Here is a 118,946-nt window from a genome sequence, read left to right on the forward strand (position 1 = left end):
AAACACAGTGAAAACTGAAGTGAAAGCTGAGAGATAAAAGAAATACAGTGAAAAACAGAAATCTCAAGCATGTGTTTCCCCTCTGATCTGTTTTAATTGATAAGTCAGCACTGAGGAATGACATTGTAGAGGGGTAAATGGGCAACATGCATCTGACAAGGTGATTTTATCTTTGTAGAATGTATTTTTGAACCAGAGTTGAATGTTAAACAGTTTTCTTTGGCTATCGGACCCTTGTGCATCTTCTGTGGAAGTATGACAAGAATGAAATAATGTGATAGGATAGGACCATTTTTTCACTATTATAGTGTTACCACACAGAATAGAATAGAATAGAAACAGAATAGAAAAATACTTTATTATTATTATAATACTTAATTCACGCCATGTTAACAACAGCTGATTGCTGCTGATTTACCCCTATATATCTCACAGATTAAAGATGTACCTCATGATCATTGAATTATATGAAATTCAAGATATCAGTTATCTAAATGTCCTACAATTTTCTTACCAAAACATAAAGGTTCATGTTATTTAGTAAGTTCACCTTTTTCACATCTCTTTGCTTTTGCCATAATCTCACAACTGTAATTAATGGTCCATGGAACCACATGGTTATGGTAATATATCGTAATATGACCTCAGTGCTGATGGTTTACTAAAACGACCCCATGAATGGAAGCTGTTAACATTAATCATACGGTAGTTTCTTTGATAAATGCAACACTGTGTGGGATAAGGCTGCACACGCAGCACACAGCCAGCCCGGCGGGCCTCCTGACAGGCCCCCAGCGCCAAGCAGCGAATGATTAAATAATGAGGAGCCCTTAATGCTTCCTCTGGCAGGACACACGGCTGTTAATATACAGCCACTTACAGCAGTGTCTGCCTAAAGAGTGCAGACATTAAGAACAGGCAAACACCTCCGAACATAAATATTCACACTATTCAAATCAACAGGCCTGAGAGAATACGGTCACATCAGTCAGTCTGACATACACCCGCTGCTCTTTTCAGACGCACTTAAATGAGCTTTTCATCCCCCCCACCCCAACTCTTTGTGCTGACAAAAAGGAAAACACATCTTCTTAATTGAAACACTCTTTCACCAACTATTGTCCATTCAGGTTCTGTTACTCAGACACATTCACCGGCTGTATTTCATGGTGATTGGATGTTAAGGGTAATTTTATGTGATGTTTTGTAAATGACACAATAAACACAAATTGTTTTTTTTTTTTTTACACGAGGCACTGAAACTAACAATTTCAACTTTCTTATTTAATTCACAGCATTTGTGTGAAAGTCTAACATCAGAAAATACATACGGTGCCTCGTTTTTTCCAGATTTTGACTGAGAGGTCGTCAGAGCTTTGGGAACATTTGTAAATGCAGAGGTCGCATCTCCCTTGAAATATTGATTTCCTTGCAAAGTTAAAACACTACTTCAGAAAATTAACGGGAGCCTGCCAGCTTCTGTTAATTATCCTGAAATGTGCACTGATTGTTGACATTGCCAGTGTCTTGAATAAGCTTAACAGTCAGGTAGATCATATTAACTGTTACAGCAGATGAGTGCTGAGAGCTGTCCATCACTTAAAGGGGAAGTTTTTTTTTTTTTTTTTAAACTTGGACCTTATTTCTGGTATAAAATACGTTCATCTACTCACCGATAACAGTTTGGTGAAAGTCGGCGTCCTTCGGAAGATATTTAGATCACTGGAGATCGGCGTATATCCATATAACGGGAGAAAACAGGGCAGAGACAATGATGTCCTCCCACTAGACGCGTGTGTAGAAAGCTTCCTAAAAGCCCCGGATAACAACAACACAGCAGCTCTGAGCTAACAGTGCAAAAGTACGCGTTCATTCATTCATTGGTCTTAAAGTATTGGTGACATAAAGACAGATAATGCCTTATTTAGAGGTTGTATTGTCTCTGCCCTGTTCTCTCCCGTTATATGGATATACGCCGATCTCCAGTGATCTAAATATCTTCAGGACGCCGACTTTCACCAAACTGTTATCGGTGAGTAGATGAACATATTTTATGCCAGAAATAAGGTCCAGGTTTAAAAAAAAACAAAAAAAAAAACTTCCCCTTTAAGATTAGACTTTGGAAACTTGATCATGGAAAACATCATTATTTGGTAATTAGCGACGTATGTAACATCCAGCATAGTATTAATCAAATCAAATTTATTTATTTGGTGAGTAGATGAACGTATTTTATGCCAGAAATAAGATCCAAGTTTAAAAAAGAACGAACTTCTCCTTTAAACATTATAATGGTCATTGTTATATGATTAAATGTTACATATTTTTATATTCCTCTGCAACAAATTTCAGTTTAGTGCTCAGTTTGTTGATGTTCATATCAAGATTCGGGTTTTATATTCATATTTAATGGAGCAGTGGTTCTCCAGGCATTCTGAAGGTCTTTCAAAGTTTTTCTTTGCACATTGGCAGCTTTTTCAATCATTTTCAGTCCAGTGCCTGCTCATTTTTAGAGGGATTTGTTTTCATTTCAGTTTGAAACTGACACATAAATCATTCAAGTTTGAAAAAAAGCTTTGAACTCAAAGGATGAACCAGTGTTGTTTCTACACATAACAGACAACTTAGCAAAGAATCAATCTTAAATTGACCTTAAGGCGCTTCATTAAGAGTAGCCAGTTTCACGGACACATAAATTGTTCCCATTGTTTTAGTTGCATGTAATAGAAATGTAAAAAATAACACAGTTTGACAGACATGAATTAGTATTTTTGCACCAACAATGTAATTCCCAAAGAGCGGAATATCTCAGCATGGTGTGCAGTGTGTCCTTAAAACATTTGAGGAAACTGGACAAGTGGAGGACAAAAGAAGAAGTGTCAGGCCTAAAGAACTATCTACAGCAGATGAACAGGATCTGAAAGCTAATTGAAATTAGCTAATTGAAATTGCACAAATTCCGTTTCTCCCTTGTCGATCACATTTCCATATTTATTTGCAGATGTTTTAGTAAATCAATGCACTTATTTTTCATATTTTACTCAAACTATCTAAAGAAATAAGAGGCTGTTCAATAATTTTGCACAGTAATGGTTATATTTACTTTCACCTTTACAATATGTGGTGGTCTTTAGAATAAACAACATAATCATGATACTGAAGGTCTTTTATCCAAACATCATCTTAGTGGGAAGCCAACAACTTCAGCCAGTTCGTTATCTGATTAAAAATGGATTTTCTTTTTTCTAAACCAGGTCAACTTGTTTAATTCTGTTTCATCGGTACGTGTGAACTGTGTTCACTTAACTCATCACAGTCTTCTTGTTTTTTTTTAAGTTTGAGCTTTTTATCAGCTTTTATTCTTGAATATGTCCATTTAAATATGTTAAGAATGGAAGTATTATCATTTTTCTTTTCAGTAAAGGTAAAACGCCAACATGGTCCTTTGGTGACGTGGCTTCGGCTGCTTTATGTTTGACTCCAGACCTTTTTGCCCATGGGCATAAAGTAACAATGAAGCACCTCAAAGAAAATCACTTTATTCAGAGCTCATTAGCAGAGAAGCTGTTTTACAGTTACAGCTCTCTTAAACATCCAGCCATCAATCCATCTTTCACCTCTCAATAAGCTAATAGCTCTAATGTGTCAAAATTGATTTCGAGGGGCCTTCAGCCTCCTCCTCCCACAGCTCTGTTTCATCCTCTTTCTTCAGACACCCTCCTATACAACTGATTTACGGCTGCGTTGGTGCTCTTTTTAACACAAACCTTTGTTTAGTGTTGGGTTTGCTTTCTTTTTTTTTGCACAGTATTTTTATTAGGTCTTTTTCAAGTCATGTAGGACATACAAGAGAAATAAATAATAATAAAAAAAAAAAATAATAATAATAATAATAGTAACAAAAAATAAGTATGCCTATATAAACAATAAATAAATAAATTTAAAGAAAAATAATTTAAAAATAAATAAATTAATTCATTCATTAAATAAATAAATAAAAAACATTTGCTTTCTGAACAGAGTGGAAAAACAATCACTCACAAAGCTTCTGTTAACTGAAGAAAAGGTCCAAGATTTTTGTTTTTATTTGGCTCTGAGCTGTGCTATTGCTAAAATCACTGTGATTAGCAGTAGTTTAAACGGAATAAATGCTTTCAAGAAGTTCTTTATACACTTAAATTCTTTTAAAAAAAGATTACAACGTAGCGACCGTTATGTTGCTGGTAGCTATTTTGAATGAAAATATAATTACCCCCATTACTTTTAAATGTGTTACTCATCTTTGTTGTTGCCCTTAGTGCATAAGACCCAAAGCAGAAGAAGCTGGTGGGTGCTGCTGTGGATATTTTCAGGCGTACACTGCAAATATGTCTTAGCTGTGTCTGACTCATTCCACTGGGGATCTGAGGCGCTGGGAAATGTCAGGAATGCTTTGCATCACCTTGTGAATCCTCCGCTTCAAACCCCCACACTCATCGCTGCAGCCCAGAGGTTATCTGCTGTTTCACACTGGAACACACTTCTGACACAGCCATGCTGGTGTGAATCAAGACCCCAAGACAGAACTTAAATAGAATATCTGAAGCTGAAAGTTTTTGGCTCTGGCCTCTGTGTACTTTACATTTGGCTGATTGTAATCTCTGAATATATTTTTTGTTGTTGAAAAGGGAGTGTTCTGCCAAAAGAACATCTTTAGGAGAAAAAAGTGAGGTTAATATTTCGTTAGGTATATAAATGAACACACATGTGCCTTCCTGGATCATGACCTGGATCCTTGACCCACAGAGCATGAGCATGACTCCCCTTTTGGCCCCCCCACGCATGTTGATTCCACCTGATCACAGATGTGATTTTCACATGTTTGGCTGTTCAGAAATGTTCTAGAGATGTTCTGGATAGGTGGCATCTCCTGTCTCCAGAATTCGTTTTTGGACTTTTGGATGTCTAGAACAGGGTTCGGCAGCCCTTCCTTGGGAAAATAAATTAAAAAGGCAAGGCAAGGCAAGGCAATGCAATTTCATTTGTAGAGCACAATTCGTACACAAGGTAATTCAAAGTGCTTTACAGCCACATAAAATCACAAGAAGGCAATAAAATCATAAAAAAAAAACAAAAAAAACATAAAAAATAATAATTAATTAATTAATTTAAAAGTGAAGAGTGCAGATAAATACTTTCAGGAGTATTTTAAAAAAAGTATCCAATTAAAGTGTATTTTATTAGTGTTATTTTTTTTTTTTAAATTGTAGTTCTAAATTGGAAGATTATTGTGATCTTGAAATATTAAAATAAAATGATATCTTATTATTTTTCGTCGCTCAAAAAATGCGTCACGCTCGCCAAAAGCAGGTATATTCCCGCCAAAACGCTGTGCATCTATCGAGACATTCAACCCCAGGTAGGCCAAGTATGGAGAAATGTAAGACAAGAAAAATATCTGAAGAAAATAGAACATTTAATGATGCCTGGGCAGATTCATTTGCATTTACCTCTGACGAGACTGGCTTACCAGAAGGCCTAATTTTCATAAGCAACACACTATAGTTGTTTATACAAAGCGTAAAGGTAAAAAAAAAAACAATATCAAATATAGTATTTGAAGCTCCCAGTGTTTTCTCCTTGGAAACCGGGTCCAAATGGCTCTTTGAGTGTTAAAGGCTGCCGACCCTTAAGCCTGGTTTATAGTCGGTAACGCAAGACGCAACGCAAGACGCAAGACGCAAGACGCAAGACGCAAGACGCAACGCAAGCCCTTGCGCGGTTGCAAGCCCCCCCTTGCGTGCTTGCGTGTGTCACCTCAATTTTCTAAACTTTACGCAAGACGCAAGCACAAGCCACTGGCTGTGTTCGAAACCGCCTACTACTTGAAAACGGCACTCATCGATCTGACAGTATGCAGAGCGTTTACACACAGTGCACTTCACTCCTGTCCGAGCCCAAATCAGCCAGCCTGAAAAGCTGATTTCCCTTAAGCTATAAACTCTGTAAATATATAACTTTAGCAACATTTGAAACATTTTCAGGCGAGAAAGTAGTCGTTTAGACCCCCAAGGTGTTGAAAATCTGACAAAATAACGGCTATTTACAAGAAGAAGAAGCATGAATCCACTCGAAGAGGTCCTGGCGGTGAATTTGCTTTCATCGTAGTAGGCTTGTCATTGAAAAAACCCGCTACTCCACCTACTGTCCTGGCGGTGAATCGCCACGCAGCACACGCAAGCGCCGACAAAGCAAAATGAAGTATAAACGTCTCGAGCCATTAACATACGCGCAAGACGCAAGCGCAAGGGCAGTTAAAAGAAGTATAACTCAGCCTTTAGTCTGGAAGATCAGCAGGTGAGATAATGTGCAAACATAGCAGCCAATCATCCTGAACATTTACCGCGAGTGCAAACGCTCTGAATGAAACACACTTTTTCAAGACAGCACTGGTTATCAAAAAGCATGTATTCCTCATTTTTCACAGCGTACGTTTCACATCTTTTCACGTGTATTTCTACCTGCAGCAACAAGCTCCTGCTGTGAAGAGCTTTTGCATATTTGTGTGAACAACAACTGTAGAGAAGTCTGGACCAAATCATCCCCACATTGTAGTACTTTCACTGAGTTTGTAATGCTAATGCCATATGATCAACATGAAAGTTATATGCAATATTTTCCAATTGATAGGATTAAATCCGCAAACAGCATTATAGGATACATAAACACCAGTCCTGGGAGGATGGATCATGTTGTACATACGATAAAGGGGAGTATAGTGGCTGCAACTCGCACACCGTAGGTACCATCAGCCTGTAGTTGCTATCATAATGTTCTTTTGAAGAGCTGCACTCAGCACACGCCTAATGGATCAGCAGCTACAGAAAGAGGAATTTTGTGCATTCTCTCAATAAATCAAGTCAGCAGGAAAGTCTGAGCTGTACCAACAAATATCCAGGTGATTGTCTCATGTTCAGACCTCATGCAGACCTTCTAACGACAACATTTACATCATGGGGATCCCACTGCTGACCTCTCATGTATTTACAGAAAAGTTAATGAAAGACCTCAGTAAAATAACAGAGAGAGTTGGGTCTGTCGCTGACCATCGATGTGCTCGCTTTTAGCGGTCTGTTTCAGCCTGGTTACCTTAATAAAACTAACTAATGTGCCGGATATTTGCCATTTTAGCCCATTGTCTGGCTCACGTTGTGGCTCCACTTGATTTTCTCATAGCTTCTCTTCCAACTTCACTGTGTGTTTGATATCAGTTCAGGCCCCTGTCTCTTTTAGCACCTTCGCTCTGTTGTTAAACTACATTCCTCCCACCTCCAAAGCCCAAATATGTTCACTCGCACTAACCTGTTACCATTAGGCCATTCATCAACGTTAAACTGTCCAAACACGAGAGGTGTTAGAGGAGACGGCACGGCCAGAGAGGCTGGAAGCTCTCCAGTGGACCTCGCTTGTGGAGACCAACAGTCCATCAGGAACACTTTATCATAGAAGTTTTGGGTTGCAAATCAATATTATTGTCCAGGAGATTGTAGATGAACAATCCATCACACTAAGCTTAGATACTGGTAAAATCAAGCCCGCCTAAATAAAAAAAGATTTATTCATTTGGGCAATGCAAGCCCATTTCACAACAGGCTCTTCTAACATATTCTGATGAGAAGGTGAATACAAATCTTCCATAATGATAATTTCAATCTATCTCAATGGTGTTTGTTGGGGGTAAATCTGTGTATCTTTGTGACAGAATCTTTGTGACATACCTTCAGACAGCACTGAGAGCTGTAAAGAAGGGAAAATAAGATCTTTCAATGAGTTCACCCACCAACCCTGGAGAATTATTGAAAAGACAACAATCTCCACAAACTAGTGACTTGTGGCATAAATGTCTGGCTGTAAGTATTCATCCATCCATCTAGTCCATCCATCCAGGACTATTGTAAGACCGGGATTTGGATGTTTGAATTATTGTCTTACATAAACTATCTGAGGGCTGTGGGTAAAGTAAGAGCACGAGGACAACTTCGGCCGTATAACTCCATCCACTTTAATGTCCGACCAAAACAAAACGTCCACTCTCACATCTTACATATCACTCCGCCAATCGTAATCATCACTCACATTACCTGCACGTAAAGTGCGCCATATTATGTAGTTCCAGATGACACTTAAGCAGCAGAATATAATATTTATAAATGTAGAAACAATTAGTTAAATTATGTGGACTCAAAATAATGACCAATGCAAAATTAGGAAATCTGCTGATTATGTATTCACACATAAATAAATCTCTTACACTGGTTCCTGTGAGGCAACGGTGCTCACCACCAGACCACCGTGAAATATTCTTTTGCTCTGAAAGGACGACTGGACTTGGTGCTGAATACAGTTGATATCACTATGGGTCAGATCCAGCAGTAGAGATTGTTAGCGGAACCATTCTGTGACCTCAGCACCTGCTTAGTTCCAACATGCAGACTTGAAAACATTTGTTTAAAAAATTGCTCCATTAATTTACACAATCAGAGCCACGAGTCAGGTAAGTTTAATCAGGCACATTTCGTGAAGCTGGGAAAACACGTCTCTGACTCACAGCTCATCAGCACTGGTTCCCCCCAGGGCTGTGTTCTTTCTCCTCTGCTCTTCTCCCTGTACACCAACAGCTGCCCCTCCAGTCACCAGTCCGTCAAGCTCCTGAAGTTGGCGGACGACACCACTCTCATCGGACTCATCTCTGATGGTGACAAGTCCGCCTACAGGTGGGAGGCTGACCATCTGGCAACCTGGAGCTCAACGCTCTACAGACAGTGGAGATGGTTGTGGACTTCAGGAAGAACTCAGCCTCACCTACCCCCATCACCCTCTGTGACCCCACAATTGACAATGTGGAGTCTTTCCACTTCTTGGGCTCCATCATCTCCCAGACCTCAAGTGGGAGCTTAACATCAGCTCCCTGACCAAGAAAGCCCAACAGAGGATGTACTTCCTGCGGCAGCTGAAGAAATTCAACCTGCCAAGGACAATGATGGTGCACTTCTACTCCTCCATCATTGAGTCCATCCTCACCTCTTCCATCACCATCTGGTACGCTGCTGCCACGGCCAAGGACAAGGGCAGACTGCAGCGTGTCATTCGGTCTGCAGAGAAGGTGATTGGCTGCAATCTTCCATCTCTCCAGGACCCGTACGCCTCCAGGACTCTGAGGCGGACAGGGAAGATTGTGGCTGATCCCTCCCACCCCGGTCACAAACTCTTTCAGACTCTCCCCTCTGACAGGATGCTGCGGTCCATCCGGACCAAAACCTCACGCCACAAGAACAGTTTCTTTCCATCCGCTACCGGCCTCATCAACAAGGCCCGGAGCCCCACCTGACACTCTCTCCCCTTCCAGAAACACATTAACGTAGCATCTTCAAACCCTCTGCGTTACATTAACGCATAGTCTATAGTCTATATTGTATATATATCTATATTCTTTGCACCAACTTCACCAAGTAAAATTCCTTGTAAGTGAAAACCTACTTGGCAATAAACCTGATTCTGATTCTGATTCTGATTGGTTTGACATGAATAAACTGGGCTGTGCCAGAGGATTGCCGTAAAGGCCACGTTGATCGAGGTTGTAAATCAGTCGGAGAAAAAACACCTAACCTTACATCAGAACTTGTACCTTTAAGGAGGAAAAAGAAACAAAAGCTGCGGTGGACACCCACAAGTGCTCCTCTTCAGAAATGACTTTCATCGCTTGGGATATTTGAGATATTATATCACTGGGAAGCCAGCGCTCTATCGCACAAGTTTATTGTTTTCTGGGTCAGACTGGACAAAGCAGATGAGTCGTGCCACTCTACACCCTCCAATGTGCATCAAGTCGACTTCAAAACTGGCAAAAACTACTTCAAATGCAAATGTCTGATTTAGTCTTTGCATTCACCTTTTCCTCACTCATATCCTCTAAATATGCAATTAAAAAAAAGCGATGGAATCATAGCTACAGCATGTATGGACATTTCTGCTGGAAACCTCAGGGTGTGGCACTCATGTGGAAGTTTCCTTGACATGCAGCATTAAGATAATTTCAGCGGCTTGTTGGCTGACAGGTAAAACCATTGATTTTCAGGGTGTTTAACCAATGAAATGAAAGGAAATTCAGTTTTAACTTTACAAAGCCTCATATGAACCTCAGATTTACTGCATGGCATGGAATCCAGCCATGCAGTGGTACTTAATGGTCCACACTAATAACTTATTTTTCTAACCTTGTTTAGGTTCTACGCTTTACAATGTTAGTCTTATTTCCACACTAAAACTGTGCTTCTTATCATATAGTCGGCCCCAACATGCACAGTCATTTGTTTTCTCTACCATCGCAAACCAATAAGCATGTATGAGGTTTAGTGTCTTGCTCAAAGACACTTTGACACATGGAAAGGCTGAGGATTGAACCGCTGACCTTCTGGTTGGAGGATGACCAGTCAGCTCGCTGCAGAGGTGCATCACTTACCACAACAGACCTTTTTCATAGCTGACATTTTAACGCATATAGGTGTATCAATAATGGTTAGTATTGTTGTTTTTTTTGGCATGACACATGGTAGGGAAGTATCGTGGCATTACCGAGGTGTCTGTGTCAGCTCTGTGAAGTTTCATGTTTATGCCGCATGCTGTGATTAGAAGTGGCGCCGTGATAGTCATGCTCAATCCTCTAATCATTCCAAATCCCTTAGAAATGTAAAACACATCTCCCCGTTTCCCAGAAAAGATTTGGCACCCAGTAAATGTTAAAGGAGAATTCCACTTCAAGTGTTGAGGAGTGTTAATGTATGTGCTGACAAACAGGTTAAAGGGCCTTTAGTTTGTTGGGGAGATATTCTTGTCAGCAAAAAAAACATCTTTGAACGAGTTTGAAGATGTGGTCTTACGGGCCTCTGTAGCCAGCTCTGAATCTGTGGAGTGAGCTCAAAGACTGACCAGAGTGTCAGCTTTTGAAATGCATTTTGGGTAATGTAGGTGCCAGGCTTTGCACAATGAAAGAAGAACACATAAATAACAGAACTGAAATTCTTACCAGGCCACTTTGCATGATGGAACTTCCTCTCCCATTGTGGTCCTGGCCCGCATACAGCCAGAGGGACCCACCCTGTTATGTGGACCCTTGACTGAGGAGAATGTGTTACCGGGCAGCGACCCAGTAGAGATCTGCGGGTTTATCCTTAGTGACAGCTTTCACACGCAGCTTGTGGTCCAAACTCACAAATAACAGCCAGGCGTCTTGTTTGCCATCATTCTGCGGCCTGTTTCAGATTACCAGCAGGCTCTTTGAAGTTATAGCTGACGAATACGCAGGGTTTTCCCCTGCTTCTCAGCCAGAAAAAGACCGGTTCATCAACAGCTCTGTCACCCGCTGCATATCTCTGAAAAAGGACTTGTGCTTACTTAGGAATCTGATCAAGGAGACGTCGGTAATCTCTAACAAAAGGTCCAGTGTGAGATATTTCCTGATTTCACAGCAAAGTTCTGGCTGTAACACAAGCCTCGGTATGTTGCCTTTAGAAAAAAGTGATTTTACCCTTTACAACTATTTCATCAAAGGCCACAACTTTAAAGCCGTAACAAGCTACAAGCAGTGTAAGCAGAGAGGGCCCGACTGAGAGGTTTAAACGGATTCAGCTTGTAGAATCTGTTGGAAAGATGAGCTTCATAAGATGTCAATCCAGACAGTCCTGTCAATCAGTAAGGTGAAAGCATCACTGTCACATCCAATACAAATGCCTTTCAGTTAACAGCAGTAAAGAGAGCAACTATGAAATCTGTCACTGACACAAATGTGACCTCCAGCTGAGGGCTGCTACACCATGACCACACCATGGCACAAAGCTGACACCTCAGGTCTGTATTCACCTCTGCTCGAAGCAAACCCACCAACCATTTCATTCAAACAGGAGCTGTCCATCCAGTTACACAGTATTTCCTCCATGGACACCTTGTTTGTTCATGTAACCAAATGCCATGATTAGTTCTGATTATCTTCTAGTGGCTCCTGGTTGGAAAAACCAGGTGTTCACCTGCTTTCTGGACAAGACATTCAGTCAGAAGCATGGCTGTGAGGCCCTTGGAGAGCCCTGTTCCATTATTGTTTTTTTTTTTTTAAATGGATCAGTTTGACAAAATTTGAAGAGAATAAAGGCCAAAAACGACTTAAACAACTTTTTCATTCATTCTTCTCATGAATTAACATGAGAATGAACTTTACATGTACAAAATACAGGGATCAATAACTTTTCTTTAAATGGGAAAGTAGAAATGTCCTTAAATTTTCTTTTCTGAAAAAAGAAACTGAAGAAATTTATATATCAGTCCCCCTGTGATTAGAATGTACAACAGTGAGCAAAAATTTGATTTAAAAAAGTGATGTGAATTTAATGTGACACAGTAAAGAAAGTCAAATATTGTGATCAGAACCCACATTTGGACCTTCACCAACACCAGAAGTAGAATAAAAACAATCAAGGCTGAAAAAAGAGAGTTAAAATATTACTGATTGAACGGGGCTACATTTACTTGTAGGATTTTTAGAATTAGTTCAGTATTCTTTTGCTCATCAAAACAACTCTGGGTATATTTCTACACTTCGTGGTCTTCTTTGACCTCCCGCTGAGCGTCATCTCCTAATGTTGTGTCATAGTCCAGCTCCTGCAGTGCCACACATGACGGGTGGCGCACATCCATCCTGAACCTGGCGCCCTCACTCACGGAAAGTTCTACCCGGGGCGTTCCTGCGCTCTCATGGACCAGAGAGCAATAAAAAACATGTAACCGAACCCAGAGTCTAATCCAGCCGGGATAATCGCTGGCAGGGGGCTGACCCTCCTTAGAGCCGAATCCCAGCGCACTTTATCCCAACGCTGTTCCAGTCTGTGGGAGGAGAGACCGCGAGCCGCTTCATCATCTGAAAAGGGACCTAAAGAGGCTTTTCTCCTCATCAAACACGACACGGAGGAAACCACACCCACTGCTGGGTGTTCAAACGTGTAAAAGAGCAAATCAGTGTGGAGCAGGCTCGCGCACTGAGCTGAGGGTAGGCAAGAGAACACACTCAGATAAAAAAAAAAAGAGGCATCATTAGTGTAAGAACTATTATTGAAATCGGATTAGTAGTTTTCAAAAGTCGCAGAAACATAATACCCTGTAGGCGTCGATGCGGCGTAAAAGCGTAACCCGATCAGAGTCCTGCGTAAAAGTTTCTTTTTTCTTTGGAGATCATGCGCAGCTTCTCTAAACTGTGCGTTCCAGGAGAGGTGCAGCAAAATATTCCCGCTGGAGTGAGAGATGCGGCATTTCTGGGGACCGTCCTGTACCCAGCCCTCACCGTCTCCTCCAGAGGATCATCTCACCCCGACCTGAACTTTTATACCTGCCCGCCGGAGGAATCCTCTACACTTTGTCGGCCTCCCCAAATTCAGGAAAGCGCAGAGATGATAGCCGATGAGCCCAAAGTCTATTTGGAAGCCAGCGACCTTTGGAGACAGTTCCACAAATGTGGCACAGAGATGGTTATTACGAAATCCGGGAGGTAAATATGTGTCATTTACGCATAAAAAAGAATCAATGTGTGCGCACGCACGCTTCATGGTGGTTGTCTCCTCTTATGCCCACAGGCGCATGTTTCCGCCGCTTAAGGCCAGATGCGCAGGGATGGACAGAAAGGCAAAGTATATTCTGCTGATGGACATCGTGGCGGCCGATGACTGCAGATATAAATTTCAGAACTCGCACTGGATGGTGGCGGGGAAGGCGGACCCGGAGATGCCCAGACGCATGTACATCCACCCGGACAGTCCGGCCACGGGCGAGCAGTGGATGTCCAAAGTGGTCAACTTTCACAAACTTAAACTGACCAACAATATATCCGACAAGCATGGATTTGTGAGTTTAAAAGTTGAATGTTTAATCAGCTGCCGTACAAAGCGCAATTTAATATATATATTTCTTTAAATAAAGAGTTTTTTTCCCCACGTGATCTCTCCAAATTTAAGTTTGATGAAAAACATATATTAGCTACTTATTACTTTTTTTTTATCTTTAACAGACAATTCTCAACTCGATGCACAAATACCAACCCAGATTTCATATAGTGAAGGCAAATGACATCCTGAAACTACCATACAGCACTTTCAGGACGTACGTGTTTGCTGAAACCCAATTTATCGCAGTCACAGCTTACCAGAATGAGAAAGTAAGTATCGCACTTTTTCCTCAGACATTAGATAAGACTATGAAGATGTCATTTTAAACTAAGAAATGTGTTTGCTTTGTACAAACGCTCAGATCACGCAGCTGAAAATAGACAACAATCCATTCGCGAAGGGATTCCGAGACACTGGGAACGGAAGAAGAGAGAAGAGGCAAGTTATTCCTCAAGTTGCATATTTACTGACACAGTAAGAATGGTGAAGATCCACTTGACAAAATATCCAACGTAAAGTACAAATGCAGAATTATTCATAGATACAATTTGGCTGAAATTGTCAATAAGGCGTAAATTTAAACTTTTGTTTCCAGCAAATATGGAACCTGCTGTTTTAGACCAAGTTTTGTGTTTAGCTTCAGGCTGGGCAGGCGGCATACATTTCCCCAGACACCAACATAAATTAAACATATCCTTTCCTGATTTAAAAGTCTTCAACTGCTGTAAATTGTCTGGAAGTATATTGAAATTTGAACAGGCTCGGTCTCTCTAAACTCTCAACAAGCTGGAATAATTCCCAAATCCCCAGAAAACATACATACAACACACCTTAATGCAACCGCAGGATCAAAGCTCACACTAACTCCAATTCTCCATGAAAATACTCTACATATGAGGGATCAGGCCACGTTTTTAAACTCCCATCACCTTCAAGCTTCATGTTGCTTTAGTTAAGTTTGAAACTAACACCCATCCATCCATTTTCTGTATCTGAGTAATCCATTTCTGGGTTGCAGGGTTGAAAATAATATTTTTACTTCAGCTGAAATGATGCTCTGCACAAGAACACGTCATCCAAAGCCTCATTTCTGTACCCAAAGGGAGTTATCACAAAAGTAGAAATAGTGCTTCAATACTGTGTGTTTGTTTTAAAATCAATGAACTTAGCTCACATAACTTTTATAACTTTAACAGGCTTTTCTATCTTATGCAGAGCTTTTATTAATTACATTTTTAAAGTCTTCTATTAAACCTAATGGCAGGGATACATTTTAAGGTATGGAGAGTTTGATCATTTAATTATTTTAACACAGCTAAATGCCTCCACCTGCTGTCATAGTCACTCCCTATTTAACTTTTTTTTTTTAAAAGTATTTTGATAGTTTCATTTTTGATTCACAGTATTTTTGGCTTCATTTGTGTTCCTTTGGTGGAGATTCCTCTTTAAAATCGTAGCTGGGCTCTTTAGGTGTGGAGTTTGCATGTTCTCCTCGTGTCTGCCTGACCTTTCTCTGGGACCGTGGGTCCAGAAACATGCACGTTCATTCTAAATGAACCACCAGGCTGAGTGAATGGGAATGGTCGGGTCATGTTTTGCATGAATAGGCACCAGCTCCCCTGGGACCTATGAACAGGATGGGATTAATATTAAAGATTGGAGAATGCATTTGAACAGATTTTTTATATTTTTTGGTCTATATATAATGTTTTATATATCTTTTTTTCCCCTCCCACGCAGCCTACATGTTTGCATCCTTTGAGACTAAATGTAAACGTACATTTTATTTAGTAAATCTAATGATGAAAAAATTTTCTTTGAAATCTACAGTGAAGAAGGTGCAAAATATTTTAGGTATATTTTTGAGACAATTTCTGTACTTTGACCTCTTAGTGTTTTAAAGTGAAGATGTGAGGCCAGCAGCAGCACACTGTCAAATATGAGAAAAGTAGGTCCAGAAGAATTCACATTTAGTCAAAAACAAATTATTTCAACACACTCTCCATGTTACATCCTTTTTTTACTTGATTTATATTTGGTCATTTACAAACTCGGCCCCTTATTGATGAAGCTGGAGCCACTCCAAACAATACGTCAGGCTGCTTTTCTACATGTGTTATAGATCTGTGATGCAACTTTTTATTAGGTGTAGTTTATCTAAACTGCAAAGGATAGATGCCATAGAATAATGTCTGAATAAACAAACAAAGGAATCTTCATTTAGCATTTGTCAGATGAATATTATTGTTCAAAAGCAGCTTATATGCTCAGCTTTCAACTGTCTGAAGGACTCTTCTTCTTCTCCTTCTCTCAGGAAACTTCAACTGTCACTGCAGCGGTTTAAAGAGATGCATCTGACTGATGTGAAGAACGACCCCATTAAAGATTCTCCAAAATACTCAGACAACACCAAGTCTTCAGGTACAAAAATACCGTATGTGGCCAAAACTGTCAGTACAACTCACATAGAAAAAAATCCAAAATGAACTTGTACTTCTTTTTTTCTCTCCGGTAAGATGCTTACAGTGACAGTGACAAAGACAACAACGTTGAGGAGGATCCTGAGCCGAAGGTGCGTAAGACCCACCAGGAAGCGGAAACCCGGTCGTCTGGAACAGTGCCGGCTCCAGCCGGGGCCCCGGACCCCAAACCAAACCGTGTGGTCGGCACAGTAACTGACGGAGCAGGATTCTGCCGGTCGCCAGACTCAGACAAGGAACGAGCTCGCACATTGTGCAGTAGTTTGGCGCACAGCTATGCTGCGTACCCGGAATTAAACCGACATCTGTGGGATCTGAGCATCTCCGGGAGTCTTTTTCGGTCGGATCTGGTTAACGCCTGGTACGGCTGCACCTCCGTGGAACGAGCTGCGTCCTGCGGCCTGAGACTGGCAGCGCCTGCCGGGACTCTTCTTCCCATCAGCCTCCAACAGCACGCACTGGTACAGGTACTGAGTAAAATATGCAGAATATCACAGAGTTGTGTGTAAAGTTTTGTATCCCCGGAGAAAACCTTTAATGCTACACTTAATTTGCTTGTCTAACTTAGATTGGTAGACTCATAATATTGAGAAAACTGGACAAGTGGAGGACAAAGGAGAAGAAGTAGGGCTGAAACGTATTTGCAGATGAACACTATCTCAAAGTGATGTCCTTAAGAAATAGGAAAGAAATCAAAGACCTGAGAGATGTAACTGCACACTAAGTTGATCCATCTTCTTATTGGTGCTAAAATACTTATACTTATATTTGGTTTTTTTTTTTTAAATATGCTACAAAAGAAATGGGAACAAGGTATGCCAAGATAGAAAAACTCAATACTCAATAATCAATCAAGGAGTTAAAGATCGGTGTAACGTGCTCACCACCTCCTTGTCACGGCTGAGGTGCCCTTGAACAAGGCACCGTACCCCCCATGCTCCCCAGGCGCTTCAGGGCTGCCCACCGCTCCAGGTTGGCATCTGTCTCTGAGTGTGTGACCCTGTGCATGTGCATGTGCATGTGTGTGTCAAACAGGTGCCAACCTGGATGGGTTAAAAGCGGAGGACAAATTTCGTGTGTATGCATGTATGCATGACAATAAATCTGATCTTATTTTTATTTATTTTTTATTACTGCTGCAGAATTATGCAGTAATTGCTCCATTGAATTGATTTGTTTTATTCTTGCATCAACAAAGATGTTGAGCGTTACGGCCGTCAAGTCTGCTAGTTGCAAAAGTTTCTATTCGTCTCTCTATGTTTCTCTAAGAAAAGATTTTCTGCCTCTTTGCTTTGGTTGAGGATCAATATATTTGACTTTAAGTCTTTAAGAGCCTTCAAACCAATCATCTGTACCTCAGATTTTTCCTGGTTGAGCTGTAAGAAATACAGTTGATACATTTTATATGAAATACAGTTGAAAAGTGAGTCCTTTGTCTCAGTGTAATATGGAGACATGGCCCCGAAAGGCTGAGTGTCACGTGCACAAGTCAAAAAGTTATGGTCGTAGAATTTACCCGAGAACTAACCTCATAATGTTTTGAAGACAAGTGGGATTTGGTACAAACAGCTTATACCCGAAAAAAATAAATAAATAAAAGTCCACAGAGATGTGAGATAAACCAGTAAAGAACAGTTCTGGATGGGCCAACCCCCTCGCCTCATTTTTGTAAAAGAAATCCAGAGGTCCACAGAATTGAACAGCGAACAGAACTAGAACTGAAGGACTGATTCTGATATCATTCATGAGCAAAATCAGCTTTCAACGCTTTAGCTGAGAACAAGCGAGTAAGTCAGGAGAGCCGTGAGTCACGGGCCTTGTGAGCAGTGAACTGGCTGACCGGCAGCAGTCCCAGTATTATATCAAGAGAATAAATTACCACGTTGATACTTTCACTTACATATAATTTAGTTTCCTCTTGAGTATTGCTCTCTGGATTGACAGTTTACAGCTGATTTACCCTAAAAGTTTTAGAGACTTTTTGTCATTTAATATATAGATAAAAAAATAGATTTTTGAAATTGATTTAATATTTTTTATTTGAAATGTTCAATTTCAGTAACAGATTATTTTTAGTGGAAAGGAAGTTAAAATCAATGAATAATTCTATGGCAGGTTCAAAACTTAAAAGATAAAAGAGCTACTATAATCACTGAAATATGTGACACAAATTGAATTGGTTTTAAAGCTGCAGTCTGCAGGATTTGTTGTTGTCATACGTAAAGTCCTAATTTTTGGCATTTTAAGAGTTTACATGATCTATCAGAAAGCTTGAAGTTGAAAACGGTGACCTCCGTAGTCGCAAAATGCAAGAAATGCTTATTTTTTAACCGAAAAATAAAAAGTTATTTAACTTCCTGTCCCGCCCCATCAAAACACATGAGAACTCGTGCACGTCTACGTGCACGCCAGATGCGCGTACACGACTCCTCATTCATCAACTCACCTGTCATTTGCGATCATGGAAGACACAGTAAGTAGACTAGCCCGTAATGAAGTTCAATAGTCCAGATAAATAAGCGTGGGGACGAGCCTACCTTGTATCGCGCGTGCACAATCGGTGATTGACAGGCAGCAGAGCCCGGCTCGTAACCTGATTGGTTACCTTTTACCGGTTCGGTCTGCAATTTTGTAAACAAACCTGCTGGCGTTGGAGGGACCTAGCGGGACATATAGGGGACCTAGAGAACTCTTTTTTTTTTTTTTGTATTGGGGTATTTAATGTACTACTTTCAGAATCCCCGGACAGTTCCAGGCATTATGCTTGAAAAAGAGTTGCAGACTGCAGCTTTAATACACAGAACAATACTGATAAAGCAAATAAAAGAAATAATTAATGATGTATTATAAATCTAAAAAAAATGATAAAATGAGTAAAAAATACTTCAACTCAATTAATGAAAATATGCTTCTTGAAAAAACAAGATGGAAAATAGCTTCTTAGTTTAAGTGAGACCTGAATTATTATTATTATTATTATTATTAGTAGTAGTAGTAGTAGTAGTATTATCCTGTGGTTTGTGGCTAAATGAGAAGTGAGCTTAGAGGCACTCTTGGCTCATAAAACAAAAGCATTTTTGCAACCAGCCAAGTAATATGTTTCTTTCTTTCTTTCTTTCTTTCTTTCTTTTGGGGTCATGGCAGTCAGTTACTTTGTTGTCTTTAACTAAATGGCTCTGACAGACTTTTGAACGGGGAGGCAGAATAAGCCAAATATGCAAGTACAATTAATGAATTACAGTTATGAACTACAACATTATATCTTTGCTTCAGGCCATTTTTCAGCCAATCAGGACCCAGAACTAAGCCTGAGATATCCCTGAGGAGGGACTAAAAACATATTTTTCCTTCTTTTTCACAGGACCTGATGACTCTTTCCCCCTATGGAGGCTTTCTGTTTTACCCTTACGCCAACGTCTCTGCGGCATCAGCCCAGTACCTCATCCCACCAACTCAGTCCAGACAGGATTTCAAAGCTTGTCCAAATGCCAACAGCAGCAATTTCTTCCGCTCTCCAATTATTTCATTTGTAACGCCAGTAGGGGAGAGTAACAGAAAATATCTCGATGAAGAATTGCTCACACGGCCTGAGTTAGAGCAGAAGTCAGCAGGCGAAGCGAGAGTGGAGAGCAGCTTGAAGGAGTCACAAACGGAGAAGAATACTGACTTGTGTGGTGCAGCCGCCGCTGCTGCTCCAGTGAGTTCCTGCGTGTGGTCTGCTGTCACCAAACATATTTCAAAATGAGACTTTAAAGTCATCACGGTGAAATATCATACAAGTTCTTCATACTGGCTACGTCAAACTGCGGTACAAAGGGCCTTTTATTTCAGTTAAATGCAGCTTTGTCAATAAATAATGGAATTATGATGTTCTAAAAAAAAGCTGCCTTGTGCATAATATGGACCCTGAAGTAATGCCTCTTCTGTATTCAGATTGCTCATTCATGTCTTCAATCATAAAACTGACTGATGTGGGAATTAACTTTGGTGCAATAAAGCGATTATGAAATCAGTAAATAGAATCTTTACTGAGTTGTTTCTAAATGTTTCACCTTTAAAATTATTTGTAAGTGAATGAATCATGCCCACAGGCAATTTCTCACACACATTTGTCTTTGTAGGGGTAATCTCTAGTTCTTGTGCATGTCCTTAACCATCACAACTGAATGCCTACCCCTTACCCACAGGGGCGTGGCTACGGGGGGGGTTGGGCACTGCCCCCCCAGGAAGAAGTCCTGCCCCCCTGAGAAATGCCCTGTCCATCCAAAGAAAACTGGCCAGAAAAAAGGCCACGATTTATTATCTCTGTTTGTGTCTTGTATTGATAGAATAAATGCAGGTGGCGATTTTAAAAAAGCATATATCTGCAAAGTTTATAGCTTTATTATTTTTTTTTTTTGTTATCGTGTCGTCGTCCCCCCCCCCCTCCGTAACCTGCTGAAAAAAAAAGGCGATTTTCACATTTTCGGATGTTTTTGTTGTATATAATGATCTGAAATGTAGACTTAATGAAGGTAATAAAAAGCTGAACTTGGCTGGATGTCTTGCCCCAAGTATCTACTTGAATTTAAACCCTCAATGGAGAATGTGGAGCATGTTAAACAAAAGCTATTGCATCCTAAACATCATACAAGTTCTACATTTCTTTACAAAAAAAATGAAAGAAAATTCATAAAAAAATTCCACACTGTTAACAAAATTGACGGTCATGATTTATGCTAGTGTGACCATATTTTCATTACCAAATTGAATTATTACTATTATTATTATTATTATTATTATGCTTGAAGTTGTAGTAGTGGTTTTCCACCGATTTTTTCAGGTATTGTTTTCTGCCCCCCCCCCCCCCCCCAGATGAGCTAACTGCCCACCCACACATGCCATTCTGGTCACACCTCTGCTTACCCTTATCCTAAAACTAACCATGATCTAATTCTCAGCCTGACCCTCAAACTAAGTGTAAGGCTGAGAATACACTTGCTTTTTCGCCTCACTCTCATGTACACAACTGGCTCTGTTGTTGGGGTGATTTTTCACATACTCTCCCACGTATTCCACTTATTTCCAGATAATTCACTTTTGGATTCAAAGGACGTAAACAATGAATGTGTTTTCATTCCCTCTGAATTTAGAACAGCGATAAATGCTGAGTCTCTGCCGCTCACAAAAATAAATGCTTTGACAAAATACAGTCAGTGTAATAATAAATGCACACTATTGATCGATATTTACCGAAAATTGCGGAGAAAATTGTCGTTTTTTTGCGCTGCATTCAAACCGCTGAGCTGTTTGGAACTTTTGAGGGCTGCGTGAACCATGTGACCGTGTGTCGGTTAGTTCAAAGAGTGTCGTAACGCTCTCTGCGCTACACTTGGGAAGGACAATAAGTCAGTCAAAAATATTCATTTGTTAAGCTGATTTTTTTGTTGTTATCAAAATAAGAAACCTGGAGTTTACAAACTTATCAACGGTAAAATCCAATTTTGTGACATTTTTTTTGTTTGTTTTCCTTAGTTGGAGATCCAATTTCCTGCGTCGGCAGTTGTTCGGGAATGGAGCATAGCAATCTGTAGCCGTCACGACGCGTCTTGATGACGTCATTTTTACGGGTCACGAAAGATAACCTAAACAAACCTTCGAATGCAGCTGGCTGAATATCGCTGTTAATCATGCGCGGCTTTTTCATCTGGTTCCGCGGTGTATTCTGAGGCTGACAATGATTTCAGTCAGCTATATTCTGCTGTGCGGACAGTTCCTGCTGCTTCTAACGGTGATACTGTTACAATGTTTGGAAGGAATCCACTCCCAAAACTCGTCGACAGCGGACCCCACTGCTGCTGCTGCTACTGCTTCTGCTTCTCCTAGTCAGGGAGCTACAATCCTCCCCTTCAGCGAGCAGCCCGAGACTGTCAAATATGAAATACCGGTGGAAAGTGTGAATAACACGGAACCCTATGAGTACAAGCCCCCGTCACCAGTTGTCCTCTGCAGCTACTTGTGAGTAATATTTAGTTTAGCTAATTATTAGCATATTAGCGTTAGCTAATGCTAACAAGGCGTTGCTAGCAGTGCCGACAGTTGCTGCTGTTGGAAACCAGTAACAAAAATGACCCTTAACACAAATCAGCCCTGGTCTTTAAAAATCGAGTTAATCTCATGTTGTTATTTTTATAACACAGCGGGACGTGATAGTATTAAATAAGTGAGTGCTTTTCTTTGAACAACTGCGTGCTGATGTGGACTAGCTTTTTAATCCAGTTTATAACATTAAGGATCTGTAGGTTCTGTGGGTTTGTATATCGAATTTACAGTTATGCGGAGGATTAAGGTACATCCTCTTTCTATTCTAAGGATTTACGTATTAGGACTTAATATAAAAAAAGTAATTTGGTCCTTAGCAGGTCTTAAATTTAAGTAAATACAACCTCAGATCAACAGTAAGGCGAGACATATTACACTGTCATTATCTAATGAACAAGCGCTAAGAGCAAAACTACAGAAACGCAGTGTACTCCATAATTACTCCATAATTCAGCAGTTTATAGAACCACCTTTAGCAGCAATAACTTGATTATTCTTTTCTGTGTGACATTACAAGTCTGTCACATCGTTGGGGAGGAATTTTTGCCCACTCAGAATTTCATCAGTGACATCACTGACATTTGTGGGCTTCTTTTTATACACAGCTCTCTTCCTAATACATAATTTCAATCAGTTTGAGGTCTGGACTTTGACTGGACCATTGCAACACCTTGATTCTTTTCTTCTTCACACATTCTGTTGTAGATCTTCTGCTGTGTTTGGGATCATTATTGGCTCTTGATTATTGGCTCTATGTGAACGAATTGGATTATTTTATGAATAATTATCATTACCTTTAATTGAATTCCAACTGGTTTGAATTGGACTTTATTATCTAAGTGCCTTGAGATGACATTTGTTGTATTTGGCGCTATATAAATGAATTTAATTGAAATTAATTATTATCCTGTTTCTGACCCAGTTTCAGCCGAGCTTTAGCTGTGGGACAGATGGCCTCACATCTGTGAACCTATGAATGAATGAATGTTCTTTTATCTGTTCTTATATTCTGTTCTCTTTGTTTCCTCTTAAATTAAATGTCTGATCAAGACCTGAGGAGTTCATCTACTGTCAAGATCCTGTGGATCATGCCGGCAACTACAGTGCATTTCAGGAGCTGGGCCATGGCTGCGTTGGGGTGAGTGCTACCTCTTATGAGCATCTCAACAGATGATGTGTGGTCTTGTCATTAAAGCCACTGATGTACTGTTTTTATTCTTATCCAGTGGGGTGGTCAGACAAAGAAAGAAGTCAACATCACTCAGGTTATCTGCACCGCCCTCGATGACATAGAATGTGCCGGACCCAGAGAATTCCTCCGAGGAAGTGTACCCTGCATCAAGTAAGTCGAGGATAAAACTGTCTCGGGGATTAAATGCAATACATCAAGTGAGGTGATCATTTGTGGAGCCTGCTTCTTTCTATATCTGTTGATGACATCTGTCTGTATGGACACACTGAGCTGCATGTGCATTCATTGTGTCAGTCCTCACAAAGAGGGCTGTGAAAATGTTCAGGTCCGAGGCTCACTTTTATTTGAACACCACACATTAAACATTGAATTTTCTTTTGGAAAATCCAAAGAGTGATTTCTCCTTTTCTGTGCAGTGTTTTGTTTGCAGCCCCAAACCAGTGTTAAAGACTGGATCGAGTGTAATATGAAGAGCTGACAGGCTGTTGTTCAACAGTAGAACAGATAGTTTTAGTTTGTACATATATTTTAATTATTTTACATTTTATTTTATTTATTATTTGTTTATTTATTATTTTACATTTTATTATTATTTTTATTATTTTATTTTATTATTGTATAATTTATTAATAATCAGTATATTATTTTACACTGATTATTTTATTATTATTATATTTTTTGGTTTATTGCACCAAACAGACCAGGCCAAATTCCCAGTGATGTGAAAATAACTTGGCAATAAAATCTTTTCGGATTCTGATTCTGATTCTGATTGCCAGAGTCCATCACTAGAGGGCGCTGTTTACTCATGTTTAGAACCACCACTTCACTTTTTGCCCTCCTTTCACAGCACACCGCGTTAATCTCTCCAGTAACTGCGTAGAGTTCAGACTCTGACCTGAGTAGATGATGCTTCCCCTTTAAATTTCAGCATCCTGTCTGCATCCGCCCTGGTTTTATGTCCCAGAACACTTTTGTTTTAACTGTGTCCATTTCTTGTAGATCTTTGTGTCTTTTTCAGATCTTCCTTTTTGTTCCATATTGATTTTTTTTTTTTTCATAATTTCTGCTGAAACATTGGCGTGTGTGTTCTGAAACTTAAACATTACACTCAACACCTGCAGGTTCATAAGCAACTCCAGTGGAATATTAACAGATTTTCTTGTACTCCTTTTGTTTTCTCATAGATACACTGGACACTACTTCATCACCACACTGCTGTACTCCTTCTTCCTGGGATGTTTCGGGGTAGATCGTTTCTGCCTGGGCCACACCGGCACTGCAGTTGGGAAGCTGCTCACCCTGGGAGGCCTGGGAATCTGGTGGTTTGTGGACCTGATCCTGCTCATCACTGGCGGCCTGATGCCCAGCGATTACAGCAACTGGTGCACCTACTACTAAGACAAACAGAAGACTCCATCGCTGTCGCCACTTTTTTTGTTTGATAGATAAATATAAAGGATTCCAGGGAAGCGACCTCATCCTTCAGGGGTTTGTGAGTCTGTGCTCATAACTCCGGCCTGTTTTTGAGTGGAATCCAGGGACCTCTTTGGGGCTCCGGCAGGGTTTCCCAGGGGAAAATCAGAAATAATTTCAATATATTTAATTTAATTTACTTGAAACTTCCTGCTTTGAGAATTCATAAGATGTCTGTTAGTTACAGGTTTCAGTACAGTAGCAGTGGAAGTGTTTTCACGGATGAAGTTTGGTTTATTTGGGCCAGACCAAGGAGAATAAAAGTAATCTTACTGCATTCACAAAGATGCATTTAAAAACAAGCTGAGAAGCATAAACAGAAGTCATGTGGGCTGAATGTAATTAAAGCTACACGGTGAAGGTCAGTGAAAGAGATGAGCTGTTGCAGAGTCGCTACATATATATTTGACCATTTTTACGTACGGTTTACACATGCAACCATCTTGTCTGTAGGACAGAAGATGGTTATATAAATAGAACACATCTGTCATCAAACGGTCTGCTTTCACATCAGAAATGCTTCAGAATTCATTTTCAAAGCAAACAAAGTTTCTGGGATGAAGTTGTTGTTCCACAGGGGATCTTATATTTCTACTTTTTGTTTATGATTATACTCCCTTCACTGGAAACGAGTCGAAGCTTTGAATGGAGTTTTATTCCAGCTCTTGGGTTGACGTATGCATCAATTATGCAGGGTTGTAAATGAATGGCACGGTTTTCATATCTGATTCGGGTTTATTTCTGACTCGTCTACTCGCTTAACACCGACCAAACTTGTCTCGGCGCGTGTCGAGGCTAAATCACGGTGTCCCTTAATGTCCCTAAATGGTCTAAATATCACCTTCCTGACTCCTTATATCCACGTCCAGAATAAATCTGAGGCTGGACACACTGTCTGCTCATGCACCGGGAGACTAAACGTTTATTCTGAATGTATTTCACGAGGGATCCCACTTCTTTGACCCAGTTTTCTTTCTGTCGTCACTGTCCCCGTTCTGTCCAGATAAAACACGACGAATGGAACGACTCTTCCTGCCGCTGGGAGGTGTTTAAGGGACACGTCCATTCGTAACAGGAAACCATCGGTTTGCCAGTTTGAACGTTGTTTTCTGAAAAGCGTGTTAGTGCAATGAATAATGTGAGAAAGGATTTGACGGCTAAATCTTTATTTAATGAGCAATCTGACCAAAAAATATCTCGTTCTGGTGAAAAGGTGGAATTCCTGAAGTCTCGAGGACATCATCCCGCATGACTTACACAGCGTACGAGGACTTTTTTCTCTCTAAGTTCTCCACTGATTAACGCCGGAGCAGATTGATAGTGATCACGTGAGGCTCGTCCACGGGGTGATTTAGTGGTGTTCAGTACTAACTGGAGGAATGTCTTCAGATGGAGCAGGCGTAACATTCCTTTACTTTAGGCGGAGCTGTGTCGGGCGGCGCCTTCACTTTGCATTCAGCTGCAGAGTCTGCTCCCATTCACACGTCTCTGGCTGAATAAAATCTTCATGAACTTAATGCAACGAGGCTTTAATCTGACGTGAAATCATTCGATACCCAAAGCATCATCTTCTGCTTTATCTGAAGTTTATCTGCTCTTTACGCTGGTGGAGAAAAGTCTGTAAAGTCTTTTAGCATAAAAAAACCACAGGCTGTAGCTTCATGCGTTTAGCAGAGGATGCATTTTCAGGTAGTCAAACATGTTTTTTTTAAACTTTACTGTAAAGCGTTTTTCCACTTACTTCACAGTCTGGTGATTAACATGCATTCACACTGCGGAAAAATGTCCATCTATCCATTTCTTTCCTTATTTTGTCGTCTTTCCTGAACATCCAGCTTTGTCCCACCGTAGCATAAAAGCATAAAGTGCTGATTTCTATCAGGAAACGTACTGTATATAATGTCGATCCAGCCATCCAAAAGCTCCCTCTCGGTTAGGTTTTATATTCTTTTCTTTAATCCACTGTTCTTTTTATTTATTTGTCTGTTTTAATGTGTTGAGCAGCAACATATATGTTCTCTGGAAGGGTGCGGGGGAACATATTTGCTTCTTTTTTATGATCATTTTATGTTTTCCATTCAATTTTAGATCCTTGGGATCACAATTCAGTGTAAAATTGATTCTTCCAAACTTCAGAATACAATTAAAACTGGTAAGGGAGTCCGACCGATGAGCTGATATTTTTCATGAAAAAGTCTCAGTTTTAACATTCAACATGTTTTCTTTGTTGCGTTGTGAATAAAATGATGATGTATGAGATGTGCAAATCCTTGCATTCTCTTTTTAGCTGTTCAACATCGATAATGTTGCACATAGTGATTAAGCAACAAAAGTGTGTTTTTTCTATAGAAGTGCAACCAAACTCTGAAACTCTGAATTGTTTTGCCGCTCCGTGTTAAAGACAGTGAGGCTTCATTAGTGCCGTGTTGTTCCAGTGCACCGACGCAGCGCTACACTAATGGATGCGGAGCCTTTGGATGTCTCCACCAGGGTTCGGTTGACTTGCTCCTTCCATGGCAGTGGGCAACGAATATTAGCTATCGTTTTGGTTGCTGCGGCATTTAGGTTCACTCATTTTAAAATTAATATTTCACAGGAGCTGGAAACTGGACTTAAAGATCACACACTGGAAAAAATCTAAATCTTACCAAGTCTATTTGTATTATAGTATATTTGTCTCATTGAGTATCTCATTACACTTGATATAAGACACAATTGCCTAACAAGTACCATTTCAGCCAGATATAGGGACTTGTTTTAATACAATACATCTTGAATATCTTGTTAAGTGAAAAAGTCTTGAAAACATCTTGTTTTGAGTCACATTTCACATGAAACAAGCTTTTTTTTTTAATTTGAAGAGGTTTTTAAGCTAATTTCAAGATCACTTTTAACTCAAAAGTCCTAAATATCACATTTTATTTCAAGAAATCTTGACAAGCCGATTTTCAGTAGTTCCATTGGCAGATTTTTTTGCTTATTCAAGCAAAAACGTCTTTTATTTGTTGCTTTTTTACTTGTTTTTGGAGGGGCAAAGGAAACTGCCTAAGTTTAAGATTTTCATCTTCATGTAGTGGAGGCAACATGTCCGTTTTGTTCTGTCTGTCCACAGGTGCTGAGGACGACACCAACACACGTGTTAAAGGCTGCATAACATACTTTACGAGGGCTCATAAATGTCTGTCAGTGCTGGCTGGAGCTCGAGGCGGCATTAGCTGCGGCGAGAGAAACAAACCGAAATGTAGTTGGCATTGGCAGGTTTTGACAAGAAAGAAGAATTTATGGAATATTAGAGACACCATATGTATGTACATATACATATATATATTTCCATCCACCTTTCTTATTCATACCTTCTAAATGCTTGTTTCTGCTGGCACCTCAGGCTTCCTATACTCACAGTGTACTTCACCACTGGCAAAATTGTGATGCGATATTGCATAAAATAGCTCAATACAATACAGAATTAGTACGGTTTCCACTTCTGTTTGACTTAAAAGCAGTTTGTGATGTTTTTGTAATATCTACAATAGCTGTACCTACTTGGGTTTTAATGGGTCGTACAGATCCCTGTAGGTGACACGCAGAAGGACATCTGACACACTCTGCGGCGCCTCTCGTTTATTCCTGCATGATGTAGTTAAAGGTAAATAAATCTGGAGCTGCCCAAGCGGCTGAAACAACTCCAAAAAGGGCCAGTGCGCCAGCTTTTGGGATGTCAGTTTTGGCACAGGTCGCCGTTCATGATGGCGAGAACGACGAGTATTAACTAGGGCTGGGCGAGTTAACTCGTTATTATCGCGTTAATATTATAAATATTTTATCGCGCATTAACGCAGGTTTTATTATTTATTTTATTATTGTAAAAGTCTGTTGCTCAGAGGCTTTTATTTTGTAAAAGTCTGTTGCTGTCTGCTGTGGAACCGGAAAAGAAAGTAATCGGCGGATCCACCAAACATGGAGAAGGGTACGGAACTTTTACTCGGCCATTTTCATTTTAAAGTTCTTCCAGACGGCGGAGTCGACAGAACCAAAGTCATCTGTAAACACTGCCAAGTTGAATTGTCTTCTCAGCGTAGTAGTTCCAGTCTAAAATATCATTTAAAGGCAAAACACACAACTGATAGCAGCAAGTCATTCAAGGAAACAGACAGTGGAGCGAGGCTTCTACATAAAAACTACAGAAAGATGCTGATGTTAAAAGTGTGTTTGCACAACAAATGTTATGGCACTTTCATTCATATGGCAGCACATTTAAAATAAAACTAAATGCTAAAAGCTATACACTACTTTTGAATTCATTTTTGGATTTTGCGTACAAATGCGATTAATCGTGATTAATCAGGGAAATCATGTGATTAATTAGATTAAAAATGTTTAATCGTTGCCCAGCCCTAGTATTAACTAAACATAAAGTTTCGATAACTTTGCTTAATGTTAGATTCTGTCTTTTTCACGCTTTGCACTGTACAGCTGTTCATGCACCCAGTGGTACTTTACGTATGTGCTATGTATATATGTAAGTATATCAGTGACACATCCCACAAAGGCACCATGACACCCATCATGGGTGTAAAAATTGGCATCTTTGCTCTGTGATTAACAATAAAAACATTCCATGTACATGCCATAAATTTACCAAAAGATATATATATATATATATATAAATGTATTCTTTACAAGCTGAATTCCAACAGTTTAAACACTGTATAAAATATAGATATAAATGGAATGCAATGATTTGCAAATCTCTAATTCTAATATTCTATTCACAATAGAACATATGAAGCATATCCAATAATAAAAGTCAGCAGATTTACTCACTTTTTACTAAAACTTTTTTACTCAAATATTGGCTCATATCTAAAACTGGTGCAACAACAGGCTGGAAAGTAAGCTGTACTACAAAAGAAACAACAAAGGGAATACTTCGCAACTAATTTAGTTAACTGGAGTCTCTCAGAGGCACTGAAGGACAGATGTTTTAATCTGGATTAAACACAGGAAATCACTGAATGGGCTCAGGGACACATTAAGATATCGCTGCCTGTGGATACCGTGCGATCCACAAATCCAGTTAAAGCTCTATCATGCAAAGAAGAAGCCAAATGGGACCAGGATCCAGAAAAACACCACCGTCTTCTTTAGGCCAAAGCTCATTTAAAAAATGGACTCGGGCAAAAAAAAGAAAACCTGATGAATTGAAATTTGGAATTCTTTTTGGAAACAATGGAGGCCACATCCGTCAGACTAAAGAGAGGGACCATCCTCCTATCATCTCTGAGGGTGCGTGAGCGTCTACAGAAGTCTGGAGAAGCACCATCAATGCTGAAAGGTGTACGCAGGTTTTAGAGCTAACACATGATTCCAGCCATATTACGTCTTTTTTGAGCTGGACAGGCCTGCCTGCTGTCCAGAAATCTCTCATTTGGCGTATCATAAAATCCAAAATAAGACAAATAGTAAATAGTAAATTATTTGCCCTTTTTTTTCCAGATATTTTGAAAATTCAGTTCAAATCTGATCTATATTTGGATGGAAACCCATCTTCTTGCAGTCAGTGGAATCAGTCCGTCTCCTCAGGAGTGATGGTCAGCAAAACATCTCCATCTTTCCGTCTCACCAGCAGAGAGAGTGCAAAGCCACTCTGGACGGCCTTGCTCACTTCCTGCGTGGAGTGGATGGGCTTCCCGTTGATGCTGATGATAATATCATGATCGATCATTCCAGCTCTGTGGAGAAAACATGCATCAGGGACACAAAAATCATCCCTGAAATAGACTCAACCCGAGTGCTGAGATCATGCAGTTACCACGATTCCACCCACTGTTGGTGCACTAATGTTTCTGGTGTGATGAGCCGCCATTTTGGTGTTTTGAAACTGGATGTTACGAGTGGGAGGTTCAACCGTGGAAACTTCACGTCCACTGGGCGGGCGGCAGCTTGTCAATCCCAAACTTCACAACATGGATATCATCGGTAAAATGTTGCTGATCGCTTAGCAAGTCAGCCGGCTGTGCTGCACGGCTTGTTGTACTGTTGCATGTGTAAGAATATAAGAATATAGTCTGAAGAAATTAAAAGAGTAATACATTTGCATCACAAAATCATTCATCCAGAAAAAGTCAGACCTCACAATCGCTTGGCCCTATTTTCTCTCCCTTCATATCACTACGGGCTGTGTAGACCGAAGTGCAGACCGAGCAGCAAACACTGTAACAGGCGCGGCTGTCGGCAGGCGGCAGCAGGCAGTGATACAAAGGGAGAGAAAATAGCGCCAAGCGATTGTGAGGTCTGACTTTTTCCTGCACAGCGATTTTGTGATGCAAATGTATTACTCTTTTGAACGCATATTGTTTTGAGAAGCAAGACGCTTTATTTTTGTGGCCCCAGCCAACTAGCCGGACTAGTGGAGAATAGTGGAGATTAAACTTTCACCAAATGGAGACATTTTTAAATCCAGGTTAAAACATTTATTTTCTCATGTGTCTATGCATGAAATCTGCATGATATCTTTGAACTTATCTGGACTGTTGCTTGTTTTTAAATTCATTAAAATTATTTTACTTGTTTCTCTTTATATTCTTGTATGTATCTTTAATGCTTCTTACACTCCCTGCTGCAATTTTTTATTCTATTTAAATTTATTTTATTTTATTTTATTTTATTTTATTTTATTTTATTTTATGTAAAGCACTTTGAATTGTTTTGTACATGAAATGTGCTATACAAATAAATTTGATTTGATTTGATTCTTTTCATTACACATAATACAAAGCATCGCTCTTTGTTAATGAATGAGCCTACCTTCGTCAACACCAAAACGAGGCTGGAACTCGGCTCACAGGACGCAGCAGGGGGTAAGAAAATGTTCATAAATGATATTGCTAATATGGGATGTCATACAGCTTCATGTCAAAAGAGGCGAACTATCCCTTTAACAGCTGCCAGGTTGCTCCTCTTCTATTGTCTGGAAAATGATCCAGAGGCCTCTAAGTGGCTTGTTGCTTTCAGTAAAGCTTAAACAAGCTCAAAGTGTGCATTTTACTGACTTGCTCCATGTAGAGCTCCCAGTACAATGCAGAATTCTGAAATAATGTGTACAAACTGAGGCTTAATTTGCTTGTAATTCCATAATGAGCATCGTTCAATGTGAAAATGGTCACCTTTAGGCAACCCCACAGTTCGTTTTTTAAGTAGCTGAAGAAACAGCGGCTTGATCTGTACCTGAATGCAGCTGTTCCAGGTATGACCTGATAGATGTAGACTCCTGAATTCACATCTGGAAATTCGTGTACACGTTCTTTGATGTCTCGGATCAGACTGGACATACACAGAGAGAAACAGGGATTACAGGAACACAGAAGCAACCTATTACTTCAAATTTGTTCTTAACAGAAATGCAACCATGCAGATTACTCTAAAAAAAATGCACAGTACAACCAAGGATGAATTAAGAGAGCCTGATGTGACAATATCACTATGAAAAGGAATCTCCTGCTGCCTAAAAAGCACTCCCCCTCCAGACCAACTAGCACTCAGCATCATTTTTTCTCTCCCTGTGAATGGATTTTTTTAGTTAAGTATCCAGCTCTCTAAAAGCATCCTTGGGCACAGCATCACAGAGGTACAAACTTGTCCACAGGCTCTCAAATCTTGTTTAAAATTATTCAGTAAGATTGAATTAGATGTTGACTTACGATGGTGTGAGCTGCAGCATCCGGATGCCTAAGAATTTCTTTTTTTGTTCTGCGTTTCCTAGAGGAAGACGAATGACCACATGACTTACTGACCGAATGGGAAGAGATCACAAACTAACTCCTGGAGATTGTGACTGACACGAGATCCAGCTTACCGCTGAGTTGTCTGTTGTAGAAGTCGGCGAGAAACTGGCGTATTCTGTCCACAGGGATGGCAAATGAGATACCCGCTGCCACTTTCAGCGTATTTATGCCAATCACGTCTCCGTCCTGTTAAACACAGAATGCCAGGAAAGCTGTGAGAATGTGTGTCGTCACTGATTTTACTGCTGGGATGGAGAAACAAAGCATCAGAAAGAAGCTGTGCCTTCTTTCTTCTAATAGTTTGTGTTCTAGAGTTTTAACCCGGACTAAGAGATCTGAACACATCACAGCAGCTTTAAAATCTTTACTCTGGCTTCCAGTCAGTCACAGAATAGATTTTAAAAGCCTGCTGATGGTTTACAATCTGTAATCTGTTCAGAGAATATAAAGCCAGCAGAGCTCTTAGATCCAAGGACTCAGGTCAGCTGGTCCAGTCCAGAGTCCAGACTAAACATGGAGAAGCAGCATTTAGCTGTTATGCTGCAAACAAGTGGAACAAACTGCCAGTGGAGATTAAACTTTCACCAAATGGAGACATTTTTAAATCCAGATTAAAAATGCATGATGTCTTTTAACTTATCTGGACTGTTGCTTGTTTTTAAATTCATTTAAATTATTTTACTTGTTTCTCTTTATATTCTTGTATGTATCTTTAATGCTTCTTACACTCCCTGCTGCAATTTTTTTTTTCTATTTAAATTTATTTTTTATTTTATTTATTTATTTTTTATTGAATTTTTTATTATTATTATTATTTTTATTTTATTTTATTTTATTTTATTTTATTTTATTTTATGTAAAGCACTTTGAATTGTTTTGTACATGAAATGTGCTATACAAATAAATTTGATTTGATTTGATTTGACTCTTTTAATTACACATAACACAAAGCATCGCTCTTTGTTAATGAATGAGCTTCACTGCATTTTTGGGAAAAGGAAGCAGAAAGCAAAAAGTTGGATCATTGAGTCTTAATGCTTAACCTGAGGGAGCAGACTGGAAGTACTGAATAAACCAAAATCAATGGTATTTACTGTTCTAAACAAGATAAGAAAGATCTCATCCACTGCAGAAAGCAATACAAACATGCAGATAACATATTGTCCCTTTACACATGAAGGCCCCACACATCATCTCACCAAGTTAACAAGCGGGCCACCAGAGTTTCCATACTGCGGATCAAAAGAACACAAAAGACTTGTCGTTTATAACTGATAATGGACAATGAAAGAGCTCTGGACTTTAATTCTTTTTGTGCTAACGCACTCACATTTATCATGGCGTCGGTTTGGATGTAGTCCATGTCGGAGTCCTTGAAGCCCAGCTCAAGGCTGTTGCGGTGGACGGTGCTGATGATGCCGGTGGTGACGGTGTTCTGCAGGGAGAAGGGGCTTCCCACCGCCACCACAAACTCGCCCGGACGCATGTCCAAGGACTGGCCGAGACTCAGCACAGGCAGGGGACCCTGCAGGGAGGAGACACGACAATAACCAGAGCAGCTTACCTAATCTTTGCTACATTTGATTCTGTGAGTCACTAAAATCAGCGTGTTAGCTTCTGTCTCTTTGCTGCTGCTTGTCGAGCTTTTTTTTTAGGCTGCCAGGAGAAAAGGTCCTATGTTCCTTCCTTTAAAGTCACCAGTCGGTGGGATTTTAACAGTATACGTGTAGTTTGATTTAATATTTCAGTATATGTGAAGACAACTAAACTAAACTAGTCTCTTTATATTTCAGGCCTAGGCCATTCATCTCTGGGGTGGATTGCAATGTTCACTCAACTTTTTGGCAGTATCTTCCACAGCATAAAGCCTAGTGTAATGATAAATTTGCCTTTCAGGAAACCTTCTACACAGAATGTGTCACAGAGAAACAAAACGCAGCACAGGTGGGTACCAAAAGGCAAATTCTTTCCCGTTTAGAGCAGTGAGAATTAGGGCTGGGCAACGATTAAAATTTTTAATCTAATTAATCACATGATTTCCCTGATTAATCACGATATATCTCATTTGTACGCAAAATCCAAAAATGAATCCAAAAGTAGTGTATAGCTTTTAGCATTTAGTTTTATTTTAAATGTGCTGCCATATGAATGAAAGTGCCATAACATTTGTTGTGCAAACTCAGGCATTCTCCAATGCCTGAGTTTGTTGTTGTTGTTGTTGGTGGTGAAGAGGTCAACAGGAAGTGGCTCTATTAGCAACAGTTGAAATGGGTACAGCGCCAGCTATCATTCCGGGGTATGACACGCTTTGTGCCAATGATTCGATTCATTCACCGCCATATATCCAAGGATATTTACCCTTGCTCAACTCAGTCTTATTGTAATTTAGCCAATAATCCGATCCTTTCAGTGCCATGTGACCCCACTGACTGACTGACTGATTTATCTGCCAAGCCAGAGGAAAACACTCGGCTGAATATAGCTGAAAGCCTTCAGTGAACTGAGGGGAAGCAGCAGGGCACTCACATCTGGGTCAATTTTGATGAGGGCGATGTCCATCTTCTGATCCACATCCTTGACCACAGCATCATAGTGCACACCGCTTTTCAGCTCAATTTTTATCCGCTGCTTGTTGTTGAGCACGTGAGCGTTGGTGACAATCCAGCCGTCTTCAGACACAACGAACCCAGAGCCACTCGACACAAGGACCTCCTCACTGGAAAACGGCGCTCTGTCACACAAAAAGAGATCAAAGGAAAAGCTCAGTTACAATTCATTTCATTCCGCTGACTCTGCATTTTCTTGCTTTGATTAGTTTTACTTTTGGAAAAGCTCCAGATGAACGACAGCTGGGACAATCTTATCCACCACATCTGCAATGAAGTTGTACTTGTAGCGCACGCTTCCCGGATGATGCACTCCTGTAAGGATATAAGACAAGAGAAATGTTGGTCAACCACATGGGTCCAGAGTTAAATTTCTTGACAATTATGTATTACAACAAATTTATGCTAAAGTTCAAGGTTTCCAAAGAGTGAAACTTGTTAATGAAACCCTAACTCTCTATCCAGGACCACCAGTAGACCGATGAGTGAAACAGTTCAGAGCTAACGTTAGCAATGAGCTCAAAAGTCTAAGGGACAACTCTCACAGCCATGATCCCCTAAGTCGTTACAGACAGGTTTAGCAAGGGTAGCACCACTGCTAACAAGCTAATTGGCAAGCATTTGTTTTCCTTACTCAGATAGGTGAACTACTGTTTCAGCAACATAAGACTGCAGTGGGTTAGATTGAATCACAGCATTTAGCTGTAAGCACAGGTGGCACACGGCCTCAATTTCAGTCCTTCGTGAGCTCTTATTCATGATTGGGATGGGTTGTAACTAGAGATCGACCGATACGGGTTTTTTAAGGTCGATGCCGATACCGATTATTTTGACATCAGTCTCAACGGATTCCCGATATGTGCTGCCGATTTTTTTGGGGGGCCGATTCTTGAAGGCGATATTGGTTTTTCTACCTTCATTTACATGATAAAAATTACACAATGACAACAGATGTTACACAAGTCTCGATTTAAACAAAAAAGAAACATTTATAAACAAAACATATTAACAGCAAACAATGTAGAACATTTAAATATATAACAAAACAAATAAACAATCTTAACACTTAGCAGCTTGAGGCCATTGTAGTGCGAATGACCCTAAAAAATATCAGCATGGCTGCTGAATGCACTAATTGAGATTGCTGATACAAGTAAATAAACGCAAAAATCGGCCCGAAAATATCGGCCGGCCGATGTATCGGTCGACCTCTAGTTGTAACATTAGGTGTGAACACGTGTACTTAGTCCATTTTTGATCTGCTAATCCAAGACAGATGTCAGCTAAATCAGAAAAATGAGAAGTTCCTGGTAAATATTGGGTTGGATACAGCCCATCCTGAGCTCTCTGGCGGTGCCACACCACCTTTGACTCCTTCCTGCCTCCTTCTCAGCATTCTGAACATGTAATTGTTGAGTAATATAGCTTTTAGGACAGGTTAATGTAATGCTAGCCTAGCCTAGTCTCTGTTGTGAAACTGTGTTGTTGACTGATGTAGCTATTAAACATTCTGGAGTAAGACTGCGTTGAGCTTTTCGTGCCATGACAAGCAAAGTGTTTGCAGTGGGGGAGGCGAGTTCCCTTTTCTCTGTTTCATACCTTCAAACAGCAATAATATGCAGTTTGTATGCAACAACACGCACATCGCCTCCCACTCAGTCTTATTGTCTTCACAGATCACTGTGTTTTAATATAATCTGCGTCTGTACGTTTGTTTTTTCGTGCATTGTTTCTTCCTTGTTCATTAAAAATCAGACATGTATACGTATGAAATGAAAATAGCAACGATGAAAAAGAAATTTCAAACGTGTTGCATGACTAACAAACTAATTCCCATTAGTTTCTTCCAGAATTTCAGAGCAGGGGTGCTCACTTAGGAAGCAAGTAGATCCAGATTACTACTCTTCTGATAGCTTTTTATAGCTGTCGGTTTCACTGGGATCATTGACTGACTGCAAACAAAAAGCCAGGTTACACAGAAGCTCTGGGCTGTTTGCTGATACAGATTACATCATATCAACCATGTTTGACTTTTGTCTGTCCTCCCTCTCTGCCATCTCTTTCTATCCTGAAGGCAACACATTTCCTGAATGGCCATGATTACAAAGTTGAACAAGCCAGCATGTCTCTGCAGAAGCATCCTTATATGCAAATGTGTGTGTAGTGAACCCAAGAATGTGTCACCACATTAATTTGAAAAAAAAAAAACGAAATTAATCGTTCTGTTAATTTTTACGGGTTGGATGTGATTCCTCGTTTATATGTGATATGTACATTTCATTTTTCATATATATATATTGTGGCATTAAGAGAAAAAATGCGTAAGTGGGACCTTTGAGACCGGAACTGTTGCTGAGGGGTGAACTTCCGCCCACTCGTCAGAAGCAATTTGAACGACACAGGCATCACTCCGTGTCTTGCTGTCTGAATTTCAACCCCATTATAAGTAAGGTACAGAAAAAGTTGAATTCATGGCTCCAAAGAGACCTGTCGATTAGAGGAAGAATCCTGCTATCCAAAGCAGAAGGCATTTCCCGTTTGACTTATGCTGGCCTGTCTCTTGATGTGAACAAACAGACCGCTGAAGCAGTTGATAATATGCTATGTAAATTTGTATGGAGAAATAGGATTCATTATATTAGGAAGTCAGTTCTAAGGAACTCGTATGAACACGGTGGAATGAATTTTCTTGATTTTTCAACCCTAAATAATACCTTCAAAATAAATTGGATAAAACAATTTCTTAAAAACCCATCCTCAACATGGAACTTTATCCCAAACTTCCTATTTTCTAAACTTAGTGGCCTTAAATTTATTTTACTTTGCAACTACAGCATTGAAAAGATTCCTCTAAAGCTTTCTAATTTCCATAAACAAATGCTTCTTTCTTGGACTTTAATTTATAAGCACAATTTCTCACCTCACAGATATTATATCTGGAACAATAGAGATATATTATACAAAAGAAAATCTTTATTTTTGGAAAACTGGTTTGACCATGGTATTTATTTAGTCAAGCAGCTTCTCAACTCTAATGGCTTTTTAATGTCTTACTCTGAATTTCTCAACAAATACAGTATCACCATTTCGCCAAAGGAATATGCTATTGTTTTTGACGCTGTTCCGTCTGGTGTGATTATGCTACTTAAAAGCTCCATTACATCTGAACTGTCTTTTTTGGAATTAGACCCTGCTGTCACTACTGTTGGTCAGATTTGCTTTTCTACGAAGAAGAGTAATAACAACTGTAATATACGTGCTTTATTTCAAAAAGACTTAATCTCTGTTCCAAATGTAGTTTCTCACTGGAATAGCCTTACTTCAGACTTGAACTGGAAAAGAATCTGGTGCCTTCCTTTTAAATTTCTGATTGCAAACAAGATTAAAGAAGTTTCTTTTAAAATGATTCATAGATTTTATCCCTGTAAATTATTTTTATGTAGATACAAAAAAGACATTGCTGTGGACTGTTCATTCTGCAACCAATGTGAAGAAGATCTTTATCATCTGTTCTGGTCCTGCCCTGTTTCATGTGCTTTCTGGCAAGATGTTTGTACATTTATTTCCCTGAATGTCTTGTCTGATGTGTCTCTTTCATATGTGAATGTGCTGTTTGGGTTCCACTCCTATCCTGCGATCAACAAAGATCATTATTACCTCATCAACTTGCTTACTCTACTTGCAAAATACCACATACACAAATCCAAATTCTCTAATCACAATCCATCATTTTTATGAGAAGGAACTCAAGCAATACTTTACAACAATCCAATATTCTTCAAACAAAAAAGCCATCAAGACCACTGAGCTATGCATTTTATATAATATTTTACTGGACTAACTTAACAAAGCTTATATATTATTTTGAACACTGTGACCCCTGGCATTGTAATGTTCTTTGAATTTAACAATATATGAATGTAATACTATGAATACCTAACTGTTTTTTTAATTTGTAATGACCAATTTTTCAATAAAGTTTATTAAAAAAAAAAATCACTCCGTGTCTTCATTTATCGTTCACTTTGTCTGTTTTCTCAGGTCAGTCCTTGACAAAGGTTGATGGTTTTAAGTTGTTTATGCTTTTATATATGTGTACAGTGAGTTAAGAATGAGTTGACGGGTAATTTGCGTATGTTTATGAATGTTTAAGAAAGTAGAAAACCCCGCCACTTTTCCTGACGGTTGTCCGGTGTCTTTGCCCCTGCCTTTGTCTTGCAGGCAGTCAAGTAGCTTTACACTGCTCGTAACTATTACACTCACACACAGTCCCACACCTGTAAATAAGAAACACACCCAACGGGTATTTTGCACATGGTTATATTTAGTAGATGTTAATTGAATAAGAAGAGTTTAAAGATGTTTATGATAGGTTTGTACAGATGAAAATGTTAATATTCCTCCGTGAGCTAATTTGTACAGTAAGTGTATGTATCACATCCATTAACACAGCAGGTGTAAGCTGCATGATAGCCACAGTAAAATGATACTGTCATTGGTACTATAGACATATAGTATATATTGTGCCTTTGGTACAGTCAGGTTACAGTGTAACCATCTATCAGTCTGATTGAAATTTGTGCTTATTAAGTTATTGGATGCATGTGATCAGTAGAGATATATGCCACTTACTTGAAACGGATGAGAATGTCACAACTGCAGTGTTAAAACTATATTTTGTATTTGTGATAATTAAAGAGACGCAATTTGGACGACACAGGCATCACTCCGTGTCTTCATTTATCGTTCACTTTGTCTGTTTTCACAGACAACTCTATTTGCAACGAGGTTCCATATTCGGGACCCGTAACATGTGCATGTGGGCCATGCCAAGAGACACCTTAGAAGCCATGCCAACTAAAACAACCGTGTTTGTCAAATGATTTCACAAAATAGACTTCTGTGAGGAAAACAGACAACACAGAGGAATGTGTATGAGCTCTTCTTAAAAAATGGGGTTTTAAAGTGATGTATACTTTTCTGTATATAAGAAACTGGTCTCACTGGAGGAGTTGAAGGTAAAATCCAAACAGTCTGCTTCTGTTTTAGACCCGCAGTGGCTGCAGGAACTAATTGTTATTCTTTGGTGTTTGTGATTCTTTTCATTCCGCGTTTCATGTACAGTTTTATCATTATTTTGTGTATTGAGTGTATATTTGGGGTGACCACTCGTGCCTGTGTTGGCCAGGGCACTCTTGGAAAAGATTTTTTATTTTACAACAGTCCTTCTTTTCTGGTTAGATGACAGTTTAATTAAGGAAATACAACTGTTGACATTCATTCAGAATGCCAATCATACGGCTTCAGTATTTCATCAGTCATCACTGGGTTAAAGGTACTCCTGGGGCTTTTTGGCTATGAGCAGAACTATGGGGCATTGTTTTTATGATCTTGCCCCCAGAATGGAGCAGAAATGTATAAACAGCTGTTAAAAGGAGACATGGAAACAAATGGCGACCTGTCCGGGATAACCTGGCTACTCAGCTGGGATAGAATCCAAGTGGGTATAATAAAAGGATGGATGGCAATGAATACAAAGGGGAAATTACATAGATGCAAATACATCTATATACTGATAAATGAAAAAGATTCAACTAGAAAAGCTTTGTAAATTTAGTGAAATGCATAAATAAATGAGTTATGGGGAATAAACAGTGTGAAAGTAATTAGATGGATAATATGGATGTTAACATGTGCTTCAACCTAAAAAATGTTCATTCAATATTCCATAACATATCTGTTCCAACTGCAGAAACAACTTTCTCTGCAGAAAATGTTTGGTAGGTGATGTGTGCAAAGTAAAATCTTGCCTGGATAAATGTTTTCCAGCAGAACATTCCATCGTGACAAGATAAAGAGAGTTACTGGCTTTACATGCCTGTGGTTTTAATGTTGTGGCTTATCGGTGTGTGCAGTGGTGCATGAATATCATACCATTACTGCAGATCACACTCAATAAACTGGAGGGCAGCCATGTGCCATGATATGAGAAACTAGGATTAGAACTGTTTATTGACTCAGCATTGTAGTTCAAACATGTCAAACTGCAGCTGAACTGTATCCAAACAGGGTTGTACTGAACCCTGCTATGATGTGTACAGTTATTAGTGCTCATGAAAACAAACTCGTTGGAGCTAAAGCGTTATCAGGTTGTAATTCTGTTTCTGCATTTATTTTTTGTCTTGAAATGATCTTTTTGAGTTTCCTCGTTCTTATTTCAATAAAGCAAATGTGCACCGCTCCAACATCTTTCCTCATATCCCTTGACAGCTGCAGAAGTGTCCCCCTGTACAGAGGAGGATGTCATGTCACGACATGCACTCAGAGTTCCTTAGAAAGTACTTCTCTTTCCTTGATAACAGCCTAGTCTTTAGTTTATCAACATAATCGTCATATTCCTCTGTCTTTTGTTTGAATTCTGTATTTTGGTGTTCACATTTTTGGGGAGCAATCCGTTTTCACTACATTATCATTCTTAACAATTATAATAACATTATATTTCTATTAGATCTGACTTTCAGCAGCCACATCAAAGCTGTCACCAAGGCATCTCAGAAACATCAACAGAATTAAAGGTTTCCTCTCCCAAAAAGACCAGGAGAAACTCATCCATGCATTCATCTCCAGTAGACTCGATTACTGTAATGGTCTTTTAACTGGACTTCCCAAAAAGAGCATTAAACATCTGCAGCTCATCCAGAACGCTGCTGCTGGAGTTTTAACCCGGACTAAGAGATCTGAACACATCACAGCAGCTTTAAAATCTTTACTCTGGCTTCCAGTCAGTCACAGAATAGATTTTAAAAGCCTGCTGATGGTTTACAATCTGTGATCTGTTCAGAGAATATAAACCCAGCAGAGCTCTTAGATCCAAGGACTCAGGTCAGCTGGTCCAGTCCAGAGTCCAGACTAAACATGGAGAAGCAGCATTTAGCTGTTATGCTGCAAACAAGTGGAACAAACTGCCAGTGGAGATTAAACTTTCACCAAATGGAGACATTTTTAAATCCAGGTTAAAAACATTTATTTTGTCATGTGTCTATGCATGAAATCTGCACGATATTTTTTAATTTATCCAGACTGTTGCAAGTTTTTAAATTCATTTAAATTATTTTATTTGTTTCTCTTTGTATTTTGAATGCTTCTCCCACTCCCTGCTGCAATGCTTTTATTTTATGTTTAGCACTTTGAACTGTTTTGTACATGAAATGTGCTATATAAATAAATTTGATTTGATATTACAGCCTGGTAACAGAAACGCATCCAGCAGTATTGGCATAATTTATAATAATGACATTAAAATGAAGTTTGCAAATTAAACATACCCTTGCTGACGTCTTAATAAATAAATAAATAAAGATAGATAGATAGATAGATAGATAGATAGATAGATAGGTCCCACCACTCACCGGAGTCACACCGACCCCTCTGAATCAAAATTACTGTGGGGGTCTCTCCATTCTCGGCTCTCCTGTTTTCGGCTCTCAGGCGGCAGATGCTCGGGTACGTCCTGCCGTCGCTGCCGCACACTGGCCCGGCGGAGGCGCACACGCAGGACCCGCGGAGCCCCCCAGGAGCACCATCCGGGACAGGGTCGCATCTCAGCCCGTCACCACAGGAGAGGACGCGCGCGCTGCGCTCGCCGCACGCTTCACCCTCTCCGGCCGCGCACAGCAGGCAGCAGCCGCACGCGTCCTCCACCTGTCCGTAGTAACACACGCGAGGCGGCACCGGACACTGAGAGACATCACAAACCTGCGGGCACGGCTGTCTTCCCCTGAGCAGGCCCGCGTGAACCGCGGAGGTGAGGAGGGTGAAGTAGGCCACGAGCTTCATGGTTCCATTTGCTGCAGTGTCAGTCTACCTGTAGCTATGATGCCCCCCACATTTGTACCCACACTGACACTCAGACAGTTCTACAGCCCGCAGGTTTGGCTGAGGGCCAGCAGTCTGGCTCCGCTCCTGTTGCAGCATGCTGATCCTGGATCCTCCTGCACAGTCCTGCATGCTGTGCTCTCCTGTACTGTGAGCTCTGTGGAATGCAGCTGTTACACGTTTCATGGTATATGTTAAGCTATTAAAGTGGAATATAGGTCGACCTGGTTAATGCATGCAGTTTATAGATCTCACTCACACACAATGACCAAACTTTAAGAAACATTCGGTACGTTGCGCGTAACACAACATCAGAAATATCTCAAACTTCAAACAGGACTCTTTCAAACATAAGTGCAACTCCAAGTTCTTTACGGAGCAAAAACAATTCATAAAAGGAAACGAGCATCAGAGGAAACTAAAGTATAAGGTCTAATTTAGAAAAGCAATTTTCCAAATAACAATAAAATATTGATATGAAATAGCGAAATAGCAACAAAAGTGAGAAATAACTTCAACTTCATCTTGGAAAGGGGGGGGGGCAAAAGCACTATAGGACCATAAAACATGAGGGGCAACTATTTAAAATTCTGGTTTCGCTGGCTGATGGATTGTGGTACACATGAGTTCTTCATCGTGTTTGTTTTGGTCCTCGGCACTAAATCTCCTGGAGCTCAAACTCACGATAGAGTGGACGGTCAGGACACTGTATGATGTCCTGGGCTTTGGAGTATAGTCTCCTGCCAAAGGTCGTTGAGAGAATTGGTAAATTCACTCCGACAATCTCACTTGCGACTTTTACAATGTGTTCTAACCTTTTTTTTGTCACCTATTGTAAGGCTGCCGAACCGGGTGATGATGGCAAAGGTCAGGATGAATTCAATCATGGACAGGGTGCTTGCTCTTTTTCCAAATTAAAATCCAGACTTTTTTAAAACCGCTACTTTTTTCCCCCAAGACCTTAACTTTATGTATTTGTAACTTGTGTGCCTACTGCCTACTTCATTGGTTGAGATTGTACCAATTATGCTTTTACTGATGAAAACGTTTCAAAACATGAAAATCACAAGTACATGAATTTCACATCAAACAAGTGTCACAAAAACTATCTATAAAAAAAATGAATGGATGGATGAATGTATATAGAATTCAGTCTCTTCACTCACATCTCATCCCATTAGGCTAATACAGTACGTGACCAGTTAGTAAAATTAGAGTTTTATAGCCTACCTTCCTATTTCTCATTTCACAATGCCTTTGAGCATACTGTAACATTCTACCATACAATTATTTTCCATACTTTATTAAGACTTTCACACAAAATTCAAGACTTTTCAAGGTCTGGAAAACAGTGCTTCAAAATTCCATACTTTATTAAGACTTTCAAGACTTGCGCAAGCACCCTGATGGAGTAATAAAACATTTCAGGAGTTTTTTGCACACTCCAAACCGGTTGAGCATCCGGAGGAAGTGCAGTCGCTGCTGAGATTTTTCATAAACTGCATCAGTGTTGTCACTGAAAGACAATTTGTCATCTACCACACCCAGATACTTACAACTGGTCACTGGCTCCGCGGTGTCCCCCTTAATCACTGTTAAAAGTGGTAAAAAGAGCAATTAAAACAAGTAAAGCACAATAATCACTGAAAAGGATTACAATATAGTTTCCTTTCAGGGGTTAATAAAGTATTATTGAGTTTAATTACTGAAGCTCTTTCATTAAGGTAAGTTTTAAGGTTAGTCTCGAAAACAGAGAGCGTCCCCGTCCATCACCCAGCAGCTGGTTCCACAACCAAGAAGCCTCAAGACACAGAGAAGTCAGGAACCACAGGCAGTGTCCATGTGATAAATACATAGATCAGTTTTTCAGCCCTTCTTTGGGACAGAACACTCCAGATTTTAGTTATTTAGCCGTCTTTTAACTAACAACCAACAGACGTGTGCACATCACTTCCTGTCCTTTATAGAACTGATTTTAAACTTTTAATGTTTGTTTTTAAAGCTCTTAGCGGCCAGTAGTATGATGACACTTTTATCTTATTTTATCTTAATCGATTTTGTTATATTTTATTGCTTTCACTGTTCTTTTATTGTTTTTATTTGCTTTTACTTATTCTTCTCTTTATTTATTACCTGCTGTAAAGCACTTTGGTACATCGTAAGGATTGTCTGTAAAGGGCTGTATAAATAAAATACATTTACATTTACTCTGTGCTTCATATGGAACGGTCTGGTCTGGAAGTGCCTGCAAGAAACATTAAGCTATGTTCTCCGTTGAGATTTGATGACTGGTTCTGAAACCGAGGCCCTGCTCAGAAGATGGAGGATGTTCCAGGTTTGTTCCTCAGCCCTGCTGGCTCCACCTTAGCAGCCGATGAGCGGCATAAAAGTGCAACAAGTCTGAGAGATAAGCTGGTGCAAATTACATTAGAAAAAGTGTTTACTGCTCTAAAAGTGAAGATAACCTCAGATGTTTCATAGTGAATTAAATAGCTTTATCAATGCCCATGTCATGTCATACACACAGTTTCATCAGAGTTTTTATTAAAAAAGAAAATTAAAAAGCTCCATCCTCCTACAGAACATGCTCATCAAAGATTGATGCTGGAGAGCATCGGGACACTTTAAAGAGTCGGTGCCCTGTAAGTGAGATGCGTTGCATTGTGTTTGCTTCTTCAATCTTTAGGTTCAGGTTCACAACTCTCCTTAAATCTCTCTTTTCCTCAGCGTTCCTTCTGTGTTTAGCAACTTCATCAGACCAGCAGATTTTACTGTAATGTCTGTGATGTATCATCTGTTGTTTTATGGCTGTTGAATTATTATTCTATGCAGCACTCGGATCAACCTCGGTTGATTTTAAAACTGCTATATAAATAAAGGTGACCTAATTTGACTGTTTTCATTCGTTCATCTCATTTCAATTCAGTTTTATTTATAAAACGCCGAATCACAACAAGCGTCATCTCAAGCTTCTTCAAGACAGTCCAATTCAAGCCAAATATAATCCATTTCACTGTAATATAATATAATTAATTCAAATATTCAAATCTAAATTAGTCCAATTCAAACAATAACAGTTATTAAAAATAGATTTTTAAAGCGTTGCCTAGCTAAGACTGCATTTAAACTTCCCTGTCCTGCAGTTTTTCTGCAACACTCCGACACAGGATGCTCCAGATGTTTCCCCAATATTACAGAGGTGAAAGAAGGCGGTGTTAGAAACCAGTTTTACAAGAGTCAAAGGACAGATCCTGGTCAAAACCAACTCCAAGGTTAATATCATCTATGATAACTACATAGCTGGAGTCTCTTCCTGAAGAGTAAACAGGAGGCTGTGTGAGCACGAACAGGGACGCGGTTCCCCTGCAAATCCAACCACACACTGAATGTTATACTTTAAAGTTCTAGTAACTTCAAGCACCCAAATGCATGCTCTCATACACCAAACATAACATATCCCCTTTAAGATGTGACATCAAACTTGGGGGCACCGTTTCATTTTTTCCCAGAAATAAGTCAACGGTTGTGAGGTAAGTTTAAAATGTCTTGGAATGCCCCACTGACCTCAGCATGTACCGTTTGTCTCCTTTCACCTTCCCAAATGCACGCTGAAGCCAGACAGCAGTTAGTTAGTTAGTTGTGTGCCTTATTAAGTGTTTTAAATAAGTTCTTTGCCCTGCTGATTTTCTAATCATCAACACTCTACATCACATCAAAGGTTTAAAATGCTTAAAGTTCCCCTCAAACAGTTATAGATTTCCTAAAAACTCTTTTGTTTTTCCTCAAAGTCGGACATTTTAAAGTTTTTCCCTATGACAAAACAGCCTTAAAATTGCTTTGGTGTAACCATACGCCCTTTTCTTCATGGGGATGCTCCATTTGGCCGGCCGTAAACATCCTTTATAAAATGTTCTGCTATGTTCTCCTGCTTTCTAAGCAGCAGCAGCTTTGGAGGTAATTTCTACACATACAGTAACTCACTAAAAATCAATTCTGCCCATCAGTTCAACACTGAATGGCTGCAGTGAGTAACACACTGAGGGGGGAGAAACACAAAGTGAAGGAGATGCATACATCTTTCTATCAGGAATGATTTAACCTTTTTGTGCTTTTTAAAAATCTGAGACAACACGAGAGTTGAAGTGGCTGGAATAACAGGACAGGAAGCGCTGCATGCCGCAGCCAAACCAAAGTTTGTAGGGCCGTGCTTTCAGCAGAGCTACAGCTCAACCCGAGCCCGTCTATGCAACGAGAGGTGCTGTAAGGGCCCCATCTCTGTGGATCCTCTGAGCTGGTGGTCTCGTTTTCTCTGCTCTGTGTATCTCGGGTCCAAGTATGGCAGCAGAGAGAGTTTCCCCCTCTTCAGAAGATGTGGTCGCAGCCAAAAGAAGAACTCTCAAACCAAAATACGGAAATATGTCGGTGTGATACATCTGAAGATGGGCGGGTTTACAGACTAAAAAAACACTTTACAACGCTTTGACGATGAATCCTGTTCAGCTCGCAAGTAAAGAGTCCCCAAACACATTTCCATATGAGGTTTTGAGAAAGTGAACATAGTTCTGCAGGCTGCGGTTCGTGGAGTCCGACTGCTCCAGCCTCTCCTTCATGTTCTGCAGCTGACTCTGGAAACGCCGCTCCATCTGAGAAAGAAAAACACACTCTCTTTCTCAAATGGTCTATTAGGACCTATTACCACTGTATCATACTCAAAATCTCCTCTCAGATGAGAGTCTTTTAAAGATTTATTATCATTCATTATATCAACTGTTCTGTTATTAGCTATTTTTTTAATGCCTCCTCTTAGAGGAAAGTTTATCCATGTTTCTCAGCTTTTGCTAGTTTACTCAAATGACCCGTTATAGTTATACCAATCCTACTATTAGCTAAATTTACTTTTGCTCTGTTATAGTTATACCAGTCTTACTGTTAGCTAAAATGACCTGATTGATGTTCTGTATCTGTATTTCTGTGTTTGATTTTTTTATGTTTTTATTTCTGTATTTCGCCTTGTTGCTGAAAAGTGCTATATAAATAAATTTCACTTCACTTTACTTCCCTAACAACTTTGCCACTGAGGGTTGGAGTCCAGCAGACGTACAGACTGATGGGGGACCCACCTCCTCCTTGTTCCTCTGCAGCTGACTCAGCTCCGTTTTGGCTCGGCTCAGCTGGCTCTGCAGGTCCAGCGCTTTGGACTGGGACGATCTCTCTTTGGCCAAAACCCTCTGCATGCGTTCGTCTACCTGCAGGCAGACAGTTTAGTTTGTTTTTCCGAAGTCATGTGCCTCCGAACAATGACTTTTAATGCACAGGAACGTACGCCGTTACTGTATAAGCGCATGTACCACATCCTGTTCATAATGGATGTAATAACCACTAATTTAGCAAATACAGACAAAAACCCAAATAAAAGAAAACTGAAGTAACAGCCTGACACATAGTTGTTCCTCTACAAAGATCTGATGTCTCAGCAGGACCTGGAAAAACTAGTCCATGCATTCATCTTCAGTAGGCTTGATTACTGTAACAGCATCTTTACAGGTCTACCTAAAGAGTCAGTTAGACAGCTGCAGCTCATTCAGAACTCTGCTGCTCGAGTCCTCACTGAGACCAAAGAAGTGGACCACATCAGTCCAGCTCTGAGGTCTTTACACCGGCTGCCTGTCCATCAGAGGATAGACTTTAAAGTTCTGATGCTGGTCTATAAAGCTCTGAATGGTCCAGGACCAGAATACATCAGTAACCTCCTGACCCAGTATGAACCTTCCAGACCCCTCAGGTCATCTGGATCCGGTCTTCTATCAGTTCCCAGAGTCAGAACCAGACATGGAGAAGCTGCATTCAGCTTCTATGCTCCACATGTCTGGAACAAACTCCCAGAAAGCCTCAGATCAGCTGAAACACTCAGTGTGTTTAAGTCCAGGTTGAAGATACACCTATTTTCAGCTGCATTTGAATAAAGCTCCAAATCTGAAGCTTGAGTTTCAAAACTTAATCACATTTTAACTCCTGATTTTATCTATCGTTCTTATTTCTTTCTTTTTTGTTTAATATTTAAATCGTGCTTTTTATTTCTACTGTTTTCATGTCTCTGTAAAGCACTTTGAATCACCTTGTTGTTGAATTTTTGCTGTACAAATAAACTTGCCATGCCTTACAACTATCCATCTTCACAGTATTAAAGAGTCAGAGTGACACAATCTTATTTTCTCTGAAAGAACCAACTGAAGGCAAAGAGTGCATCAGGCGTACATTTTTAGAAATGATCAGAATGACATCCTTTAAATAAGACCATCTAAGGCCCACGGTGGGGTTTCAGACCTGTTTCTGTGCGTCATCCAGCGTCTGCTGCAGCTGTCGGCCCAGAACGCTGCACTCACGAGTCTTCTCATCCAGCTGATGCTGCAGGCCGCGGACGCTGCCCTCCTTTGAGGTGACAGCCTGCAACATCTCGTTGTTTTCTGCAGTCATAGCTTCCAGTTTCCTGCAAACAAACAACACGAAAATCAAACACCACAGTTGTGTGATACCGTATATATGCAATCCATTTCTGCCAGCCAACCGAGTTCAGTTCCCATCCACACCCGTCCAGCTTTGATTCTGAACATTTGTCTCGATTTAAAGAGTTTACTCTGACAGACGGGGTTTAAGTTGTTGCAAATAAACAGACATTTTTGTGAGGTTTAACCTTTAACCAACAAAATCACCAAAACCCAGAAACAATCATGGGGATTATTTCTATCAAAGATTTGGAGAAATCTCACCCAGGTACAAACCGGCCCCAGAGTTACATTTTCAAAGAACAGTGCGTTGATGATGATCAATTCTACTTTGCAAAGACGTTTAACGACGGCGCATTTTTGCCATTTCATTTAAATCCTCATGAAAACCGTTCCCGCCTCCAGATGTTTGAGACAGACGGGGTTAACAGAGCTGGGTAAAAATCCCCCCGGGGACACAAACATCCCGTCACTGGCAATGCAAAAAAGACAGACTTTTGTAAAAGTTTAATAAATATGTTTTCAGGGGGAGGATCGCCCACTTGTTACCTCTCTAACTTGTGAACTCTCTCTTTGAGGACGTTGTTTTCCTCCTGCAGCAGCAGATTCCTCTGCTGAAGCATTTCCAACTGAGCGCCTTGTTGTTCCACCTGTGGAGGAACGAGATATTACAGCAACACGTCCGCCATATCATGAGTTTACTAAGAGCTACGACCCCCTGACATCTGTGGAAAAGAAAGTGAATTAAACGTAATAAAGTTAATTTATCTTTATCTGAAGGAAGAAGAAATATCTCATTAAGCACAGATTTTAAATGACTTACATCTGTTGGGATGGGGGGTGAAACACACACTCTCCTTTTTATCTCCAATCATTTTCTGGTTGGTTTTTTGTTTATCTTTTCAAGGGAAAAATATGTATTTGCTGCCATCTGGTGGCAATTTATTTAATTTTTCTGGCTCAAAACTGGCTCCAGAATCATCGAGTCTTGAAGCTAAATCAAGTCAAGAGATTCAAGATAGTTTTATTTGTCACATACACAATCATACACAGTACAATGTGCAGTGAAATTCTTCCTTGTCCTGCTACCAATAAAAAGATAATTAAAATGAAATATGAAATATGAATAAAAATGAATAAAAAATATAAAACAAGACTAAAAGAAAAAGGTATCTGAAATATACAGTAAGTCAGACTGTCAAATGGAGAATCAGGTTACTAAAATTTACAAAAACAATCCACGAAACTTGTTTGTCAGCCATCTTTGGAAACCTTCTTTAATCTTTAATCTTTAATCTCCAAACTACAGAAACCTTCCTGATTCTCCTCTGAGCCTTGGGCTGAAAGACGTCTCACAGTCTGTAGATTACCTTGTGCCTGACTTCAGACAGAGCTGCGTTGTTCTCCACGTTCCTCCTCTCGTGGGCGTCGGCTTCCTGCTGGGCGTCGCGGAGCTGCTGCTCGGCTCTCCTCAGTTTGTCCGGCAGCGTCTCGAGCTCTCTGAGCCGGCCGAGCAGCTCCCACCTCACCTGCTCCTTCTCCCGGTCCAGGCTCAGCTGCACCTCCCGCACCTCCTTCTGCGCCGCCTCCAGCTTCGCGCAGTACTCGTCGGACTCCAGACGAGCCAGCTGGACCTGCAGAGACGCCCGACGTCACCCCAGCACACCACCAGAGTCCGGCACTTTGTGAACCAGCGTGACTGCGTGTGAACGTACCTTCTTCTTGTACTTCTCCATGAGGTTTTCGTACTTTCTGAGCGATGATTTCAGCTGACGAGCTTCAGAGTGAAATCCTCCGAGCCTCTCCTCGGACGATGTCAGCTGACTCTAAATATGATGCAAGTACAGAAGAGGACAAAGAAATGTTTGGGCCCCAGGTGGATGGAATAAGTTTCAACTGGTTCCTAAAAAGCACAATGTACCCAGAGGGTCATGGGATTAAGCGCCATGAAAAAATGTTTATGTGTTCTCTGCAAGCAAAAAGGACAATAAAATTTATTTATTTATTTATTTATTTTTACAATTTTTTTGTTTTAATTGGACTAATTTAGATTTGAATATTTGAATTTATTAGATTATATTACAGTGAATTGGATTATATTTGGCTAGAATTGGACTGTGTCTTTGAAGAAGCTTGAGATGACGCTTGTTGTGAATTCAGCGCTTTATAAATAAAACTGAATTGAATTGAGATGAATGAAAACAGTCACTTTATATTAGGTCACCTTTATTTATATACCAGTTTTAAGTTTGATTATGTACCTTCATAGAGGAGGCTCTCTGACCGCCATGTTTGTGTTTCAGTCTGTTGGTACTGTTGTACGGACGCAGTGTGTGCTGCATGAAAATTGGACCTGACGATGTATGTTGGTACACTTCTGCATTATTTTACACTCTTGTCTGTTTTTTTTTGTTCTTGTATGTCTTTTTTTACAAAGAAAATTCAATAAAGATATTGTAAAAAAAATTTTTTTAAAAGCACAATGTGAAGGTTAAATTCCAGTTACCACGAGTCTTTGGTTTTCCAGCTTGGTGGAGGTGTTTTCTGCACTAAGTTGGTGAAGCTGATCTCTGAGCTCCTCCCTCTCTGCCCGAGTCTTCTCCTCCGCTGACTGAATCTGGGAGCTCAACTCGGTCACCTGACTGTGAAAAAAACTGGTGCGTTAGGCACTCATCTAATCACAGCTCCACAAATGTTTTCCTGAACCGTCTTCCTGCTGTACCACAGTTATCCACGAACATCTGTGGATCAGAACCCAAAAAACAGGGACTGACCGCCATCTGATATCTGGCGCTGTGTGTTAGTCAAAAACAGAGATGAACAGTATCTAGTTAAACAAATGTCAGCGGGGCGGGTCCTAAAAAAACAACACATTTTCCTTGCATTAACAATACAAAGTGTCCAAAATGTTCCGTGGCAATGATCCAACATCACACTGCTGCTTCACCCATACAGCACACTGTCAAAAAGGCCAGGAAAATCCCCCCATCTTCCAACATCTGTCCTGCGCCAGTAAAAGAGTAATACATTTGCATTACAAAATCGTCCTTCCAGAAAAAGTCAGACCTCACAATCGCTTGGTACTATTTCTCTCTACCTTCATATCACTGCCTGCTGTGTAAACTGGGCAGACTGAAGAACAGACCGAGCAGTCCCCTGCTTCCGAGCAGTAAACACTGTAACAGGTGTGGCTATCGCTAGGTGGCTGTACGCATTGATATGAAGGGAGGCAAAAATAGCGCCAAGCGATTGTGAGGTCTGACTTTTTCTGGATGAACGATTTTGGGATGTAAATGTATTACTATTTTGAACGCATATTGTGTTGAGGCTGGAACTCTGCTCACAGGACGCAGCAGGGGGTAAGAAAATGTTCATAAATGATGTTGCTAATATGGAATGTCATACAGCTTCATGTCAAAAGAGGCGAACTATCCCTTTAATGAGCAAACAAGAGAAGAAGAAACTTTTGATGCTCATTTCAAAGGGAAACATCTCGTCTCCACTGTGGCTGGTACTCTGATGGATATATGATGATCTCTCTCACAACAACAAACCGTTGTGCAGGACTGTCTTTCATTTCTACGGTTTGTAAATATCACAGCAAAAGATGTTGGTGTCCACCACCGTCGGACTCTGCCACAGAGCAGGAACCATCCAACAACTGCTGTATAAGCCGGGCAGTCTCACTGTCAGGGCCCCATTTAGATTCAGCCGGACCAGAACGGGGACTTCAGTGGCTTAGAACAAAGCATGGTTGGCTCTTTTATTAATCCTTCTTTTCAGCTCTGAGAGCTTCAGCCACTACAGTCAGCAGCAGTCCGTCTGATTTGCACTTTGAGTATTCACCCCATTCACTCTGTTGTTACCCACATGCACTGTTAATGCACATTCAAACTGTTTTACCTGTTGTGTTTTTAAGCCACTGTTTGGAATTAAATGTCAAGCTCAGGGGTGGAGCGGTGATTTTAAATGTGGGGGTGTTCCAGGGGTGGCAACATGAGCACCACATCAAGCCCATAGACTGAATATAAAAAGGTCAAGCCTCACAATAGAGGTCCGGTATCATAATTTACACGTTTTTTTAATCACAAATTGTAATATTTAATCACTATCACGGAGTTATCACCGTGGATTTACTGTAGGCTAAAATGCCCTGAGCCCACCGTAGATCGCCTAAAGAGGAAGCTTCTGATCACTATTTTTCCCCATTAAGTTCCGATGTGCGGCTTGGTGCGGGGGGGGAGGAGATGGTGTTGATTTTAGGGGTCGTAGAGCCGGCTTCATGACAACTCGACTTGAAAAAGAAGTCAATTTTCTGCTGCCTCTTCCTTTTTGGCATCTCTGCCTCCTTCTTCTCTCTATTCTCTTCTATATTTTATTCACTGTCAGCCATCAGTGAGTGACAGAAGCTCCGACTGGCACCTAAGTCTCACATGATAGTTCGTCTCTGACGTAATATCAAATTTCCCGGGCGCGGACAACAGTCTGTGATTGGGTGAATGTCCGTTCAGTTTGACCAATGCCTTTCCGTGCAGCGTAAGGGGGCCGAGGTGCGCTCCATTTTGTATGTTGGTGCACTACGAGGGTGGGCAAACAGGTTTACCTTTGGAAAATGTGTGTGTGTGTGGGGGGGGTGATATCATCTTGCTGTAAAAGCATCCCCCACAGGTGCGACGCCCATGGTCACACTGAGCAAATTTCACTGGTTAAACAGGACTGAGAACAGCTTTTCATTCCTAATTTCAACCTGATTCTACTGAATTTATTCACATTTTAATCACATTTTCTCAAACTTCTGCATTTGCTTTGCCCATCTTTCAACACTAAACAGCAGCTGGAGATACGTCTATGAGCGGCCTCACACTCAAACATCCTAAACAATTTCCATGCGCTCCGACTGTTTCCCCTCACGACTCATTTTGATGTTTCATATCGCCTCAGATATAATCATTTATTCATTCTGCCTCTAAGTCACACGGCTCCTCTTGTTCTTGGTGTTGAACAATTTATTCTTTTGCTCTCATTATAAAGGTTTCATGTTGTTTTACTCTGTACGGCCGGTGGCAATAAAGATATCTTGTACCACGTGTTTAAACATCTCTACATTCAGTCGCTACTAAACCGTACGTATTTCTTATCAACAACGCAGAGTTGATTTATGATGCTCATTAGATGTTACAGATCAATAGAACATTCTAAATGACATCAAAGGCCTTAAAATGCTAACAATTTATTTAGTTTTAGATGAATGCTATCCCTAAAAGAAAAAAAGTTGTGGAAAGGAAACTAAGATCCCACTGAAACGTCTCTTTGATTCAGTCCCCTGAGTATGCACGAGGTGACAGTGGAGAGGAAAAACTCCTTTTCACAGGAAGAAATCTCCAAATTCAGGAACTGTGACCATCTGCCTCCAAAGAAATTGCAATCTCAGTGTGGAAATGGTTCCTTTTCATGTCGTTTCAATACACAATCTAACCAAATGTGTGTTTGCGTGCACTCACAATCTGAGAGTGGAGAGTTCCTGCTCCAGCTGCCCTTTAGCAGCTGCCTCCCTGGAGTGGCGGAGACACCAGTCACTGGATGTGGACAGAGCGTGAGACAGCTGGGATTCCTTTAAGACAAAAACACGCGTGGCATCATTTATCAGACGTGTTTTAGTCGCGGTATGTTGCCCACTCCTTACAAATGTGTCAACTGACAGAAACAGAAAGAAAAGCCTGAAACTAAAGCCAACGCAACGTGTCTGCACTCGTCTTCTGGTTGTGCTCTACAGACTTACACCAATGTGCCTTCAAAGGTTAAAGCAGTTCTCAGCTTTTAGTTTGTGCGTTTCAGTGGCGTACTGCGACTCAGACAAGGCTTTCCTTTGAATATGATTTACATAAAAGAGTGTGATCAGACAAGAGACGGCCAAAAAAAAACAAAGACTCATTTGCATGCTGCAGAATAAACATAACACACCCTCTGTTTCTGGAAAAAAGATTCTGCTTAATTTTTTAGTGAGATGTACAACCAACACCTTCAAGCCCTTTAAGACTGAAAGTACACACAATGCGAGATACCAGGGTGCTGATAAAGCATCATTACAACAGCACCAGTGGAGCTGTAGGCAGGTCTGAACACAGACCTTCTCCTGAAGCTTCTCTGAGAGCTGCCTGGCAGACTGCTCGGACCGCTCGGCCTGCTTAGTGAGCACGGCCAGAAGCTCCTGGTCTCTTTTCCCCTCCTCGTCCTCCCTCTGCTGCCTCAGAGTCCGCAGCTCCTCCTGCAGAGCCTGGAACTCCCCCTGCCTCTGCTCGTGGCTCTGCTGCATCCTCTACTTCACACATGGAAAAGAGAGTCGGTTTCAAAAACATGGTGCCGGTGGTCTTTATGCGATACTCGAAAAAGCCAACCTCGTAAGATGATCAGAGTGACAGAGTTTTCAGAAACAGGGACCAGGTTGTAACCACTCAAGCTGCCACCAACCCTCCCATTAGCAGACAACCCCTGTTAATTCCAAGCAACTCTAGAAATGTCAGATGTAATGTCAGACAATGTCAGAGACTTTGTATATATATATACACATTTGTACTGTCTGTACTATAGTTTATTTTTGCTATTAAAGTGTTAAGTCTATCGAGTCTGAGAGAAACGTAATTTCAATCCTGTGTATGTCCTGTACGTATACAGATTTGACAATAAAGTTGACTTTGACTTTGACTTTGAAATGTAAATACAAACAGAACACAATGCTTTGCAAGCTTCCACTTTGCCTGAGTCCATTTTAACCGAGCTTTGGCTGAGATCAGACATATCTGGCAGAGATTACTGAATGTCTGCCCATCTTTACTTCTGAGAGACTTTGCCTCTATAAGGTGCTCTTCTTATATCCATTCATGCCCCTGACCTGCTGCCAGTCAACCTAAGAAGCTGACACCTATTCCTCCTGCTGTTTCTTTTTATGACCAATTACATTTCTACGTTTTGTTGCCCCTGTCCTAACTTTTTTTTGGGATGTGTTGCTGCCATCAAATTCAAGGTGAGCCAATGTTTTTCACAGAATAACTAAATGTCTAACCTTTAAACAGTTGATATTTTCCATGTTCTATTGTGAATTAATATTGCTTTTTGAAAATTTCGTTTTTTTTCTTTTTTTTGCCACATGAGCGGGTGTATTCCGTCACTGGGCTGCAGCTGCTGTTCTCAATAAAAGATTGAGCTTTTCGGGAGTGTCTCCCAAAAATTACAAGTGTATGACACATAGAAAAATATCTCCTAAATCAAGATAATTAGAGGAGAGAAAGAATGATAAATGTAATCTGGCAGTTCTGATGTGTGTTTTACTATAATTTGCATTCGCAGACCTGAATCTGAGCAGTCAGGTGGGCCTTTTCAGTCTCTGCATGGTTCAGCTGAGACTCCAGATGGGTGCGAGTTGAATCCAGGATTCTTGAGAGCTCTTCGCTCGTCTTCACGTTGTCCTGCAATGACGAGAAGAACCAGAGGAGGGGGTTTCTGTTTGTGAAAGCCTGAAACAGACAATGCCTACGTGAGAGGTATCAGACTCCTTGTATTGAGTTATTATGTGGAAATAAGTAGCATCGATCGAATGGTCGTTACAAACTTTTTCAAAGTCTAAATGCTCAGAAAGCTTGGAGGCCTCTTTCTCCTTGTTTGTGAGTTTGGCCACAAGTCGCTGTAAGAGAAGAAGAACTGTATTAATGTTGAATAAGGTAAAAAGATCTTAAGATCTCATGGGCAGATGATAATTACTCACCATGTTCTCCACTTCAGTGTCAGCCAATCTCTTCTTTAAGGCATCTTTCTGCTCCGACCACACCAGTATGTCTCTCTGTGAATACGATCAGAGTCAAAGTGAATTACTGCCGTTGGGAGTCAGTTCAGCTTGAGTTCTCTTCGTTACTGTACCTCAGATTCATTCCACTCTCTGAGGAGGTCTCTGAGGCTGTGATTCGTGTTGTCAAACATCTCCATCTTCTCAAGCAACAACTCCTGCTCTCGTTCCAGCGAGGCTGTGTGCAGCTTTGACAGACGCTTTTCCTGGAAAATAAAAGCACAATCATGTCATGCATTCAGTGATCCCGCCTCTCTTTTGTCATTCTACAAAATGCCAGATATACCTTGGCGAGCCTATGGACGGTTTCCTTCAGGGCTGTCAGCTGATTAGCGACAGCGACGCCGTCAATTTCTGCTTCTACAAGTGACCTCAGGAGCACATCCGTGTCCCTGTGTTGACCCCGAGACTCCAGCCTTTTGGAAACAGCAAAAAAAAATTCAACTGGAACATCACTATCTGCTCGCTATCAGAGGGGACGTTGTTGCAACTTTGAGCAGAAGCAGCCAATTATTAACTATGATGACTGTAAAGCCTGGGTTATGTTCTTTTAGGAGGAACTCTCAAATCATATAGTCAGAGATCAGAAATGTACAATGCCGATGGGAATGGGAAAACTAAATCAAACAAAAAAGTGGAAGTTTGTGATGCTATTCGGTCATCCAACATTTAGACAAAAGAACAAAACTCCAGATTAAAGCCCCCCTCTGTTAAAAGATTTGAATCCCGTTAACATGTCCATCAGGCGTTTATGTGTTACAGCACATATTACAAGCTAAATCAGCCATCCACTGGCGGAACAAATGCTGACTACTCCCAGGGTGGGGCTTTACTTTCAATGTGCTGGAAGGAACTTATGAAATGAAGAAGTAACAAGCAACAGCAGAAGTTAGCACAAGCTAGGTGGATCACAGTAGAAAAAGGTGATGCTAGGTGGTTTGTTTTGCTCTTGTTGTGAAGGTGGCAGACTTGACATGATGTGTTTACGACTGACGGCATGAAAACAGGTTCTGTAACCCACTGTGTGTTACCCAAAGACGTTAAACTACAACAGAAGGTGATTAAGTCTATTTAGACACAGTAGTGTCTCATCAAAAATACCAGAGCGGACACAGGTGGGCAGTCCACATTTCTTTTAATTACTTTCAAATTAAACCCCAAAACAACTGGGTTTTGCCACTAAATACTAAACAAGCTGCTTGTTATGTCAGCCCCAGTGTGTGGGAGATTTCACCCTGATCACCTTCTAATTTCCATTTGCTCTTTACAAAGTGAGTGCAGCAGAGTTGGAGAACACCTCACTGAATGAAGATGAAGGTGAGTCATACCCAAAGACAATTTCAAGGTCATGAGGGGTTTGTTTTTTCTCTTTTGTGGTAAAAAACATTTTAAAGAACACAGGTGAGTTTTTACAGGAATAATAACTGCAGCAGTGCAACTGTAGGATCATTCATTTGTCCCCTGCTGCAGAAGTTTTTTTATCCTGCATCCTATATTTTGAGTAGACTGACACCAAAACTGACGTGTACTACAACTAACTGGATGGGGTGTCTCATTTCTGCATTTGGACAGTGCATAGTGGACAATATTCACTAAAATTACTAAACAAAATGTCCCCAGAAGTGATGAATAAATCATCTTAAGTTACTCTGAATGTTGATTGAGGTGACTTTTCTCCAGGGGCATGCTTTACTATTTTATGGCTGCTAAAGAAGCTCTTACTTCTTTGAATGGCGGATGTTTTCTTGCTCTCTTAGTAGGACACTGAGATTTTTAGATACTCCAGCCAGCTCTTCTTCCTGCTCCCCTGCACCTCGCTGATGTCTGGTTCTACTGTCCGACTGATGCTGCACTCTTCTCGTCTGGTCAAAAGACACAAACAGTACACATGCTGAGAGAACACACACAAATATGACTGACATAGACTGAGAAATTTTGCAAACTAAGTTCTGACAACATAAAGGTGTACTGAATTCTGCACTCAAAGAAGTTCTGAAATATTTCATGAATTCAGAAGTGCCTAACTGACATGCTGCATATGAGTGGAAATATTCCATCTGACTAAAACAGAATAAGTAGAATAAACAACCTTTATGCCTGCAGTATGCCAATTTCTTTATCAAACGCAAATACATAAAGCCCTCTTGGAGTTTTGACAAGTTTTGACAAGTTTTTCACAATTGGCAGTGAGGTTTTCTTCTTTCTTGCCCTCTTTAAACAAGCATGGCAGTGAGAGATTAACACCTGAGATGTGTAGGAGCCCAGATCTCTTCGACAGGAGAGTCTTCCTGGAGGAATCCAAGGTGTCCGGACCTTTGGCCTCCCGCCATCTACTCCCACCTGAGCATCTCTTGCCTGATTTTGCAGACAAAGAAATAAAAGTCAACAAGTTAAAGACATATTGTTGAAACCCCAGGATATTCCCTTTAATGGGTACATGTAAACTCGATAGAAGTATCTTAAAATGAGAAAAGTAAGTAACAAATCACGTAAATTCAGACGGGTAAGAAAAGCGTATATTAGTTACAAAACACAATTCTGTGCCTTCTGGATATTTTGACTATGATCGCCACGTTTTGGCTTTTAAGTGTGACCTCTAAAACCATGAAAATGTATAGCCATTTATAAAAAGCTCAATAACCTGTGGAGTTCTGCTGGGACTCCTTCTCATGTGAACGTGTACAGGTGTTGTCTCCGGTACGTGGACATGAACCGGTGGCGGTGGTGGTGACGAATCTCGGGTTTTCATTATCGAGACGTTACGACAACGTTCAGACCATGTCAAAACTTAATTAAAACCTCAAAAAAACGAATACAAAAAAAAAGAACGAGGTCATTATTATCGTGCCACATGATGTGCTTCCATGACAAATCTCGACTTTTGTCTGTGGAGCAGGACGGTTGTTTAGCTCCAGCAACGAGTCTTCTGATTGGTTGGTATGTAAGAAGTGGATTTCTGATTGGTCGAGGTGAGGATCTGTTGGCGTTGCCCGCGGTAACCACAACAAGTAACGGGCAACTGTTTTTGAATGTGTAAGCCCTCGTTAAATTTTCCAAAAAAGGTTGATCTTAATTACATTTCACAGTACATTTACTGCATAAAATGGCCGTAAAAATGAATCCAAACAGCATAATCTACTCTTGCGATCTACTAAATTTACACTTTTTAATCTCTCATAAACCATGATAGCAACCTCTAAATAATACAATTCTGATGCATTAAAAGGCATTGAGTGCAACGTTTTGGCAAATTTTGATACAATTTAATTTTTAATACTGTAAATGCGTTTTATTAATTAGGTCAATGTAACGTATGCATTCCTAATGTCAGATGACTGCATTTCCTGTTTCTTTAATGTAACTTCCGAGGACAGTTTAGCATGAGTTGCATGCTAAAGGCTCATATCAGCTAGTTTGCTTCTGAAGTTCACTAACCACAGTCAATTTATATGTTAAAACAGAAAGTTTGCTCTTTGAGTAGACATATTTATGTGAAAAATTCAGTGGGAAAAGAACCAGACTTAACATCCGGGTAAACAGGGAGAAGCAATCGATCCCTGTCTCAATTCATCAGATCAGCTCAATAGATATTGAGTAATCTATTACTCATTTTTATTCACACAAATGGCAAATAAAGTAAACTCACTCACTGAAGCACCATCACCCCCATTGGTGGACATGGCTGATCTGTCCAATGGAGCGTAACTTGATTGGCTGCCGTTGGATGAATTGAGACAGGGATCGATTGCTTCTCCCTGTTTACCCGGATGTTAGTCTGGTTCTTTTGTCCATTGAATTTTTTTCCACTGAATTTTTTGAAGTTGATTTTTTTTCCACTGAATTTTTTTTTTCCCACTGTTGGTTTTTCAAATTCAGAGTCTGATTTTGATGCTGTAAAAATTCGATATTAGAAATTCGTATTCAAACTGATGGCACAGAAAAACTTCCAGACATTATCAGCTAGTTGCTTCTGAAGTTCACTAACCACAGTCAATTTATATGTTAAAACAGAAAGTTTGCTCTTTGAGTAAACATATTTATGTGATTAACCCTGATATACTTTTCATGTGATCTGTGATAACCTCATTCGATCCACCGCCTTGGAAAAACAAAGATGCTAGCTAATGCTAGCTGTTTAAGCTAGCCAGTTTGTGATTAGCCTTCACGTGCGCACTAGTCAGCGATGAGGCGCTCAATGAGCTCGAGGCTGTTCGTAAACCAGCAGATTTTAACATTAAAGCGTATTCTCTTTGCACTGCTGCTTTATGTCACTGTATGCCAGCCTGCCGAGTCCTGTGCCGGCGTACCACCGGAGCACGGAGCCAGCAGCACCGACACTTTGATGCTGTGCAGGGCCTGTGGACACGAGCTCGCGTTCGGGACCGACATCCACTTCCTTCCCAGCCGGCTCGCACTCTCCAGCCGTAACGACACGCTGGTGGGTGGCCGAAGGGTTAATGTTCAGCTTTTCGAAAATCCCCACGGACACCAGTTTGAGGTGATTACGTTCAGAAAGGCTGATGTTACCAAGCACTGGCCGGCAGATAGACACTTCTCCTGGTTTCCGGGATTCTCCTGGACTATAGCCACCTGTCCCAGGTGTAAAACTCATTTAGGTGGGTACAATTTGAAAACACGCAAATATATGGTACATATTTTATTTATATAACAAGTCAACAGCAGCTTCAGTATGTTTTAAGCGTATGCAAGTGTTGAATAATAGCCCATTTCCAACTTTGGCACTGCTCAAAACAGGTTTTTAAAATTGCGAAAGCGATTTTGAATGTCCAACATGACCTTCCTTCAAAGTCTTGCATGAAATTATTTAAAATACGTAGGGAAAAACACTTATTTTATTAAATTTAATCCCTCAAACTGTTCACACAGAACATGCAGTAGATTTAGGCTTTCAAAAACAAGCCAGCTGACAGTTGTATTTGATTTGCAAATTCTCATCTGCATTTTGTCATTTCTTCACTCCTAGGTTGGGCCTTCCAGCCCAGCGACTGGCCTGACACAATCACAAAAAGCAAGTTTGAGGACTCCAAGAATACATTCCTGGCTTTAATCACCCATCGAATATTACGAGAAGACTTTGCCTCTAGCCTGCTGATGACCCCTAAATCCTTTGTGAGCTGATGGAGTCGCTTTATCCAGTTATATAGTTGTTTTTTTGTTTTTTTTAAATAAATTTCCATGCACTCACTTTGTTTTGAAGACTCCCACACGTGTGTACACAGTTAAGTTTTATTATTGTAACAAAGCAAGTTGTACACCTCAAATTTAAAACAGTTTTCCCCCAGCGGAAAAAGAACGGGTGATTAAATGTAAATTCTGAGATAACACTTTTCTTATACTCATGAAGCAGTGGGGGCCAAAATTTACAAGCTTGTTTTTTTTTCCATTTTCTTCTTTATTAAAAATGTCATTTCAAATCTTGTGGATATCTGTAAAACAATACAATGAAAACAAAAACAAAAAAAAGAAATATCCCATAGAAATGGTGTCAAAATAACCACTCTCCCCAATAACCAAGACTCCTGCCCCTCCCCAGCTTACCCTAACCCCCCGCCCCCTAAACATTACAAGTCAAAGGAATGAGCTGGTACTCGTTAACCACACAGGGGAAATATACATTTTAAGGGCTCAGTGTCCCACTTGAAGAAAAAAAAAAAAAAATTGGGAAGAAAATATTGAGGTCTGCTAGCGCTAGGTCACTACACCATGGCTTAAGTTGATTTATCACACAACCTTGAACAGGATGAATTCTGTGTGAATAGTCTTCAAATTCTACTCAGGATGCCGTGCCGACTATTTTTTAGACTTTTATTAATTATTTTTTGAGATGACTTCAGGGATGGAACTGACAAATCATGGCGTTGTGCCATCGGCCTTGGATGAGTCAAAGGAGAAACATAACATGGCACAAACAGGTGAACAGGCTTCAGAATGGAAAGTGAAGCACATACAGATATAAAAAGAAAAAATTTGTGGGGAAAAAAAAAAAATAATTAAAACCTTTGCTCCCGGACATGAGTGGAAAAACAAATGGGGAATAGAAGGTTGAAGGTCTTGGTAAGATGAAATTTCTTAGTCATCTTCCCCCTCGTCGTCCTGTAAAAATGACAACAATCACAGTTAGTGTGGAAAACCACAAACTATCGTCAATCACTTTGAGTTTTTAGCCGCTTGCCTCTCCGTCTTCTCCGTCATCCTCTTCGTCTTCTTCTCCATCTTCATCTCCCTCCTCATCTATGTCCTCAAGACCCTCCTCATCCTCTTCGTCTTCCTCACCTTCACCCTCTTCATCATCCATGTCAGGAACCTGTCGATTTAAAAAAAAAAAAAAAAACCATCAACACTTTGTTTCTTTCAATTAAACTAAACCTAAGAACTTCTTAAATAAGTTACAGTGCAATGATAGAGAGATATACTGCTGCTTATTGTCGCAACTTGGTAAATACGCCACAAAACACTTGTGTAATAACTGGATATGCTTCTTGTAAACGTACCAAGTAGTATTGCAAGGGGTTTGGCCAAATGTCGTCTTTGATGACCTCCCCGAGCTCATCAGCACCGGCATCAGCGTGATCAGTGAACCAAGTGAAGAAGCTCTCTGGCTCTTCATGTTGCCTCTTCCTTCCTGCCTTGTTCTGTGTCTGACCGGAGCGCTTGGTTAGGTCCTACAAAAAAGGGAAAAAAATAAATAAATAAATTAAAGTTGAAAATGACACTGTTTATAGTCTGCAATAAGCATCTTTCCAGCTGTCAGTGAGAAATATCGTTTACTTAGGAAAGAACAGATTCTAAGATGTCCCAACGCAGTAAACACGAAATCCTAAAAATAATATCATCTAACTTTATAAGTAAACATTTAATTTGCTGACATACCTTTCCTGACTTCCATTTGATTTCTGTCGATTTTGAAGACGGGTCTCCGCTCTCATTCAGATGGAACTCTTTGGAAAGTACTTTGTTTTCAAAGTACGGATTTTCATCGAAATACTAAAAGAAAAGAAAGAAAACCCCGGGTAAGAGATAAAAATTTCAAGAGAAAAACATGTACCATCTTATTTTTAGGCAGATTACAGCACTTACAAAATCTATTCTGTAGCCCGACTTGATGTCTTCAAACTCTGTCACCTCCACTCGGCTCAAGTAATGAAGTGCTTCTTCATCTTCCTCCCCCAGTAGGGCAGATACTGAGGAGATACATTACAATACTAAGTTGAGATTTTGAAACTTGAGTCTTTGTGTTGCTTCTGTAAAATGCAACATGGCCATTAAAACTTGGTGTGGAATTGCTCACCTTGTGGATGGTTGACAAATGTGGTGACCCAGAAGTTGGGGATTTTGGCGATCAGTTCTGACCTCTTCTGAAAGAATGGCTGACGGAGTTTATTGTATTTCTGTTCTACTTTCAGGATCTCCTCACTGGCCTGCTCATTCAACCTAAAAAGTTGATAAAAACATTTTTTTTAAATTAAATGTCCACATTCTGTTAAGTGAAACATTCTCAGATTCAGTTAAGATTTCATATACAAAACATGTCTGAACCGAAGCAAGTAGTAGTTTACAAACACACAGAGGCATGTAATTTCACATTTCATATCCAAACACTGTTATTCTAAAAGCAACATCCAAAATTACACCCCTAAAATTTTGTCTCCATTATATTAAGAAAACCTCTTTACACAGTGCTCAGCGTTCTTCTGAAAACTTAAAACAACTCAAACGTTTAAACTAAATATATTACATTTGTCTTAATATAAATAATCAGATGGTGATTTTTATGATGATAAACACTTTTCACCTCAAATTATAATTTTTCTTACCTGTCAATTTCATTCTGAACTTCATCAATGTGTTCAATTGCTTCTTGCTGCTCTTTCTCTGTGGAAAAAAAAAGAAAAACATTGATTTTTTTTCTTAAAAAAAAAAAAAAAAAAAGTATAAACGTTAACCGAAAGACACACAAATTCGATATGAGAGTTATTCATTACACTCGCAATTCGGAATATTGTTAGCCAAATCCAATAGTTTGAATTTGGGTCTCCACCCACCCTAACAATAAAAGTAAATTATTTGCACTCCAGACTCCACCGGAGGTTAAGGTATAGGAAACGGCCAATGGCTGCAGCGATAGCGGTTCAGACACTCACTGTTTCCTGCCGGCTGCTACCTACAAGGCCGCGTGGTTTAAATGTGGGACAGCAGTCTGCACACAGAGCCGCGATAACGTGAGAGACCGAGCTAGGACGAATGCCAGGATATACCTCCTTGCTGTCAACTCCAGATCATACGGAGTCCATCGTTCATTTATTAAAAATACTGTAACCAGTTAGATATGCCCGATTGCAGGGTTAATTCCTGAAAGTGCAGTAATAAGAAACTCAACATAACGTCGTCAACTAGCGTTAGGTAACATTACAACAACAACACTAGCAAGCTAACTGCTAATACCCATATTAAATATCGCGCAATTACGACTACAAAACGCCAAATGTGAGCATTTAATCTGGCCCGTTTGAGGTAACTGTTGCAGGATAAACATAAGAGCGATCCTCCAGAACCATTTACAGGCATTCGGTTAAAATCCACCGACATAACTGGCCACGCTGATAATGCTAAACGTGCTAGCTAACATGGCCTCTCAGCACTAAACAACAGAAGGCAAGAGCAGCGGCATGCTAATAAACGCGTTAGCCACACAGCAGCTAGCGGCTGTTAGCGAAATGCGAAAATACGCAGCAACCGCTGCGGCGACCAGCAAACCCGCTCCGGCGATCTTAGACAATAGCAAAGCAAAAAAATAATAATAATCTTCCATTACATTAGTTGCAGTGAATATACAAATTATGTTAGGGAAGAAAGTGAAAATGGCGCTGAACAGGAGGCCGCCATTCCCCTTACCGGAGGTTTCGTCCGCTCCGTCATGGTTCGAGTTCAGCTCCTTTTTACTCACTTTTGCCGCCGAGGCAGACATTTTTTCGCAAGCTGGGATAACTTAAAGATGTCTGAGAAAATAGCTGGTAGCTTTAAATCTCCTTGAACAGGAGAGCGTTGATCGCTGTAAAGTTCAGCGTGGAGAAGCCAACAACGTGCTGCTTTCCACACAATGTAGCTGCCGATGCGCGAGGAAGTCACAGCAAGCCTTGCTCACGCGCTCCTTTCATTATGAACGCGCCTTGCCGAATGGAGCAGAGACGAGCTCCGCCTCTCAAAATAGGTCTCACTACTTTGGCTCCAATTTGCTGATTTTAGTACCCTCTCCTCTCTTTAAATCACATTCGAGATGAACGAAACCTCAAATTGTTACTTATGTCAATCTAACATGCGACGACCAAAAATAACTTTGGTCAAAAAATTTAATTTAATAAGGCCAGGCCAAAATCTTCAGTTGGACCGACTCGCACTTGCGCACTTATAAAAACGCTGAATGTCAGTTGAAGTAGGATCCTTGTTTCTGGTGGTCAGTGCTAATTAGCCCGTCAGTCATAATAACGGACGTATAATTTCGATATTTTTGGTTAAAGTTTTGTCGATTAGCCGTCCCACTCCTTCGGTGTGTTTATAAACAAAGCCGTGTCTTTGAATAATAGGGTTACAGTTGGCGGTTTAGTGAGCAAAACCTTTAAGTTAGTGGACGTGAAACAGATAATGAAACAAAAAATAGGCAAAACCTTGTTTTTTTTCATAGTTTGTTCTATTTTACTAGTGTCTATTTTCCTAGTCCTTCAGATTATAGTAAAGTACACGTCCACAACACATATTGGGGTTCTTTTTGTCTTACTACAGATGGTCTTTTGGGCATTTATGCTAATAGGTGCATAATTTATTAGGCCTCACAGCCTGTCGTTTTCATATAATCTGTATCAGATATATATATATAAAAAAAACGTTTTCGTATAAATAATCAGCCGGGAAAACCAAATGCTTTATAGTATTTTTACTGTTACTTGTAGATAGGGATTTCCTGTCGAAAAAAGTGATAACTTACAACCTGCATTTCCAATATTATTTATTTTTGAATGATTATTTTCTATTCTCTTGCCATGAATCTCAACTGCTGCAGCATTTACACACACCGAACTCTCAGGTTTGTTCAGGTCTAATTCCTACCCTGGTTTTCATATTCTATTCCTACAACATAGTTCAAAGGGATTTTTTTTGTCTTTATATTCTCTATGTTTAGAGCATTTTCTAATTTATGGAGGGATATAAATCCCCTCTGTGAAACCCTACCACTCTAGTATATCAACTAAATGTGAGGGATTTTGCATTCTATTATTTAGATTTCTGTTGTAAAAAATCTACCCAATTTATTGCACATGCATTTGAAAGATAATGCTTAAATTTGCATATTGCATTCCCACCCATAGTGTCTATTTATTGCAAATGTACATACTGTATTTATTATTTTCATACACAGCCTTATTTTACCACTCAAATTCCATTCTTACTGTTCTGTATTTCTAATTTTATTCTTTTATGTTATTGTTGAGTGTTGTACTTTGCAAGTGAAGTTTAACCGGAGTCAAATTCCTTGTTTTTTTACTCAAACTTGGCCGATAAAGCCGATTCTGAATGTAGACTTTCATAACACTTTCAATCCAAAATGTGACTCTTAATGTAGGCCTCACCGTCTGAAAGGGGTTCATTATTTTCAATCTGTTAGCTATAAATTTGACCCTTTCGGCCTTTAATGTCCCCTCTTAAGAGTGTCCCCTCATGTCGGTTCCGATTAATTGCTGCCATTTAGTCACCCATCACTCTTCACTGTCATTTGACAGGCCAGGAGAAAGCTCAGAGGAAAACCACAACAACCACAGAGCTGCTGTGTGTCCTTGTCCTTGTCAACAGTCACTGTGGGAATTCACAAGTCTGCCAGTAAATCAAGCTAGCTTTCTGGGATAGTGTGCAGCCCTAGCAGCCGCTTCTACTTTTATATTAATTTAATATATGTTGACCTCAATCAAAATGAATGTCTCTCGGACCCTTTTAGTGTAAGAGCAGGTTAAACACATCACCAAAACACTGCACGGCTGATCTCTGCTTTGTCCCGAAGAGAGCAGCAGCAGCTCTGTGTTTTGTCTTTTGGTTGGTGGCAGAACGGGAACATGTGGTCATGCAGCGGCCAATGCCGAGCTCAGAGCAGATGAGCAGCGCTGTCAGATGAGCAGCAGCAGCAGCAGCGGCAGTGCTGGCAGCGAGGAGGAGTTTTTGCTGTCCCCCCTGCAGAAAGAAACCCTCCGAAAAACAGGCAGAACAGAGAGAGGGTGGGAATTTGATTACAGGGCAGAAGATGAGGATGCCGTGGGATGGGGATGTTGCAGAGGAGGCTGCTGGGAGGCACAAACAAACATCTGGACAAGCTGTGTGATCCAAGTCACAGGATGTAGAAGCTGCATCAGAAGAGCACTCAGTCAAAGTGTGTCTGTGAACGCTCCGTAACATCAGAGGACTTGTTGTGTTTCAAGGATAGTGAAGGTGGAGAGGTGCAACCTGAGAAGCCCCCCCCCCACTCTCTACTTCCACTTAGGATGACAAATTAGTCCTGATTCAGCAAGGAGCGAGGAATCACCCTGAGGTTGGTAAAGTGCAAAGTCATACTGTTTCTTGCTGGCATGAACATGTTGTTCCCACTTGTTTCATGTGTGCCATCTCACTTGTTTTTGTCCAGCATGGACATGAACTGATTCTCCCATGTTCTGCCAAATGTTTTGCTGAACTACATCTTTGTTAAGTGGCTGTGCTGTTTGTAAATGTGCTCCGGTCCCAGCGTGGGTGTTCGTGTTGAAGTGAGGCTTCTTGTCTCTTAATGTGATGTTGTTATCCAGGATCAGATGTTGTCCACAGCTCAGCAGATGCTGCAGGATAGCCGCTCCAAGATCGAGCTGATCCGACTGCAGATTATCAAAGTCACTCAGGCTGGCAGCAGCGGTGGCGGCATCAGTGGTGATGTTATTGGGAACCAAAGCAGCTCCACTCATGGAGGTCAGTTGTGGGACGAGTCTCCTCATAGGGTCACAGAATGATATTATGGATGTCTTAATTTAGCTCCATGACCTCTCTTTCTGGTTTATTTATTTCAGGATTGAAATTAGTTTGCAAAGGGCATGAAATCAGCTTTTAGAATGAATGGATTCCACCACTAGTGGAAAAGCATGTTTGTTGTAAACGTCCATTTTTCCAAAGTTAGAGGAGTAAACCAGAAAATAAAGAGTGAAAACACAATGTTCAGCAACATGTTAAAATGAAATCAATCATTATTGATAACCTTTTGTATCATGCCCTTTGTATGTCATGGTTTGTTTTTCTATGTGGAAAAAAGGGATTTTCCTCCTAAAAAAATGTCAGTTTGGCATCAGAAGTTATTATCCTAGTTCTGTTCTGTAAATAACAACATAAGAACTACTTATTAGATGATAGGAAAATATAAATAAGTGGTAATATTCTTGCTGTTAATCCTACAAATGAGCAGAGGTGGGTAGAGTAGCCAAAAATTGTACTTAAGTAAAAGTACTGTTACTTTAGAATAATATGACTCAAGTTAAAGTAAAAAGTAGTCATCCAAATAATTACTTGAGTAAGAGTAAAAAAAGTGCTCGGTGAAAAAACTACTCAAGTACTGAGTAAATGTTGAGTAACGTCTGATTTATTTGTTAACACAAGCATTCAATCAGACAGACAAAAATACATAATATACATTTTTAGGCAAATTAGAGTTCATCCAATTGATAAAATAAATTAAAATGAATTAATTAATTACAAAATAGCTTACATTGAAATCATCCAGGTAAATTCAAGTAAGACTTGTAAGTAAGTCTCTCTCTCTGTCAGAATAAAACATTAAAATGAGGCGTACGCGGGGGGATAAAAATAATGAGGCGTAGAATACCAAAGAGGTAAGAAGAAAAGTAACCAGCTCATTGTAGCCTAATGTAGCGGAGTAAGAGGACAGTTTCTGCTCAAATCTACTCAAGTAAAAGTAAAAAGTATAGTGATTTAAAACTACTCCTAGAAGTACAATTTATTCAAAAACTTACTCAAGTAAATGTAATGGAGTAAATGTAACTCTGCAAATGACTATTCTAAAACAATTAATATGATTGTAAATACATTGTTGTTTCAATGAATAGGTTACAGTCAGTGATAGATAGGGTTAGGGTTAGCGTCACAAGCTATATTTTTTTGACAGATGAGGTTTGCAGGGCTGCACAGTGGTGTGGTGGTTTATACTGTCGCCCAATGTCGTTTGCATATTGTCCTCGTGCAAGCGCTGGTTCTCTCCAGCTTCCTCCCACAGTCCACAAACTTGTTTGTTAGGTTAATTGGTGACTCTAAATTGAGTGTGAGTGGTTGTAACAATACTCACTCGAGTCATGCACAGGTGTGATGGACAACTCCCTTAAGCCTGATTTATACTCGGAAACCAGGTCGTCTGCGTGTGTGTCGCAGTTAACGCAGACATGCCCCCCCCCCTACGCAGACACTACGCAGACACTCTGGTGCACCTCCTCAAAATTGTAACTCACCGCAGACAGTGCCGCAGACATCGCCGCAGGGAGGAGAGAAAGGAGGCCTCTGATTGGTTAACTCTACATCCGCTCTACACTATGCGTATTTCCGGTTTGCTAACCGGCTGACGCTAACCGTGCTAACCGTGACGATTCTTTCGCCTCTCTGCCAGCTCCAGTAGTAGCAATATTTTTTCTATTTCTAGATCGATCAGCTGCATCTCAATCAAAGTGCGCCTTCGTCCAGTCGCCATTGTTGTTGAATGACCTCCGTAACCGAAACACCCACAATCCTAGCTTGTTCGTGATTGTCCCTCTTGCGTTGTGGCGTGGGATTAACATAGCGCAGACAGCGCTTCAAGGCATAAATCAAAAATAACTGCGTCGTGTCTGCGACAAGCTCACTGCGACACACTGCTGCGACACACTGCTGCGAAGTATACACGAGCCTTTAGCTTGAGGACATGATCTCAAACTCTCATTTTCAGTTTGCGTGCAGCTAAAAAACTGGGACCATAGAATTGCTAAAGAGAATTGTTACAATATCATATTGTGTATTGTCCAAAACACAAACTTTCTCTCATCAGTTAATGCCCCCAAAGCAAGGATTACGTTTTGTGCTTTATTAAAATCTTGTGATTGCAATAAGCTCAGAATCTATTCTTTCCACTCATTAAATTTCCAATAACCACCTACCATCACCATGTACCATTTTTAAAACAAGAAGATATATTATCTATATTTGGGTGAACTCTATTGTGAAGCTCCAAAACAAATCCTGCCAGATGTGAGGCCCTGGACATCAAGGAAGTGGACCAGTGAGGCTGTGGAGGATCTCTAGGTGTGTTTGGACTCTACTGACTGGGATGTGTTCAGAACTGCTACCAACAGTCTGGATGAGTACACAGAGGCTGTGACATCATACATCAGCTTCTGTGAGGACTGCTGTGTTCCATCACGCACCAGCGTGAGTTACAATAAGGACAAACCCTGGTTCACAGCCAAACTCAGGCTACGGCTACACGAAAACGAAACCAGGTCGTCTGCGTGTGTGTCGCAGTTAACGCAGACATGCCCCCCCCCCCCTACGCAGACACTACGCAGACACTCTGGTGCACCTCCTCAAAATTGTAACTCACCGCAGACAGTGCCGCAGACATCGCCGCAGGGAGGAGAGAAAGGAGGCCTCTGATTGGTTAACTCTACATCCGCTCTACACTATGCGTATTTCCGGTTTGCTAACCGGCTGACGCTAACCGTGCTAACCGTGACGATTCTTTCGCCTCTCTGCCAGCTCCAGTAGTAGCAATATTTTTTCTATTTCTAGATCGATCAGCTGCATCTCAATCAAAGTGCGCCTTCGTCCAGTCGCCATTGTTGTTGAATGACCTCCGTAACCGAAACACCCACAATCCTAGCTTGTTCGTGATTGTCCCTCTTGCGTTGTGGCGTGGGATTAACATAGCGCAGACAGCGCTTCAAGGCATAAATCAAAAATAACTGCGTCGTGTCTGCGACAAGCTCACTGCGACACACTGCTGCGACACACTGCTGCGAAGTATACACGAGCCTTTAGCTTGAGGACATGATCTCAAACTCTCATTTTCAGTTTGCGTGCAGCTAAAAAACTGGGACCATAGAATTGCTAAAGAGAATTGTTACAATATCATATTGTGTATTGTCCAAAACACAAACTTTCTCTCATCAGTTAATGCCCCCAAAGCAAGGATTACGTTTTGTGCTTTATTAAAATCTTGTGATTGCAATAAGCTCAGAATCTATTCTTTCCACTCATTAAATTTCCAATAACCACCTACCATCACCATGTACCATTTTTAAAACAAGAAGATATATTATCTATATTTGGGTGAACTCTATTGTGAAGCTCCAAAACAAATCCTGCCAGATGTGAGGCCCTGGACATCAAGGAAGTGGACCAGTGAGGCTGTGGAGGATCTCTAGGTGTGTTTGGACTCTACTGACTGGGATGTGTTCAGAACTGCTACCAACAGTCTGGATGAGTACACAGAGGCTGTGACATCATACATCAGCTTCTGTGAGGACTGCTGTGTTCCATCACGCACCAGCGTGAGTTACAATAAGGACAAACCCTGGTTCACAGCCAAACTCAGGCTACGGCTACACGAAAACGAAACAAGGTTTTTTTTTAAAACGGGTACGAAAATTCTTGCGACCACACAGAAACAAGCTGCTGTCCAGACGAAAACGGATGAAAACGATGAAACGATGCAGTACCCACTGTGTCACGCCACGCTGTGAGACAATAGAGAAGTGTTAAAATTGGCTCACAGCGTCAACGTGTGACTGACGCAAAAACGTTTTAGCTGTAACAATGGAAACGAAACGAGGCCGTTTTCAAACTTTCCCACTCTGGAACCCGTTTTCAAAAACTATCGTTTTGGGGTAGTGGGAACGCCGGCTCCGTGTGGCCGCGACAGCGAAACGATAAGAAAAAGTATCGTTTACAGTGAAAAAACGTTTTTGTGTAGCCGCAGCCTCAGAAGGTTAAGGTTGGATAAGGAAGAGGCCTTCAGGACTGGGGACAAAGACAGACTCAAAGAGGCGAAGTACAAGTTTAACAAGGCGGTGAAAGAGGCTAAACGACTGTACTCTGAGAGGCTCCAACACCAATTCTCAGCCAACGACTCTGAATCTGTCTGAAAAAGGCTACAACTACAAGCCTAAAGCCCCCCACTCCATAAACGACCAACGCTTAGCCAACGACCTGAACGAGTTCTACTGTCGCTTTGACAGACAAAGGGACAGTCCTGCAACCAACCCCCACGACACCTCTCAACAGCTCCAGCTTCAGTATCACCTCCACCTCCCCACTCTTTCCATCCATGAGAGAGACGTCCACTAACTCTTCAGGAGACAGAAACCCCGGAAAGCTGCTGGACCAGATTCTGTCTTTCAGATTCTTCACAGACATTTTCAACACCTCACTAGAGACATGTCTTGTGCCAGCCTGCTTCAATGCCTCCACTATCATTCCTGTTCCCAAGAAGCCAAGAACCACGGGACTTAATGACCTCAGACCCGTCGCCCTGACCTCTGTGGTTATGAAGTCCTTTGAGCGCCTTGTGCTTTCACACCTGAAAGAGATCACCGACCCCCTCCTGGACCCCTGCAGTTTGCCTACAGAGCCCACAGATCTATATATATATATATATATATATATATATATATATATATATACATACATATATATATATATATGTATGTATATATATTCTGTATATATATCTATATTGTTTGCACCAACTACACCAAGTCAAATTCCTTGTAAGTGAAAACCTACTTGGAAATAAACTTGATTCTAATTCTGATGATAACCACCAACGCCACCCAGTTAAAGAGCTGGGATTCTATTAGATTAAACTTTTTTTTTTCTTTTTACAGCAAGTTCTTGGTTTGGTGGGAGCAACACAACAGAACTACCCAAACAACAAATTCTGGTATAAAAATTATATAGATTATACAGATCTTGGTTTTACACCATTCACACACTCACTCAGGATATAAAACTAAACCCACTCAAACACATATGCACACGCAACCGAACACCAACAGAGAGGTTAATCCAATCCAGACTGACAATCTCTGTGCGCAGACTCCTAGCAGGAAATTACCTGCGATGATGATATACAGCTTGCATTTGGCAAAGCAATTTCTTTTTTTGACATTTAGCCATCTTTAAGGCTAACTAGCTAAATGATAAAATCTTGACACATTGGCTTTCACTGCATCTCAAGTCTGTCTCGACAAATCAGCCATTTTCTAATCAAGGTCTCCTTGTAACCTCATAAGCAAAGATGTATGTAATGGATAATGCTGCAGATACTTCAGGATGCGTAAAAGTATCTCCATTAAGTCACATATGTAGAGAATGACATGACAAATACAGACCTTATTATCTACCCATGTTTACCATGTTAGCATCACTGCTGTATATACCCATCCTGGTGCTAACACAAAAGAAGACCTGAGTATTCTCTACCGTTCTTTCAATGACTTGCAGAATACCCATCCTGAGGGCGTTTTCATTGTTTCTGGGGACTTTAATCAGGCTGGCATGAAAACTGTCCTCCCTCATTTTCATCAGTATGTGGATTTTGCAACTAGGGGAGAGAATATATTGGACCATGTTAACTCAATCATCAATGATGTATTCAAGGCAGCACCCCACCCTCACCTTGGTTCATCTGACCATCTCTTTGTTATGGTAATTCCAGTATCCAGGCCCCTAGTAGTCCAGAAAAAAACCTCTGTAAAGTAGGTGAGGGTCTGGTCTGACGGGGCTATCAGCACACTACTGTGGAAGAGTATGCCATGTCTGTGTATAGAGGATGTCTGTGTCACCAAGAAATCACCACACGGGCCAACCACAAACCCGGGATGACCAACGAGCTACGCACCATGCTGAAAGCACAAAACGCTGCTTTTATATCTGACAACGTTGTGGAAGCAGGAGTTCTTTCATGATCCTGTTGGCTCGATTCTTTCATTGGAAGCTCAAGAACAATCCCTCCAACACCAGGTCAATTTGGCCTGGTGTCTGAGCTATAACAAATTACAAGGAATCCCAAACACCCTGCAAACACTAGGACCGCCACCAGGCAGCCAAGGGTCAAAGCTGTAATCTGAAAGCATATACTTACCACTAATCCATGGTAACATTCAACACAAGAAGGATCAGAACCAACAAAAAAAACACGTCTACCCTTACCACATATCCCAGACAAGAAACAGTTTGCATGGACCCCTGATCCCACACCCTAAGCTGAATTGGATTTAACCATAAAGATCAACACTGTGGAGCTGAGGCCTGAGACGACAACAAAGGATACACATTTATCACCAATTGCAGATCCTCAGGCCAAGTTAGACCTTCCACTATCCATCCATTGTCTATACCCACTTAAGCCATCGGTCAGGTTCCAGGGGGGCTTTAGCCTATTCCAGCTGTCGTCAGGCAAGAGGCAGGGTACACCCTGAAATTTTAGAGACACAAATTAACCTAACATGCATGTTTTTGGACAGTGGGAGGAAGCCTGAGTGCCCAGAGAAAACTCACACATACACAGGGAGAACATGCAAACTCCATACAGAAAGGCCCCAGCTGGGAATTGAACCTGGAACCCTCTCGTTGATGAGGCAACAGTGCTAACCACCACACCACCGTGCAGCCTCGACCTTCCACTAGTTTTTGGTAAAAAAAAATAAATAAATACAGTGCAACAGAAGCCTGAGAAAACAGAGGATACACCTATAACAGTAAATGTGCAGCTGACACAGACCTAACTCAGATCACATCTTCCTCTGAACCTTTATTCCACAGGCCCACCTACACCAGTAAAGAGTGCGCTCAAATCAGAGGAAAAAAAAAAACACAAAGAAATCTCAGGGGGAGTTAAGTAAGGGGGTTGGGGTTGGGGTTAGGGTCTGGGATTCCTGTTGGTAAAGTGAAAAGCAGCAACAAGACATGACAATGATCCAACAAGAAGGAACAAAAACCAGAAGAATATATATACAGAGGGAGCGATTACAAAATGAATGGCAGGTGAGGCAATCAGCAATGGAAACCAGATGACACAGAATTCACCAAAATAAAACAGGAAGTAACTAGAACAACAAACGCACAAGATAAAGCTGGGATTTGTGAATTAGCAAAGAATAAAAACTACAATAGATAAATAAATGTTAAAACTTCTATGTTGGTGATATTTATTTTTTTACTGAAAGGTTCATTTAAGATAGATAAGCTGAAAACAGCTCTCCAACCCAAGTATCATCGTATTTTTTTTTAGCAGTCTAATTTTCAACACATCAAAAGAGGGTTTTTATATAAAAAAAAAGAAATTAAAGCAATAAAATTAAAAGAAATTAAGCCGAAAACTTAAAAAAATTAAAAATCAGTTAGAAAAACAGGAAAAGTAAGTAAAAGCAAGACATGAATACAGATTGTTCAGATGAAGGTTTTTTTTAATGTTCTAAATCTTTCACAAAAAAGTGTTCTGAGCAAAAGATGTTCTACAAACAGGATTATTACCACATGAAGCAGCTCTGGTAGATCTGCTGCAATTCTGTAGTTTCTTAACACAGTCACAGAGAAATGGAAGTCCATTTGAACACAAACTTTACACAATGGGTGTAAAAAGAATTTACAGAACTCAAGATCCTCTATTTATTCAGAACGTGACATCGACGGTACATGTGGTGATGGTACGCAATACCCAAATGAACAGCACCATGTGTAGGATCTGGTTTAAATACGATCAGATAGAATAGAATGTGTTTTTACATGAAAAAGAATGTGTGAACAAAGAAGATAAATGCATGTACCAAGAAGGGTCCATGTAAAATTCATGGGGCAGACTTTAATTAGCATTACAGAAAGCTTAGCTGCTGATCTCATTTAATGATTTAAGGGTCTCATGAACGTGTTGTACTTCTACACGGCAGTCGTGTCTGCTTATGTAACCCACACTACAAAATCAACGTAATACCTTACAGCCAAGCAGGAAAAACAATGATTTTCCACCCCCGATAGGCTTTTTGGCTCCTCCACAGCCCATAGAGAGCACTGCTTTATATACAATATAAAGTACAACACTTATCAAGATTAAAATAACCCTGAACAGATTTTGCAAGATGGAAAATTTAACTGTGAGACACTTTAGTGGTGAAAGCAAATATTTTTTTTAAAAAGCATTTGTTCAAAGCCAAACAAAAATACACTCAGTCAACACTACCAAAAAGTCAGCCAGAGTACAACATTTGATCCAACTGCTTTTTATAAACTGCCTATTGAGAATGAGGAGTCACGCGAGCCGGTCGGCCATGTTGGTAGGAGACGCTATTGGTTGCCAGGGGCAACGCCATCAGAACTTAACGCGCCAATATGTCCCGCATTTATCATTTCGGCAGGACAGAGACGAATACAATAAAAAAAGAAAAAAAAAAGAAAGCAAAGCAATGCAGAAAGATAAGGCGAAAGAAAAGGGACCTTACAGGGACAAGCTTATTACAAGCGCAAAGCAGCGCTATTTGGAGAAGCTCTCGAGCATCCAAATTATTGATCCTTACGAGCTTCCCGCAGCAGAATGGCACAAAGACCTGGACCAGTTACCTCCGAGCACATATATGGACATATCTTTGGTGTAAGTTATTACACTATGCAGGAGTTTAAAAGTCACAAATCTTTAGAATCTTACGAGACTTTCTGCTGTGGCTGGGTGCAGGACTTGGCCATCTACAAGCCAATACTTCACTGTGTTATCATCACCACTCAGAAAGTTCTCATTCTTCCGATATTCATCAAGCTCCCTCTTCAGCTTTCTGTTTTCTTCCATAAGACTGTTGATAACATCTCGTCTGGATGTGCAGAGTCCACATCCCATGTCCTGGGCTGGCGATGGCGGCTGCTGCTGGTCCTGGGCTGGCGATGGAGGCGGCGGCTGCTTCAGATGCTGGGTCCTGCGCTGTACTTGCCGCTGATATCGCGCTCTATCTGTCTCTTTAACATCATTGTGGCCTAATCGCAGGGATGGTGCCCAGTCAGGGTGGTTCTCCAACATCTCATATGATGGCTTACCTACAACAGAATAAATAGTTTATGAAAAAAATCTATGCAATCAATGGCTAACCCATCACAGAACACATGCAAAATAAAGATACAGACTGAGAGGGTAACGCTGCTCATGGTATGACAAAAGGGCTGAGGGGGTACACATTAACACATTAGCAGAGCCGGCCCAAGGCATATGCCAACTATGCGGTCGCTTAGGGCCCCCACGCCACCAGGGGGCCTCGAGAGCAATTTTGAATTTAATTTTGATTACAACTTTTTTTTCTGTAAGATAATGTGAATGTCATTTGATTCTATTTTGTATTTGTATTTTGAACATTTTGCACACCATTGCACATCTGAAAGAAATTAAACTATTTAACGTGTTTACTATAAATGCAGTCTCCAGCCTGCTGATGTTACTTTCAAATAGTTAAATTAACGAGCCATACTTATACATCACTCTTTATGTAGAAGTTAATTAGAGGTAGGGTAGGAGATCCTGGATTTTGAGTCCAGCGAAGCTGCATTTTGAAAATACACAGGACTACACAAGTCCCAACCCTTTTCTTCACTTTCCCCCCAAAGCCACGCCTCTAGAGTACATGAACACGCACGAGCACGAAGGTGCACAAGCTTCTATTCTGACAGCAAGCGCCGTATTTAGTATATGCTAACTATGCGTTTAATAATGCTAGGTGCTAGCCAAGCTGGCTCTAGTTTAGCTTCCTGCCAAGCTTCTGGACGCGTAATTTGTTCACGGAGCAGGGTACGCGCACAGGGGGAAGGAGGAGCAGATTGCAGTTTGATAGACAGCATCAGAATCCAATCATTGTTAACGGTCCGTTTAGTATGATTGGACAGTGTTTTTCCTAGATTGTACGTTCTAGAGGCCACTAAAAATGTTCATATTTGTGTCAAAACTTTTAATTAATTGGTTGCAATAGGGGTGTGAAGAGTATTTCAAGCAATATGTAAAAAAAAAAAAAATGCTCAAGAAAAAGAACCCCTACCCCACCTTTAACCCATATTTATGAGTTTGTTGACTCTGTATAATGTAAGATGATTAAAAATAATGCTAATGATTGTGGGTCCGGTACACACATAACAGCGTAGCCTATGGAATAATGAGGAATCTGGAGCTGAGGTGATGGTAGGGGGGCCCCAAATGAAATTCTGTTTAAGGCCCCGTAAAGGCTTGGGCCGGCCCTGCACATTAGCCACGAAGAGGCAACGGTTTGCTGGTTTGCTAGTTAGCTAGTTAGCTAGGCAGCAACGTTAGGTGCACTTCAGGGTTTGCAACAACATAAGGTAACTTCGTAGCTTTACATTACATTACGGTCATTTTGCAGACGCTTTTAACCGAAGCGACTTACAATAAGTGCGTTCAACATCGGTAGGCAAAAGAACTTTTCGAAGGTTTCGGAAGAAAAGTGCATTTCCTTCCGAAACCAAACAGCTAAGAGCAAAACTAGTGCTAGAGTAATTGCGATAAGTCAGGTACCTCAGCCTCTCACCAACTGCACACCAGTAGCTTTAAGGGACAACAACATAAAGAGATTTTTAGAGAACGTACCCGAGTGAAAATGCAGAGAACACACTCTCATCGACGGAGGGGCGCGATCGAAATTGAGGTCCTTTCTTCTTATTGCAGCCAACCAAGCAATCCGGCGTCTCCTCGTCAGGTCAGAAATCTGCTCTCCCTGATGCTGCATCCATTTAGGAAACCGAAAAAAATGGATTCCGTTGTTCCTAAGTTTCCCAAACGTATCGTGTGAGGTACTGGAACAGGTCTTCACACAGCAGTGATTTCCAGGCATGTTCTTGCAGTTCCGCACCGTTTAAACTTACTGATCTAACAACACACGCGCACACTGTAAATGTAGACGAACGGAGACGTTTACATCCTGCCAACATGGCGGATAGAGGCGGGGCTCTGTAGCTATGACGACAACTCCTCATTCACCTAGCAACAAAACGAAGGCTTCTTCCATTTTAAGCTTCTTTGTTTCGCCTTTTTTTAAGCTTTCATACATTGCCTGATAGTGTCAGCTAAATGGCAGACATAAGAAAGTAATGTTTAGACTGTTGCCTGGGGGTGTGATAAGATTTCAGAGAATGAAATGTTCCTTTCTGCTCCATGAAAACTGTTTGCAGGAGTTAAAAGAGTTTCAGCTGGGACATTTAAGAATATATCACTGTTCTTAATTAAATGAATTCCTTCATATCCCTTCATCCCCTGTTCTGCTTCCCCTCAGAGATCTCCCCTGTCAGTATCAGTTCGGTGGATGCTCACTTGGCAGAGTTGCAGCACTACATGCAGAGAGAAACAGATGCGTTGGTGCTGGCCAAAGATGTGGTGAAACAGCTGGAGGGGATCCCAACTCTGGACCAGAACGCTCTGGCTGAGGTGAGACTCTGATTTGAAGGTTTCAAAGCAGGATATTTGAATTTCAGGTCACACACATGAAATGCTTGGCTTCATAATGACTAATGCATTCATCATTACAGGAGTGGTACTTTTAAGGGTTATTTGAAAGCATGAGATGTTCTCCATGTAGAATTCTCCACCAGAAAGAAAAAGTACACTGGAAAAAATGCCCCTACAAAAATAAGTAAAAAAACAACAAATACAAGACGTTTTTGCTTGAAATAAGCAAATAAATCTGCCAATGGAACGAGTGAAAATCGGCTTGTCAAGATTTCTTGAAATAAGATGTGATATTTAGGACTTTTGAGTTAAAAGTGATCTTGAAATTAGCTTAAAAACCTCTTCAAATGTCAAAAAAGCTTGTTTCATATGATATGTGACTCAAAACAATTTAGTTTCAAGACTTTTTCATTTAACAAGATATTCAAGATGTATTATCTTCAAACAAGTCCCTATATCTGGCTGAAATGGTACTTGTTAGGCAGTTGTGTCTTATATTAAGTGTAATGAGATATTTTGACTAGAAATGAGACAAATATACTTGGTAAGACTTGTTTTTTTTTTAGTGTAGAGCAGCAATGATTTCATACTGAGTTCCAGTTACCCAGGGGAAACTTTATCTATCAAAAATAAATCACATTGTCATGAGAAGAAGTAAAAAATGTTTTATTCCAACTTTATGGGCAACAATGTGTATATTACACATGTATATTTCTAACAACAGAGCGTGTGTCCGTCTGTCAGGCTCAGTCTCGGGTGCAGGAGTCTTCCCAGAAGCTGGACATCCTTCGGCTGTCTTTGGAGAAATGCCTGAAGGAAAAGCCCTTCGAGGCTCTACAGCAGCCTGAGGAGGGGGTGGACCCTTCAGGGGGGCCGCAGTCACCCCTAAACCCCACACATGAGTGTCCCCTCTCCTCCTCACCATCCATCTTCAGCATCAGACCTGCATCTTTAAACGGTATCAACACAGACTGCTTTTTTTCATTTGAACATTTTTGTCCCAAAAGATTTGTGTGTATCTTTGACACTGAGATATGTGTGATTTTCAGTTTTCAGGTTAGGCTACTCTTTATTACATAGGCCAATATTTTCCTAATAATTTTTACATGAATCTTTGTGAAAAGAACTAAGAAGTGTTATTCGTGCTAATTAGAGGAGAAATACACGCATTTATTAAACGCTGCTCAGTTTACATTCAAACAATGTGGTGACATTTTAGCATGTTCAGCTGACTGCAATCAACTGGAATGAATTAACTGGGTGTGTGTCGATTTAACACCGGGTCTGTTTTGCCTCTGATTAGTACTAAATTACAGTTATTCCCTGGAGACGTAAACGGGTGGAAAATCATTATCGACCTGTGAAACACAGATTCCTCTCCGCAGCACCACTTGTTCATCAATCCTTAATAACACATCTCATTTATATTTTTTGCTTGCTTTCTATCTAATATGTTTCCCCTCTCAGCAGCATCATGCATGCCCCCGTCCTGCTGACCTCCTGCTGTGGATAGTCAGGACATGTAATCTGTTGGTGTTGGACAGTTCGGCTCTGAGCCAGCCTCTCAGCGCACAAAATTAAAAAAAAAAAAAAAAGCCTATTGATGACGTAACGAGGAGACAAATGCTGGAGTTGCTCTTTCGGTGGTGAATAATGAGAACGAGTCTCTTGAACGGTGAAAACACTTGAGGTGATTTTGAGCTCCACAGCTGTTGAAACGAAGCAAATGAAGAGGCTCAGCGGGAAATATCCAGAGGGCACCGATAAGAGGCTTGAGTTCAGGAGATTTAGTCATGCTAACAAATGAAAAGTTTCATTTTGAAATGCCGGGTTCATTTTTGGTCAGCTGCCCTAACAGTAACAGACCAGGCGCTCGAAAACAGACACGGTTGCTTACTGTTGGGTTTGCTGTGAGCAGTGTAATCAGTTTGAATGATCTTTCTCTCTCTTTTTTTAAGGCAAACTTGAAGTCAAGCTTCTGGGATGTGAGGATTTATTGAAACCTCTGACTGACTTGGAGCAAGAAAACCCTCTGAGTCGCACTGAAGACAGTTCAGTTCCTCACAGGACTGAAGGCTTCTCTAGTGAGTTGACATCTTTCATTTTCAAAGCCTTTCATGTTTACATTACTTGTAGATTTAATCTTTTAGTGACAGGGTAGCTTGTAAAGATACAGTGGAATGAAATGTTATTCATCTCTCAATCACAACTGAATTCTTAGAGCAACAAAAACTACTGGATGATACATAATACAGAATGAATAAGGTCATTTCTGTATGATTTCCAGGAATATTCTCCAGACATTAAGAGATGTTTAGTTACTATAAAATGAAATGGCACCAAAAAACTGAGAGTTTGTTGAATAGTTGGACACAGAAATGCACTTGACATATACCTCAATACAAAAGATACATATAAACAAGCAGGAGCATTAATGCCAATCGTTAGATCGTTGCTGTATTGTTATGATCAGGCCTGTGAGTTTTTGGACGTTGTCACTAATCTGTTACTGTCTGTCTCACAGCAGAGATCAGCGCAGTGCTTCGGCTGGACGGCAGACTGGTTGGCCGGACATGTTGGGCGGCCGCCGGCAGGCTGAGCTGGGATCAGACGTTCTGCATCCAGCTGGAGCGGGTGAGTCCAGTCGCCAGCACACACAACAGTAAGAGCTCCACATTCGGCCGTATCACGCTTTTCGCTGTAACTAACATGTTACATCAACGTGAGAAAAGAAAAACCCATTTTTTATGTCTGTGAATCTTAGTTTTTTCTTATTTTATTGTATTTGTAATTTTATGTAATGGACCTACACAAAACAGTAAAAGAAAAAAAAAAGACTTTGGAATACGTATGACACCTGAACAAATCTGATAAGAAAGACGGACCACCAAAACTCACCTCAGCAGAGACCGGAGTTTCTGTCCATAGGACCACTTCAAGATGTTTCTGCAGGGCAACCCTCTTCAGATGAGAGGTGTCCCCATAAAGCAGGGACACTTGGCGTCCAATCTGATCTATTAAAACAAATCCCTCAGCTTGTTTAGGAAGAAAATCCTGATGCAAACGTTATCTTTTCATGTGTAGTCTAAAATGAGTGGGGTAACCTCGTAGTCTCAAGCACTGAAAGGTTAGTTTTGTTTCTTTTTCAAAGAAAGAGAAACCAGAGAGAGTCCTCGCTTAAAGTTAAAAAACAAGAAAGCATGTTTGCAGTTGGTGAAAGGAGTCTGAGAGACCTTCCAAGCATGTGGATAAAGGTGCAGATGGGACTGAATCAATGATCAAATCCTTTACTAAGAGAACGTCATCCCCACAACGAAGCACGGTAGTGGCAGCATCATAGTGTGGTGATGTTTGTGTTCGCCGGGGAAATTAGTCAGAACTGAAGGAATGATGGATGCCACTGGAAAAGTCTGAGTCTTCCAGAGATTTTAAACTGGAGCAGCTTAAAGGAGCTGGAGGTGTTCTGTCTCGAGGAGGCTTGATGAGTCAAGCTTACAGAGACACATACGAGAGACTTAAAGCTGTCAATGCAGCAATAGTGAGCTCTGGTGCCTCAAATTTTCTTATTTGTCCTGTTTTCTTTTGTCTAGAAATTTGAATTATATTGCATCTTCAAAGTAGAAGGCCTATTGTTTTGCTCAAATTATGCAATTAATTGAAAATCAATTTAATTCCTGATTTGAAAGGCAGCAAAAAAGGAAAAAATACAAATTGTTGGAATACAAGTTACTACAGACAGCCTCTTCTGAATGTGACATGCTAAGAAACCTTTGGACTTGGTTGGGGTTTCGATGATATATTTGATCATCATCTTATTGTTTAGCATAATGTCTTTAAAGCGCTAAAGTTCCTTTATGGTGACTTCAAAGAATTGACCAATGATCACAGCTTCCTCTCCTCCAGCATCCAAGGAGGCACTTTGATCACTGGACATTTAGGTTCATTTTTTCAACAAGCTTCAGTTTTATAGATGAAGGTCTATGCAAGCTGATTCACCAGCAGGCCGGACAGTCAATAATCCAGATTGTATCAAGTGCTGACATGCCAAATGTCAAACACTCCAGTCAGTATTATTTTATATCAGATCAGGTAAAGTGGCAGGTTTGTGGAATAGATAAAGTAGAAAAACTGAAAAATAAAACCTGCCCAATTCCCATTTCCAAAAGCCTCCGTGTCCTCTGGCCAATTGTCAAAATTTGAGCATTTCTTATGCTCGCTCTGTTTCACACCACCCATGTTCAAGCAGGCCTTCCTGCGTGTTTCATTTCCTGTTCATCATCCTGTTTCAAGCTGAAGTGTGTAATTACAGCTAAGGGACGACACCAGAAGGCTGCTCAGGTTCTGGGAGGACACCAGATCAATGAATATATACGTCGTTGTTGTGCCACCAACGTGCAGAACTTTGTTTACGTGCCACTGGTGCAGATACAAACGGCATCAGCAGCTTAGTGCCGGCTGTAGTAGCCCTGCGTGTGCTCATAATGCAGCTGCTGCAGAGCCACATGGAGGGCACAGTGCAGGTCAACCAGTGTGCAGCGTAGCATCTGTGAAGGTTTCATCTGAAGAAAAGGCTGAGCTAAAGGAGAGTAAAAATGTATTTGTTATTTTTTGTCATTTTTTCTCAGTAGGTCCAAGTTCCTTCACTGTTAACAGGGATATATATACAGAGAGAGAGATAACTTTGAATGTAATGGTGCATATAGAATAAAGTTGGACTGATTAGTTGCCATGCAGCAGATGCAGAAGTTCAACCTTCATCAGCTACACTACGCTACATCATATTCACTCCCTTTTACAGCATCAATTTGCAACAAAGTTCCAGAATAGCTTTCAATACAGAACCTTATCTGTGGTGTTATCACTTTTAATCAGATAAATGCTGAATATCATCTCCTCGACTTCATCTGAGAGTTATTTTTGTGGACAACAGAAGGAAAGGCAAGGCAAGGCAAGTTTATCTGTACAGCACAATTCAACAACGAGGCGATTCAAAGTGCTTTACAGATACATTAAAACAGTAGAAATAAAAAGCAAGATTTAAATTTTAAACAAAAAAAAGAAAGAAATAAGAACAATAGATAAAATCAATAGTTAAAATGTGATTAAGTTTGGAAACTTAAGGAGTTATTTGTAACCACAGACAGGTTTTATTGTTGTTGCAGTTCCACTGAGCACCAGCAGATGCCGCTCTTATACCTGCATTTAAATCCTCCAGACCAGGGATTTCCAAGTCTGTCCTGCAGGCTTTCGATGTTTCCCTGCTTCCAACACACCTGATTAGGATGAAATGGAGCTCTTCAAAAGATTGCTAAGTTCTGTACAAGCCTGCTAATGATGCATTGATCTGAAACAGGTGTGTTGAAGCAGGGAAGCATCTAAAACCTGCAGGACGGCGGCCATCGAGGACCGGATGTGGACATCCCTGCTCTAGACCATTTACTTCATAGCAAATGTACTGGAGACAGTACAAATAGGTTTTGTTTGTATTTATAAGAACTTAGAGATGTTTTTTTTTTCCCCAGCCAGAATCAAAATCAGAGAAAGAAATATTTATTTTCTTAATTTAGATTTTTTTTTGTTTCAGTACCATGTTTAGTATCATGTGTCCACAAATACTATTGTAACATGATTGGCAAAAGTCAAAAGCCTTACTGAATTCCACCCAAAGTCATCACTTTTGATTATGAAAGAGCCAAAGTTCAAGAATCGAACCCTCAGTGGATCAGTTGTTGTTTGTGTCTGCTGGTAAACTGCCGACAGTCTCGAGAGCTGGAGGTGTGCGTCTTCTGGCGAGAGCCCAGGGGGATGTGTGCGGTCAAGTTTCTGCGGCTGGAGGAGATGATGGACAACTCGAATCACAACCAGGGGTTCAGTCTGGAGCCGCAGGGCCTCCTCTACGCCAAGGTACAAACAGGGGTCTGACAGATTCTCCTCAGGCTTTTCATCATACTTACTAACCCTGATGGTGGCACAATCACACTTCTATATTTCTTCACTAAAAAAACAGACCAATTGCCAAAAGAATGGTGCAGTTATTTGATTAATTTCATTTCTGGAATGGGTAATATTTAAGGAGTGAGACCAAGTACTTGCAGAGTGACTCCATGGGTACATTGATACAGTAATCACTGGTGGGAGAACTCTTTTGTTTGAATTTGTATTTTTGCTTGTATTATGGCCGTGTTTGACTCTTTTCTCTTATGTCTAAGTGTCACATTTATGGAGGGTTTCTTTGGACAGAGAGGTCACACAGGAGGCTGCAGACAATCGTCTTTAGTGGAGACTATTCTTTAAAACCGTGCACAGGGTCATAAAGCTTGTATGATTTAAGACCAAGAACAAAGAAGCCAGTTCCATTTTACACCAGTATGTTCATGAAGAACAACACGCCTGCCTCCATATTCTATTTTTCAACATCTTTAAGGGTCTCTTAGACTTTCTGGCCCCTGCCATATATATGTTAGAGCATCTCAGTGTGGCACAAAGCATTGATCAGGTCTGGCTTCTCCAAACATACTATCACTTAGCATCATCTGATATTTGAATGCTTGTTAAGATACCAAGAACATAGCACAAATGAATCTTTTCTAATCTATACTCCCTGTATTTCACAGCTTCAGTTCATCAACACTGTGGTTGAGCGGCAGCCAAAGCTGAGACGACAGCGATGCATCTTCACCAAAGAGAGAGGTGCAAACAGCCCGCAGGGTTCACATGTTTAGGGTTTCCTTCCCTTTCTGCATCGTGTCCTCGTTAGAATACTTTTCTTGTCTTTGCCTGATGTGTAAAACCTCCTTAGGGAAGAACTTTCTCAGAGCTGCCCAGATGAACATGAACTTTGCCACGTGGGGCCACCTGATGATGAGCATCCTTCCTCGCTACAGCTCCTTCACCACCTTCAGCTCACATCTCTCCATGACCCCCGACCTGGTGGCCAACAGCACTTCACATCCAGCTGAAAAGGAGCCTCAAACCACCACTTCACTGCCAAGGTCAGAGACTTTGGAAGCGTCAGGACTTCATCTGGTGGAGTGTGGCTCAATGGATTTGCTAGTTTATTGTTGTTGAACTTACCATAAACCTCTTCTTGATTCCTCTATACCACTTGTCAGAGATGGGGACTCAAGTCACTGTGACTGGGACACGAGTCGACTTGAGTCGCTGTTTTGATGACTTGTGACTTGACTTGACATAAAATAAAAGACTTGAGACTCGACTCGGACTTGGAAGTTAAAGACTCGGCACTTGGCTTGACTTGAGACACGATGACTTGAATGACTTGAGTGTTAAGCATCTAGCATAACTCCGAACTTTGTTCGTCATTTCAAGATCCATTCTGACCAGTAAGTGCTTGTCAAATTAGCTAATATTATCCTGTTAGCCTAGTCGGTAGTTAGATAACGTTAGCTTGATATGATACGGGGTGGACAGGTTTGACACATTGGCCAATGATGTTTACTGACAGTTACTTATATCTTGTCTTTTCGCTTTATTAAGATCAGATTCTGCAGGTAAAATTGCAATAATAAGGTGACTTAACTTTGACTTGACTTGCCCAAGAAAAAATTACTTGGAACTTATTGAGACTTGAAAGCTAAGACTTGAGACTTGCACATGTGTGACTTGGTCCCATCTCTACCACTTGTAATATGAATAGAGGATGTGATGAAGAGATTTAAGGAGAGAGGAGTTAAGTTTATATGATGTAACACAGCTCATCATCCAACCATTCTTTCGTTATAACCAATAGTCGTGTTTTAGAATCTCATGTCGTGGCTCCATTAGACTTCATGAATGTGGAGAACAGTTCCTCAGCAGCACCTCGCCTCCCCTCTCTGTTTTGGTGAGATCCCTTTCTGGGTTGTAGCTGGAACAGATCAAGAGGCAGAATGTTAGACCATCCTTTTCTTTTCCTTTTCTTTCTCCATTGATGATCTCACGACTCTTCACATTTACCCTGTGACGACTGAAAGGGGCCTGACCTTTGACCTTTGGTTGAGAAGCACTGGATTTAACTAGTTAACAGCAAATGAAACAGAAAAACAGCGGTGACGTCATCACCATCTCATGTAATTATGAACAGTAAGACATCCTGGTTAAATAAAGCATCTGAAGCTGTCTTCTGTGTTCATCTACAGCGAAGCTCCAGTAATCAGCATCAGCATCACTGAGGATCAGCCGCCTCCCGTCAGCCCCGGCCAGGGAAACGACTCTCCCAGCATCATCACCACAGCACACAAAGCGTCATCTGTGCCTCCACTGCATGAAAAACTGGTAAATGACTATTGATAAACCTGCTGTAAATGACATGGCATTTGCTTATTTGATTCTGGTTTTTAGTTTAGTTTTTATCCTTCTATTCATGTTATAGTAACATATATAAATGTTACTTGTAGTCAATAAATAGTTTATGTAATATTTGTCCTCTGTTCTGTCAAACTTTATGAAATGTGAGCTTGATAAACATTAGGGTAAAGTCAGTAATTACCAATAAAAATCCAAGGTTTGATTTTTTTTCAAACGCTGTTTATTAGAGAAAAGATTGTGTTTCTGATTTGTAACTTAGTAGTAAAATGTTCTAAGTTTTGTCTCTGTTTGCAGTTATCCATAAACACTTCAGAGGGAAGTGAGGATCAGCCTGTATCTGCTCTAAAGTACACACATCTGTACACATGTTCACCCAGATGTTATCTTATATGGTGTAAACGCCAAGAGTGAAACATGACATTACTTTCTCCCTTACAAGGATGCAGATGGAAGATTTCAGATATATTTCAGTACTGGGACGTGGACACTTTGGAAAGGTAACAGATGAGCCTTTTTTTTCTGATAAATTTCACTTCTGCTCCCATTTGTCCTCAGTTTGTCGGGTGTATCGCTTCTTTTTTTGTGTGTGTGTGTTTGTAGGTGCTACTGGCAGAGTTTAAGAAGATAGGAAAATTGTATGCCATCAAAGCCTTGAAGAAAAGAGACATCGTGACTCGTGATGAAGTGGACAGGTGTGTAAAAACACCAATTTGTACAAAAAACTGCGTCTGCAACCAGATCTGATGCACAATTCACTAAAGGCTTCAACAGTTTGCTAAATATTCTGCCTTTTCTTTGTCGAGTAGAGCCTTTAAAACTACTTGATTTGGTTTGAAAACACTTCGAGTTTATTTCTAATTGAAGTTTCTATGTGCATTTAATCACACTTGAAAGCAACTTCTTTATAATCAACGAGGGTTCACCGATCCAAACGGTCCGAAAATAAGGCTCCAAAGTTTAAGTTCAGAGCAGCCTGTGCTGATTTGGGTTGTTATCCTGCAGCCTTATGAGTGAGAAGAGGATCTTTGAGATGATCAACGCCTCCAGACATCCGTTCCTGGTCAACCTCCACGGCTGCTTCCAGACCTGCGATCACGTCTGCTTTGTCATGGAGTACTTACCAGGCGGCGACCTCATGATCCACATCCACAACGATGTTTTTTCTGAAGCTCAGACGAGGTGTGTTGGTTAGCAGACAGTATGTTTGTGTAGCTCAAGTTTATAATTTTTTGTGCTTTGGTAGTTTTCAGCATTTATTGTCCATACTTTAAAATCTGTTGTTGTCTTTTACAGGTTTTATTCAGCATGTGTTCTTCTGGGTTTAGAGTTCCTGCATCTAAATAAAATCATCTATCGGTAGGTCCGACTGACCAAAGTGAACTCACATCTCTACAAACACACACACAGTAGCTCTCAGTGGGTGTACTTTGTGTTTTTTACAGAGATTTGAAGCTGGATAACCTGTTGATGGATGCAGATGGATATGTGAAAATCACAGACTTTGGACTTTGTAAAGAAGGTGAAATGATACCGCATTACACCAAATACACCTGACAAAACTTTTTGGGCTAATTTCTTAAAGACAACTTAGCATTTGTGGAGGTTTTTATGTAATTATGGTCTAAGATATACTTGTTGTTTTCCTTTTTGTCATTTTTGATGCCAGTACCAAAGTCAGAAATGTACAAATGTTCATGATATATGCTGTAAAACAGGGATGTCCACATCCGGTCCTGGAGGGCCGCTGTCCTGCAGGTTTTAGACACCTGATTCAGATGAAATGAATCTCTTCAAAAGATTGCACAAGCCTGCTAATGATGCATTGATCTGAATCAGGTGTGCTGAAGCAGGGAAACATCTAAAACCTGCAGGACGGCGGCCCTCAAGAACCGGACCTGGACACCCCTGCTTTAAACCTTCCTCAGAACGCTACCTAAGTTGATGACGACTCTTCAGTCAGCATTTGTAAAAGAAGCCATGTGATATTTTTTGCAGGAATGGGTCATGGAGATCGGACCTCAACTTTTTGTGGAACTCCAGAGTTCCTTGCCCCTGAGGTGCTGACGGATGACAACTACACCCCAGCAGTGGACTGGTGGGGAATGGGCGTCCTCATCTATGAGATGCTTGTTGGAGAGGTTGTTCTGCACTCTGTTACTCAAGCTTTCATTTGTCTGTTTCTCTTTTTACTTAATTCATTGTTTATGTTCAGTTTAAATGCCAAAATGTTGAATATTACCAGCTGTTCACCTGCAGTTATAAATAGAAAACTGCTGATATATCAAAGTTTTAAAGGCTAACTCCGCATCTCTCTGCTTTCCTGCTAGTCTCCGTTCCCTGGTGAGGATGAAGAGGAGGTGTTTGACAGCATTGTCAATGATGATGTGCAGTATCCAACGTCTCTTCCTGCTGATGCTGTCTCCATCATGCAGAAGGTAAGAAGACATTATCTCATCATGACTTTATTAGGAATGTGGGGGTAAATTGTTGGACCCTTTAAATTGGATTTGAATTACGTTTCATTTGCAAAGTTTGTGAGAGTAACAATGATTCAGATCGGCTTAAGTTCCTCCCAATGGGGAAAAAAACAATAACCGACTTTTAGAGTGTTCATTATCATATATTCAGACTAACGGACTGAAATAACCGACTTTAAAAAAGACCTTTTGTGAGCCAAATTGAGTTAATTTAACGCATAATTACAATGGCTCACACCTGTCTAAAAAAGCTCTCACAGATGATATTATTTGCCGGAGTTAAAACCAAACTCCAGAAGCCAAGAGGCTTGCCTGCAATTATTTATTGTGATGCCGTTACCTTAATATCAGGAGTTAATTATTCTGTTATTTCGAGATGGCGTCAACAAGTTAATTTATCCGTTTTTCTCATGAAATCTGCCTTTTGTTTTCTTGAAATCCCAACATATAAGAACCTGCTATCATGAGAAAAACATGCTTCTGTTTCTAGAGATCACAAAGTGATTATTGTGAGCTCCAAAATGAGAGGTTCCTGTGTAAAAACAAATCTAATTTCACCGTTCATTATCGTTCTAATGACAGGTGGGGAGGATATAACCTTAAGTCGAGGCATTCATATGTAATTCTGTTCGCTGCACTGACTTTGAAAGTTTTATCAACTCAGATTCAGCCAGTAGCTTGTTTGTGGTGACAGGAAAATAAACTTTATAAGGCACAAGCTGGGCAACAACTGATCAGCGTTCCAATCCTCACCTTTGGTCATTAGTTATTGGTAGTGATCGGTGGAAATGAGCCTCCTCCGAAGGGTGTCATGGCTGCTCCGCCGCATCAAAAGGAGCCAGTTGACGTGAATTAGGCATCTCTTCCACACGCCTCCCAGAGGAGGATTTTGGACATGTCCCATCGACAGGAGGCCTTGGACCGTCACTTCTTTAAGACAATCCCTAGTGTGAAACATGGCAAAAGCAGCCTCATCCTGAGGGGAGATTTTACAGTGGTAAAGGCATACAATGAAATTAGGAACGCTGCTCCGTTTGGTGCCACATATATACAAAAGAAAAACAGCAATAAAATGAGAAGTTGAATAAAAGTATTAAACATAATAAGTTCAATAAAAGTATATCCATAATTGCACTAGCTAAGTGTATTGCACGTACAGGCGGAGGGGCAGGGTGATTGCACATGGATTCATTTTGCATGAGAAGATTTAAAGTCGGTGTGTTTTTATGGTGAAGAGTGTGCACAGTGCTGATGGCCTATTCATCCTGGCTTTATGCGACCTGTAGCGCCGGCCTGAGGGCAGCAGGTTAAAGATATTATCCAGGGAGGGTAGAGAGCAGGCAGTGATCCTCTGAGCTGTGTTGATCACGCTCTGCAGAGCTCTCCTGTCTTGAAGGTGAGTCAGGATGGAAGTAAACATTGACATGCACTGGAAAAAATGCCCCTCCAAAAATAAGTTAAAAAAAAAAAGCAAATACAAGACATTTTTGCTTGAAATAAGCAGCTTGTTAGGCAGTTGTGTCTTATATTAAGTGTAATGAGATACTTTGTCTAGAAATGAGACAAATATACTTGGTAAGACTTAGATTTTTTCCAGTGTGTAAAAAGACTTTGAAATCCTGAGTGAAAACCCTTTAAAAAATAAAGGATCTCTGCCTTGAAGAAGCATGCATCCTTATGTAAAAAAAAAAAAAAAAAAAAAAAGAGGGAAAGTGGTCCAGCCAAGAGGAGCAGGATAAACCTCAAAAGAAAGTTGTGCTGACTTTGTAGCATTGTTCCAAAGCCAACACGAGGCCAGCGTAGCTGCTAAAGTAGCTTTAAGCAAGAGTCTGACTCCTCTCTGTGCAAAGGGCTCACATCAGTCAGAAGTGGATCTGACTATCTGGAGTGACTTTGAATATTCACTTTAACAAATCAAAGAGCTCGGCCAAAGCAGAAATCCAGCAGTTCTCCTCATGTCAGTAAACTGTGTCGTTTTCCAGCTACTGAAGAGAAACCCGGTGAAGAGGCTCGGAGCCGGAGAAAGAGACGCCAACGAGCTCAAGGGAGAGAAATTCTATGAGGTAAATCCATTTTCTTTTTGTTACAGCGATCCGCTCTCAATAAATGCTTAGCTCTTAGATCTCTAAACATGTGAAACCCGTCTGATTCAGCCTGATGAGGCATGGTTTTGTACACATTAGTCAGCAACTCTAAACTGTCAAAACACATCAAAGCTCTGATAAACACGTTTGGTCGTTCCTTAAATTATCGATGGCTGTGACCTTTGTGACCGAGTGGTGTTCATTGATAACTATTTTTTTGTGTGTGGACGAGTGTGGGCTGCAGTAAATACAGATTCAATAAGGATAACTTTGTCCAACTTGGTAGACCATCGACTGGGAAGCCCTGCTGGCCAAGAAAGTAAAGCCGCCCTTCTTGCCGTCAATCAAAGCATCCACAGACGTCAGCAACTTCGACAGCGACTTCACTCGACTGCAGCCCGTCCTGTCGCCCCCCTCCAAGCCCTTCGTCCTCTCTGCCGAGCAGCAGGCAGCATTCGCAGACTTTGACTTCTGTGCTTTGCACGGCTGAAGGAAGCGCTGAAGAGACCCCGTGACAGTTTATCTTAGCAGGTAACCATCCTACAGGCATGACGTGAAAATAATTCAGGTGTTTTCTTTAGTACAAACCCCATTTCTAGAAAAGTTTAGACATCTTCTGACTGCATTTAAACCTCACTCTGTTGTTGGTCTATAATTTGGTCATTTCTTTGAAATCTTTTCTTTAACGACACAAGAAGAAGTATTTTTATCGTCTTCTCTGGCCGGTTTCATTGTCTCTAGAGAACAGAAACAACTCCACAGTTTGATGCGGCTTCCTTTTTAATTCAGCTTTTTAATCAATTTTGAATCGAGGATCCTAATTATTGCAGTTTTTCAGAGGGCTCTGGATCCATTCTTGTTGAATACGAGATTTCAGCTGCTCAGCAGTCCGTGGTTGTTGTTGTCCGGTTCTCCTCTTCATGATGCTCCGTACAGTTTCAGTAGGAGACAGATGTGGACAGATGTGGACTGCAGGCAGGCCGGTCAAACACACACACTCTTTGTGTATGAAGTTTTAACACCGTCCTGCTGAAATAACCGCGGTTTTCTCAGGAAAAGACGTCACCTGGATGGCAGCATCCGTCTCTCCAGAACTCCAACATCCAGCTCTGCATCAGTGGCACCTTCACACAGATGAAGCCCTCCCTGCCATGGACCCTGATGCCCCCCCACACCATCACAGACGCTGGCTTTAAACCTTTCTCTGATCACAGCCACAATGCTCTTTCTCATCTTTGTAGAAGCAGACGTCAGTTTTTGCCAAAAAGCAGCTGAAACATGGACTCATCTGACCACAGAACACGTGTCCACTGTCTTTCTGTCCATCTGAGATGAGCACATGTCCAGAGAACTGGGCCGTGTTTCAGCACAGATTTGAAACATGGCTTCCTCCTCATGTGATACAGTTTCAGGTCACATTTTTGGATGCAGCAGCACTGTGTTGAGTGAGCCTGTTTTTCCCAAAATACTCCTGAGCTCCTGAGATATACTGATCATGGTGGCATTATGGTTCAAATGTTACAACAGTGTTTTTTTTTGTCCTTCTACTAGGTTTTTGTGACTGAATTCTCAAAATACAATGAAGTTGGTCAGTGAAGACACTAAAAAAAGGGTTCAAACTAATTAACTAATGACTGATTTAACTCTTTGTTGTGTTTTAGAAAGTGTCCCGTTTGTTCTGGAAATGGAGTTTGTATTAGAAAGTTGCAAAAACACTGACATTGGCATTTAGTTTGATGCTGTATTGGTGGATTTATAATACAGCCAACTTGCTTAAAATGAATCAGTACTATAAGCCCTTTTTAAAGGTCCACTTTGGACCCTTGATGCTTCTTATTACTATTGATTGTTACACATTTTTTGAACCTCACTGACTGAATGAAAAAAAAAAAGTAGAAGCAAATTTTGAGAAATAAGATTGCAGAGTTGAATTGATCAACTTCAAAATGCTGGACTTCATCCATCTTCATCAATGATGAGCCTTTCAGGAGGCGTCCCACCCTGGTTCTGACAGAACCTCATAAATGAATGAACTCCTCAATCATTTACAAAGAAGACAATGCATCAGACTGTTATTCAGTGGTACTCACTGTCCTCCAATCAACAGCCAATAGTTAACTTAACAACCAGGCGGTATCTTTGTTTTTAACTGAGCAGAGAAAGTAATTACAGCCTTTTATCATCTCTCTGATTGAGACTTTGATCTGTCGGTCTGCAGCATTAATATAACTCCGCCTCCACATCCTCCTGCTATCACAACATGTTTTATGACTCTGTTCAGGTGAAATGTTGTAAATGAAACCTATCTCACGGAGTATGACATGATTGCATGATTGAGTTAAACAAGTGCAACCCAAATCCTTCCATCACAGTAACAGTGCAGCAAATGTCCTATCAGAAGTGGCGCTGGGTCAGTTTTCTGCTTATGTAATGGCTGAATATCGTGGCTTCACAGAGTGTGGTCACTGCTCATAGCCAGTCTGGTTTTCCTCCACTTGATGTCATCATTTACGTCACTTTTCCTCTTGCTTCACTACATAATTTAGCTAATCTTTCAGCTATTAATGGACATGGTCCATCTCAAAGCTGCCTTATGATCACTCAAAAATGCATGAAATTATGATTCTCACATCTCTGTCAAAGCTATGCATGCAATATTTAGTTTGTGTAATGTTGTCGTCTTCCAGTCACAGACAAATCCCATATTTTAGCTCTTTTACTAAGTGGGTATGGGATTAAACAACATAATCAGGATCCCATGGGCATCCAAGACATTTAGGCACAAGAGTGGAGTCTGTTTTTCTAAGGGAGGCTTTCTGTCTCAGACATCGAAAACACCCTCAGATGGATGTTGACCCCTCCTTTTGAGCTTTAAGTTTTAAAAAAAAAGCTTTTCACTGGATTGGAATTTACCTTACACCCCTAAGTGCTTAGTTACCAACATATTCTTTTATGTTTTGCAGGAAATGACAAACTCACTTGACGGCTTTTGTTTGTTTAAAACTTAACTCTGCGATTGCTGTGTCTGTGTGGATGATTTGTGGGAACACCGTCATCCAAAACTCTGCTCCATCTGGACTGAAACATGAACGACGAACAGACCAAAGAGATTTGAACATGTGGGACATGTTGTTTCTATATGAAGCTCACGTCGTTCTCCCAAACGTAGGACCTTTGTAACTCCTCATAGTTTGATACAGGCGTCAGGATCGCTGTTTGCGTGCAGCAACGGGAACTCGTGGAGCTATTTTAACTCATTTATACATTTCAAAAGTTCTTTGTGAAATCTCCGGTGGTAAAGATTGTTGAATCCAACAAGTGCATCTGTCCTAACATACAGTACTGCTTCGAAAGTTTTCAAGTTCCGTCACAAAAGATGTCAGAGAAGCCGTCCGATCAGGGTGTGACCTCATCCAGATGTGTTTCATCGTGCATCTGTGGGTTCATTTTAAAGGGGGGGCGAACCGGGACTAAACCTTTCCTTTGGCCTGTAACAGAAGACCGAAGTACGAATGTGAACGCTCCGTAAAACCGCAAAGTTTGGATCGATCAGAGGATGTAAAATTAAATGCATAATCATTTCAAAACCTGTCCGAAACTCATTCAATTTAATGGCATCTGAAATGAGCACTAAATTAGACAGTTTTTGCAGATTTTTCCAGGTTTTGAGCGTTCGCCAGATGCAGTCATAGATCAGAACATGTCGACTACAGGGAAACTCGATTGATTAAACGATGGAACGACTTAAGAAGGAATTAATTGTAGTGTGAAAGAACTTCTGTGGATTTTCTGTGTTACACTGGAAAAAATGCCCCTCCAAAAATAAGTAAAAAAACAGCAAATACAAGACGTTTTTGCTTGAAATAAACAAAAAAAATCTGCCAATGGAACTAGTGAAAATCAGCTTGTCAAGATTTCTTGAAATAAGATGTGATATTTGGGACTTTTGAGATAAAAGTGATCTTGAAATTAGCTTAAAAACCTCTTCAAATGTAAAAAAAAAAGCTTGTTTCATATGATATGTGACTCAAAACAATTTGTTTTCAAGACTTTTTCATTTACCAAGATATTCCAGATGTATTGTCTTCAAACAAGTCCCTATATCTGGCTGAAATAGTACTTGTTAGGCAGTTGTGTCTTATATTAAGTGTAATGAGATATTTTGACTAGAAATGAGACAAATATACTTGGTAAGACTTTGATTTTTTCCAGTGTACATGCGAGCCAACACAACAAACTACCACAACATAACAAGTTTGATCTTTCTGCAAAAATGTGTCCGTCTAGTCGTTAATTTTTTTTTGTGTGCGCGTTTGTGTGTTGCAAATTTCTAATAATCAGTTTGATTATGTAGAGTTTGGAAGAACGGAAACGGAAACAGTTCACAAGTTTACCAAATTCTGATGAACTTGTCGAATCCTCTTCAAGCCTCCTGTGTGTTAAAGACAGATTCTGCTTGTTCAGTGGCCTTTGCTTTATACTTATTTACGATATTTATCTTCCAGAGGAACACTATGTGCTGCCGTTTCTATGCATCACTGTGACAGGCTTTGCTCACTGCCTTGACAAGAAAAAAACCTGGTTTCAAACCTTTTTCTTTTTCCTATAAAAAGAGAGAAAAAACGAAAAAGCAAAATCCAACATTTCATGTATTTGTCTGTTCGTTCCGTCGTAGCAAAGACGCACTTTCTGCCGTCTCCTCGGACCGTTTTCTGCTACAACTAGAAGTGCATGGCACCGTGGTGAACCTCCTGTAATCGATGGCAGTATAAGAGAAGCCATAGGTAGTCCTAGATAGCCATAATAGTGACTAAAATCTGTATTTTTGGTCCAGTGAATCATGTGTGATACTGAAGTCGGGGCAGGAAATGAAAAGAGAAGGAGGACAGCAGGGATAGAGCTTCATGATATCCAAAAGTGATGCTTTCAGACCACAGCTGGCTTCAAAACTATCAAAAAGAGCAAAATCTTTAAAGAGCAACTTAACACTCAGCCCACTTTCTGATTTAGCACATTTTCTTTAAAACGAATATTTTTCATGGAACTATTTGGACTTTTCCAGAACTTTCAGTGTTGATTGCAAATGCAGTTCTCAACCTCGTGCTTCACACCCTCAAAGAGCACAAAGTGCCGTGCAATCACAAAAATCCAGGCATGTGAAAACATAAATCAAGTCGGCGAGTTTCAGACCAACACGGGCATCAGAAAAGCGGATATTTGAAACAATCTCAGGCAATCATCGCAGAGCTGTAGCTGCACGTGTGGGTGTTGTTTGTATTCAGATCGAGTCGGTTACACACACAGTATGTTAAATTAATTAAAAAATCCCTGCTGAAGAATGACTGCTGGAAGTGTTTATGTACATAACAAACAACATTAAAAAGGGGTAAATTAGTCACTTACAGTTGTGGGGTGTCTCAGTTGGCTTTATTGTCCATCTTTCCAGGATTTAAGATGCCAATCAGGCCTTTGTCCTAGCTGTGAAGGCACCCATTGTGTTAGCAGCTTTTCCAATTATTGATCCGTTTCTGCTGCAATTGAAGTCTATGGCAGCCCCATGAACGCTATGGTAAAAAGTTGTCACACGTATCAGCCAATCAAACCGGAAGTGAGGCCATATCTTGGCAACCGTTTGATGTTATGACGTCAAACTCCTAACACAGACTCATGATCCCATATTTGAGAGGCCCAATAAGTTTGGTGATGTTTGGCCTTTAGGGGGCGCTATATGTAGAAAAAAAAGCATTAATGCTCATATCTTTGGACCCCTTGGTCCAAATTTCACAAATGTTGTATCGCTGGAATCCCTGGATGCAGACGAGGTCAACACACTTAATGACGTCACGCAGATTGTCCGATTTCCACGAGACTTGGCACACAGAATCTTCAGACCAAGTCGCACAAAAGTAATCGTGTGGATTTTTTCATTTCGCTTCCTTTTGCCCGTGGCAGCCAATCAAACTCTACGCCGATGCGCAAACAGGACGTTAGGCCGTATCTCTGCGATGCATTGATGTATCGATGCCAAACTTGCTGCATGGACTTATGACGCCTTCCCGAGCAGCCATAGCCTTGCCTATTGTGCAATGCTGCTAGGCCCCCCCATCGCTGCTTGCAGCTATATTTACATTTTGCTTTAGGTAGCTGGTGCCAAAGCAACACCCATAGTATGAATGGCAGGACGCTCACCTGCTGCCAGGTGCTGCTGTAATGAGATTAATCAGTGGTTTTCACTTCACCTGCCAGTGGTCATAATGTTATTTATATCTGTTTCAGTGTAACAAGACCTAGAAATCTACAAAAAGCCATGTTAAAATAATGACAATAAAATATATTTCAGAGGTTCTTATGTTACTGCTGTTGCTTTGGTCTAAAAATCGTTAGCCGTGTCAGACTGATTAGTTCCACAGTTTGTGTCCAGAGGGTTCAGAAATGCATCATTCACAAATGCATGAAGAAAGCTTAGTAAACGTCTCTTACAAATATGTACCCGAGTGCTCCTAAAATATATGAAGCAGGACTCATGTTGTCTTATACAGGTAATCCTACACTTATTCATACTTTTCTATACAATACAGATTAAAAACATTGAAAATAATTTCCTTCTCAGGCCTCAGCAGAAAAGCCTTCATTTGAAATCATTTCAATAATTATCAACAAGGTTTTTTCCATCTTAAACCGCCGATCCTCTCCATTTATCAGGTTTTTGAGGTTGGAAAGTTTCCTTGGCCTCACTCTGGTCTCAGATCAGGATTGTTTTCTGGGCGTCTTCAGCCATATCATCTCTTTTTCAATACGTTTAAAATCAGTGCCTTCCTCCTTCTCAGTTCTGTTCCATTTGTTTGATGTTTTTTTTACTCTTTCCAACAATCCTCCAAAGTCTGAGGATCCCCCGCCAAGCCCATCCTGATGGATCGGAGCAATTCTGCTCCACAAGGCTTGTATTTAAGGACTCACTTGTCCAAGAAAGGCTTAAAATATCTCCTTGGAGATCAAAATTACACTGTTTGGACACAGAGAAGTGGCTTTCATTTAGTGAAAGAAAGGAGACGCATTCAACCCCAAGAACACCATCCCAACAGTCAAGGATGGTCATGGGAATGCGATGCTTCTGAGCTTTTATTTTCTTCAGTCTGACCATGTCAAAGTAAAGAGCAGTTAAGACACAAAGAGGTCTGTTAGTATTCTGAAGGGGAACCTGCAGAAACCTTTCAGCAGAACAGTGATCCAAAACATACAAGCCTGAGCGGTCAGGAACTGGTTAACAGGGAACAATATCGACCTTTCGAACTGGCTCGGCCTGAGTCCAGATCTGAAGTCCATCCAGAAACTGTGGCGGTAACTCGAGAGAAGAATGACATCAGGGGAGCTTTCTACAGTTAACGATCTGAAGCAGTCCAAGAAAAAACATTTACTAAAACAAGAATATTTACAGCGTTTGTGCATTTTTATCCAATCAAATTAATATTCTAAGGCTGGGCAACGATTAAAATCTTTAATCTAATTAATCAAATGATTTCCCTGATTAATCACGATTAATCGCATTTGTACGCAAAATCCCAAAATGAATCCAAAAGTAGTGTATAGCTTTTAGCATTTAGCTTTATTTTAAATGTGCTGCCATATGAATGAAAGTGCCATAACATTTGTTGTGCAAACACACTTTTAACATCAGCATCTTTCTGTAGTTTTTATGTAGAAGCCTCGCTCCACTGTCTGTTTCCTTGAATGACTTGCTGCTATCAGTTGTGTGTTTTGCCTTTAAGTGATATTTTAGACTGGAACTACTACGCTGAGAAGACAATTCAACTTGGCAGTGTTTACAGATGACTTTGGTTCTGTCGACTCCGCCGTCTGGAAGAACTTTAAAATGAAAATGGCCGAGTAAAAGTTCCGTACCCTTCTCCATGTTTGGTGGATCCGCCGATTACTTTCTTTTCTGGTTAAAAAGATTTTTTTTTAAATAAAAAAATAAAACATGCGTTAATGCGCAATAAAATATTTATTGACGTTAAATAATTTGTGCGTTAACGTGATAAAAACTCGCCCAGCCCTAGAATATTCCCTACAAATCAAAACGCCTTGGCTTACCTCTGAATGGGGGAGGATGGGCACTCTTGATTTTATAAGAATATCCAAATACATTGTGCTCAGGCTGTAACGGGGAGTTAAGTTGCTCCTTAAAGAAAAAGGACGGCCGCTCTGATTCTGAAAGCTCACGGAAAGTGGTATCCTTCTAAAACACCAGTGTTTCCATCCATAAAGACGAGCCCTGCTGAAGTATCCCTGAGCGCCACCTGCTTCAGATAACAGTCAGCCAAATTAGGAAGCTGTGTCAGGACAGCGAGACGGTTTAGCTATTATAGCACTTTACATTATGCTGCTGAGTATTACATGTTATATGTGTGTCAGTGTTGTATCTATGTGTGTATGTGAAGCATCCCAAGTAGGAATGTCGGTCTGTACAGATGTACTCTATAACAATATGCATATCATACATGTTTTAATGTACTCTTGTTGTCAATAAATAAAAACAGAACATTACCGTAAAAAAACAACGTTTTGAGGGGTGTCTTCTGCACGGCACTCTGCACAGATTTTAAGGCAGTTACAGTCACAACTCTCTCCGGTTTGCAGAAGCAGTGACGACCACACCTGAGTAAAAACACTGGTTACATCATAGCAAGTGGTTTTCTTTTAAAAACAGCCAAAACAAAAACACCAGTTAGGTCGTATAAATTCAGTGCTTGCGAACAAAACTACCACCTCACAAGTCTTAGTGTTTGGTCTTGTTGGAAATTACAATAAATTAAAAAGTTGTTAAAAAAAAAAGCCCGAAGACAGAGAAATTACCACATTTACGTCTGCTGAACCAGGTTTCGATCCGTCAGAACATCCGATTAAGACTGATGATGTCTTTGTCCTCAAAAGTTAACACTGTCCAGAGTTCACAAGTGTCCACACATCAAAACGCCTGCACAAAACCGCTGTCGTACATCATAAAACACCAGCTTATGTGTAGAAACAGACAGAAATAATCTCATTCCTCTGCAAAGCGGTTGAAAAACAGTGCAAAAACAGGATCCTCGGTGAGGTCAGACGTGATTCGGGGCGTTTCTCTGGTAGACCTGCTCCCACATCACCGTCCTGCAGATGCAGAAGAAGTCCCACAGGTTGCAGAAGACGCCGCGGTCGAACGGGTTCTCCTCGTCCCCGCAGCTCTTCAGGTACGAGATCCGGTGGCGCGACATGAACTCCCAGGTGGTGCTGTTGATGGAGATCAGGTAGAGGTGGCAGCCCAGCAGCAGCGCCACCACCACGGAGAAAACCCCGATCACGCCGAGCGCCGCCAGCAGAAACCCGTTCGCCCTGAACCACAGCTCCCATGTAGCACTGGGAGAGATCCCCGACCTGGAAACACCCCCAACACAGCACACAAGAGGGTCAAATCACAGAAGAAATGTTGAGTTTTTCCACAAGCCTTTAAAGAGCCTGCGTCAAGACTTTGTTTTGGGATTCCACTAGAAAAAGTTTCTATACTTTAAAGTTTCTATACTTTAAAGTTTAAGAAACAGTTCTCTGATGCAGTTTTCACTTTTTTGTTTTATCAGCCTGTTACCAGAAAAAGTAGAAGACTGCAACACAGCTGCTCGTTCTCTGCTTGAGATGTAGCAATCAGGCCACTAGAAAGGCAGTATGTGTTCCATGGTGATGTTATTAAAGGGATAGTTTGCCTCTTTTGACATGAAGCTGTATGACATCCCATATTAGCAACATCATTTATGAACATTTTCTTCCCCCCTGCTGCGTCCTGTGAGCCGAGTTCCAGCCTCGTTTTGGTGTTGACGAAGGTAGTTCCGGCTAGTTGGCTGGGGCCACAAAAATAAAGCGTTTTGCTTCTCAAAACAATATGCGTTCAAAAGAGTAATACATTTGCATCATAAAATTGTTCATCCAGAAAAAGTCAGACCTCACAATCGCCCTATTTTTGTCAACACCAAAACGAGGATGGAACTCGGCTCACAGGACGCAGCAGGGGGTAAGAACATGTTCATAAATGATGTTACTAATATGGGATGTCATACAGCTTCATGTCAAAAGAGGCGAACTATCCCTTTAATAAAGAAAGAAAAGCCTGGATTAATAACGGCGTGATTCAACCCCAGCAGTTAATGGCGTTTAAGAACTGTGCCGTAAACAGGACTAATTAACTGTTTCATGCAGGATATACAGAGACCAGCAGGTGATAGTAAAACACAATGACAGTGTTTGGAAACCTGTAAAAACACGACAGGTGACATTAAAACACTAAAATGAGAGGAACACTTGTTTAGCAGACCTCCCACACATTGTTTTTGCTTGCAACATGCTGGCTAAACGGGCACAACTCGGGCACCAGCCCCTGACATGGCTGCTTCCTTCCTTTGTTCCAGAAATAAAAAAAATAAATAAATAAGGTTGGCGCTGACACAGCAGCCTTTAGGGGTCGAGCCAGTGCTTTCAGGGTCAAAATAGAAAAAAAAAAACTGCTTTGTCAGCAGCACCGGAACCACTTTTGTGGGTAAATAAAATAACAAAAAAAAAAAAAAAAAAAGGGAAAGAAGAAACCTTACATATGCAATCAATAGATTAATAAATAAAAAAAAATCTTGGAAAAATGATTCCAAGTTAGAAGAAGAAAAGACATCATGCTGTTGAGTGTTTTTGGAGAGAAAATGAAAGAAATGATCACTTTGTGCAAAGAGAAATGATATATTCAGGCTCTTTAAGCTCTTTGTTACAAATCTAAAAGGCATTGAGGGCGAGCTGTGATCGCATCACTTCTGTCTTCGCCTCTCTGTCTCACTGCTGACGTCCAAAGCTTTAAATGGCCTTGCCCCTGAAAACATCAGACTGCCTGAACTGGCACATGCCCTCCCAACCCCTGAGTTGGATTTCCTATTAGAGCCTCCATCCTACGGAACTCTTGACCCACTGACACACTACTTCTAAATCCCTTCTTCAACCTTTTCCTCTTTGTGAAAACCTTTAATACGTTTCATCGTTTGCAGTGTTTATATGATCTTACTGTGTCCAACTCTTCTGCAAACTTGTGACTTGGCCCGAAACAAAAGCTCTGAAAAGTGATCAATTAAAAAAAAACTGAAAGGCTGCACATTTGATCCCTGAAATCAGGGTCACTTGGACTTTCCAAAGTCTACTCGGGCAACACATCACAGCTCCTGTTTGCACAATATGAATCAATTTAGTGCGTTTCTACTAAAGTCATGGGTTACCTAATTCAGCCAAATGTTGGAGAGATAAACCCACAGAGCAGAGTACACTGACACCACATGATAGCGCCCTCTGAGTCATTACTGAGGCCACAAATATTCATTTTCCCAGCAGATAAGGAGGCTCATCTTTAAGGCTTTCGGCAGACGTACAGAGCGATGTGCAGAGCCCACAGCAGAGCCAGCAGCTGCACCAGCAGGTAGACCATGAACCAGCGGTGATTCCTCTCTCCCACACAATTCTCGATCCACGGACAGTGGTGGTCGAAGCGGCGCACGCAGCGTTTGCACGTCTGGCAGTGCTTTGCTCTCATTGGCTGCTGCTCGAGACACAAACAGGAACACAGAAGGGCCATTTTTTTTAATTTATAGGGGGAAAAAAAACAGGAAAAAAGAAAAGAACATCACATGCTCTGATGTACAATTGTAAATTCCAGTCCCAGAAAGTGATGTCATCGAGTAAAATGTGAAACACTCGCCAGTTCAAGTCTCTTTGGTGTGTTGGTGTTTTAACTGACAAAATAAGACTAGAGGACGTGTGAAAGTACATGCTGTAAATTCCGGACTATAAGCCGCTACTTTTTTCCAGGCTTTGAGCACCGCGGCTTATAATACTGATATGTTTTTTTTCTTTCTTTTTTTTTTTCATGCCGCCAAAAACATTTTGCCTCGTATCATTAGACCAATAAAATGAATGAATAAAATAGTTCATGGTGTTCTAGTTCTGAGGCTGTTCAATTTGGACACTGAACAAGATGACTTCGATGGTTTTAGTGCGCCGGAGGAAGATGAAGAAGGCGATAAATTACTTTTCCTGGTAGGCTACTGTCTTTTGTTTTTTTTAAACCAGCCGTGTTACAGGCACTGTTCAAAAAAAAAAAAAAAAAAAAAAGCATTTAAGGAGTATTTATTTAATACTCTGTAAGTATTTGTGCGTTAGGTAAATTGGTGTTACAGGCACTGTTCGGGGAAAAAACAAAAACATTTACAGTATTTATTTGTTACCATCCGCATTTAATTAAAAGTTTAAAAATCCTCACGTGTAACATCTTTCTGTGTAAACATCTCAAATTACAATGTGGACACCCGCGGTTTATAATCCCGTGCGGATATCAGCCGCAGAGATACAAAATGGATTTTCTTTTTAAAATTAGAGGGTGCGGCTTTCATACAGGTGCGCTCTATAGTCCGTGATTTACAGTATGTGAAAGTGCAACAAGCCCCTATTTGACCAGTCTGAACGCTGCTTGTTTTGAACTGGACCAAAAGTTTTTGATGCCAAAAAGCTGGGAAAAATGTCCCTTTTCTGCAATCAGAAACCAGTGAAAATAGCAGTTAAATGACCCTTTTTTCATGTTCACAAATAGAAGGAAAGTTTGATTAACCACAAATTGTTTCTAATAAGAGTCTTTACTATATGAGGGACCTGTCATTTAGTAACAGAATGTGTTACCGATCCGTAACCAGTCTTACAGATCTACAACCGTCATTTCAGGCCACAGACTGGGATGCAGCTGAAATTGAGTTTTTAAACTGACTCAACCAGCAAGTTTTTCCTTGATTGGAAATGACACAGGCGTCTCCCAGAAGATAATAAGATGATGATGAACCTGCGGGAGTAAAAAGTGAGCAACAGGGCGACGCTCCCCCTGGTTGCAAACAGCGCGTCACCGTCCAATCATGGAAAATGAATCTACAAAACTAAAGTAAAACAGAAAGCAGCACAGGGGCCAACAGAACTGGCAGCAGCCGGTTACCTGCAGCAGACAGTATCCACAGCGCCGCAGCCGAGGGGTCGACGACTGCGGAATCATCGACTCCATTTCTTCATCCAAACCCTGACTGTCCTGCGTCACACAGACAGATTTTGGTCACACGTGTACACACCTATGCACACGGCCCAATGTGACCCCTGTAACAGATGGACTGCACCGTCACTGCAGAAGTGACTTCATCTCTGACAGGAAGATCATTTTGTACAGTAGAGAACAGGCTTCTCTTTAGTACCACAGTAACTTCAGTGCAAAAATGTGTCCATTTGAAATTAACACAGAGGTCTGTAAGGTATTACCTTCACAGTGTCACTAACAACGAAGCCGGGGTCCATCAATGAGACAGCAAAGTACGACAGTACCGACAGGACGACGAGCAGCAGGAACAGAGCTGGCAGCAGCAGCTCTCCTCGCTCCTCACATTTCCGCATATCTGCACACAAAGATATATTATAGACATATCTATATATATATCTATAAATTTAGGGGGACATAATCAAGTATATGTTACATTAAATACATGGTTTGTTCATGGGCTTTTATTTTGGGCCAGTTGTAGTGTGTGATGGGGTGTCTCAGATCTTGTTCTGTCACGATTAATGTTTTTAACCATCAAAATCATTTCTAATTCATTTTTCTATAAATGAACGTACAAGCTGAATGACCTCATCGCCCATTAAGTGTGAAGCTATACAATATTTTTTCTGTTTAAAAGTGAAATACTCGAGTAACGTACGTGTGCAGAGCAGCAAAACTTTACTTTAAAACACACAGTGACTGTATTGGATTGATCCATGCTGATAATTTCAGGTTTGTTTATCGATTGAAGGTTATCCTTCTGTGCTGCAGCTGATTTGATCCTGATTTTAGATTCCTTTGTTTAATTGTCCTGGAACTGCTAAATGTGTGCAAGCTTCACAAAGAAAGAAAGAAAGAAAGAAATTCAGGTTTACTTTCTGATCTACTCAACAGGATGGAAAGTCCTGAGCTGAAAAAGCTACTTTAGTTACAGTGAGAAGTTTTATTACCAACATTATCTCACTGTGGTGGTTGCTTATATGTGGAGGTAAATTTAGACCTTTTCCTCTTCTTTTTTTTTTTGTTTGGTTTTAATGCTTTTTATGTTGCACTTTGTTAAAATTGAAAAAACTAGCCTTCATCAGCACTTCAACTACAAATTAAGCTGTATACATTCTGAAATAATCTCCTAATCCCTTTTCAAATGTTTCTCTTTGTATTAGTCATTCCTATACTAAAAAAATCTGGACCTATATCTTACATGGCAACCTTGAAATGTTTAACATATTACATTAAAAAACATAAACAAAACTGTTCCCAATTTCTGGAACATCCGCGAAGATCATCCGTAACTTCCTTAAAGTGCTGACTGGCTGTAACCTTCGTTCAACAGCCAACACGTAGACACACACACAGTTTGGATGATCTCACCTGTGTTATGTAGGAACAGTATGAGGGTCACGACCCAGGTGAGCAGGGTGTGCATGGCTCGGACCAGAAAACCGGTCCGGAACATGTTCTTCATGTTGCACTCGCTGGCACCGCTGCTAGCTAGCATGCTAATATAGCGGCTACCTTTATGAGAGGAAAAGCAGCTTTTAACGGTTTCCACAGATAAATGTGGAACTTATATCCGTACTTTGGAGCAAATCTAAGGCCTTAAATAAACACTTTTGTGTTTTGCGTTTTTAACTGGACTGATTTTTGTCCACCATTGTGTCATTTCGTCCGTACTTAGATACGGCAGCCTGCGCTGGACAAAACGTTCGAGCTGAATCCTACCGGAAAAAGTCGAAGCAGTAATACAAATAGAAATCATGCTTCAAATAATCTTACATAACATCACTCAGTGTATAATTTTGTTTTTCCAATCCATTTCTAATAAGATATTTGCTTTTTCCCCCCCTTAATACAAACGCTAATTAATTCTGAGGTCACAAGTAAATTTGGAAATATCATGTGACTTATAGTCACTAAAAGGCCTGTTTTGTGTCAAAAAAGAATTGTTTAAAAGCTCAGCTATTTGAGTATTATATAAGAACATACAGTATTGACCTAATGGCCTTTTATCTTTTGCTGCCCTGCATCAATTTCTGGAAAAATCCCTGAGGCTGAAAATGACCGTTTAACTTGAGTAAATCCTTTTTTAGGACCGAGTGGGAAATTTAAATAACAATCTTTATTGGTTTAATTTGTTCATTCGTTTGTATTTACACAGCACTTGTCCGTGTGATCCACAATTGACGTCAGAGCTTGTGTTACAGCAGAACGACTGTAAATCCATTATGTAACCTGTAAAACCTACATTTCATGGCGTAGATTGAAGTGCCGTTAAAGCAACAGTTAAACTATTTCATATACTGTATGTTTGTATCATTATGGGGAGGGATATGTTTTCTTCAGTGATGAAAACCACTTTTACATAGCATTAATTTAAAATGACACTGTGAAGTACGCCTACAAAATGGCCTCTTTTAGTGTAAAGTGACATAGCTCTGAAGGTTGGTCTTTTTATCTTTTGTGCACATTTTTTCTATCTTGTGCAAGAAGATGATAATACTTTAAGGGGTTTCTTCTACCATAAATGACTACTGTCACTTGGGAATGTGAGTGTGGGATGCAGAGCTTTACACAACTCTCCACTGAGGAGGCTAAATTAATCAGACCTGTGTGTTATCTGGGGATTTCACAGGAACATGTTCCACATAAAAAAAGAAAATCAATGATGAAGTTAAACTGAAAAGAGCAGTGGAGTTAATTGGTAGACAGTTTGGGGTTCAGTGTCTTGCTCAAAGACACTTCCACAGGTGTTCTGGGGAAGCTTGGAGTCGAACCACTGGCCGCCTAATGTCCTGTGCAACAAGCTAACCTGGTAACCTCTGCTGGTGTTGATTAATGCTGGAAGTTTTGGGTTTATTTATTTAAATGACAAGTTTCGAGCCCGACTCAACCTGATTTTACATTCCTCTTTTTTTTTAAATAGCAATAATTGCTAATATTAGCTTTATAAGACTGAAGTCTGCTTGTTGAATCTATGTTATTGCAATCAAATCATAGGACAATAAACACACGATTATCTCCTTTTTGTGAGAGAAAAAGTGCATTTGTTTGGTTTTTTTCGCTTGTCCAGAAGCTGAAATCTTTAAAGAATTTGACTGGATTGTGCAACAAATTGAATTTATAATCTGACCTATTTTCAGCCTATATGATGACAGTGACTTTGAGATCCACTTTTGTATGACGCAGAGTTTTAGTTTCCATTCATCCTTCATAATGTTCAGGATTACAGAGCGCTGGGGCCTGCTGAGAGGCGACCCTAACCCTCGTTTTTAGACGAAGAAGATTCAAGTTGGGCGAGTTTTGGTCACTGGATCCAAGGTGTGAATGATTGTGAAACCGCCTGGGAGGAGAGACAATGCTGCATTGTAGGTGCTGGGAAGGTGAAACCCGAGACCTCTGCTCAAAGATGGCTTCCTTGACTCCTCTCTCAAACCAGGCATCTTCTCTGTCCAGAATGTGACAAAATGTCCCTTTTTCCTTGAGATGTAGGTGTGCTGCCGAGCTGTACCATGTGCTTGTGGAGCTGTTATTTGTTCTCAAAGGGAACAATCAGCATTCCAAGAAAGCTCTTCAAACCGGGCCTTTGTCAAATCAGCAAAGACATTTGGACCTAGCCACACAGGTGGAGAAGCTAAGAACAGGCGCCCATTTTTCCTCCATATATCGAAAGTCATGATGAAAAGATTTTATGTCTCTGTTTCCTGGTTTTAAAAAAAAAAAAAAAAAAAAAAAAACAAGATTTGTTCCGGCGTCCAACTAAAATGAGAACACTTTGACTGGTTTATAGAAGAATAAGCCCATGTGTAATTATCAGGATGGCCCAGTTTATCAGCAGACCAGAACAACCTTGTTGGCGGTTAAAGGGAAGGTCTGGCTGACACGGTGTTCTTCAGTGTGCAGACTGGTACAGAACGTTTTCTTCTCAAGTACTCGCCAAAGAACACAGACACACTTTGCTGATAGTAATTTGCATTTATTTGCATCAAACTGGTCCATGAAAACAATACTAAGACTCATTCTTTACAAAAGAATCACATCCTGCATTGATAAGTCATTAAGAGGCCCTTCTAGCTTTGATTAAAGTGCATTTCTCACCTCCCCCCCCCCCCCCCAAAACTCCTCCTTTTAAACACGTGATTTTCTGTGAACCGAACAATAACCTTTCCCTTATACCTGAGGTGAACATTACCAACATTTGAAAGCAGACATCCCAATCTGAAGGTGAACATGTCCTTTTTTTGGTACTTTAACACAACAGAACCCTGTTCAACATTTCACCGCAGCTCCCAGTGTTTGACAGATGTTAAGGCGATAATCCCACACCCTGATTTTTCTTTTTTAATAGCAGTTGGCTTTTCAGACAAAAAGTACCCAGCATCTTCATTTTAAAGACTAAAAATAAATACAGGACGGATGGAAGTGAGCAATCTGTCATTCGTTTCAGTTAAACTCATTCACTCAGGACGGGGGGAGAGCAATCAAACTTTTGTGCAAAATCCTCTCGTTTGGGACACAAACATTTCATCTACAGGCAGAACAGTTTAAGAACACAGAGCTTATTAATGCTAAATCTGCCCAGTGAAACATACTTTAAGTAGATTTACTCATGAGTGCCGATGGTACATGTTAAAGCAACAATGTCACGTCATAGAAAGACCTGGACAACCGACTCAAAAAGAACACAAACATTTGGTCCTCAGTTTCCATTCAGTCACCTTTCAACTCTTACAGAAACATAAATAGCAGCAGTCGCAGCCTGGACAACCCGAGCTCACAGAGTCCATATTCTCCTCAGCCCTCCTCGTCTTACGTCAGCTGACATTCACAGAATGAGATGCCTACGCGAACCTCCAGAGGGGCCCGAAAGGTCCCGGGGATTCCTAACAAGATCTCTGGGAGAAAACGGGGGGGCGGAGGTGGGTGGGTGTAGATGGAGGGTCACACTGAATACTTCAGTCACATGACGGTGAAAGTTTCAGCGCGATGTCACGCCCAGCTGGGTCTTCAGGTGCTCATACACCACGTAGCTGATGCTGACAGCGGGGATGACTTTCAGGAAGTTGGGGGCCAGGCCTCTGTAGAGCCCCGTCGGCCCCTCGTTCTGCAAGATCTGCCTGAAGAGCCCCGTCATCGTCACTTGCTGGTTGCCCTCGGTCACAGCTGGGAAGACGAGACAAGGTTACACTTTCAATTATGCGATTAAAAACAAAAGAGTTTCTCTGCGAATTCATATCCTTTTAGAATAGAAATCCTATTTAAAGCAGATTAAAGCTGGGGTTCTAACTGTGCTGCATGTAGGACTCACCTTGTGCTTGCATGCGGGTTCGGACCAGAGCCAGAGGGTAGCTGGCCAGCTGACCGCAGGTGCTGGACATGGTGCCGCAGGCCAGCAGGACCAACACGCCGGGGTCTGCGCTGGTGGTGCCGTACTGCTCCAGGTAGGAGTTCTTCAGTGTCTGCGGGGAGGAAATTACAGGTGAGAACGATGAACCTTCAATCTTTAACATGAGCTGTGAGGTCAGCTGATGCAAAAGCCTGTACTGCAGTGGCAGCTCACCTCGTACACTGCCAGGTCGATGCCTGCGTAGGGGATGATGCCCAACATGTTTGGGACGTAGCCTTTGTAAAACGCTCCCAGTCCTTCTCTTCTGAAGATCTGCTTTGCACAGTCTGAGATGCCGGCGTACTGACCGGTCATCCTCAGGGCCAGACGTGTTTTCAGAACCTGGGAACAGATTGAGAAAAGGTCCTTAGCAAAGGTTTTCTTTGGCCCTCTGCTTCTTAGAGGAGATCTAAATGAACAGATAATCACCTCCATCGGGTAGATGGCGCTCTGAGCGATCACTCCAGCCAAAGAACCGGCGACAAACCGCTCCAAGATGCTCAGAGTCTGATTATCGCTGCTGATTAGACGCTTAATCTGGAGGAAGCGATTAAGAAAGGAAGTACATCAGAGGCTGACATCGGAACAGTGTTTTCTAAGTTTAGCATCACACTACACCGCGAGCAATTTGCTGTACCTGCTCGTAAGCCATGAACTTGAGAGCCGACTCGGGGGCGATTTTGACGATGTTCACTCCGTTACCTCGCCACAACGATTTGGTGCCGCCCTCTTTGATCATCTGCATCAGCCCACTCATGATGCACATGTTGTTGGTGCGGGTTCCATAAACCTGAGGGGGGAGGAGGATCGTCAGGTTAAATAATAATAAAAAGATGGAGAAAATTTCACTTTAATGGCTGTAAAAGTTTGGGACTAATCGGGAAAGGTCCCATGTGGGACTTGACACAATAACCCGGTCAGACTAGGTCAGGTTTGTGTAATAGTTGGGAAAACTGAATTCTAATCGATAGGACTCAAGGTCTGCAGTCCAGCTGCTGACGTAAATCAGGCGCCTAACGGAGCATGAATGTGGGCACAGTTGGACCTTAATCTCACTGATGACATAGATGTAAATACCAAAGAAGCAGAGGGTGTGATGGCGGTTTGTGAGTCATCATTGGTTGATGGCAGAGTGGCCACCATCACCTGGACTATGCTCACTCTGGAGGTTAAACTTTAACTTGTTTATAGCCCCTGAGGCAACTGGCCCGAGTAAAACGTCTTTCAACATCTATTCTTGACCCAGTTATTTCATTCCCACACAAAGATTGTGGCCAAAAGGAGCAGGAGTACAATTTTCATTTGGAGGATTAGGTATGATTTCAGCAGGATCTGATACCTTTAAGATTTAAAGTAGCCAATTAAAACCCCGTCAGGATCGACTCACACATGAGCTGATAAGAGTGTTCCCACACACATGCTCCTGTTCCCAAACTCAAAAGGCTTGCAGATGCAAAGTTTCCACACTTCCTCCAGCTAAGAGCTAGTTTTAAGTGAACTTAAGGTTTTCTTACCTGCATCATGACTTTAATTCGGTCCAGAGGGGCAGTGAACGTCCTCGAAACAGCTCCGGCTCCTCCACCTGCAGCCAAGTGCCTCCACCACATCCCAGTCTGCCTTTCCTCAATGGTGAACTCATCTGGCACCATCAGGTTTTCACCCACATCAAATATCTAAAAGGGAAGACAGAAGGTTTTAGATGTAAAGCAACTTTCATTAGTAGACAAAGAGATCCAGATTCCCCACTATAAGTCAAAAGCAAGGTTCAAGCTGTGTGACTGCTTTTTTGAGCCCCTGGCAAAGATTTAACCAATTAAAGGGGATCATTGCTGTGGCTTTGATAATAAATTGAATTGGAATCCTTAAACAAACCGTGTGGCTTTCTGAGAACAGCCGTTTCAAAATGGTCTAGGTCAAAATAAGCATTAGTTACAGCAGTCTTTACAGAGCTTAATCCCCATTACCGGGAATCTGATTTCTAATGTACTGACAAATAAATAAAACCCAACAACAAGCTCATTATATCCAAGTTTTATCATCATTACACAACTGTCGGCCAATAATTATCTGCATTTATTACCATGTCCTAAAGAGTCGGTTTATAGCTTCCTCCATGATAGCACGGTGGAGCGTATCACTGAGTATCAACCCTGTGCAAACGGCACATGGGACAACTGGTGGCATGTTTCTGTTTCAGCAGGAATCTGAGGTTTGCTTGACCTCCCGTGGGAACAACTTCTTCTCGGCTCCTGTTCTATACTAAGTTGTGTCTGCAACAGACGGCACTTAAAATAACTTGCATGACATCTAAGATCACACTGTCCTCCTGCCAGAGCCGATTTAAGTCTGTCCCGGTTCTAACCGACCTCTGCTCTCATTTATATAACAGCGGGACAAAGTGGAAAATCCTTCCTGTATAATTCCCTCGGAATGGATACCAATGCTTTTCATGACCTAATAGACCGTAATTGATGACGCACGACTTGTTCTGATGGAGCCTCTCGAAGACTTTGCTTCTTAATGACCCGTTTATTCCAGACAACAGAAGGGTGGCGAGGTGCAACACCCAGAGTTTCAGTTTGAGCAATAACACTATCGACTGTACTGATACGGCGATCTGATCCCGAAAATAAGACACCTGAACCATTGTGTAACACCTAAACCGGAATTAACCAGATCTTTCTTCATCTAAATTCAATTTATCATAAATAAATTAGCCTGTTAGACGTAAAGGGGCAGCACTGCTACAGTTCGACCGTCTCTTCCCCAGTTCCTTTAGGGCATAAAATGTGGTTTCTGTGCAGTAAGGAGAACTCACCGTGGAGTGTTTCCAGTAAAGGATGATTTCAGGAATGTTCTCAGTCTTCTCCACCATGGGATAGTTGCTCCAGTCTTTACTGCTGATTGTGATCGTTCCATTCTTATCCATGCTTTAGAAAAAAGAAAAAGATGGATATTAGAGCCTCTCAATCCAACAAGCAAAGATTACAGTAGTCATCAACTAAAAAAAAATAAATAAAAGTAAAATAGTCACCTTTTAAGGGCTTTCTCTGCATGTTGTGGGGAAATGTGCACACCGAGGTCGTGAAGAGACTGCATGAACTCTTTGGGGTCAATACGCCCTTAAAAAGAAAGAAATGCAAGTAGTGAGAAAACGTTTAGTCTCATCGAAGCTGATCGACGAGCAAAGTAAAAGAATCAATTCAAGCACCGAACGCAGAAGCAGAGGAAAATCTGTTACCTGCATTCTTGCTGTTGAGACTCTTCACCACAAGCTTCAGGTCTTTCTCATAATCTTGAAGATAATGAACAAACTCCTCAAAGTCCAGCTGTGCATCAATTTCTTCCCTTTTTAAGGTTTTCTGCAATAACAAATTAAAAAGTTACTGAGACACGGTTTTCACATCAATAAAAACTTGAAACGCAGTCATTAAAACTGTTTTGGCAGTTTTACGAGGACATCAGTTTGACAAGGACAGGACATTTTGAAGGGACATTCACACCAAACTAATTAAAGTGCTTATGAAACGAGTACACCAAGTTCAGAATGTACTCTATGCATAAGTAACGTGTAACATTATTAGTAATGCAAGGGTACACCATTCCTGAATGGCACTCGGCTTGTATTTTATGACACCCCGAGAACAGCCATGGCCCATTTACTGAGCCTTCTTGGGCTTCCTTGCACCAGCTTTGCTACTCCTTGACTGTATCAGTACATAATACCCAGTCTATCTTTAACCTCGAGTGCGGACTGACCTGCCAACTGTTTTAATCCCGTCTGGCTTCAAACCTGCTCAGCTAAAACAGGGACACTGGCAGTACTCCAGCCAGCTGGCACCGAAACCTGACCTGAGGCCATATGACGGTCACATAGTAATGATACTCTGCAGGACATTTCTGCAAACCCCTGCGGCATCCCTCCATAATTACAACTTAGGTAAAAGGTACAGGTAAAGCTCTGACCAATTTCCATCAAATCATAAATGTACCATGGGACATTGGTCACTGTTTCTAAGCTTGCACTGCCCTTCTCATCCAGTCAATTCACAAATATCAAGTTAAAAACTGTAAACATGTTGAGCATTTCGCTTTTCTGCAAGGAAGCTGAAGCTTAAACAGCAGCACGAATAAAATATTTGTTAAATATTCTCTCATTGCCACCAGTCCCGTGCATGCTGCTGCTGACTTGGGCAAGATAGTGGAAGCATGAGTCAGAGGGAATTTATCTATGGAGCGACCACGTCCAACTCAGAGCTTCACATGAAATTCTGGTTAAACAGAATAACTCATCTAGACAAAGATTTACACAACACATGCAATTCAAATCTAGTTAAAAATTAAGTCGGATTAATTATTAACTTTTTCTTTAAACGTTAACGGACTTCTGCCGCTTTAGCGCGATGCTTCAACTGCACAAATTCCTCTTTAGGGTGGATTTTCCCATGTGACACGAATGCAAACTTACTCAAAGCCCGCGCCCACGTTTATTGCGGTCGTAAAATAAAAAACAACTTAAATTTGATTGATGAGTAGTTATCATTTAGTTTCAAAATCAACTGAGGCTGAAATACGCTTTATTTAAAACAGATATTGTGGCGTCACAAATTTTCTAGAAACCGGTCTTTTCTTCTCTGCGGCCTAGTCGTGAGGCTTTTCCTACCCCGTGATTATTCTTCCGCCCGCCGGAACGAAAAGGGGTCTAGTGGCGGTCAAAACTAAAAGTATTTTACAAAAGCAAGCAATTAAGAGGACTATGGTGTGCTGTATGCAATACAAGTTATTTATACGAGATTTTCTTCTTACCTTTCGCCATTTCTGGTAGGTTGAAAACTCTTCGGACGGCAGAAACACGCTCAGTTTGTCAAAGAGGGACTTCAGCTCGGACGGCAGCCCGTTTGACTCAAAGTATTCCACTTCGACTGCCTCCGAGTTGGACATGGGAACGTAAAGGCACAGACCAAGCATGTTCGGCTTCGGTAAATTTAAAAGAAACTAACAATAAATAAATAAATAACACACCGCTGTGTGTCTCCTTCAGGGGCTGATACTGAAATGCCGGTAAGCGTCGTGCCCGGCTTCTAAAGAATAAGTAAAACGTCACACCCAGTTTAAAGAATACTCGTACGCAATTGGCTGTTGAATTAATCCCGCCCACTCCCATGAGTGTAGTGACGCCATTTTACTACTGACCAATCACTGAGGCCGCCCATTGATGGGCTCGGTTCGGTCTCCTGCGTCACTTCAGTGTGAAATTGTTATCAGCCCTGTCGCCAAATAAATAGGATCAAGTTAACTAGATTACTAAAAATAAATAAATAAACAGTTTATTAGAGGTCCCCCCTCTCCATGCTTAACATTTACTTGTATGTAACTCCTTTTTTTCAAAAAATAAAAAATATATAGAATTAATTTGACCTTGTAAATAAACTCAAAGCACATAATTGGTTTTAATTTCTTCAGGTGCATCTAATGAAAAAAAAATGCTAGAGGACGAAGTGTCATGTCTAAATACTATCTATAACATTCAAACAGCATCTAAGTTCGATGCTCTGAAGAAAGAGGAAAATAATCCAGAAAAACCCAGAACAGAGACAAAGACATATCCATTCTTTTTAGTTACATCTACAAAAATACCAAAGATAACACAGTTTGATGGATATGAATTAATACCTTTGCTACAACAGGGTGATTTCCAAAGTACTTTACTGGTATATCACAGTTTGACAGACATTAAATAGTATCTGCACATTATTTCATTACTGCACCCACGGTCTCTTATTTGTATTTATATTTTATACTTATAGTTTATTGTTTTTTGCTACTTTTTCGCACATAATAGTACATATCTTATATTTTATACATTTTCTCCTTATACTTCTTTTAATATTTTCTCATATCAAGAATTTTTTATTCAGTGTTTACTGGTTTATTTTTATTTTGACTGTGTTGTTAGGGAGATCGAGAGTCACGAAATTTCAATCCCAATTATGTCTGAGTATGTATTACAGAATTGACAATAAAGCTGAATTTGACTTTGACAAGCAAGGTAATTCCAGAAGAGATACCTGCTGAAACCTTTGCATATGTCACGACCTGCGTTAACATTAAAAGAGATTGAAATATCTCGCTCCTGGATTATTGGCCGATGAGTCCCGCCCCCTCCAACACAAACCACGTCGGACACACGAAGCACACGTCCTGAAATACGACCCAGTGGAAACTTTAGGTGGCA

The 118,946-nt window shown here is 40.7% G+C and overlaps 8 protein-coding genes across 13 annotated transcripts; 3 read left to right on the plus strand and 5 right to left on the minus strand.

The window, feature by feature from the left end:
* The first annotated feature begins 12,858 nt into the window (after positions 1 to 12,858).
* Positions 12,859 to 20,876, plus strand: LOC142381918 (uncharacterized). 2 transcript variants are annotated; one of them, XM_075467220.1, is made up of 7 exons: positions 12,859 to 13,567; positions 13,653 to 13,920; positions 14,084 to 14,230; positions 14,323 to 14,399; positions 16,276 to 16,382; positions 16,478 to 16,902; positions 19,803 to 20,876. In XM_075467220.1, exons 1-7 carry the CDS (start codon positions 13,257 to 13,259, stop codon positions 20,184 to 20,186), a joined length of 1,719 nt encoding a protein of 572 aa, XP_075323335.1. In that variant the 5' UTR covers positions 12,859 to 13,256; the 3' UTR covers positions 20,187 to 20,876. The 2 variants fall into 2 exon arrangements, with proteins under 2 accessions (XP_075323335.1, XP_075323334.1); XM_075467219.1 differs by having other exon boundaries at positions 12,861 to 13,567; positions 16,478 to 16,908; positions 19,803 to 20,874.
* A 1,153-nt stretch (positions 20,877 to 22,029) lies between these two features.
* Positions 22,030 to 27,447, plus strand: tm2d2 (TM2 domain containing 2). Its single transcript, XM_075467216.1, has 4 exons — positions 22,030 to 22,438; positions 23,573 to 23,660; positions 23,749 to 23,864; positions 24,902 to 27,447. The coding sequence occupies exons 1-4, from the start codon at positions 22,158 to 22,160 to the stop codon at positions 25,113 to 25,115; spliced, it is 699 nt and encodes a 232-aa protein (XP_075323331.1). The 5' UTR covers positions 22,030 to 22,157; the 3' UTR covers positions 25,116 to 27,447.
* A 2,593-nt stretch (positions 27,448 to 30,040) lies between these two features.
* On the minus strand, positions 30,041 to 43,542 carry htra4 (HtrA serine peptidase 4). The gene is made up of 9 exons (XM_075467217.1): positions 42,990 to 43,542; positions 35,796 to 35,895; positions 35,501 to 35,705; positions 34,305 to 34,499; positions 34,174 to 34,206; positions 33,046 to 33,160; positions 32,891 to 32,948; positions 32,418 to 32,513; positions 30,041 to 30,922 (listed from the first exon to the last, which is right to left on the minus strand). The coding sequence occupies exons 1-9, from the start codon at positions 43,414 to 43,416 to the stop codon at positions 30,757 to 30,759; spliced, it is 1,395 nt and encodes a 464-aa protein (XP_075323332.1). The 5' UTR covers positions 43,417 to 43,542; the 3' UTR covers positions 30,041 to 30,756.
* A 2,400-nt stretch (positions 43,543 to 45,942) lies between these two features.
* On the minus strand, positions 45,943 to 60,784 carry LOC142381917 (outer dense fiber protein 2-like). Its single transcript, XM_075467218.1, has 17 exons — positions 60,437 to 60,784; positions 60,040 to 60,150; positions 59,518 to 59,657; positions 58,082 to 58,211; positions 57,870 to 58,001; positions 57,718 to 57,792; positions 57,565 to 57,636; positions 57,305 to 57,421; positions 56,086 to 56,274; positions 55,460 to 55,569; positions 52,465 to 52,600; positions 51,674 to 51,784; positions 51,329 to 51,592; positions 50,508 to 50,608; positions 49,780 to 49,942; positions 48,576 to 48,701; positions 45,943 to 48,098 (listed from the first exon to the last, which is right to left on the minus strand). The coding sequence occupies exons 1-17, from the start codon at positions 60,542 to 60,544 to the stop codon at positions 47,952 to 47,954; spliced, it is 2,232 nt and encodes a 743-aa protein (XP_075323333.1). The 5' UTR covers positions 60,545 to 60,784; the 3' UTR covers positions 45,943 to 47,951.
* A 2,244-nt stretch (positions 60,785 to 63,028) lies between these two features.
* On the minus strand, positions 63,029 to 66,963 carry LOC142381919 (protein SET-like). The gene is made up of 8 exons (XM_075467222.1): positions 66,709 to 66,963; positions 65,631 to 65,688; positions 65,105 to 65,247; positions 64,894 to 64,997; positions 64,687 to 64,800; positions 64,308 to 64,478; positions 63,989 to 64,120; positions 63,029 to 63,909 (listed from the first exon to the last, which is right to left on the minus strand). The coding sequence occupies exons 1-8, from the start codon at positions 66,779 to 66,781 to the stop codon at positions 63,886 to 63,888; spliced, it is 819 nt and encodes a 272-aa protein (XP_075323337.1). The 5' UTR covers positions 66,782 to 66,963; the 3' UTR covers positions 63,029 to 63,885.
* A 2,037-nt stretch (positions 66,964 to 69,000) lies between these two features.
* Positions 69,001 to 105,865, plus strand: LOC142381920 (serine/threonine-protein kinase N2-like). 5 transcript variants are annotated; one of them, XM_075467225.1, is made up of 20 exons: positions 69,001 to 69,792; positions 81,165 to 81,316; positions 82,082 to 82,295; positions 83,296 to 83,421; positions 83,862 to 83,971; positions 87,098 to 87,241; positions 87,952 to 88,027; positions 88,137 to 88,329; positions 89,476 to 89,611; positions 89,939 to 89,991; positions 90,084 to 90,141; positions 90,245 to 90,336; positions 90,647 to 90,823; positions 90,938 to 91,000; positions 91,087 to 91,163; positions 91,640 to 91,782; positions 91,972 to 92,079; positions 94,104 to 94,184; positions 94,492 to 94,736; positions 105,591 to 105,865. In XM_075467225.1, the coding sequence occupies exons 1-19, from the start codon at positions 69,642 to 69,644 to the stop codon at positions 94,693 to 94,695; spliced, it is 2,358 nt and encodes a 785-aa protein (XP_075323340.1). In that variant the 5' UTR covers positions 69,001 to 69,641; the 3' UTR covers positions 94,696 to 94,736; positions 105,591 to 105,865. The 5 variants fall into 5 exon arrangements, with proteins under 5 accessions (XP_075323340.1, XP_075323339.1, XP_075323338.1 ...); XM_075467224.1 differs by lacking the exon at positions 105,591 to 105,865 and adding an exon at positions 97,169 to 102,795; XM_075467223.1 differs by lacking the exon at positions 105,591 to 105,865 and having other exon boundaries at positions 94,492 to 102,805.
* On the minus strand, positions 102,692 to 109,011 carry LOC142381921 (palmitoyltransferase ZDHHC12-B-like). The gene is made up of 5 exons (XM_075467228.1): positions 108,700 to 109,011; positions 107,550 to 107,683; positions 107,236 to 107,325; positions 105,632 to 105,798; positions 102,692 to 103,616 (listed from the first exon to the last, which is right to left on the minus strand). Exons 1-5 carry the CDS (start codon positions 108,824 to 108,826, stop codon positions 103,301 to 103,303), a joined length of 834 nt encoding a protein of 277 aa, XP_075323343.1. The 5' UTR covers positions 108,827 to 109,011; the 3' UTR covers positions 102,692 to 103,300.
* A 2,414-nt stretch (positions 109,012 to 111,425) lies between these two features.
* Positions 111,426 to 117,782, minus strand: LOC142381922 (calcium-binding mitochondrial carrier protein SCaMC-2-A-like). The gene is made up of 10 exons (XM_075467229.1): positions 117,518 to 117,782; positions 115,953 to 116,073; positions 115,746 to 115,833; positions 115,530 to 115,641; positions 114,226 to 114,384; positions 113,349 to 113,501; positions 113,141 to 113,248; positions 112,886 to 113,053; positions 112,634 to 112,784; positions 111,426 to 112,488 (listed from the first exon to the last, which is right to left on the minus strand). The coding sequence occupies exons 1-10, from the start codon at positions 117,677 to 117,679 to the stop codon at positions 112,304 to 112,306; spliced, it is 1,407 nt and encodes a 468-aa protein (XP_075323344.1). The 5' UTR covers positions 117,680 to 117,782; the 3' UTR covers positions 111,426 to 112,303.
* Between the last annotated feature and the right edge of the window lie 1,164 nt (positions 117,783 to 118,946).

This window comes from Odontesthes bonariensis, chromosome 6, assembly GCF_027942865.1.
Source record: "Odontesthes bonariensis isolate fOdoBon6 chromosome 6, fOdoBon6.hap1, whole genome shotgun sequence".
In the NCBI taxonomy this organism is placed as follows: domain Eukaryota; kingdom Metazoa; phylum Chordata; class Actinopteri; order Atheriniformes; family Atherinopsidae; genus Odontesthes; species Odontesthes bonariensis.

What these genes read in the sequence shown, in the direction of transcription:
- LOC142381922 (XM_075467229.1), bottom strand. Translation starts at nt 117,679, where the DNA reads ATGCTTGGTCTGTGCCTTTACGTTCCCATGTCCAACTCGGAGGCAGTC. An exon ending in GCAGAGAAAGCCCTTAAAAG is followed by an intron (nt 115,642 to 115,745) that starts GTGACTATTTTA and finishes TTTTTTCTAAAG; the next exon opens with CATGGATAAGAATGGAACGA. An exon ending in GCGCCATCTACCCGATGGAG is followed by an intron (nt 113,054 to 113,140) that starts GTGATTATCTGT and finishes ATCTGTTCCCAG; the next exon opens with GTTCTGAAAACACGTCTGGC.
- LOC142381918 (XM_075467219.1), top strand. Translation starts at nt 13,257, where the DNA reads ATGCGCAGCTTCTCTAAACTGTGCGTTCCAGGAGAGGTGCAGCAAAAT. An exon ending in TATCCGACAAGCATGGATTT is followed by an intron (nt 13,921 to 14,083) that starts GTGAGTTTAAAA and finishes TATCTTTAACAG; the next exon opens with ACAATTCTCAACTCGATGCA. An exon ending in AACGGAAGAAGAGAGAAGAG is followed by an intron (nt 14,400 to 16,275) that starts GCAAGTTATTCC and finishes TCCTTCTCTCAG; the next exon opens with GAAACTTCAACTGTCACTGC.
- LOC142381917 (XM_075467218.1), bottom strand. Translation starts at nt 60,544, where the DNA reads ATGAAAACCCGAGATTCGTCACCACCACCGCCACCGGTTCATGTCCAC. An exon ending in GAGAGTGGAATGAATCTGAG is followed by an intron (nt 57,793 to 57,869) that starts GTACAGTAACGA and finishes TCGTATTCACAG; the next exon opens with AGAGACATACTGGTGTGGTC. An exon ending in TGCAGAGGAACAAGGAGGAG is followed by an intron (nt 48,099 to 48,575) that starts GTGGGTCCCCCA and finishes TTTCTTTCTCAG; the next exon opens with ATGGAGCGGCGTTTCCAGAG.
- LOC142381921 (XM_075467228.1), bottom strand. Translation starts at nt 108,826, where the DNA reads ATGCTAGCTAGCAGCGGTGCCAGCGAGTGCAACATGAAGAACATGTTC. An exon ending in TTGTTAGTGACACTGTGAAG is followed by an intron (nt 107,326 to 107,549) that starts GTAATACCTTAC and finishes TGTGTGACGCAG; the next exon opens with GACAGTCAGGGTTTGGATGA. An exon ending in GTGGATACTGTCTGCTGCAG is followed by an intron (nt 105,799 to 107,235) that starts GTAACCGGCTGC and finishes TGTCTCGAGCAG; the next exon opens with CAGCCAATGAGAGCAAAGCA.
- LOC142381919 (XM_075467222.1), bottom strand. Translation starts at nt 66,781, where the DNA reads ATGTCTGCCTCGGCGGCAAAAGTGAGTAAAAAGGAGCTGAACTCGAAC. An exon ending in ATTTGTCAACCATCCACAAG is followed by an intron (nt 64,998 to 65,104) that starts GTGAGCAATTCC and finishes GTATCTCCTCAG; the next exon opens with TATCTGCCCTACTGGGGGAG. An exon ending in ATGACGGAGAAGACGGAGAG is followed by an intron (nt 63,910 to 63,988) that starts GCAAGCGGCTAA and finishes TCATTTTTACAG; the next exon opens with GACGACGAGGGGGAAGATGA.
- htra4 (XM_075467217.1), bottom strand. Translation starts at nt 43,416, where the DNA reads ATGAAGCTCGTGGCCTACTTCACCCTCCTCACCTCCGCGGTTCACGCG. An exon ending in AAACCGACGCCATGATAAAT is followed by an intron (nt 34,207 to 34,304) that starts GTGAGTGCGTTA and finishes TTTGATCCGCAG; the next exon opens with TATGGAAACTCTGGTGGCCC. An exon ending in ATGCTGCAGCTCACACCATC is followed by an intron (nt 32,514 to 32,890) that starts GTAAGTCAACAT and finishes GTGTATGTCCAG; the next exon opens with TCTGATCCGAGACATCAAAG.
- LOC142381920 (XM_075467225.1), top strand. Translation starts at nt 69,642, where the DNA reads ATGTTGTCCACAGCTCAGCAGATGCTGCAGGATAGCCGCTCCAAGATC. An exon ending in ACCAGAACGCTCTGGCTGAG is followed by an intron (nt 81,317 to 82,081) that starts GTGAGACTCTGA and finishes TCCGTCTGTCAG; the next exon opens with GCTCAGTCTCGGGTGCAGGA. An exon ending in GACGTGGACACTTTGGAAAG is followed by an intron (nt 90,142 to 90,244) that starts GTAACAGATGAG and finishes GTGTGTTTGTAG; the next exon opens with GTGCTACTGGCAGAGTTTAA.
- tm2d2 (XM_075467216.1), top strand. Translation starts at nt 22,158, where the DNA reads ATGATTTCAGTCAGCTATATTCTGCTGTGCGGACAGTTCCTGCTGCTT. An exon ending in GTTGTCCTCTGCAGCTACTT is followed by an intron (nt 22,439 to 23,572) that starts GTGAGTAATATT and finishes TGTCTGATCAAG; the next exon opens with ACCTGAGGAGTTCATCTACT. An exon ending in GGAAGTGTACCCTGCATCAA is followed by an intron (nt 23,865 to 24,901) that starts GTAAGTCGAGGA and finishes GTTTTCTCATAG; the next exon opens with ATACACTGGACACTACTTCA.